General features: G+C 47.0%; 1 protein-coding gene across 1 annotated transcript; it reads right to left on the bottom strand.

Moving 5' to 3' along the window:
- Positions 1-58,574: 58,574 nt before the first annotated feature.
- LOC146863545 (uncharacterized) lies at positions 58,575-136,921 on the bottom strand. Its single transcript, XM_085643005.1, has 2 exons — positions 136,806-136,921; positions 58,575-66,379 (listed from the first exon to the last, which is right to left on the bottom strand). The coding sequence occupies exon 2, from the start codon at positions 65,872-65,874 to the stop codon at positions 64,177-64,179; it is 1,698 nt and encodes a 565-aa protein (XP_085499131.1). The 5' UTR covers positions 65,875-66,379; positions 136,806-136,921; the 3' UTR covers positions 58,575-64,176.
- Positions 136,922-144,179: the final 7,258 nt, after the last annotated feature.

Genomic DNA, 144,179 nt, shown 5'->3' with positions numbered 1-144,179 from the left:
TCTGCGGCGACACGCCCACCAGTTGTGGCTGCCGGTGCACATCTGCAGAGGGCCCTATAGGTCACAGAATCTGCTCCACTTTGGCTGCACTGGCAAAGGTGTGTCTGCGGCGACGTGATCACCAGTTGTGGCTGCCGGTGCACATCTGCAGAGGGCCCTGTAGGTCACAGACTCTGCTCCGCTTTGGCTGCACTGGCAAAGGTGTGTCTGCGGCGACACGCTCACCAGTTGTGGCTGCCGGTGCACATCTGCAGAGGGCCCTGTAGGTCACAGAATCTGCTCCACTTTGGCTGCACTGGCAAAGGTGTTTCTGCGGCGACACGCTCACCAGTTGTGGCTGGCGGTGCACATCTGCAGAGGGCCCTGTAGGTCTTTGGCTGCACTGGCAAAGGTGTGTCTGCGGCGACTCGATCACCAGTTGTGGCTGCCGGTTCACATCTGCAGAGGGCCCTATAGGTCCCAGAATCTGCTCCACTTTGGCTGCACTGGCAAAGGTGTGTCTGCGGCGACAGGCTCACCAGTTGTGGCTGCCGGTGCACATCTGCAGAGGGCCCTGTAGGTCACAGAATCTGCTCCACTTTGGCTGCACTGGCAAAGGTGTGTCTGCGGCGACACGCTCACCAGTTGTGGCTGCCGGTGCACATCTGCAGAGGGCCCTGTAGGTCACAGAATCTGCTCCACTTTGGCTGCACTGGCAAAGGTGTGTCTGCGGCGACGCGATCACCAGTTGTGGCTGCCGGTGCACATCTGCAGAGGGCCCTGTAGGTCACAGAATCTGCTCCACTTTGGCTGAACTGGCAAAGGTGTGTCTGCGGCGACACGCCCACCAGTTGTGGCTGCCGGTGCACATCTGCAGAGGGCCCTGTAGGTCACAGAATCTGCTCCACTTTGGCTTCACTGGCAAAGGTGTGTCTGCGGCGACACACTCACCAGTTGCGGCTGCCGGTGCACATCTGCAGAGGGCCCTGTAGGTCACAGAATCTGCTCCGCTTTGGCTGCACTGGCAAAGGTGTGTCTGCGGCGACACGCTCACCAGTTGTGGCTGCCGGTGCACATCTGCAGAGGGCCCTGTAGGTCACAGAATCTGCTCCACTTTGGCTGCACTGGCAAAGGTGTGTCTGCGGCGACGCGATCACCAGTTGTGGGTGCCGGTGCACATCTGCAGAGGGCCCTATAGGTCACAGAATCTGCTCCACTTTGGCGGCACTGGCAAAGGTGTGTCTGCGGCGACGCGATCACCAGTTGTGGCTGCCGGTGCACATCTGCAGAGGGCCCTATAGGTCACAGACTCTGCTCCGCTTTGGCTGCACTGGCAAAGGTGTGTCTGCGGCGACACGCTCACCAGTTGTGGCTGCCGGTGTACATCTGCAGAGTGCCCTGTTGGTCACAGAATCTGCTCCACTTTGGCTGCACTGGCAAAGGTGTGTCTGCGGCGACACGCTCACCAGTTGTGGCTGCCGGTGCACATCTGCAGAGGGCCCTGTAGGTCTTTGGCTGCACTGGCAAAGGTGTGTCTGCGGCGACGCGATCACCAGTTGTGGCTGCCGGTGCACATCTGCAGAGGGCCCTATAGGTCCCAGAATCTGCTCCACTTTGGCTGCACTGGCAAAGGTGTGTCTGCGGCGACACGCTCACCAGATGTGGCTGCCGGTGCACATCTGTAGAGGGCCCTGTAGGTCACAGAATCTGCTCCACTTTGGCTGCACTGGCAAAGGTGTGTCTGCGGCGACACGCTCACCAGTTGTGGCTGCCGGTGCACATCTGTAGAGGGCCCTGTAGGTCACAGAATCTGCTCCACTTTGGCTGCACTGGCAAAGATGTGTCTGCGGCGACGCGATCACCAGTTGTGGCTGCCGGTGCACATCTGCAGAGGGCCCTGTAGGTCACAGAATCTTCTCCACTTTGGTTGCACTGGCAAAGGTGTGTCTGCGGCGATACGCCCACCAGTTGTGGCTGCCGGTGCACATCTGCAGAGGGCCCTGTAGGTCACAGAATCTGCTCCACTTTGGCTGCACTGGCAAAGGTGTGTCTGCGGCGACACGCTCACCAGTTGCGGCTGCCAGTGCACATCTGCAGAGGGCCCTGTAGGTCACATAATCTGCTCTACTTTGGCTTCACAGGCAAAGGTGTGTCTGTGGCGACACGCTCACCAGTTGTGGCTGCCGGTGCACATCTGCAGAGGGCCCTGTAGGTCACAGACTCTGCTCCACTTTGGCTGCACTGGCAAAGGTGTGTCTGCGGCGACGCGATCACCAGTTGTGGCTGCCGGTGCACATCTGCAGAGGGCCCTGTAGGTCACAGACTCTGCTCCGCTTTGGCTGCACTGGCAAAGGTGTGTCTGCGGCGACACGCTCACCAGTTGTGGCTGCCGGTGCACATCTGCAGAGGGCCCTGTAGGTCACAGACTCTGCTCCACTTTGGCTGCACTGCCAAAGGTGTGTCTGCGGCGACGCGAGAACCAGTTTTTTTTGTTTTTGTTTTATTTCAAAAGAATTTATTATTTTAAAGGAGTAAAAACAAGCATAATAGACAAGCAAGAATGATACAAATGAGATCAGCTGAAAAACACCCAATATGGTAGAATGAGAGTTAACAATAAAAATATCACTACAAAGTTCATTAATCTGGAAATATCAGAGAAATAAATTAAATAAAGAAGAATCAATGGAAAATCAGGAGACGTGTTTATCAAAAGTATCATCATCATATTAATTTGGGGATGAAAGGAAAGGAAGGAAAGAAAGCAAAGACAGAAAAAAGATAGAAGAAAAAAGAAGAAAGACAAGACGAGGTGAAAGAAGAGAAGAGGATTTCCAAAGGATTCACCCAACACCAACGACAGCATTAACCAGACAAATCAAAAGGATATTGAGCCACCCACTCCTCTGAGGCCTTTTGCATGTACGTATCTAGAGCCAGCCACACATCATTAGATATAGACGGGGAAAGATGAGCATGATCAACTGACGTATGAGCAGAAAAGAAACCCATGCCCACCAAGTATGATAAGAGACTGAAGAAAAAGATTTCCACTCCATGAGAATTACTTTGACTGCAATAGTTAGTAAAAGATCCAACAGTTGTAATTCCATGGAATCTAAGGGCAACGGGACCGATGCCGCCAGCGGACCTAGAAGAATTAGTGGAAAAGAGAGTTGATACTTAATTTTAAAGATAAGCATGAGGTGTTTGTGAACTAAACCCCAAAAGGGTTGGAGAAGAGAGCAGTCAAAGAACATATGCTGGAAATCACCTGGTACAAGACCACAACTCCAACATCGATTATCTTCTTTGAGATTTAACGCGTATAAACGAGTGGGAGTCCAGTGAAGAAGATTAATAGAGAAAAGCTTAGATTGCATTAATGAGGGGGAAATTTTATTACGAAGAGAGAGCCTACCAATATCTTTCCAAGTGTCTGAAGAAATATGATCGGTAACATCATGCTCGAAATGACGTAGCCATTTTTGCTGTGCAACCGTTTGAGTAGGAAGTGTCGAGGACGACAAAAATTTATAAATCCTAGATGCTACATGACCAGACTTAATCCATAATTGAAAGAGCATAATCGTGGGGGAAGAAGGCTGAAGCTGTACTCTAGCAAGTGCTACCTTTATCTTAAGAAAAGTATAAAAGTCTAAATTAGATAAAGAAAATTGCTGGGCCAGGGTAGAGAAAGGAAGAGGGTCATTATTGGAATCATACAAATGTTTAACAAGTGAGATACCTTTTCCCGACCAATAAGACATCAAGTCTGGATCAATATTAATTTTAATTTTGGAATTTCGCCAAATAGATGACCATCTAGTTCTGTGCAGCGGAATCGCCACTCTCTTATCAACCTTGCGAACCGCAGCAACAGTATCTAAAATAATAGATCTAGAAAATGGAATGGAAAGGGTATTCGTGGTTAAGAAAGAGGCAGTTGGAAGAGGAGAGGCCAATTCCTGTTCTATTAGCAACCAAGCTGGAACATGCATAAAGGGAGAGGAAAACCAGAGTGCACCCTGAGAGGCCAGAAAAGCAGACTGATATTTCCCCCAATCAGGAAGATTACATCCCCCCAACTCGTAGGATTTCCTCAAAAATTTATAGGCAATTCTAGCCCTTTTATCATTCTATAAGAATTTGGAAGTAATTAAATCAAGATCGTGAAAGAAGGCATCAGAGAACTTTACTGGAAGCATAGAAGAGACAAAATTAATAATAGGTGTTATCATCATTTTAAGAGTTTGGAGACGGCCCCACCAGGAAATATGCTTCGGAGACCAATTTTCTAAAAGATGTTGCACCTTAAGAATAGTTTGAGATTCATTATAAGTAACCGTGGCATAAAGGGTGGAACAAAAATAAATACCCAGATATTTTAGTTGCTTAGATTGCCACTTAAAGCCCGCCGAACCCATATGAGAGGAGAAACAGTAAGCATTTAAGGGGAACATTTCTGTCTTATCTCTGTTCAGTGTATAACCTGAAACCTTTGAGAAAATGGAAATGATATCAGAAATAGCAGGGATGGCCAGTGCAATATCATCCGAGAAAATGAGAACATCATCAGCATAAGCAGCTACTTTTAACTGATGGGATCCAAAAGAGAACCCCTTAATGTCTGGATGTACGTCAATCAGTCTGAGAAGAGGATCAATGGACAGCAAAAATAAAAGAGGAGACAAAGGACACCCTGGTCTAGTACCCTGGCAAAGGTTAAAAAAGGACGAGGTAGCCCCATTCACTCTTATATTAGCCCTAGGTCGGGAGTAAAGAGACTTAACCATACTGATAAAGGAATCACCAAGGTTATGTGCACATAAAACAGCTCGTAAAAAAGGCCAGGAAACCTTATCAAAGGCCTTTTCAGCATCAAGGGCCAAGGCCGCCGCCGGAAGATTGGATCGCTTGGCGGCACCAACAATGTGACAGAAAGTACGGATATTGTCACGTGCAAGACGTCCCTTTACAAAGCTTGTTTGGGAAGGATGAACCAATTGAGGAATAAAGGTTTCTAGGCGTTTAGCTAAGATTTTAGCAAAGATCTTAGCTTCCATGTTAAGCAGGGAAATAGGACGAAAATTTTTGGGGTCTGAATGATCTTTTCCTTCTTTGGGGATTACTACAATAGTAGCATCGGCAGCAGAGCCAGATACAGAGCCATCTTTGATAAAAGCATCAAAGACCGATTGAAGTTTCGGAACAATCACAGATAGAAAGGTCTTATAAAACAAAATAGGATACCCATCAGGACCCGGAGCCTTACCGGAACGAGTAGCTTTAATCGTGGAAATAATTTCGTCAGAGGTAATCGGGCAATTTAATAAGTTATTATCTTCCTCCGAGACAGCTTTCAACGGCACTGTCTTCAAGAACTCCTGGCACTGTTCAAAAGAAGCTTGAGTAGAGGGGGTATATAAATTATTATAGAAATCGCGAAAGACCTCAAGAATTTCTTCAGTCTGAAATTTTTTCTTACCAAGATGGTCAGTAATAGAAGAGATTTGGGAAGATTTATTAGAAGATTCCTGTAACTTTAATGTAGCTGCAAGAATCTTGCCCGCACGATTTTTTAACAGCAGCTTCTTAGATTTCTGAGCCTGAAGACCAATATGAGCTCTCTTAGTGACACTAGTATTGTACGCATATTTTAAATTCTTAATAGATTGTAAGCATGACTTATCCTTAGAATGTCGAAAAAGAGATTCCTGACGTTTAATCTCATCTGCTAAGTCCGTGAGTTCCTTTTTAATGGCAGCGTTTCTCCTTGACATACACTTAATGACCTGACCACGAAAAGTGCATTTAAAAGAGTCCCAGAGAACAACAGGGGAGCTGACTGAACCAACATTCTCAAGGAAAAGCGTCTCAATATCATTAGAAAACTCTCGAACCTGGGAATCATCATGTAAGATTTCCGTGTTTAGTCTCCAAGATCGAGACCTTGCCCTAGGAGTAAAAGACATAAGTGTGAAAGTCACCGCGGCATGGTCTGAAATTAAAATAGGATGAATAAGCGGAGAAGAGGAAGATTGAACAAGAGAGGAGTGAACCAAAAGATAATCAATACGTGAGAAGGACGAGTGAGGGGAAGAAAAAAAGGAGAAGTCACTGCCAGTGGGATTATGAAGACGCCAGGCATCCTGAAGATGGATAAGGGAACACATATTAATCATTTGTTTATGTGCTTGAGGGGGACGAAAGTTAAAGGCAGAATTCCTATCCAAGATAGGATCCATTGGTAAATTAAAGTCTCCACCTACAATAAGATTGCCAGAATGAGGTGTGTCATATAGCTTTTTGGTGATTGCTTTCCAAAAAGACGGGTCATCCTTGTTAGGGGCATAAATATTCATGATAAAGAGATCAGCATTACCATCGGACACCTTAGATAGTAACCAACGTCCCTCTGTATCCTGCTCAGAGGCAACGATAGACAATCCAGAATGTTTAGAAACTAAAGTAATTACCCCATTTCTTTTACCACAAGCATCTGAACAAGCAACATCAGAAACCCATTCTTTCTTCAGAAATAACGCCTCCTTGACAGAGACCTTTGTCTCTTGAAAAAGGACTAGATCCGAAGAAAGAGATTTGCAGTAGTCTAAAATCTTTGACCTTTTAACTGGGTGATTTAACCCTTTAACATTAAGGGAGAGTACATTCAATCCAGACATAGAACTATCAACAGGAGAAAAAGATATTGCATATATGATATATGAACTACAACCTCCAAGAAAACTCGCCTCCAGACACTAGACACCAACACGAAACAGGGAGAATCCAAGGAGGAAATCCGAAGAGAAAAGGAAGAAGAAGAGGAAAAAGAAAGCAAGAAAATAGACAGAAAAAGAGAGAGAAGGGCCAACAAGGAAGGTCTGAAAGAGACCAAATTCATACAAGGGGGAACATGGGAAAATGAGCAAAGAGACCAACATGAGGAATAAAAACCATCAGCATAAATAGCCCCAAAACAGAACATAACTGAAAAGAAGAACTATCTAAAGGATATGAACAAGAATTAATTATAGTTCTAGAAACAGTACAACATATAAGTCTATAAAGGCGACATGTTTTAACCAAATTGATAAATAGGTAACACCTATAAAGGATCATAAGAAGGTGGAAAAAGCGGAAAAGAGAGAAAAAACAAATGCAATCAATAAGAGCTGATGAAAAATGAGCTAAAAGCTATCGTCACTATTAGGTAGAGCCAAACCAAAGCAGACACCATGAAGAGTAAAAAAAAAAAGAAAGAAAAAAGAGAAAGAAATAAATTCCAAAGGATACTATATGGTACATTATGAAGAAAATAAGTGAAACATAGTAGAGAACAGCATGTAGTAACAGATCAATATACCAATCAATGAAGCCCTATGGCAGATAAATAAGATAAATGAGACTATACATAAATATGTAAAATCTATAGATAAGCTTATAGATAACTGTCCACAAATACATAGCTCCCGTTGCACTCAATTTGACTAAAAGAGGTGAGAATATCTTAAATATATGAACATGGAAGTAAAGAAACATAAGCCTATCAATTACAGCTATAGAATTCAGACCTAGTCGAAAAAGACAATTAATAATAATAAATAAACAAACCAATCAATGATATAACAGTGAAATAGATATAAACACTAACTCTAACTATAGCAGTTAATAAGCATCAAATAAGCATCTATGAAACAAATATGTAACCAATCCATACACCAATACATTAATAAACACTGGCGTACTCCATAGATACGAAACAACAAAAGACGAAGATCAGGCAGAAAGACCAAAAACAAAGAAAGAAAAGACCAAGTCTCACACACAAAATAGAAGAAAATAAAGAAGTCATACAATGGGATAAGAAACGGACCAGGACCTAATATGTGGAAAGACAAATTGGGAAGGAAAGGAGTAATAAGGACGACCAGCGCGCAGGAGTGACGTCAAACCATCAAGAAACACTACCACAAAATATTGGAAGAATCATACAGTAGAACTAACGACAATAAAAGACCACTACACCATAACGATAGGGAGGGAACACCAAAAGACGACAAAAGCACACCAAGAGCAATGGACACTAGGACCACCGCGCAGATCTAAAAGAGACTAATCTTAATAGATCTGGCAAAGACGAAAACTCATTGCAGTATGAATAACCGCATCAGGTGCCAGAGGAACCAGGATCAAGCGAGGCCTCCATTTGAAGTTCCATCCGTAGCTCCATCTGATTATCCAAAAACGAGACCAAGTCAGCAGGTTCATCGAAGGTTCTGGAGCGACCTTTGAAAGTAATGCGGAATTTTGAGGGGCCAGCAAAAGAGAAGGGGATATTCATCTCAGATAGACGCTTCTGGAGATTAAGAAAGCCCTTCCTCCTTATTACCGTGTCTCTGGCAAAGTCTTGAGAGATTGAAATGCGATGGCCATTCCACGAGACAACTCTAACCTTCCGCATATGAGCTAGAATTTGTTCTGTATGCTGATGGCGCAGTGGCTTAAAAATTATCGCTCTAGGTTGCGTAGCAGACTTAGATCGAAAAGTGGGAACACGGTGTGCACGTTCCAGCTCAAAATCTCTTTGGAAAGAAATTTGCAGTGTGGAAGGAATCCATTGATAAAGGAAATCAATCATAGAAGATGCATCTTTCTCAACATCCTCCGGAAGACCAAAAATGCGCAGGTTAGACCAGCGGTTACGATCTTCTTGCTCAGTGAGATCTTTCCGCAATGCTGCCATTGAGCACTCTAATTGTGAGAGAGATCTAGACTGCTTTTGCATGGAATCCTCTGCGCCACTAATACGTGCTTCCGTGTCCGAAACACGAAGAGACAGGGCCTTGAAATCATTCCTGATGGCTAATACCTCCACTTGCAATAAATCTGTGTTAGTCTTGGTAGACTGCGCAATTTCATAGACCTCATTAAGGCGCGTCAGGATAGTCTCAAGAGTGGAACTGGGGTCCTTTTGCGGAGATTCAGGTGTAGGAGATATCTGTTTGGACCTTTTAAGAGACGCTTTAGATTCCTTTGCGTCTTTAGCATTTGGAGACGGGCCCATATTCGCAACCATAGAGCACACCACCTCAGCAGGAGCAAAATACACCACTCCAGACAGATTACGAAAAGAGAATGCCAGATGAAGTAGAAAAACTCAATATATCATAAGGAAACGAGCAAAAATGGAGAGCGCGCTCTCAGCAGGAGAACAGGAAAATAATAAAGGCGGCTTCCAGGGACAGGAAAGGGAACCACCTCATAAAAATATCACACCCTGCAGGTATCAAAAGGGCTCCTTCCAACAGTCAGAAATAACCCAGAAGCAGGGAAACATTAATCAAAGAGGCCCCACAAAAGGGCATTGGCGGTGCTTCTGACGAGAGAAATATCAGCAGGAAACCAAAAAAAATTATCAAAATAGGCAGCAAGGCAGCAGGCAGAAATAAAAAATCAATATAAGCTGAGGAAATATGAGAAACGTCACCAGTTCTTGCCTATCCTCATTCCTGGCACTTCTGTAGCAGCGTCGGCGTCGAGCTGAGGAGAAAAACCTTTCCGCTCGTGAAAAAACAAAATGGCGGCCGCTTGCGAAAACACCGAGCGCCGTCAAAGGATTCCAAAATAAGGTCGCCGGCAGGCTCAGGAATCAGGAAACCTCCTCCAAAACACACGTGGCCTGTTCATATCCATGAGGTCGACATCCGAAGTGACCGGGGCAGCCCGAAGCGGCAGCAACACCTCCGTCGGCTCCTGCTCAGCACAAGCGCAGACCGCCATATCGCCGCGGCGCGCAAGCCACGCCCCCCCCGCGATCACCAGTTTTGATCGTGAGTTATAGAATAAACAAAATCACATGTGGATCCACAGTGATACGCTCACCAATTTTTAGCTATATCATTATTTACTGTTTCTTCACCGGTTTTAATTGAGTGAGAGCGTACATGCGGTGATAAGCTCACCAATGGCGGCTGCTCTCAGTGGTACTAGGTAGGGCGGCACTCGGGGGAGGAGTCATAAATACATTAAAAAATATCTATTTTTAAAAAAACAGACTAATCTGAAGCTGCGCCGCTCCATCTTCCTCCTCTCCCAATCCTCGGACTGGTGAACACTGTGCAGGCTCCCAGATGCCAATCCCGGCATTTCTTTCATGCTGGGAATGCTATTCCCAGCATGAGAGACGCGCTGGGATTGGTCTGAGCGCCGTGGTTCAGCGCTCAGACAGGGACTGGGAGCCTGTGGCTTTTCTCCACCCTGTTGTACAACACAGCTGGGTGGAGAAATGCTAAGTGTGCAGGATGGTTTGGCCAAACCGTCATGTGCACTTAGTAGTGCCCGCAACTCCTCCTCCTGAAGCTCAGGAGGATGGCGCGCCCCACAACTCGTCCACCAGCAGAGGCAAGAGTTAAAAAGAAAAGGATAATAACATTATTTTATATTCATTTTATTTTCACTGTTGCCTCTGCTTGGTAGCAGCAGTGGGGGGGCTCCTCCACCCCAGCGGAGGAGCCCCCCCTGAGGCTCACCTGGAGAAGCCCCCCCCCTGAGGCTCACCTGTGTCATTCATTGGCATTGCTTATTATACTATCTTAGAACCCCTCCTGTGATGCAACATGTGCTTTGGGGGGCGGTCCTTTGAATTCATTTACAGATTCATTAGCGTTTACGGATAGAGCTAGGCCTACATCTGAAGCACCCCCAGTGGCAAGTCCTGGTCCGCACTTAAGTTCCTTTAAAGAGTTCTTGTCTCAGCCCGAAGAGCCAGCTACAGCGAACTGGGTGGAAGCAGTATTACTTTAATTACATCGCCCATGTGGTGGTTTGGAGTGGAACTTTTTCACCAGAAAGGAAGACATTTTTTTAAATGTATTGTCTGGTACCTGAAGGTTTGGGAATGTACAACCAGCTGCAGAAGCGTGAAAGCAGCTGTAGGAATAGAGATATTTTCAAATTAGCTTCACTGGATTAGGATGAACATTTCTCGCCCACAGGACAGGCTTTCTTTCAAAGGAAACAGGAAAAGCGAGAATCCGCGGAGGATTATGCATCGGCACTAACAAAACTTGCTATCACATGTCGATTTGGCAATTTACAAGATGAGTTATTAAGGGAACAAATCTATTCAAGACGGATTGTGGGTTGAAGGAGATTCCTGTCTGAAAGATATCATTGCCATTGTGAGTTGTCTGAGAGATGTGCCAACGTCACGTTAGCTCAGGATAAAAAAAAGATGTGGGTGCCACTGTGGGTAAAATATCTGATGGGAAGAATAGGTTTGCACAAAACCCAGGACAGTCTCGAATGAAAAAAGATGAAAAGAAGACAGGAAGGTCTTCTGTCTTCAAGAATGCAAATGATGCGTCCTACTGGTGAGGCGATAGTTTTCATTGTCCTGCTAAATCAGCTAAATGTATGAAGTGTGGTTTGATAGGACATTGTGCAAGGGTACGTAAGCGCAAAGAAAAAGAGTGAAGGAGCAGAGGAGAAGAGTTAAGGACAGCTATGAAGAAGATTCCACGTTGGAGAACAGAGCTTTAGATAACAGCTCCAAGTGGGAATACAAAAAAAGACTCATTAACCCCTGTGTTGGATTCCCGTCGGTGGAGCAGCGATACAAGGGGCGGCGGACTTAAGTTCTCCATATATCATTGTTGAGAACCATTTCATTAGAGTTATTGGGGAACATTTGGAACCTGCGGGTATTAACCCGGAGAGTTATACCGGAGAGAAGATTGATATGCTGGACATGAGACAGCTGGTGTCCAGATTTAAGAATATACATGCTCTGTGTAATGTGTAGAGCAACGTTGCCTGGCAACGCACTGTCATAAGACAAACAGAACACCCATGACCCTTTATAGGAAACCCGAAGCACTTCACTCAGCATGCGAGCCTGCCGATATTTCTTCTCTTTTGCTACTTATAATTACTTTAAGGTGACACATCATTGCATTTTATTGTGTTTTAACAACGATCTATTTTAAGTCACAAAAAACGTCAACAGAAAAAAAGAGAGGGATTTAATGTATAATTGTAAACGTTTTAATTAACCGTACAACACACTTAATACTAATAAAAGTATGTGTGGGGGGGATATTTGATACTCAAGACGCCAAAATTGACAGCTGCACAAAGAAGGTGATGCGACGAATTTAGTGAAGAGTAAAACTGCGAGTGGCTGGGGAGACTGTGTGGAGAGAGAACTCCCTGGTGAAATGAAAGCGTTTTGGGAGGTTAGAGATGAATTGGGACCGGAAGGTATGTTTGTAGGAAGGGTTGACAAAGTTACGCTCCCGCGCAATATCAGAAACAAGATTGTCATTGTGCCCTGAAGGACATGCGGGCATCACACGGACCAAAGATAACATTAACGCTTCATACCGTTGGCCTAAGGTTCATGCTGGAATAGAGAGATGTGCTCGGCCATCCATGGAATGTGAAAGAGCTGCCAAGCCTCTGCAGACATTCAGCCCTCCTGGAGTTCATTGGGGTGTCCAAATGTGCCCTGGATAGGACGGGTCCAATCGTGTGGAGCCACGGTTCAAGCAAATATATTTTCTGTTAATGGATTTATTCTCCATCGGCTAGAATCAGACTTGGTTGAAAAAGTAGATCCTAAATCTGTTATTAAGTTCTTGAAGAAAATATTTTTGAGAGAAGGTTTCCCTTCTTCTGTGCTTACGGACAATGGTGTCCAGTTTAAATCAAAAGAAATGGAGACGTCCACGGAAGTTGCTGGTCTTAGACGGAGATTCACCTCATCACAAAGGCCCCCCGTTTCCTGTTTTTACTGATTTTTTTCAAATAAATACAGACAGAAAACCATTTATTTTCTCGTCTGTCTATTTTTAAATGTGGATAAAAACGGAAATCGGGTGCTTGTTGAGTGATTCTAAACACACTTTGCCATGACTGCAGGCCAATATCTGTGCGCATTGATAGGTAACTGGGTTAAAAAAGAAAGGAGTTTTAGTAAAGAGGCTTCCACAGCAGGAGATATGCACAAGGCTGATGCTGAAATGTGCATAATTTCAAATACGTGCATTAATTTATCTTTTGCAGGTGTTCATATCACTGAAACCTGGCAGCATTCAAGCAACACTGCATATTTATTAGTAAAATATACCAGTTTCAGCTTTATTTGTTTCACAAAACCTGTAATAAATATGGATAAAGTTGAAAAAAGTAAATATAGACAAATACAGATGGAAACGTCAAAATAATAAGCCCTATTTATCACCCTATAAGTAACATAAATATAAAAGGTGTTTATGGAGTTAGCAAGTCAAGGAAGGAACAGTTCCGGGAATGATTTAAGGACAATGGTATGGACACAAAGCTACCATTCAGGAGTCAGTAGGAGAAAGTCCCTTTGGCATTATGAGAGGATTGCAGGCCACACTCTAAAGCTAATCCGGGGCGGATAAGGAGAGGTAAAAGAGTGGAATGGAATGCGGAGGTAGTTAGAAAGCGTATTCTTGCGTCCCAGGAAAGGAATAGGCCATGTTTCAATACTAACCATGGAGTGTGTAGTGTTGGATTGACGGTGGGCCAAGGGGTGTGGGTGAAATCTGTTGGAAAGGTGCCTAAAGGGCAAAGTAGGTTTGGCAGTCCAGTGAAGGTTGTGTAAGTAATGAAAAACACAGTGAAATTGGAGGATGGCAGGATTCTTCACATGAGGAGGTTGTCTAGGGTTAGAGAAAGTGGACATGGTGTGCATGAACCAGACGTAGGTGGAACACACTCGTTTTGTAATAGGTACTGGTGGATTGATCGTGTTGCTGATGGTGTTGAAGAAAGTGGCCCTAATCAAGAGTTGCAGGAGCAAGGGGATGCGGTGGTGAGCAGGAGAAGAGGCCGGCGGTATCAAGCGACTGCGGAGATGTAACATGAGTGAATAGTGAGCCGCGGATGGTGGTGATTTGAGTGATTGTGCAGAACGACAAGTGAATTTGGAAGACATATAAGGAAATCTAAGAAGTTAGAAGTTTACATTTCCAGTGTAAAGATGTGTTGTTTTTAGCTGGGTGCATCCTTAAAGTGTAATGTATTTTTATTCTTTATTTTTGTGTTATGTGTAAAGAGAAGGGATGTGTAACAATGGTGTTTCTTTTAGAATGTTAGGAGTAGCATGTGGGGGTAGAATGACAACGCTGCTTCCATTCCAGTATTCTTAGGAGGTTGGTTAGAATATTTATGTTAGATGATGCCGCACCTCACCTGTGCTGGGACAGGTTCATGAACGTGTTTGAGTTTCCTCAAATAAAGTACTTCTCAAACGGACTGGTGTCCTGGACGATTACTACAGATGCCCCTTGGTTCAGACCACCTGCCCTGTGGGGAGAGACATGGCTGGACCAAGGGCCTTAGTGGAGGCCACTCCAGGGAGCAGAGAGGATTGTGCATGGTTGGTTTTAGATCGCCCCTCTACCACAATCCCCTCACGATCCAGGTGAAACAAAAATCACAAAAGCTATTTGAAGGAACCCTGTATGGGGCCCGCTGGGTTTTGCAGCACCCACCAAGCAAGAAGCACAGTCGGATGATGAAGCAAGCTACATTGGTGGGTGAGGCTTGTGCATCTAAAAGGGATCCCCCCCAATGATCTACCACTGACTCACAACGGGATCTCCAGTGGTTTCGTGAAACTGCACACTGTTGTGATTTTAGTTCCCCTTCTTGTGCCTTTCAAAAGAACAAATCTTACATTGCTGTTTTGTCTCTTATTATTCCGTCAATGAAATACCGGGGTGCCGCAGCTTCAGCAACGAGTTGCCCCTGATAGTACAGTGGAGGGGATAATGTTGTCTCTTGGGAATTTGCCAATACAAGGATCTATTTTGCCGCACTCGCACGTTGTCTGCTTCTCCTTTCTGGCTGTGCCAGAGATGGGGGTCTCAATGGAAGGGCCATCGAGCTTCCTTTTGCTGGCGTTTCATGCAAACCAGGAGCTATCTGGAGCCTAGCGCCACGGTGCCAATGCTCTGGAAGGAGATTGCGGTTACTTCATTGGTTCTCCAGAGGGGCGACTTGGAGGCAGACTGTTCACCTTGTTCAGCCTGTGTGTGTGGCAGATATGCATGCCCTGTTGGAGAGGCAAATACATTGTTATGTGCATTATCTGAGTAAAATATAAATTGCCTTCTCCATGGTGCAACAAGCATCTAATAAAATTATGAAAAGGTCTCTTTGAAATGCGGGAAAGGTATAATTTTAACACACAGGAGCATTTCACATTTGTCCATCGATTATTATCAATTTATTGTGAAACATTTGTAAAAAAAATTAATCATTGAATTATTCTACAACAATTGTACTTACATTACAAAATATTTAAAGACACAAATATATTACATAGGAAAATTTAAAAAAATGAAAAACATTTTTAAAAACCTTTAAAAAACACTTTTGTTACAATTTAATTAAAATATAAAGTCATCCATAATTATTTAAAAAAAGAAATTCCATAAATTAACATATTTGGTGGAGAATAATTGTCTGTGAGGGGGGAATCACTGAATATATATATATATATATATATTATCTACTGGCGGTCGCCAGTAGATAGTTATAGTTAGGACCGTGTTTCCGTAGGAAATCTCAGAATTCTATTTTGAATAACTTTGGCGCCGGTTGACGAATCTTCGCGAAATTTTCAAAACTAATGGGGCGCTCCGCTCAGCTCCTACCCTGAAAGTCTCGGGCGGATTCGTCAAGCGGGGGCCGAGAAAAAAGGGGGGTCCCAAAACACGTTTTCCCCATGCATTTTCCCATAGGACCTTTTATCGAAGGTACAGCCCGAACGGCTGAACAGAATTACTTGAAATTTGGTAGAGAGGTAGCACTCAGGTCAGGGAAGTGCCTTTTGCATATATGGAGTCAATCTGTTCAGTAGTTCCAGAGAAAATTGCTGTAAAAAGCACATACATATCTATAGCCGCGCACGTGCGCGCACCCTAACGTGCGCAAGCGTAATTCTGATTGGTTGTTACATGTCAGTCAACGTTCGAATTGGTCAAAATCAGGAAGTGTCGGCCGCCATTTTGTTTGTTTTCAGTGCGAGAGTGGAAAAGGAAGGTGGCGAACGTGAAAAGGGGGCAGGGTAGAGAGTTCCTGACCCCCTAGCCTTTGTCAGGGGATCCCTGAAGGACCCCGAAGGTAGAAAAAAACATTTACATTTTTTTTTTTAAATCGCGGGGGTGCGCGCACCGTGCGCGCACGGTGAAAAACCATAAAAAAAATAAAACATTTTTTAATGCGTAGTTTATTGAAAAATAAATATATAAAAAAAAAATAATCCATACATAACTTAGCATTTAAAAAAACATACAAATTCACTGAAAAAACCATAGGTTTCACACATGTTATAGTTAGGTGGATATTTCACTCGTAAAAAACCAATGAAATTCCCCCGTTATAGTTACTTCAGATAACTATAACTCGCGCGACCGCCACTCTATCACAAGGATGATGTCATCAGTGATGTCAAGAGTGATGCCACTGACCATGTCATGAGTGATGTAATATGTGACGTCATGAGCAGAGGATTGCGGGCGCGCGAGTTATAGGTATCTGAAGTAACTATAACGGGGGAATTTCATTGGTTTTTTACGAGTGAAATGTCCACCTAACTATAACATGTGTGAAACTTATGGTTTTTTAAGTGAATTTGCAAGGTTTTTTAAATTCTAATTCCTAACTATAACGTGTGTGAAACCTATGGTTTTTTCAGTGAATATATATATATATATTCACTGAATAAAACAAATGTTAGAGGTAAGTTATAGTTAGAAAATAGATTTAAAAAACCTCAGAAATTCATTTGAGATGTGATCAGTGATGTGCTCAGTGAACTCACTGACCATATCATGAGTGATGTAATATACGAGGTCATAAGCAGTGCATTACGGGTGCGCAAGTTATAGTTAGCTCAGGTAACTAAAACTTCTGAATTTCTGTGGTTTTGTATCTGTAAAATCTGAACCTATTTTACTTTCAGTAAATTTCTATGTTTTTTAAATTTTTTATTTCCTAACTATAACGTCCCTGTAACCTTTGTTTTTATTAGTGAATTTCTATGTTTTTTTAAATGCTATTGCTTAACCATAACATCCCTGTAATCTTTGATTTTACTATACATTGTACTACAATTTATCCCATAAGTTCAATTAACTAATATACATTTTCACACATTTATAAATAAATTGTATTCACTCATTCATCCTTATTGCATTCTTTTTTTGAATTTATTTTATGGATTCGCGGATCCGTTACCAATCAATAGCACACATTCAATACTAAAATAACAACACATTTGATATAATCTCAGGTTAAACAAAATTAAAACAATACCCACCAAAATCGCTTCTAAAACCCAACATCAGGAATAAATAACATGCAAAAAAATTATTATAAATATAAAATAGATTTCAATTACCAAAATAAAATAAAAAAATGTTGTTGAAATAAACAATTTAAAACACTAACCACTAAACTCCAATCAACCCCCTAAAACTGAAAATATAAATACACTACTTAGATTTTACAATGATAAAAGTATTAAACTCAAAAATATGTAAAACGTTTAAACAATATAACCAAGAAAAATAATTACATTTACATATAGTCCAAATTTTACAAAAAATAAAATAAAGAAAAGATAACATAATTTAATACACTACCAATCCAAAACTTCTATAACCCCCCACAAAAAAGAAAAAAAGAAAATTGAGCAATAAATGATAATCACATTTATATATGTATTATCATTATCAGAAATCAATTCTAAAATTGACAAGAACTAAATTAATAAACTACGCAACCCTCCAAATAACAATCTTTATATCAGTCAGTATTTCTTTATTCTATGAATAAAACATCATAAAAGCACATAAATACACAGTTAAAATACAATTAAATCATGTCGAGATCCTGACTGTTACAACACATTTAAAAGAGTAAGAAACTCGTCAATACATTTCATTTACAATAATAAAATCGAATATATAATATCATAATACAAAAACTAAATAAAAGACAAATATGCTTGATATGTGGTAAGATCATACTACCCACTTTCCGATTTGTCTATTACCAATAGTATCAAATCCAGCCCGAAGGGCTATATTGTTAAAAGCCCTCTATCCTGTTGGGTAAGTTGGGACTTAAGTCTCCTTATTCGTATCAACCAGGCTCTTCCAATGAATTTGGCTACGCCACATACCATCAAAGAGGAAGACGTATCAGTACAAAGGACCCGCAGCGCCATTACATGGCATCTGAGGCCCAATTGTTTACATAAGGGTTTTAACCAAATCCTCCTCGGCACCCTGTATGCTGGACAAGCAAACATAAGGTGTGCTACAGATTCTAAAGGTGCTGCACAGCACGGACAAGCCTTAGAAGAGCCACAGAGGTTGTTCCACCCAGAAGTGAATGCATTTACTGGGAGGATCCCAAACCTAACTTTTAAATGCAGTGATCTATCCAAGGGTTTCTCAATAAAATCAAGAAGTGGTTCAAATAACCTAGACCATTTGAACTCTAGGAATCGCTCAGTAAGAGCACCCCCTGTACCTCTACTAGAGGTCTCCCGCTGCACCCAATCCCAATACAGCTTCTTGATGACTAGCTTGGGTGGAGGGGTTTGACTCCTCCATAGATCACTCAAACCCAAAAAGCCAACCATCTGTCTCAGGTTACACAGCCACTTAATCCTATTACCTCTATCGAGTAGGATAAGATCATCTAGAGCGGCTGCATAGTTTTGGAGCTCTTCAGTTCTTCTCAGTCGCACCCAGAAAAGTAAAGGGCGAAGGCGCACTAATTCTTTAAGGGGGCGCCTGCCCATATCTAGACGTAAAGGGATTAATGGGGTGGAGACTGGTAATGCTACAAGATCCCTCAGGAACTTGTTTTCTGAAATGGTTATCTCCGGGATGTTCTCAAACCCCCATAATTCAGAGCCATAGAGTGCAGATGGCAAAACCTGTCCTTCATAAATTGCGAGGATAGGTGCCACTGGTTTGCTCATAGACGCCCTATGTTCTCGCAAAACCGCCCCAGCTACTCTTTTAAAGTTTAATAGCATTTTAGCCAGATGGTGTTTCAAGGTCATCCGGCTATTCACCCTAACCCCCAAATAATCAAAACTATCCACCATCGCCAAGAGTTCACCATTTAACATGAGGGAGTTCTTAAATCTTTTGGGTGGTGCGAGGGCCATTAGCTTAGTTTTGGAGGTATTGATTGTGAGACCCCTATCCTTACAGAACTCACTAAAGCGATTCAAAAGCTTTTGGAGCCCTGCTGGGGTTTTCGAGATCAAGATGGTGTCATCCGCGAAGAGAAGAGTAGGGGTTTTTTCCCCGGCCAGGGATGGTGCATCCGCCGGCTCTTCTCTCAGATAATCCACCACACCATTCACGAATAGGGAAAATAGAGTCGGCGCCATACACATCCCTGGCGAACTCCTCTCCTCACGGGCACCCTCTCCGTCAGTTGTCCCTGAGTGCCCCATCTGATCCTCGCGTAATTACCCTCGTGGAGTCTCACAATGAAATCCAACAATGGAACCGGGAAGCCCATCTTCTCCAGGATTTCCCACAACCTTGCTCGAGGGACCAGGTCGAACGCCATCCTGAGGTCTATGAAAGCCAGATAAAGGCTACCGCGATTAATTGTCACCGACTTCCAATAGATCGCAAGGAGGCGGAAGACTTGGTCCATCGTGCCCACTTTTTTCCGGAACCCGGCCTGGAAATGGGAGAGCACCTGTTCCTCCTCCATCCATGCGCCTACCCTCAAGATGATGACCCTGCCAACCACTTTCTGGATCACGTCAATCAGACTGATCGGTCTGTAGTTAGCAGGGTCATCTCTATCACCTTTCTTATATACTGTGATCACCTCAGCACCCCTCCACGAATCTGGGATGGGGTGCCCCCTGGAAATTAAATTCATTATCAATGCAATGGCTGAAGCCCAGGTTGTGGGATCTTCCAAGAGGAGATCCCCAGGTATGCCATCTTGACCGGCGGCCTTCCTCGGGGTCAGGTGTTTTATAGCCAATACTACTTCCGAAGTCAAGAACGGTTCCACGGGCGCCATGATGGAAGAAGCCCGTCTGGCTGGATCAGACGGTGAGGATCTGGTTGCCTCCAATCCGCCATATATATTTGAAAAATGGGAATACCATTGTTGGCTGGTAATATGATTCACAAGTACAGGATGGTTACCCTGTCTAGCCTTGTTGATCAGATCCCAAAACAATGAGGCATTTTTCCTTTCGGAGGCACTTTTGAGATCCTGCCAATACTGTTCTTCCCAGTCTTTTTTTGCTCGTATTTGTTCTTTTGCATATTCCTTCCTTGCAACTCTAATTAGGGATTGATTCTTTTTGCGCAGGGCTACAGTTAACTCACGTCTTTTAGCCCGGCACTTTACAGAGTACCAGGGGTTACTAGGTTTGGGGGTTATTTTTTTCGAGCTCGAGATTAAAAAATAGTTGCCCACTTCCTCGATAGCCTTTTTATAAATCTGAGGAAGAAGCGACTCATGAGCATCCCCTGTTTCTGGGTCTAATCCCGTCAATTCACAAGTCAGGTCTTCAATATGAGCCCTGATATTAACCAGTTTCTCTGGGTCGGAGCTAATCTTCTCCCATTTCAGCCTCCGATTTCCATTATATGGGACCACCTCGTTTGTTCGCCTCGGTAGGGGTTGCTCAATACTACTTTTTAATTTGCTCCACCCTAGCTTCAGACTCAGTGGGTTATGATCACTGTCCTGCGAGGGAACCACCTCCATGTCCACTAAGTCACACCACATGGTGATGTCCAGTAAAATGTAATCAATTCGGGACGGGCCATTAAGTCTATTAAACGTCATGGCCCCATCCCGATCAGAGGATGATCTACCATTCAATGCTCTTAATTTGAAATCAACAGTAAGAGCGTTAATCTGCAGAGCCTTAGTTGTCCATTTCCTGATTGGAGGTATTGACAAGGTAGGGATAGACCAATTTGCATCCTCCTCCGCTATGCCCAGAAGGTCATCCCTGCTTAGGGGTTCAAATGTACAATTGAAATCCCCACCCACAAGGAATTTAGATGATGGGGGGCAGTTACCTAAAGCCTGCTCTAAGAGCATAAAGGTTTTTGACGTTTTATCTCCCTGGATCCCTCTATCATAAACATTAAATAATTCCACTCGGCTGTCTTTTGTCTGGCCTACAATTGTTAGATGTTGAATGTCCCCACTTTCCAGATCATGAGCAGAAACCTTCCAGTTTAATTCTACTTTTATCCATACATGTAAGCCCCCGGCTGGTCTGCCCTTACCACCGCTGTGAGCGGGTAGCCAAAAGGTTACATATCCCGATTTAAAAATGGGGGATAAACTCCATGTTTCCTGGAGCATGCATACGTCATATTTTTCAATAAAGTTGTGCCATTCTGGGAGGGCCAACTTTTTCCTCAGACCTGCTATGTTCCAAGAAACTAAATGAATGATCTTTTTATTATTGGAGGGCAGGGTGATGGGGACTTCTTTGCTACCACCCACTTCTCGTGGTTCCAGGGCATTGGGAATTTGGAAGTACTCTGTAGGGATTAGGGAATAACCCCCTCCGTCCATGCGGACCGAAGGTGAACAATCCAGACCTGAAGGATCCGCAGGAGCCATAATCCCATTAGGCAGTTCTTTAACCTTACCATGAGTCACCAGCCCTTTTCCCACTAGCCTGGAAGCACTAGAGCTATCCCCCCATTCCTTCCCGATCCTTAAACATCAATCACAATCATCCATACCCGAGAACACATCGAACCTGTTCATTGTCTCCAGGGGTGTAAAAGGCCTCAAGTACTCCTTTCGCTGATTATTATGCCTAGTAAATCTAGAAGGGATCACATTCCAACCCTGGGGGTCAGATAACATATTCCTGCCATAGGGTATTGTCGGGATACTTAATTTTGCTTTACCCTTATTCATATGGTGGGATGGAGGGAAAACCAGGGATCTCGGGTAAAAATAAGTTAAAGCTCGAGGGCTAATACAACTGACACTCACTCCCGGGGGCCAATTTATTATGTAGTCAACCACACCTGGGTCTCTAAAATTGATCAGGACGATATCTCCCTCAACATCTTTACATCTACCACCTATCCAGGGAAGGCGCCTGACGTGTAATATCTCCCCATTAAAATTATTGTTTATTGGTCTATGTGTACTTAGCCAATGTACAATTTTGTTTTTCAGCTGGTAAAAACCTTCTCTCTTATTGTCCGCTAGCACGGGAACCCCCGTTAAGACCACCACCAGAGGCACCGCTTCAGGGGGTAAATCTACTTGTGGCCCGTGATTCCCCATACTACCATAATGGCTAGAACTTCCCTGCTCCTGCCTCATAGACTCCTTAGCAGCTATAGCGTTCCCTTCCACTGGCTCAGTAATAGACTTACTGATTGGATGTTTCCCTATCATAGGGGGCCCCTGTCTATGTATATCAGGCAACGGCTGGTTTAAGTTCTGTAAGGGATTTATACCAGCTTGGGGGAGTTCCTTGGGAGCATAGGTGGGGGGGGTCCTAGCATGAGTAATGTTCCTATGTGCTTGTACCCTTTCCGGACTGGTCATTTTACTCAGGGTGGACTCTATGCCCTCCAACCTCTGCTCCAATTTCTTCAAACTATTGGTAATAGGTAAAATAAGGGTGCTAAACAGCTCTCCCAATTTGGTGCACAGTGATGTAGATGAAGCATCCGACTCTGCTAGAACCTCGGAGGTCAGGTGGATTTCAGAGTCAGTCACGGCCAAATCAGAGTCCGCAAAAGGGTGGAATGGACTCAGATTTGGTCTATTGACTGGTCCAACCGCCAGCTTTGTAACAGCACTATTTGTAGCTGTAGTATGGCGGCCAAAATCATAATGGTTGAGTTTTGTTGATTTAGCCTGGCCCAGCCGCTCCTTACGTCTTATTTTCCTCGGGGGCGGGCCATAGAATTTACCCTTATCCAATTTCTTATGCTTTTTCACTATTAATTTACCACGAGTAGGCAACAGTTTTTTAGGTACCATAGGGCTAATTATAGCATTAGAGAGGGCAGTATCACTAATATCATATTCTTCGGGGGCACAATTTACAGGCGAGCAATCACGTAATAGCAAGGGCACACTGTCCTGAGAGAAAGTAGCATCACTAACCCTGCTATTACCAACAGCGCCCAAGGGTTCCTCAATAATACTGACTTCTACAGCCCTACGCTTCATATTTTCAACGGAGCGACGGCGCTCAGCCCTACGCTCATCCAAAGAAAGGTCCCTCTTTTCCTCTCTGGCGACCTTCCTAAAATACATATCCAGAGGGCCATAGGGCAAACCCCCCGGCTTTTCCCCACTCACTTTGTCAGGGCTCTGGGCCATAGGTACGATAATATCCCTCAATAAGGTAGGCAGCGTATCGCTTACAGGGCGTACATAACCAAGCCCTGCCCGGCCTCAATCGGTCTCAGAGGGCCTTAGAGGGCCCGCCCTTTGCCCGGGCTTAGCCCGGCGTCGCCCGCGCGCGTCCCACGACGCGGAGGAGATGCCTGGTTTTAAAGCGCCTCCTGGCGCGGGAAACGCTGACGGCGGGTTTCCTGCCGCACAGCCAGCCGGGATCCGTAGTCAGTCCCCACTCAGCGGCCGCGTAGGTGTTAGCGGCGGCGGAGGACAGAAGGGCAGAAGGGTCAACAGATCGAGGCACACAGGGCACACCAGGTAGGCCACGCAGCTTGAGTCAACAGCGCACCCCCAAATCAACAATGGAGCAACCCGCTCAGCCGAGGAGATGCCTGGTTTTAAAGCGCCTCCTGGCGCGGGAAACGCTGACGGCGGGTTTCCTGCCGCATAGCCAGCCGGGATCCGTAGTCAGTCCCCACTCAGCGGCCGCGTAGGTGTTAGCGGCGGCGGAGGACAGAAGGGCAGAAGGGTCAACAGATCGAGGCACACAGGGCACACCAGGTAGGCCACGCAGCTTGAGTCAACAGCGCACCCCCAAATCAACAATGGAGCAATCTTTATATTAAATAACATTAATATTTAAAAAATGACCATAAAAAATAATCAAATATTTAAAAAAATATTAATAAAAATCCTACTCTCATACAGTACTGTTAATTAAAAACATCACATAAATAATTTAAATGAAAATAACACAAAGCTACTATATATATATTTCTGTGGTTTTTAGAGTTTAAAATGTTATGTTGTTATTGAGCATTTCACCTAAGTATAACGCTACTTTATCCTTTGGTAATTTTCAGTATATAAATATATAGGAAGGTGATCGGAAAATGCTCCGCTGAAGGCAGCGGTTTCCTGATCAGTCGCACGTTGTTCTCGCGTGCAGAGTGGTTCTCACAATCCGGACGTCGTGGCGGCCGCCTCAGGCAAGGAAACAGTTACCGCCCACGGTTTATGAGACGCCAGGCAGAAATGGAGGACGATTCTTCACCGCTTTTCCAACTCGAAAGACAGCCGTCCTCGTGTAGATACGGCAGGGTATTCCAGGATGAATCCAGCAAGGCAACAAGGTAACGGGCACAGCGGCTCCTTCGCAGTCACTTCTCCTAAGGAATCTCTCGAGTGACAAGCCCCGAGCACATCAAAGACGGGGCTTAAATAAACAAGTCAGGTGCCCTGACTAGCTCACCCATAGGATTATGGGAGATGTAGTTTCGTACCTGCCCATTCATACCGTGCCGTATGTACCTATTCTGTGTTGTGTGTTCCTATTCTGTGGGCCTATCTTCGCCTAGCCATGACACTAAGCTTTTTATTTCAGGCTTTGGGACCGGGGCCGAACCCATGCAGACTGGCCAGAGGGCCTTAAGATTGACACTTAAGTGGTTGCCGAGCACCATCAGGTCGGTTTTGTCGCCATTTAGCCTCCCTTTCCCTTTTTTCTATAAGGCCAGGCCCTAGGGGATCTAGTCCCCAGAGCCAAAATCAGCCAGGGAGGTGGGCCAAAAAAAAGCATGCTCGTATAACTGTTTGTGTTTAAAAAATGTTTGCAGCGGATCCTCCTTGTATGTGGGACCTGACCACCAGGCCTAGGGGGTCAGGGTACCCTGCCACTTTATGCTTTGTTTGGGTGTTTTTTCTTGGGACTCGCCCAAGTTAGAGGCCCAAGATGGCTGCCACTACTTTCTGGTTGAAGTGGTGGCAGCCATTCAGATCACAAATCTGTAAATCTGTCGGATTTGCTGACCCTCTGCATCTCTAGATATACATAAATCTGTTTTCTTTCATAACTCCAAAACTACTGAACGGACTTACACCAAATTACAAAAAGCACTTTTTGTGGACCAAGATCTTTCTGACATAATTTTGTTCAGCACTTTGGGCTGTAATTGTGTTCAAAATCTCTATGGCAAATTACATGGGGAAAATATGTTTGGGACCCCCTCCAGCCCCGTTTCTCAGCCCCTGCTAGCAATTCACCTCAAAACTTTCCAAACAGCAGCTGAAGTGAGGGTTTTTTCTAGTAAATGTATATTATAATATATATTTATATATTAACAAACAGGTTAAAAAATATACAAAGGTATTTAAGATCCAACTAAATATTTAATAATTACATAGAAGTAATACATTAAAACATTTAAAATTATATTACAATTTTTTTTTATGTTTTAGATATTTCATACTTCAATATTACTGTATAAATACAATAACAATAGACGTACCTGTGATAATACTCACCTCAATATAATTATACTCGCGATATTCTGGCTTCAAAATTAAGTACCTAAGATATTCTGGCTTCAGTATTAGAGGAGCATTCCATTATTTATTGAATTTGTTTTTATTACAAGATCCTGGTAGACAGATAAGCCTGTCAGGCCTTCTAAAGAGTCTAGGAGTAATTATCACAATGCAAATCTTCTAGCCCTCGTATTTGTCAAAGGAGGGAGCCAACACCAAATCCTTGCCTACAAAGTTGCTCTGGGAGATTTAGCGTAACAAAATACCCGACTGTAGGCTTTATCAAGGCGCAATGACAATGCACTCCAAAAGGCATTAACGTATGGTCTACACAGCAAATATGTCAGGCCTACTACCTTTGTTGTAACTTTTCAGAGCAGAGCTCCTAGTCAAGCAATCATGCCTGTAGCTGTTATCATTAGCCCGTCACCATTCCCAAGCTACGGCCGACTGTATCGAGTTTAAACTTTCGCACAAGACGACCATCAGCCACACAGAAATAAAATATATAAAAGTATGCAAAATGACAGTTGGCAAAGCAAACCACTATTTCTACTAAGAAGGTCTAAGGAGGATTCCCAGTGTGCTTTTCTTCTGCATCCACAGTTTGTCCTTGGGTGTAACGGACGCCCAAACCCCCGCCTGCTGCGGTAATCTGTGAGATTCCATTTAACAAAACACTCCTCTCTGGACTTGAATACTGAGTGATAACAATCCACCTGAAATGCATACTGACTTTAACATATGCTTTTTACATATATTTGTCACGCCTATTACCTTTATCGTAACATTTCATAACAAACAAGTAGGCCTAACGCCTTTATCTTTGGTTTGACATTATAACCCGCCCAGGCCTATTGATGTGAGCATCTGGCAGTCGTGCGTACCGTCATACATAACTGAGTGTCAGTGATTGTTAGTCTGTGGCCATTTCGATGAGCAGTCTGTAAATGGCAGTGCGCTGCCACATCATGATTTAGTAACATATTGATTCAAAGTGAGTATTCAAATGTGAACCAAGAAATATTGCTGCCCCTGCCCTGATGGCGGGGCTATTAATGAACTGCGAGGCAAATCAGGGGTCATATGTACCCTATAGGTTTCTAGATTCTTATTGTACAAGGAGGAAAGGTTTAGTCTATAAAATCAAACAAACATTTTTTGTGTACTGCAAAAATGCTGAACTCACATATTTGTAGGTGCTCTCATACATGATAATAAAGTAACTTTGTAAAAATAAATATTCGACTAGGATCATAGAATCGGAGACCAGTTCATGGGTCAAGTACATCACAGTTCGGTCGCGTAGATTATTCAAGTTTCTAGACCTGCATGTCTGGTAACATTTTTATGATTTTTCAAGGCTTGTCCCTACTTACTACGGTAATCTGTGTGATCACAGAAATACCGCTCTATAGCTTGTGTAGGAGAGTAGGGTCTGCAATCCTATGATCACCCAGATTTTTTGCTTTTTGCTTCATTGGTTTACGACTTTCCCTTGCTGTGGGCCTGCCAATCAGACCCACAGCCTAGCTGTTCTCTCTCGAAATTAACACACATGTACATTAGGTGCATCCACTAATTGGAACTGGGCCGCCTTATCAGTCCCTGTATCAGCATACCACAGGTATCCAGGGCATCGGTGTACCCAGGGCCTACCAGGGGCTGCAGCATGTATTATGCCACCCCTGGATGGCCGCCCAAATCTGACACAACTGGCTGCACGACAGCTGGGGCAAGGTGGTGTAATCACCTGTTGCTGTAGGTGTAGTATCCCTATACCTAACCCTAGAATGGACACATGGATTCCTATCAGTCACTCCTATGGCAGGCCTTATCAATCCTGAAGGCAGAGTGCGGGGAATCATGTGGGATGGTGCTCTGGCGCGAGCTGAGCCCGTCGACGGCTTGCGGAACCAAGTCCTAATAGCCGTTCCATGGTGACGCGGGCCAACTACCTTAAAATGCATTATAATCCTCGCGGTTATTTGCTAACTCTGGCATCGCATCACCCACACATGTCGAGTAAGGTGTCATATGAATTGGAATACGAACCCCTCGCCAATTCTGGCGACGGGGTTAGCATTCCCCCCTTTTAGAGGGGCACGACATGGAAGTAACCTTGAACCCCGGTTAAAGTTGACTCAAGCCTCAGCATCACAAAATGGATGCTGCCACCAGACACAAGTCTGACCTCCTGCTGCTGGGAGACCTTCCAGCGAGGGGAGCTTGGACAAAGGGTTTCCTGTCGAGGGCGGTGTTAGCACCATCCCAGACAGGGTTTGTGTATCCCAGGTAGGCAGGGCTGAAAGGAAGGTGATTGCAAGTGGCACCCCGGTGCTCACTGTGCATAGCCCGGCTCAAACCAGTTTTGGGGGCAACCCTGCCCCTGAGCTGGGGCGAAGCCGGACAAAGGATAGGGGTGTAACCACCCCCCTCCTGGCCCCACCCATAGGTAGGACCTAGTCACGGGCCAGCCCCTTTTCCTAGAATAAAGGTAGGAGCGAGTCCCCTTCCCAAATTGGATAATTCTGAATCTTGAACTACTTTCCACGAAAGGAACACTTGACTATTTCTGAAGACTCTCCCTTGTGGCTAAGGAGTAGCCACCCTGCACCAGCAGGCACCACCCAAGCGCTTGCGGTTTGCTGTACGTCTCTCCCACGGATCAAGACTGCCCAGCTCGACGAGACCCGGGTTCCCTGCCATCTCTGACCTCAACCTACATCGTCAGCCCAGCTGAGATTCGTAGGTGTGACGAGACCTGCGGGACCGGCCATCTTCAGAACCTGCACGACGCTTATCTAGCACGCCCACCGAGGGACCCTCGAGTGAGTGCACCTAGGGTTTGAGAAGCCCTAACCCTGAGCGGCTCCAGCACCGAAGTCAGCCTCCCCAGCATCCACGAGATCTGCGTGGGGGCCCTTCTGCTCCTTGCTGCTCACCGCGTTGTCCGACCACTCGCCGACCGGCTTGTGGCCCTCTTCACGATGCACCACGACAGTCTTTCATCACTGGTCTGGTTGCTCCAGACTGGCTCTTGCTCCCCTTCAACAGAGGAGTACCTCGGACCCTCCTGGTCCACTCCAGACGCCATCTTGACTCCACCGCGTGGGTTTGCCACTGCCAAGACCTGCTGCCCCACTCCTGGGCCCAGCATCATCGACAGCAGACACCTTCGTGGGACAGCTCGCCCTCCATCCTGGTCGCCGCCGCGCCTCCTGGTCCGAGGAACAGCCGAGTCCGACGTCATCCACTCACCTGGTCGAGGTGACTTCATCCGGTACCTTCTTGGTACCCACACGATCGCTGGCTAGCGGTTGAGAACTGAGTCCCCTCTGCTTTCAGGTTTCCTTCATCACCGATCCAGGCTTGGATCTCGCTGAACATCGACACTGGTCGCCTGCCAGCAACTTCTTCTTTCAGGCTCCTGAGACTACAACGAGGACTCCCGACATCTTGCTGAACCCCACGCAGCCGCAGCCTCTGGGCTAGATAACTCGAGCATCTCGGTGCTCCATCGTAGGTTCACTCTACAAGTGTCCAGTTCCTTTTTCGTTTAGTCCCACTGATCGGATTCCTCCGGAATCAGTAACTTTAAACTTTCTAACCTCTCCCATTCCACTTGCAGTGTAAATGGTTTCGTGCCCTTCGGGCATTTGTGTAAATTGTGCAACCAGAAGTATTTTCCTAAGAGTTTTGTATTGTGCTTAGCTCCCTGACTCATAAAGAGCCAGGGTAGTCTTGTTATAAATAAATATCCTTTATTTTCATAACAACTTGTGTGGTGTCCTTTCACTTGGCGTTCAAGGGGTATATGTGATGGTAAACAGCTGGCTTAACACGCCCTCTAGAGTTTAGCCTGAAGACTGCTCTTGTCCACGCTACTAGGATAGCTGGTCTATAAGGTTGACTTACAACCAATCATCAATAAGGGTCGTTTGGAATGATACACAGTGATCACTAGAATAGTGAGCACTACATATCAGGCCAACTTCTCACAGCTTGTAACAGAATGTGATAACAAATCACTGCTAAAGAACTGTGGGTTTTAACAAATGCTTTTCACAATAAATAAGCAAATTCTGCTGCCTTTGTCATAATGTTTCATTATAAGCAGAGCAGAGCTCTGGCATCAGCGCAAACGTTTCCCAGGGCACCAACCGGGCCAACAGCTTGTTACCATAACCGGCTCAGGCCTAGTGCTGCGAGTTTAGCTCTCCCGCAAGGCAACCATCAGGTGCCCAGTCATAAAATTACAAAGATGTACAAAATTATATTTGGCAAAGCAAAATACTCTCTCTCCTAAGAGTACCTAACAAGAATTCTCACAGAACAAATCTTCTATATCCACAGTTTGTAATGGGGTAACCAACACCAAAGCCCGTGCCTAGTACAGTAATCTGTGAGATTGCATGTAACAAACCACTCTGTGCAGATTTTTACATAGAGTAATAACACTCCACCCTTAAAAGGGTCGAAAATATGCTTTTCAAAATAAACGTGTCAGACCCACTGCCTTTGCTGTAATACTTCATATTAAGCAGATCAAGCCTACAGGCAGTGGCATTTGCTTGCTGTCATAACCAACATAGTCCTGCTGTGCCAAGCACAAACATTCGGACACGGCAAGAAGTGCAAAATACGCACTCTTTTCAGGGGAAGCACACAACTTTGACCCAATCAAAACATGTGCTTTTTTTATATCGATCACATAAGGTCTGTTGGAAGATGTGCTGTCAAGCCAGACCAAAAAGTGAAGGGAAGACAAGTTGAAGGCAAACCAAAAGACGAGCACTGCAGGCAAAATATCATACCTTTTCCTTCCAAAGCACTAGACTAAAACTGTCACTGCTAGCTACCTCAAAACTAATGTTATTAGATCCTGTCCGGTGCACAATGTGGAAACTGCTCTTCTTGCAGTAGCAGATAACATCAGACTTAATCTGGGTCAAAGAGGGTCTGCTGTATTGATCCTCCTTGACCTACCAGCAGCCTTTGACACCATATCTCTCCCTCTCCTTATCTCAACCCTCCATCAACTTGAAATATGTCAATCTGCTCTCAACAGGTTCTATTACTTGATCAGGTTAGTTTCTATACCACCTTTCCGCCCCACTTACACTCTGATTAGCTGTGAGGTGCTCAGAGCTCCTCTCCAAGCGGAGTTTACAGAGCTGTATCACACCTCTTGCCTCCTTTCTTCATACATTCAGGTTTGAGATCATGTCGTACGCCGAAGACACTCAACCATCTCCATTCAGCACAATTCCACCTCCGTGTGCAAGAGCTCTGTATGGCTGAAGCAGCCGTCTCAATGTACAAAAAACTCTCAAATTAAACAGAGACAAAACTGAGTTCCTTCTCTTCAAGAATAATCTGTTTAAACCTCTGCATGGTGAACCATTAAAGTAGGTAGTCCTGATCAACAACAAGCTATCTTGAAGGAGGAAGCCTCAATGTCATCCACAAGTCCTCCTGGTACTCCACCCTAGCAAGTAACACTCAACTCCATGGAGCTACCAACATGCCAATTCCCTCTCTCTGCAACTCACACCGCCACCTTCCATCTCGTCTACACGCCTCCCGGGCAGAACAAGGACTTCATTGATGAACCCTCAGATCTGCTCACCACCTCGTCCAGCTGACACAATGTTTTTGGTGATTTCAACCTCCCTAAAGGTAAAAGAAAAACAAGAGGCACCCTCTTGAACCTCATTGAACACCTCAACATGGCATACCATGCCATATACCCAACACATTCCAAAGGCCACACCCTCAACCTTGTCTTTTCAACATCACCAACAACCCAATGTCAATCACTCATACCCTTGAACGGGATTCACCATTTTGTTTCTCCTATCCCCATGCTCAGCATACGAGCAGCAACACGAGGTCAACACAACAGAGGAGATCAAACCTTCAGATCCTTCAAACACCTCTCCACAGACCTAATGCATAAACTCATCTTCAACCCCATGAACTCCACGTACGATGCCAACACCCTTCTAAACGAATTTTAGCAATGTTTTTGAAAGCTATGTGAACATCCACACCATAAATTAAATATGCAGGCACAAGCCGACGTCTTCATCACCCTGGTATTCTAAAGACCTTGCTGACAATAAAAGATCCTTCCGCAGACAGAAAAGAAACTGGAAGAAAAACAAAAGTTCCAAGGACTTCCTGATACTGCAGTCCCTCTGTGACACACACAGGCAGCCACGTCAGACAAAGCAGAGTACTAAGCCATCAACATCAATAAAATCCACCAACTGAAGCAGTTCAAGACAGTCAAACATTACACCAGTCCCCTGCCGGACCGACCTATTCCCCACTCCACAGAAGAGTGCAATGACATCGAGCTCTTCTTCAAAATACCAAGCCCGATATATTTCTTACACCTACCCCCTCCTGGCGAAACCCACAATGGACAGGCGTCAACGCCCCATCTCTCCCAGATCTGGCTGACATACTCCACTCCCTCAAAGCCAATTCTTATGACGATGATGTCTTATGGTATGTTATGTTAATTTGACTTGATATAGCGCACAAATCACCCTAGGGCATCTCAGCGCCGTTGCAGAACAAAAACAGGAGTTGATGAAGGTGATTAAAATAAGTGGGCTTTGAGTTGTTTTCTAAATTTACAGTAATTTGGCCATGAACGCACATGAAGAGGAAGCTTGTTCCAATACATGGGGGTGAGATAAGAAGAAGCCTTTCCACCGCTGCATGCTAAATGAATGTGAGGGCCCAACAACAGGACTTTTGCGCCAGATCTAAAATTACGGCAGGGGCATACGCTTTTATTCTTTTCTGAAGGTAAAATGGGCCTTTGTCCTTTAAGGCATTGTATGTGAGACAGCAGATTTTACAATAAGAGCGTTTCTTCAGGAGAAACCAGTGTAGCTCTTTCAGCAAAGGCGCCGAAGAAGTGCCAGAAGGGCAGTTGAGCACAAGCCTGGCTGCTATATTTTGAACAACCTGAAGTTTAGAGATCAGCGTTTCACTGATGTTTGCCAACCATAATCGAGTCGGCTTATTATGATGGCCTTAACCAAAGTTCTCTGGGCGGAAATAGGGAGGTAAAGGAAGATTCTGCGCAATAAGCGTAGGTAGTGGTAACATGAGCCAGTGGTGGCCGGGGGGCGTGGCCAGACGCCGATGTGAGCGGGAGCAGTCTTCGGAATTCCGTCTGCCGTATTACCTCAACGTCACTTATCCTGAATCCCAGGCACAAACCTATATCAATATCTGAGCTGCGCAGTATCTAAAGATCGCGCTGTACTGAGGTGCAATTCAAATAGACCCTGTGTGGTGGTGAAACTGCCGTTTTTCTTCCCAATTTGAAGAAGTCCGTGAGGCAACAAGATGGCAGATGCAGATTAAGGAGGCGGGTCCTAGCGTCGGCAGAGACGGAGAGATGACCGAGGACCACCTGTAAGCGAGTCCCGGGCTGTGTTGAGGCCAGCGAGCAACAGCGCGGAGGGAACCCCGTGGGGCCATAGCCCAAGACACAGGTCAGAGTGATGCAGGGTGGGGGCATCCGACCCGGAGAATTCAATACACGTGCCTTGGTGGCGATCAGCCGGCGTTGGGGAGTGTGACCCCGCAATTGAAGTAATTACCAGACGCAGACTGAAGAGGTGAGACGGCGCGCAGGGGAGGCCTGAAATATGCGGGGCCCCCTTGAAAGTACAGAATAGCGCTTGGGGAGGGCATGGTCCTCCAGTACAGACGCCCGCACACAGAGGCCTGCAGGGATACAGACGGAGTCAAGGGTGGCCTACTTCACGCAATCTCTTGGCTCCACTCTGACTTGGGGTACTAGAAGCGGAGTCGTTGCAGCGCAGCTGTGGGAGCACAGTAGCACATCCAACCCCCAAGTGGGGGGTAAAACACTGAACAGAAGTGTGCATGGTCCAGAGATCCACTGACCTGGAGGAGAGCGCGACTGCGGGACCAAATGAGCGCAAACAGAGAGCACTGAGCGGCCATAATGGAAGGTGGTGGCGAGGCTCTGAGGAGGCTTGATCCGTGAAGCCCGTGGCTTGGGCCTAGAGTGGATTGCCTTTTGAGCTGCTTCCTGGCGATCTAAGAGTGCGGAGTGCCTGATTCCACTGAAACGCCAGAAAGTCATACTTGGCCTGGCTCTGAAGAGTCAGGGTCTAATAACCAATACCCAAAACACCGGAACCGTCGTGACCTGAGGGGGAAGTGCTGGAAGTTCGTCATGGGGAAACTTCCCAAGAAGAAGGGATGTGCCGCACTCGGTGAGGGGGTGCGGGCCATCAGACGGATGATGACGACGAAACGATCGAGTCAAGAAGAGACACTACTCCCACAGGGCCCACCCTAGTAGATATCATGCAGCCCATCACTGCGTCCAGGGAGGCGCTGGAGAAGAGGATAGACTCGATTGGGGCAGACCTCAATCTGTTAAAAGATGAGCACCGTAAGCTTAAAGATCGGGTCGAGATTACTGAAAAAACACTCGCTAAACTTCCTTAAATAATGACCACTTTACAGAAATCGCTGAAAAGTGTGGAAGCCAAGGTCAAGGTGCTAGAAGTATGGGCAAAGGACAGCAAGGGTAGATCCTGCAGGAACAAGCAATGCATAGTCTGGGGTTCCGTAACAGGCGGAGGGCACAGATGCGGTGCGATTCCTTGAAGACTGGCTTAGAGTGGAAGTGGCCCAGGAGGGTCTTTCCCCCTTTTATGCACTGGAGAGAGCTCATAGAGTCCCTGCCAGACCGCCCAAGCCCGGAACCCCCCCTCGTCCACTTGTGGCGCGACTCCTTAATTTCAGGGATCGTGACCATATTCTTCAACAAGCCCGACAAAAACAGGACCTGCAGATAGGAAATAACAAAGTGATGATATTTCTGGGCTTTACCAGGGAAGTGCAACGCCAACGAGCGTCATTTCTGGCCCTCAAGCGAAAGTTACGTCAAATGCAGATCCCATATGCAATGCTGTTCCCAGCACGCCTCCGGGTGATTGATAAATTCGGAACACAAGAGGCAAAGGGAGTGGCTGAAATCCGCCCGGAATCAAGAAAAATCGCACCTCATCCCCGGACCGGACACAGCAAAATCCGACCAAGAGTCAGCACTCGTCTAGAGCCCCATCCCCTAAAGAGCGCCGATCGGAGCTGCGCAAGTCACTGCAGGCAATTGCAGAACTTAGCGGAAGAGGCATCAGCCCTGGTTCGAGCAAAAGCGGTCCTGACATTGACAGATCTGAAAGTTCACCACTAGTTAGTGCAAACGAGGACTCAGACTGAATTACCAGAAGTCACACTTCAGACAGCGGATGAAATTGCCTAACAGTGAAGTTCCATGATGTGCTTGGGAGGTCCTTCGAGGAGCCGAGTGTGACTCATCCCGACAGACATAGCAGCAGCTGACCGTCGTCGACATGACCGCTGGAACTGGCAAGCAAGATATGATGTTGCAGGGTGCAGCCTGGAGGAGATACAGGCCCGGTAGAGTAAGCTCCATAACCCCTCCACTACCAAAAGACTTCCTACTACTAAGTTTAAGTTTGTATGGGAACTAGTTTGCTTCTACCTGTCCTGGGGAGGGGGGGTTAGGGGGTACATTTTGTTCAGAAGGTGTTGATGTGGGCCAGGCATGTCACTTTAGGGAAAATCACTAGGATTGTGGTCCACCTTCCACAATGGTATCCACCGTAGATATTAAATGTTTATCTTGGAACATCGGGGGGATGCACAGTATGTTACGGGCTCCATAAAATCCATGCATATTTGATTAGGAGGGGGGGCAAATTGCGTTCCTACAGGAGACCCACTTAACAGCGAAGGAAGGCACTGCTCTTCAACGTAGGTGGAGGGGCAAGCATTTTATACCATTTATTCGGCCTTCGCCAGGGGTACCCTGGTCTGGATGAGGGCGGGATTCTCTTCCAATGCACTAGGCAGATAATCAACCCGGAGGGCAAATTCGTCATTGTCTTGGGACGCTAAGATGGCAGGGACATAATGCTTGGGAGTTTGTATGCTCCTAACACGGAGCAACCTGCATTCCTATTGCAACTCTCAAGGACACTGGCTTCGACTCTGGCGAGATCAGTACTGCTTGTTGGTGACTTTGATTGTATGACTGACGTTGTATTGGACCGATCTTACCCTCCACTCCCCGATGCTCCCACACATAGGGTTGCAGAGGCTCGACGAAACTGGCAGCAGAGATGGGGGTTGATCGACACCTGGAGAGAGCAGCATCCTGGGGAGAGAGACTATATCAGCAGGGTGGGCAGAGGAACAAGACAGGGTTGCCCGCTATCGCCCTTGTTGTTTGCCCTGGCGATGGAGCCTACGGGGCACTGGGAGACGAAGGGTCGCACTCAGTACCATGATGCGCCCCAGAGCAGAGGGAGGTTTAGCTGTGCCAGACTTTAAGGCCTATTATCTCGCGGCACACTGCAGTGGTTCACGGAATGGGTGGCGGGACGACTCAAGGGGACAGACGATCGTGGGGAGACGACCAGAGTCTGCGGCTATTGTCACAGATACTGCTGAAACTCCCCATACGGGGTCATTCGATACCCTCTGACTTGAGTACAGTGCGTAAATGTTGGAATAAAACTCTCAGACGAGCGCGGATCCGATGCCCCTATGCTCCTGAACTCCCACTGACCATATGTGAGGCTTTACCCCTTGGGGGAATTGGCGTAGACTAGAGGCGTAGGGGGAACCGGGGATATCCACGGTAGGAGACTTATTTGAAGAGAATACTATGCTCTCCTTCAATGACCTCCGAGAGAGCTATGACCTGCCAAGGGGTGATTTTCTCCTGCACACAGCTTTCACAGCAGCCATGTGAAAACACTGGCGAGGGGGGATAGTTGAACCCCAGACGTCAACAATCTGCCAATATGTAGTGACGGCAGGCGGAACTTTTAAGGCGGCTACTTGCCTCTATAGGCGCCTCATATATGATATACTACAACCTTTGACTGAGTTATGCCTCAAGTGGGAGGAGGATTTGGGTGAGGTTATAGCTGATAAGCCATGGGGGGAGCTGGTGGAAAGACCCTGGAAGAGCTCCAGGAATGCAAGGTTTCAGCTGATCCACTTCTATGTCCTGCACAGAGCAGATCTCACCCGGGTAATATCAATGAATACTTTGGTACCCACTCAGCCACTTTCCCCTGCTGTGGTATGGAGTGGCGGGGTTTCTAAATACGTTATGGGATTGCCCAAACTTGCACAGCTACTGGGAAGGGATCACCACAGTGTTGGTGAATGTAACAGACAGGGAAGTTGAAACGTCTCCAGGGTATTGCCTGCTGCACTGGGTCCCTCACACGGCCAGGAACAAGGTCACGAGTACGTTTCTAGACTTGGGGCTGATTCTGGCTAAAAGGGACATCACTAGTCACTGGAAAGTGAGGAACGGTCCGAACATATCCAGATGGACGATAGAATTTGTAAAATGGGCGGAATGTGCGGGAACAATTTACATGCAAATAGCAAAAAGGACAGGGAGCTTAAAAGCATTGGAAATGGCAAGGGCATGGGTGGCGCTAGTGGAGCTCCTAAAACACCCGGAAGAAGACGGGGAAGATAGTCCAGGGAAAGGGGGCCCTGATAATGGCAACTAGCCTCCCAAGCATCACTGCCGATCCTAGTTGATGCCCACATATTGGGCCGGGTGCACCATCTCCAGTGCCCCCATCCGCACTTCCAACGGCATTCTCTAATTAGAGCAGAGGACAGTATACAATATAGAGTAACCCTAGAGTATATACTCATGGTATGATAGCAAGCGACATGCCTGGGGGGTGGGGAGGGTGGGGGATTAGTTGTGGGCTGGCCAGAGTTATATAGGGAACGCAGGGACTGCAAGAGGAGATCCTTGTGGATCGATAACATTCCATGTTATGTCGACACTGGGTAAAGTCTTGCTGATTGGGTGTCGGCCGTGGTTATCATTTATGCTTTTATCCTGATTCACATAGAAGAGCACGGGACAACTGTAATTGGAGGACTTTGCTCGTACTGTCATTCATTAATTTTCCTTGCTTTTTAGTGTTCTCAGTTTTGGCTAATGTAACCAGAGCCCCGTTCTTGTATGTATACTGAAAACTCAATAAAATCTGGTTAAAAAAAAAAAAGAATTATTACCCTCGGTGCAAGTCGGAAGACGCAGACTTAGTCCACATGTTATGGTCCCGTCCGTGCCTCAGAGGGTACTGGGAGGAGATACAACGCGGCATAGAGGCAACCACACACCTTCACATTAGGAACTCTGTCGCGGAGCGCCTGCTAGGTCTCTGCAAACGTACTGCCCCCCAGAAAGTCCAACTCCGATTCCTAGATCTCGCCCTCATCATAGCAAAACGGTCCATAACCATGAGGTGGAAATCAATAAACCCCCAGCAAGCTGCACCAGGCACACTGAAGTAGTACGCTGGGGCGGAGCCGCAAGCGCAGCTATAAGACGGCAGGAGGCCCGGGGGCTGCGTAAAACCCAGATCTCAATGGAGTGGGATGTTATGCTTGAGGCCTCTAAAGCCATAGACTCTGATCCCTTACCTATCACCCCGAATGCACAGTAGATACACGTTGACTAGCTGTAACGCCAAGAGATGCAGCCTAAAGTAGGACTCGTCAGTATGCACGATCACCAGCGTTAAGCGCAAAGTACAAGATAGCCTAGGACGCAGCACCATATCTGGGCATGGATAAGATGGGCCAGAACGGAGGGGGAGGGGGACAGGGAGAAGGGCAGCGGTTACCAGTTAAATACCAATCTGAATATTGTAGTATGTGCAACTACAGAGATGCACTGTGAATATGATCGATAAAATGATAACAGTATCAATTCAGCTACTGGATATGCTGTACATGCAACCAAATACTATAAAATACCAGGATTGTAAGAGATGTAATGTTTAAATGTTCTTAATGGATGCACTGGATAAAAAAAGAAAATCCATTTTAAAAAAATGAGCCTGTGGTGGCCAGAATGTGCTCTCTCATAGTTAAGGCCTTGGTCCAATTTTATCCCAAGATTCTTTAATGCTTGATTGGGCACAGGGGTGGCACCCAGTAGATGAGGCCACCAATCATCTGCCCAGATGGAAGAGGCTTTACCAAACAGCATGATCTTGGTCTTACCTGCATTCAGCTGGAGATAGTTCTCATTCATCAAGTCTGAGATAGCTAACATGCCTGAGGAGAAACGTTCTTTTTCTGCCACCAGATCATGGCCTGGCATAAACATCAGCTGGGTATCGGCTGCGTATGAGATTATATCAAAGCCAAAGCGCTCTGCGATCCCAGCCAAAGGTGCCATATAGATATTAAATAAGGTGGGACTCAGACATGAGCCCTGCGGCACGCCCTTATCTAAGATTATTTTCCATGACGAATAAGGACCCAGGATGACAGTTTTAGGTCTATCAGTCAGAAAATGTTGAAGCCATTTTAATGCCAGGCCCTGAACGCCTATTTCTTGTAGCCTTTCCATCAGCCTCATATGGGAAATGGTGTCAAAGGCTGAGGAAAGGTCCAATAATACAAGTATCACTGGGTTTCCTGCATTCACTCCCAGGCGCAGAGAGTCGGTTACTGCCAGAAGCGCTGTCTCTGTGCTATGCCACGGGCGGAAGCCAAATTGGGAGGGATCAAGGATAGGATTAAGTTGAAGATAAGAACGGAGTTGCTTATTAATAAGACCTTCAAGCTGTTTACCCAAAAGTGGTAATAAGGATATAGGGCGATAGTTACTTAGCGATTTTTGATCCAATGTAGGTCTTTTTAGAATGGGACGTACGCAGGTCAACTTCCACTTTGGCAGAATGGTATCTGTTTTGATTGAACAGTTAAAAATCTCTGAAATCCCTGTGGCGCAAAGGGTGGCCAACAGAGACATTGCTTTTGGTGGACAGGTATCCAACGGGGAACCAGACTTTGCTGATACCAAAGAGTTATGGATTTTCTTCCACTGTAAAAGGCTCAAAGCTATCAAGATTGTGAGAGGTAGTTGTTTTTTGCTTAGGCTCAAAGGTAGAGATCCCCAAATCTTGCTGGGGACAATGTGAAATTTTGACTAAATACGGGAAATTATTTCCTGAAAGAAATTGGCAGAGTCACAGAAATTCTGTGATGCAGAAAGAGGCTGGGAGCACACCAGAGGAGTAATAACCATGGACTTTATTAAAAAGGGCTTTGGAGGAGTTACCTGCCCGGTTGATTTGATTGATAATAAAACTACGGCTGGCTGTTTTAATGTTGCGGTAGTAGCAGGACAACTCTTGTTTGTACAAATCCTTGTCTTGGGGTCTCTTGCTTTTACACCAGCACCGCTCTGTATTCTTGCATTTTGATTTTTCAGTTTTTAACTCTGGTGTAAACCAGGGGGCCGAGGGTCGGTGATGGGTAGAACGGTAGTTTTTATGAGGGACGGTTATCTCCAATGCTGCCGTCAGAGCAGACAAAGGACTCCAACAGCTCCGAGACCGCTCGATTATTCTGTGGCAAGCTCAGATGGAAATCTTCCACAGTGAGTTTGTGCCAGGGTCTGTAGGCATCACCTGACAGTCTACTATTCCTAGTTTTAGACAGGGGATGAGAGGACTGAACATCAAAAAGGATTAGATGAGGATCTGTCCACGCGAGAGGTAGTGGAGCCTTACAATCTAAGCAGTCAAAGTTGGAGAATAATAGATCAAGTGTGTGGCCAGATGTATGTGTGGGACCTCCAACGCTTTGGGAGAGTCCGTTAATAGCTTCATTACTTCCGGGTTGGTGAGGTCCTCCCAATGGAAATTAAAGTCGCCAAGGAGAAGAAACTTCTTTGAAGCTAGGACATACGTGGCTATCTTTTCCACCAGCTGTTGACTAAAATCAGTCGTGGCCCCAGGGGGGCGATATATGAAGGCTCCATTCCAACTATCAGTTGCGGAGATTTTTATTTTAAAAATACCTAACTCCATAGAGTCGGAAAGGAAGGTTGAAATCCATGTCACATTGATAGTGTTTTTAAAAACTATGGCGATGCCAAAACCCATTTTCAAGCCTCGATCAAGTTTGATAAGTTTGTAATTATCTGGGATAGCTAGCACAATTTCTGGGAGATTAGCGGGAATTAGCCCTGTTTCTGTAAAAAAACAGATATCCGGAGACTGGGAGGTGATTGCATCCCATATTTCTGTTGCATGCTTAGGTAGCGACCTTACGTTGCAGATGAAGCTTTTTAGCTCATACTCAGTTGTGGTGGGGGAAGGGCTCTTCCCTGTACAATTCCCAGAGTCGTGGCTACTTTGGAAATGACACTTGTAACATGCCACCGGGCCCTCTAGTGTATGTGGATAGCTATTAGTACATTGGAGTGGTTGTATTGCATTGGTCTTTTGCTGTACTCGCATTTGGTGTACGGTAGCTGCTGAGTAATAATGGCGATAAGTAGCCTTATTTTTTACCTTAAAAGAGCCAGGGGTCCTGGCGACGACCAGGTCCGAACGGGTGCAGACGGGCTTGCCACAAGCGGGTCCACTGCACGTCCGTCGCAGCATCGGTCTTATGACCGCGAGTGACAGAAACACTAGAATGCTAACCAGCCTCCTAGCTGGAAGTGGGGCCGGAATGCTTTCTCCACACAATCAGCATATGCTGCGGTGGACCGGAAAGGAGGAACTGTAGAATGGCGAGCACGGGAAAAGGCGACACAGTGCAGTAAGTAAACACTTAAAATATCAAGGAAATAAAATAAAAGCTAATACAGTTAAAAGCTAATATAACGAGGAAATGCCGCAGCACAGCACAAGCTATTTTGATCTTTTGAAACAGTATAAAACAGTATAAAATTAGCCTGGGCTTGAAGCAAGAGCTTAACAGCTATGTATGGCCGGTCACTGACATGCGAATCCTGAGCTTACTTACCCTCGTCCTTCGTCAAAGCTCTCTCTGGGGATGCTCTCTTACCTGTACTTACTATTGTCAATGCCTCCCTCAAGGAATCTTCCCCGAAACTCAAGACTGGCCAGATCCTGCCATTCCTAAAGAACCTTACACTAGTCCCAGATGGCTGTACAAACTACCAGACCATCACCCGAGTACCACTCATCAACAAGAGACCTGAAAAAGCAGTCTATGTCCAACTCCACCTTACACATCATAGACAGTGCCCTCTTGTTAACAGATCAAAATAACCCCTGCCTCTTAGCATTGCTGGACCTCTCAGCTGCCATTGACACAGTGGGCCACCCCACCTTCACACGCTCCCTCAAGTCTCGCTTTGGATTCACTGGCAACGTCCTTCATTGGTTCTCCTGCCTTTCCAAACAACACTGGTTTGTGCACATGGGCACCTGCAGGTCGCAAAAAGGTCCCCATCACGTGGAGTCCTCCAGGGTTCCATACTGTCTCCTGTCAGTTTCACCCTTTAAATGGAGACGCTTGGTGCTCTACTCACAGCAAGATTCACCAATATGCTGGTGATACAAGGTGCTCCTTAAAAGTCTCCTCTGCTTCAGACATCCAATGCCTCAAACACTGCTTACACATCATCCAGACTTGGATGGCCAGCGCATACCTGAAGTCCAACTCAAACAAGACCGAAGTCCTAGTATTTGCAAAGAACAATAAACAAGATACAGTACAAACCTATCTCAATGACATGAACCTTCACGGCATCAAAAACAAATTCACTGAATGGTGTTAGATTTGAAATGTTATTTCCGTAATACACGTGATTAAAATGCCCTATTTGCTATGTTCAAACCCCGATTCTCGTAAAGTTAGCATGCATGGCGCCATCTTTATTGACACCATGTTGTTTTGTAATAGAGATCGAGTGTCTGTCTCATAAATACTAGTCTCTGCAGAAAGGCTGCCCTGTTCCTCCTGCTTGTACTTCTCAATGTTAAAGCTTTGCCGTACTAAGGAATGTACTATTCATTGTTGCATACCTATACTGTTAGATACACTAGTTCCCACAGCTTTACATGTTAGAGAGCTGCCGAACAGACTTGGGACTGAGATAGCATGTTCCCTGTCCAGGTGGCACTGCCCATCGTATGTGCCTTCTTTGTTCACTGTGGCCTGAGCTGGAAAATTCCAGTTTGGGTGGGACCCTGGAGGTGTTCGAATTGTATAATTTGTGTTACCGTGTGGAGGGAGATCAGACCCCTCGGCAGTCATCTCAGGAGCCTGGTCAGACTGGGCTTCACTGCAGCGTATTACCAATAAACAAACTGGTTTGTATTCTCTACTGTATGATCGACTCTTCATTTATTGGGAAGGCATATAGGTGGTTGTAAGTTACCCGGGTGACCCGAATTGGGCCACTTCCTTCATTTGGAGCCCAAACAGGGACCCCATCAGGTGTTCCATCCTCGCCCGTAACTGGGTGTTAGAAGGACGGGCTGCGTCTGGTCGGATGGGTGGATCTGGGTACCCAGGTGCCCTGCCCGTCTGCACAAGTGGTGCTTCGTCCAGTGGTTATCCCGGCTGGGGTCCTAAAAGGCTAAACCCTTAGAGCAGACCATTTGGTCAGAAGGGTCGCAGTGGAGAACACATTTGTTCGACCTGTGTGCATCAAGTGAGTTGGTCTTGATTTCTGGTAAATACGGTACCGTATTGAATAATTTGGGATGTGGTCTGGAGACCCTTTTCCTTGCTCGGTTTGCATGATTGACAGGTCTGCGGACCATTTTGGAGGTACATGGTGTCTGTGTGGACTTTCTGCCAGGTGACTTGGTAATTTGATTACTCTTGAAGAAAAACGCCTGGGTTTGATTAGTGTTTGAGACTCGCGAGGCGGAATCTAATTTGAGGAATTGGTGCAGTCTGGTGACCGGTTGTTGGGTTTCAAGCGTGTTTAACAGATGTAAGTAGTGAATTCACTCTTTTGCACTTTTGGGAGATGCCTTGTTTTAGCAGGTTTTGTTATTATGGATACCGTTGTTGCTCTGCTGATGCTCGATTGGAAGAGAGGCAACCTGCACCTCCGGAAGACACTCCAAATTTCGATATGTATGTTAAACATGGCCTTGGACCTATTATGTTTAGTACACTATGGCACAAGTATACGAGGGACAACGCCGAGTTGCAGTGGGTTATGACAGGGACTTTTGGAGAACAAAAATTGAATTTCCTGCAAGCTAAACTGTTAGCAAGGAGAAGTAGGCAGTCTATGTTCGACAACCTCCAGGTATGGCAAAAGGAGGCTAAGCAGCGACGGCTGAGAGCAGAGGAGACCCGGAGAAGGACGATGCAGACAGTAACACAAAAGGCTACAGTGTACGAGAGGGAGAAGGTAGAGAAGGGTATAGAATGTGCTGATGGAAAGTTTAGTCTACAATGTGATAAGTCTTATGTTACACGTGAAGAGGGGGATCCTTTTGTGGAGGATCTGTTGGATGTTATGCCCCATATGCCCCGCAAAGGGTATATGCGTCAGTTGTATCAGAACCTCCCGCTGCTGCCCCTGGCACCCCTGTCACTAATCTGGCTGTTTTAGATGGAGCATCCCACACTTCTTCTTCGGCTTCAGTGGGCGAGACAGCGGGAATGGTGGGCCGATCTGCTGTACCTGTCATCCCGGACTCCGCCCTATTTCCCTTGCATACACTTCCCTCACCGGCATTGGTGTCCCTAGCTCCTGCTACATCAGTGAGTGTGCCTCTCCCACTTTCTTATCCCTCGCCTCCGTTGTACATGGGGATGCCGCTGAGAGGAGAGGGTGATGCGACTCAGGAGGCTGCTAAAGAACGGATGGGGTGAGTGTTGATTCGGTCTGATGTGGGTGATGCGGAGAAGAAGATGGTGGCTGATCAAGCCTCTCAGTGGGCTAGGAATCCGATTTACAGTGTAGAGGACGTGTGGAGTGTGTTGAAAGACTATGAGCTGTTTGTGCAGCAGCATGCCCCTTAAGCATATGTCAACCACTTTGATCAGGTTATGGGAACAGTGTTTTAATGGTGTTGCCCCTCAAATTATTTACGACATTCGGCATAGTGTGCACACAACTGGTATGGCTCCTAATGATGTTTTTAGCAATGTTACCACGTCAATTGGCTACCAAGACAGGTTGATCCAAAAGAGTCCGATTGCGGTGACCCAGTTCCCTATGAGAGAGGTGCATCCTATCTATCACCCTGAGATACCGGAGTTATGGAACGGACAGAATGAGGTAACTAGACAGCAGGTGGAAGGCGGCTTTCAGGAACAGTGGGTCTATGCTCCTAGAAAAAGGATGAGGTTTTATCTCTTAAGACCCAGTTGCCCGACCCCTGAAAGAATCCGACTGCTTATTATAAAGAACTGACGGAGGCTGCGTCTTCGACGGTGACGACGTTGGCTGACATTGATGTGTTTTTCACTTTACTGGTGCCTGTTGATATCTGGCGGCAGGTACACACACAGGGTCACGTAGTAGAGTTGGGTGGCACTTGGAAAGAGATTGAAGCGTGGCATCAGGAGAGGAAGCCTGATGAAAAACCTTGAGCTGAAATACTAGCATTGCCGGGCCGGATTATCAAGTATATGCACACCTTGATCCCACCAAGGTGAGTGGATTGGGATAAGTTGACGGCCTGTCGCCAAAAGGATGAAAGTGTGTCTGATTTTTTCACCAGGGGTGTTCTTGGATTTTAGTGGACAGGATTTGTCAATGGAGGGAGGTATTCGATTGTTTGTTAACAGGTTTGTTACGAACCTGCTTCCCAAGATCGCATCTCGGTTGTAGGCTTCGGAAAGCACTTGGACTACCTCCTCCCCATCAGTCATTTGAGGCATGGCCCAGTATTATGAGCATAGGGAGAACAAAGAGAATGAGATGGAGGAGAAGAAAAATAAAGACTTGAAGACAAAGGTGTTGATGCAGCAGGTGTCCTGCGGCAGTGGTGGAGGGAGAGGTATTGGTCCGGCTCGGCAGTTGCCCCGCACTAGCCGGAAATCAGTGTGCGTACTGTAAAGAGGAGGGGCATTGGTGAAGTGAGTGCCCGACGCTGTTACAAAGAGTTGAAGCTCATGAGGGAGAGGCAGAGGAGCAGTTGGATATGGCGGGAGCCGGGGGAGAGAGGAACAGCCAGGGACATCGGAGCAGAACTATTATGATGATCCAAGGGGGCACCAATATTACCATGATGATTATGATTTGGTTGAAGAAATGGGACTTAGCCATGGCTAGGACAGCCAGGGACAGGGTGGGGGATCAGTCCAGATCCCGGTTGACCAGCGAGAACCCTATGTCACCGCTGGTCTGCAGGGCTCAGCGAAAATATTCTTGGTGGACACAGGCGCAATGAATAGCTCTGTTTGTCGTTCACCGGTCCCCGGGGAAGCACTGTCTTGCCAAAATAATGTTTTGGTAGGCTTTTCAGGCGTACCAGTTGTGAGCCCCATCTCCGAGCCACTGGCTTTAACTATTGGTCCCTATACTGTAGACTCGCCTTTCTTATTGACATCAAATTGCAGAAAAAATGTAATGGGTCTGCACCTGTTGAAGTAGTTACATGCAACTATTTTGTGTTCTCCAGATGGTGTCTATATGATGATCGGACCCAATGTGGTGAATTACAAGAAATGTTTGTCCAAAGATGAGCCCTTCCTGCCGAGTTTAGGGAGGTGCGGACGACATTATGGGCTACGGGTGACACAGAGGTAGGGCTGTTAAAGATACCTCCGGTCTCCATCAGGGTTAAGGACAATGCTGTTCTACCTCGCCTTCCCCAGTATAAGATACCACAGGCAGGGTAACAGGCACTGCTGCGCATTATACAGGACTTGATTGCGTCTGGTGTGGTTGTGGAGACGAGCACTAATGTGTGCAATAGACCTATTCTCCCCATTCTAAAAAGGGCACCCTCTGGCTCCGTGGATGACCACCCTGATGTTTACCGTTTTGTTATTGATTTGTGTGCTGTGAACAAGATAGTCGTTCCCCAGTTGCCGGTCGTCCCTGACATCACTGCCCTCCTGACAATGATTCCCCCCACTGCTACCTATTTATCCATCATTGACTTGAAGAATGCTTTTTTCAGTATTACGATACATCCAGAAAGTAGGTATTTGTTTGGTTTTTCCCTGGCTGGCAGAAGTTTTATATTCTGTCGAGCTCCTCAGGGCTATACTTAAAGGCCCAGTCTATATAGCCAAGCTTTGAAAGCCCAGCTGGACTCCCTCACTCGTCCCTCGGGTAAAGTATTGCTCCAGTATGTGGATGACCTCCTTATTGCCTCCGACATGGAAGAGGCATGCAAACAGAGTACAGTTAAATTGTTGCAACATTTGGCACAACATGGACATAAAGGGTCCCTTTCTAAATTTCAATATTGTCGACAGGAGGTCACCTATTTAGGTCACCTACTGTTGAAGGAGGGAAGGAGACTAAACCGGAGCGTGTGGCTGCTATAGCTAAGATGCCCGTCCCTTAGACGCAGTGAGATGTGCAAGCGTTTATAGGTATTACTTCATTTTGCCGTCACTGGATTCCTAATTTTGCTTTACTAACAAAACCCTTGATGCAAGTAACCACTGAAGATGTGCATGAACCCCTGCCCTGGATGCATGATTGTCAGCATGCTTTTGAGCAGTTAAAGATAGCGCTTTACTCCGCACCTGTGCTTGGCTTGGAGGGAAACAAAGGTTGTGTGCTTATTTCTCTGCTTTGCTAGACAATGTCGCCAGGGCCCTCCTGAGTTGTCTGAGAGCGGCTGCGGCAGTGGCCATGTCTATTCGGCAATCGGCAGGGCTCGTTCTTGATACTGATCTCAGTCATCTCAGTCATGGTTCCGCATGCTGTGGACATACTTTAGAACAGAACGAAGACACAGCACCTTACCAGTGCACGTCTGACTGGCTACGAGCTGAACCTCTTTGTACCGCACGTCACCATAAAATGATGTGCCACTATGAACCCAGCCACGGTACTACCCCTCCTCTCTGAGAGTGATGAGGCGGACGTGCACGATTGCATTTACTGCACAGAGGGAGAGACGAAGGGATGGGTAGACCTGAATTATGTTCCCCTGAGCCCCAAGGGGAGCTATATGTCGACAGCTCTTGTTTCAAGTTATCAGATGGCACAACAACGGCAGCTTATGCTATCACCACCTTATGCACTGTAGTTGAGACGTCACGGGTTCCCTACCAATCCACGCAAGCTGCACAGCTTGTGGCCCTTCTTCGTGCCTGCAAGTTGAGTGAGGGACTGGCTGTTAATATATATACTGACAGCCAGTATGCATTTGGCGTGGCTCATAATTGTGGGCGGCTTTGGGCGGAGAGAGGGTTCTTAACATCTCATGGCATGAAGATTCAAAATGGCCCCCTAATACACAGACTCTTGTCAGCCTTGACACTCCCTAAGAGTCTAGCAATAGTAAAGTGTAGTGTTCATAAGGCAATCACAGATGATGTCGGGAGGGGGAATGCGTTTGCGGATCAGACAGCAAAGGAAACAGCTCGGACTAAAATGAAGAGGATGTTTGTGGCAGGTCCAGCTAGGTGGGTGCCTGAGAATGGGATGTTTGAAAATGTGAAGGCGATCCAAAGTGAGGCAACAATTGAGGAGTTAGCAATATGGCAGGAGGGCATGGCTAATCTGGACGAGGATGGGTGTTGGACGGTCAAATCCGGGAAGCAGAGATGGATGCTACTTGATGCATACGTCCTGCCTGTGGTCACTAAGGACCATGGGCCCGCACACATTAGCGTAAAGGGAATTCGCAGGTTGTTAGACCCGTATGGCGAAATTACAATATCCCCAAGGTTGCAGCTCACCTAGTAAAGTACTGCATGGTTTGCTTAATGCACAATCCTGGATAGGGGACTCCTACTCCTGTGGGCAGTTTTGCACACCCCTCCTTTCCTTTTGAGGTTCTTCAGATGGATTACATCAAGATGGAACGGGTCAACAACTTAAAATATGTATTGGTGGTTGTCTGTGCATTCAGTAAATGGGTTGAGGCTTACCCTACTAAAGAGAATACCGCCATGGCGATGGCAAAGGTACTCTTGAAACAGTACTTCCCGCTTTTTGGGTTGCCTCGTTTGATCTGGAGTGATAACGGCAGCCACTATAATGCCAAGGTTATCTAGTTGGTATGTGATGGGTTGCACATTAGGCAGAAGTTCCATGCGGCGAACCAACCCCAGTCAGCAGGTTTAGTTGAGAAGTACAACGGTACCCTCAAGTTAAAAATGGCCAAGATCAGAAAGAGCACAGGAGTGAAATGGCCCGATGCTTTGCCCTTAGCATTAATGTCTGTGAGAGTCACAGCCCACTCTAGAACAGAATTGTCCCCTTACAAGGCCGTGTTCGGCTGCCCGGCGAATGTCTGGGGCGTCCCGCGACCGCGTACGTTTTCAGAGATAGAATACCCCCAATGATCGATTACCTTTATGAATTGACCAAAAATCTGCGTTCTATTCACCAAGAGATTGCGGAGACACTGCAGCAGCATCCAGAAGCTCCTGGTCACGACATTCGGCCCGGAGATTGGGTGCTGGTCATGATTTTTCATAGGAGTAGCTTGGAGCCGCGCTGGAAGGGACTTCTTCAGGTCCTCCTAGCCACAAGGACTGCAGTGAAAGTCGACGGTCGGAAAAACTGGATACATAGCACCCATTGTAAGTGGGTGCCACTTCCGCTGCCCTATGATCAGTGGGTCGCAGACGGAATTGGGGACTGTGAAGGAGAGCAAGTGCCATGGTTCATTCCCTTTTCGGATGCCCGGCTCACGTGTGCACCGTCGGAGGAAGAGAGTAATGCAGTGCTGACTGAAGTGGTGCCACCTGAAATTAAGGCCATCCTGGAGCCTCAGCCTGTTGGCCCACCTTTGATTGAGACAAGTCCAGTAGGAACCCAATCTGCTAATCCCCCTGAGTCTGCCCCTCTGACTCTTGGTCCCCTTGTGTTGTGAAGTCACCCACCTGGGCTCCGATGTGTTCCTTTCTTGATGCTGCTGATCCCTCAGTCCTCCTGAAAGCAACTCAAACAGCAAGGTTTTTAACGTGCTTGCAATTCAGTTTGATCCCTGGGGGGAGGGAGGAATGGGAAAGAGAGAGAGACACAAAACACTATGAGCCTGCTGTCGGGTTCTGGAACTGGTTCTTGCATATGTCTCTCTCTGGAAGGGGATACTTGGGTTTCAGATTCTTTCCAGTCAGATATCTTGGTAAAAGGGGATACCTGGGTTTTAGACACTGTCCAGTCAAATATCTTGGTAGAGCCTACAAGAAATAATACATACTGTGACTTATCTGCAAGCCTAATTATAATTAAATAGGAACAATTGCCCAATGTAAAATTTGCCACATACGGATCAAGTTAAACATACCCACAATGAAGAACTCAAATGTTTTGCGCACTTCCTGGATTCAAAACTTGGCAATTCTTTTCTGTACAACTTATTTGCCCTTTCGGAAAAATAAGCAATGGTTATACTGGTTTCTTTACATAGAGTGCCTAGATCTCTTTTAACTTTCACTTTGAAATTTTCTCGTACCTTATTCAGTTCCAGGCTTTGTTTCTAAAAGGGGGTCAAAAAAGAAACAAACAACAAACAAAAGATAAAACTCTGTTTTCAATCTTAACAGTCTCTATACTGCTCAGAGTTCAAGATTAATTATTCCAGTTTTTTTAAAGTCATTAACTTGTTCACCAAAGTTCAGCTCAATAGCCCCGAAATATATCTCTTCCTTGTTATTCTTAATTGTTCCTTAAAACTGTCTTTCAGAAGCCTTAAGATTCCTTTCTTAGGAAGTTCCAATCGTAAAAGATGTTAAACAAAATAATAACTCTTACCGGAGCTTTTAGCAGCGCTAAAAATAAATGTTACTGAGAATCTCTCGATGGGTTGCTTAGCAACCGTCCTTGTTGATGACTCTTCTCTGTTTATTTCTTTTCTGGAAATCAAGGGAATCTTCCTGATGAGCGGAAGGGGAGCCAGCCGGAAGACTTCAGATGAGGGAATTGCGAGCGATGACAGGATCCGGAAGAGAGGCGCCGGGCGAGCGAAGAGCCGGCCGGATGCCTTCCTCTGGATTGGTCTCTCCACTGCTGGGCACTGAAGCAAGACGCCGGATTCCAGGATCAGTACGAACGGAGACAGGTAGGTATGCTTTCTAGAAGCGAAGCATCGGGACCAGGCGGGTGGGGGGTTTAAATAGTTATGGAGGCATGCGTTTGGCAAGGCAGTTAACACGTGTTTCCAGAATAGCTGCTACAACGTGCCCTGAAGCGGCTCCACTTAGCATAGCACGTTTTGCAACAAGGCAGTTGGCAGGTGTCTAAAACGTGTGTTGACAATTTGCATGGCGCTTTCATATCAACAAGCATTGGTACATACGTCAATAAGCATTGGTAACTACAATAACATTCCTCATGTAACTTGTATGATACAATACAGAAGTTTACAATAACATTTGCTAATTCTGGATTTCATGAAGAATGTAAAGCTTTAGCCTTAAGACATTAGGTAACTTCACCTTTTGAGAATAAATAAGGATTTTTTGGCTATACAGCTTAGGTTTTTCGCAACACCTTGAGCCTGAACCCTTGTTATCTGACCCTACTGTGCCTGGAGTGTTGAGATACAATTTGCATCCCCGTAAACGTAACAGTGCACAAGGCGGTCAGTAAAGTTAGTAGGGATGGACTGCAGTGCTGAGGAATAGAGTGTATGTACCATGCTTGTGGTACCAACGATAGTTTAGGGACAGTGCAATTAGTGCGGTACTTGAACAGTCACCGAACAGGGCAAGTGGACAGTGCTTCCAGGGAGGTGTTCTGCCCTGCAACATGGGATGAACAGCTCCATCGCCGGTGCTCAAAAGTGGCAATGATTATTGAACAATACACTGCCTTGGTTTCCTTTAAAAAACATATATATATATTTTCATTCCAGCCTGGCTCCAAGTGTAAGACTCTTCTGTTTTTGTGTGAATATAGAAAAATACATATATCCCTTTGGGCGCTCCATTCGGGAGGAGGAGCAGCCTTTTGCAGCTCCGTGTCCCAAGCAAAATGGGCCCGTCTGGTCCACTTGGTCTGTTAAAAGTAAGGTTGTGTTCTTACTGATTATCTTGATCTCTTTGATACCGGTACTTGGGGTGACATACTACCTTGAGGAGAAATATCCTGCACGTGTTTTGATGGGCACTACGCCTGTTCCCCATGAGCATATCTTTGTTACTTTGGCTGCTCACAAGGAGTAACATAGAAAGTCTTATAAAGATCACGTCTTCATTCAAACGTTGCATCAGGCGCATGCTGCTTACAACATGACAAAGTGTTGGGTATGTGGACCACTGCCTTCTGTAACACATAAAAGTGAGAATTTGTTATCCATGCCCTCGTCATATGTTAATAGCTGTGAGGGATGGTTTGCTTTACTGAGCATGGTCACTTCTTTTCCCCAGGCTGACACATTGGAACAAAAGAGTACCAGTTCTTATGCCTTGACACAGAATGTGCGTTTCCAGCATAGGGTTTCCCCTGGTGCCCCCACAGGCCAAGAGCCATTTGGCAGGTTGTTTCAGAGCTCTTGCATGCAGGCATACAAGGGAGTGAGAAGAGGGAATTGGTCTCCGGTAGAGAGAGAGATAATATCCTATAGTTAAATTCATTGGAATATTACCAGTCTTTCCAGGCCCGCACAGTTACTGATGACAAACCAATTCCCTTGTCAGTAGTAGACGTTATGGCCCCTTTTTGTGTCCAGGGGGCAGGAGACGTAGAGGTGGGGGAGAGAAGGTGAAATGTTACCTATAATTTGAGAATAAAGAGAAGTCCACTCTTGATCCTGCCGCGTAATGTTTATTTTGTTTGTGGGCACCATAGTTATGTTTGGCTCCCTGAAGGGTGGTCGGGGAGGTGCTACCTTTCTTATCTTCTGACACCCGCGTATATAGCTTCTCCCAATTACCATAAGGATCATTGTTTGCCACAAAGAGAGGCCCGTGTGCCCCAGATTGAGGGAATAATTAACACAGATGACATTTATCAGACAGACATCATGTTGCAGCAGTTCACAGATGCCATGAAGGGCATCAAACCCATTTGGGGCCCCTTAGCCAATAGTCTCAATATTAGACGGCTTACGAGGGTGGTGGAAGGAGTCATTACTAAGATTGCTGGGATACTGACAAACATCACAGTAGAGGTCCAGGCTACGAGACTTGTTGCTCTTCAAAATAGTATGGTTTTAGACGTTATCCTGGCTGGGGTGGGGCCTGTCACGTTATCGGTAGTATCTTTTGTGTATATATCCCTGACCATGCCCCCATTGTATACACTGCCATACAGAAGCTGCATAAGATAGCAGCAGAGATACACCAAGATAATGGTTCCTGGTCATTCACTGGATTGTTCTGGACTTTATTTGCCACTTGGGGGTGGAAGATCCTTACTTTCCTCATTGCTATAGCTGGTGTGATTCGGACATGTTGCCTTTGTATACACAGTCTTCCTTTTTGTTGTGCATGTTGTGCATCACTGTTCAAGCCGCGATCCAAGCCCCCGCGGCGAGATTCTAATGCAAGGGTATGATGATGATGCTAAGGTATCCAGTATTAATTAACCGTAGATGAAGGTATCTTGGAGTATTGATTGCGGGTGTGCATATTCTCTATTTCTCTCATTTCTAGAATGGTTAAGACCCTGACCTGATGGCGCCAATAAAGCTTCTTAGCATGCATGCTAAAAGGAGGGTCTGTTAGATTTGAAATGTTATTTTCGTAATACACATGATTAAAATGCCCTATTTGCTGTGTTCAAACCCCTATTCTCGTAAAGTTAGCATGCAGGGCGCCATCTTTATTGACACCATGTTGTTTTGTAATAGAGATCGAGTGTCTGTCTCATAAATGCTTGTCTCTGCAGAAACACTGCCCTGTTCCTCCTGCTTGTACTTCTCAAGGTTGAAGCTTTGCCATACTAATGAATGTACTATTCATTGTTGTATACCTTTACCGTTAGATCCACTCGGTCCCACAGCTTTACATGGTAAAGAGCTGCCGAACAGCCTTGGGACTGAGATAACATGTTCCCTGTCCAAGTGGCACTGCCCATCTTATGTGCTTTCTTTGTTCACTGTGGCCTGAGCTGGAAGATTCCAGTTTGGGCAGGACCCTGGAGGTGTTAGAATTGTATAACTGGGCTCCGCTGCAGCGTATTACCAATAAACTAACTGGTTTGTATTCTCTACTGTCTGACTGACTCTTCATTTATTGGGAAGGCATATAGGTGGTCGTAAGTAACCGGGGTGACCCGAATCAGGCCACTTCCTTCATTGGCAAGTCACTTAGACTCACCATGAACACCAATTTCACCTTCAAGGAATACACTGTTGGCCAGGTACCAGCTTTCTCTTCTGAAGTGTGAGAAAAAACCCACAAGGTAGCAGGCCTTTAGAACAAATGCACCCAGGATCTTGAACATCCCAGGTAGCAGGCCTTTAGAATCGATGCACTCAGGATCTGGAACATCCCGGGTAGCAGGCATTTAAAACTGATAGACCTAGGATCTTGAACATCCCAGGTAGCAGGCCTTTAGAACCGATGCACCGAGGATCTTGAACATCCCAGGTGGCAGGCCTTTAGAATGGATGCACCCAGGATCTTGAACATCCCAGGTAGCAGGTCTTTAGAATGGATACACACAGGTTATTGAACATCTCAGGTGGCAGGCCTTTAGAACCGATGTACCCAGGATCTAGAACATTCCAGGTAGCAGGCCTTTAGGACTGATGCACCCAGGATCTAGAACATCCCAGGTAGCAGGCCTTTAGAACTGATGCACCCAGGATCTAGAACATCCCAGGTAGCAGGCCTTTAGAATGGATGCACCCAGGATCTTGAACATCCCAGGTAGCAAGCCTTTAGAATGGATACACCCAGGTTATTGAACATCCCAGGTGGCAGGCCTTTAGAACCGATGCACCCAGGATCTAGAACATTCCAGGTAGCAGGCCTTTAGAATGGATGCACCCAGGATCTAGAACATCCCAGGTAGCAGGCCTTTAGAATGGATACACCCAGGATATTGAACATCCCAGGTGGCAGGCCTTTAGAACCGATGCACCCAGTATCTAGAACATTCCAGGTAGCAGGCCTTTAGAATGGATGCACCCAGGATCTAGAACATCCCAGGTAGCAGGCCTTTAGAATGGATACACCCAGGTTATTGAACATCCCAGGTAGCAGGCCTTTAGAACCGATGCACCCAGGATCTAGAACATTCCAGGAAGCAGGCCTTTAGAACCGATGCACCCAGGATCTAGAACATCCCAGGTAGCAGGCCTTTAGAACAGATGCACCCAGGATCTAGAACATCCCAGGTAGCAGGCCTTTAGATCGGATGCACCCAGGATCTAGAACATCCCAGGTAGCAGGCCTTTAGAACCGATGCACCGAGGATCTTGAACATCCCAGGTAGCAGGCCTTTAGAATGGATACACCTAGGTTATTGAACATCCCAGGTGGCAGGTCTTTAGAACCGATGCACCCAGGATCTAGAACATTCCAGGTAGCAGGCCTTTAGAATGGATGCACCCAGGATCATGAACATCCCAGGGAGCAGGCATTTAAACCAGATGCACGCAGGATCTTGAACATGCCCGGGAGCAGGCCTTTAGAATGGATACACCTAGGTTATTGAACATCCCAGGTGGCAGGACTTTAGAACCCATGCACCCAGGATCTTGAACATCCCACACCCATAACGACTACCCAATGCTGCTCCAGTTTAGAAAAGAGATGAAGACCCGCGTCTTTAAAGAGCACTACTCGCTTTTTGCTTGTCTTTAACCCTGTACAGTGCTTTGCTGCCTTTTGGCTCTGCTCCCACTATAGAAATACCACATACATACAGACATAGCAATAAGTATGTAAGAGACGATCCAGGTTAAGCCAAGAAGTCTCCTATTTGAAACCACTGGCCCGACAAAGTGAGGTGAATGATCGCTCTCGAAGGTCAATTTAACATAGTATGTTAGTATTTTGTGAAATATATATGGTAGTTCCAGAAGGAACTGCAAATAATCACAACCATTTGGTTTTGATCTTTATGGTCGGCAACCTCCATATGGCGCTGTCAAATTCATATATTAGTGTTTGTGCATGGATAGAACATGTTGCAACAAACCAGAGCATGGATTAGTGGGAATCTGGAGATCTTCCTAGCTTCCATAAAGTTCTCTTTCATTTTAACTCATTGGAGAATTAGTTTTCTAATATGCCCCTGATCATCAGTCAGCATTAGTAATTAGTATTGATGATCTGGTTGATACCTATCATCCCCTTTTTTACAACACTAACGGCCAGATGTACGAATAGCTGGTCCCAAAATACCAGCTGCAAATTCCAAGCAGTATTTTTTGACCAGTAAATATTTTTAAGAACTGGTCTATTTGCCAATATGTTGGTTCTTAAGAACCCGAATCGTAATGAGTCACAATCTGAACTGCCTCATGAACATTAATGAAGTAGATTGCAAATTGCAACGCGCTACGATTGGAGGCCATCACAGGGATGGTGGCTGAGTTGGGTCAGTAGATCACCACATCTGTGACTGCTTTTAAATAAACCATTTTTTCCTAAAGGAAACAGCGCTGTGTTTAAAAAAATGTTTGCTTTTGTTTTTTTTTACGTGTGTGGAAGAGTTGAAAGTGGTCCCTAGCACCACTGTCTATTCTACTGTAAAGACACCTATAGCATCTCCAACTCCTAAAATGGTATAAGTAGATCTGAAAAAGCATCTACAGATGAGCGCCTGTCTCTGTAAAGATGCTCAGTAGCGCTTTCCCAGTACTCTATGAAGCTATAAGTACAACCGTGACGTTGATCTCGGTACCAGAAGGAATGACCGCAGTATAAACAGCAGCTCATGTCTGCATTGAATAATGGGGCATTGATAATAATAATCCACATTTGTAAAGCGCAAACAATCACCCGTAAGGGTCTCTAGGCACTGGGGGCCGTTGGGAAGATTAAGCAAGCTATTGCCCAGAGTCACATGGTGCTGGGCTAATCTGCCTCCGGGGATTGAACCGTGATCCCCAGATTCCGGAGTCAGTCGCCCTGGCCGTGGCGCTACACCTCTTCCCAAGGTACCAAGGTGGAGGTTACAGCCTCTGGGAGCAGCTATGTAAGTCTGCGTTGTCTCAAAAAGAAGGACGTGGAAGAAGCCTGTATATTGCGGCAAGAGTATAGTCCAGATAGGAGGAGAAAGGCAGGCCTGTAACAGGTTTGCTGTGGATTGGTAATTAGATGGCTCATCTCGTCAAGGTTGAATGTTTTGGGCAAGGGGCAGATCTTGTGATTCGTCATGGATAAGTGGAAGTGACATGTGGGAAGAGAGGTACTGATGATGCCATGATGGTTATAAAGCTCTAGAGAGTCGGGTTCTAGGGAAAGATGGTGGACTGAAAGCATCACAGTGGGGGGTTACAGTTAGAGAGTAGAATAGAAGTCAATGATTGTTCTTCTAGGGTTTGAATGTGTGCCCGGACTGGGTATGTTTAAATAAGATACTCATTAATGTCGACTGATTTCCTTACAGTGTGACGGAGTAGTATTGTGAGAGGGTTGCCACAGTGTTTGACATCTTGGAATAATTTCATTGTTCGCTTAAAAGAGGCTTCTTAGTTGTAGTAAGCGGTGATGGAGTAATGTTCTGCCTGGGGGTGCTATATAGCATTTTGAAGCGGATGAACCATGGACCACTGCATACGCCTAAAATATGTTTTGACATCATTCACAAAGGGGAAGGGAGTCTCCTGTGAGCCCTTCCCTGTTTGTAAATCAGTTCCCACCTCCTCAAAGTTGTCGGTAACCTGTCAGTTATTTGCAACTGCATATAGACATTGGCCATCCTTCACTGCTACTAAGACAAGGAGGCCGAGTCTAAGGTGGGCTGCATGCTCAGAGCTATCTAAACCCAGTACTAGGAGCAACAGGAACTTCAACGTACATTTCCATTAAAAAGGTTTTCAAGAGTAACAAGTTTTCCTTCATTAACAAGCACCTGATGGAATCGCAAATGAGAAAGGATGCCACAAACACGACCCTTTCAATTTGCGATTCATTATTTACTCAGAAACAAATTTTGAAATTTGGTAACACGATACCGAATTACAATTCAGGTTTGTACATACCCAAATGCTATTTTTCAGTCACCAAAGCTCAGATTATGAGAATCTGAGCCTTTGAGACCACAATACAGCTTTATACATAATGGCCCCTAGTTATGCTTTAGATAGTCAGATGATGCATTTTACATTAAAACTGTGTCTAGTTTAAATGACTATGGAAAAGATAGTTAAAATCTGTTTAAATATGTACTTTATAATAGGACTCTGGATCGGGGTGCATGCTTGTATTTAAGGTATTTAAAGTAGTAATAGAGAGTGCACATTCTTAGGTTATTTGAACTAAAATCTATTGTATTTTAACTATGTCATTCTTTTAATGTAATATATTCCCTTTTGTTTGCCATCTTAAATATTGTTTCATGACTGTTTATATGAACTTTTAAGTCTGCCTAAGTGTACATTTCATTTTGAATTGGTACCATTATTAGATGCGTTTTTTAAACAAAGAAAATGAATTTCAGCTGAATCTTGACAAAGTTTCCCACAGCTACATACCCCTCTTCCCTTGCGCCTGAGACATATCGACTTGTGTAAAGAGATAAATGCACACTTTGTAGACTTGCAATTTCCTCGACTAGATCTTTTGAACCATATAATTTCTTTGTTGAGACAAATGAAATTTTTAGCACATGCAGAAAGGGTCTCCTGGCTCCAGGGAGGACCATTTGCTGAAGGACAGTGTTAGAAGAATCAGACGATTCGCAGGTGGAAATGGCCTTTATTAGTGTTTCCTACTTCCATTAAGACCATTTCAGGATTCCTCAGTAACCGTTCACATTAACAGAATAAAAATAACTTAAGACGGAGTGGCTACCACAACAGTATTACACAACATACCACAACACAGTACATAGTTTTTGCAAGACAACCTCAATAGAAACTAATAGCATGCTTTTCCTTTTTATCTGTTTCCAAACAAAATGCTTCAACAAAACAGGCTTTACTAATCCAGCAAGGAAGCACTGTCCACACTAAAACAAATCTGTTCACTGATCCCTTGACGAGATGGCTCCTGCAGGCGTTGTTCATGAAGAAGCATGCACATGTTCTGCTGACAGGCCTCATGTCCTGGTGTCCATCTCCCTGGCTGATGAAGACACCAAAGTAGCTGTGCTCCTTGCTGCTGTCCGATGATCTGGAGCTTGCACGTAAATTAGTAATTATGTATGGAATACAGTGTTCGTAGTAAATATCAGAATATCTGAAGGCACCAAGGTTTTCTGTGACCATGTAGAGTCAACATCCTGGATGAATGGGATTACCGGCTGCTAATTTCCCAGGTCCATGTACAAGTAACTAGGTCAGACCAGGATTTAACCATGCACACTTGTAGTCCTGGTTTCTAAAAAGTAATAAAAAGGACTGCAGTGGGATAAACCGGACGACAAGCCACAGAAAGCACAAACACCTGGCAGGAAGAACTACTAACCCATGGACCACCAAGACCTGAGAAGTCTGCACTGCTATGACTCTCGGCTACCATGCACTCCTGCGTGGTATAAGGCATGACCGTTGCATTTTGATGGGAGAGGTAAAGCGAGCTCACCAAATGGGGCTATCAATTCCCTCCTTGAAGACCTCACCTGTGAAGAGCAGAGGACTGCACTGTAAACTGTCTAATTCCTGCTTTCTGCTCAAAGCCATGGTCACACCCAAGCAGTGAGAGGCTGAGGATGTATTCAAGGAACTGCCTGAGGCCTGTCACTGAAGCTCACAGTGCCTTCTTGGCATTTGTCATCGTGATCTGTACATATTCTGTCATCCTCTAATCCACGCTGACAGGAAGCCTGCAAGCAGCAGAATCAGGTGCCACGCCTCACACAAGCAACAGAACCAGGTGCCACGCCTCACACAAGCAGCAGAACCAGGTGCCACGCCTCACACAAGCAGCAGAATCAGCTGTCGCGCCTCACACAAGCAGCAGAACCAGGTGCCATGCCTCACACAAGCAGCAGAATCAGGTGCCACACCTCACACAAACAGAACCAGGTGCCACGCCTCACACAAGCAACAGAATCAGGTGCCACGGCTCACACAAGCAGCAGAATCAGGTGCTATGCCTCACACGCTCCCAATACAACATCACTAGTTAGCAGCTAGGCACCTACAGATTAATTTTTCTTATTACGATCACCTGATGCCAGAACGGGCTTGTAATATGAAAATAATTGCCAGCTTTTTAAAGGCCAATTGTACTTTCCGATGCATTAAAAGTGACAGCATCTATTACTGACACACCATGAGAACTCAGTCTGTGATGAGCGTAAATAAAGGTCTCACATCCTAATGTTATAGGGAAGATGGTCAGTCACAAGAATGCCTGCAGCAGACGACCATTGGGGATATTAGGGAGGGCTGGGTACAAGCAGGACCATGAAGGAATGCCTGTTTGGGCAGCACAAAGTGGCCCTAAATCCAGGGAACAAACCTGCACGTTATCTGGAAGAACCAACTAGGATTAAGAATTAGGGACCCTGAACTAGGCCAGTACCTTATAAGGAAGGGAACCTCTAGCAAGAAGTAGCAGTCAGAAACAGAGAACAGAAAATATTGAGCAGCTAAGAATGAATGTACTGAAGCTTAGGCACTGAATATAGGTCATAAGCAAAGTATGAAACAAAATCAGCAGCCAAGAATGAATGAACACAGGGTCAAGCACAAGAAGGTGCTCTGAATCAAAAGATGAACCTTCAGGATGGACCTGGATGAAAAGCCAGAAAGTGTGACCTGATCTTCAGGCCTAAAATAGAGCTCAGAAGCAAAACAAGACCTGTAGATGAGAGTGGGAGAACCGAGATGCTGTCATGAGATGAGGTAAAGGCTCAAACTTGGAAAAAGGAATGGATCAAACTAGATGCCAAGAATGAAGAAACAGGGGCTGAGGCACAAAGGAGAGCTTAGAATCAAACGTTAAGAAGGCAGAAAATGAGGGCATCTGGGCTCAGGCAGCGCGTGGAGCTCTGAAGCACAAGATGAAATCAGACAGTGAAACTCAAATGTAACTTTATATTGTGCTTCACGTGCAACATTTGAGAAATACAATGAACCTCAAGTGGCCCTTAGATTCCGGACACAAGGAAGCAGCGAATCAATGCAAACATGTGTCTACAGATGAGCGGTGCAGCGTATTTAGAGGATTGCGAGCCGGTCTAATATTTTCCAGGATAGAGCTCCAAAGCCTAGTGGTAAACCACGTAGAGGACGATTTAATGTCCGACAGTGGAACATTAAGCAAGTCAGACAAACGGTGGCTGCAAGACCGGGTCAAGGCTAGTCAGGAGAACGCTCATGAACCCAGGGCCATTGCTGCTGCTTGCTAGCGACTGGTGCAGTCGGTCGCTGATGGGACAGGATCACTCAGTTCTTCCCAATCCAGAGAAAGGGGTTAGAGTAAATTAAGTTCACAATAAAAAGGATCACTAGTGGACTCCCAAGAGATCCCCCAGGTCATCAATCCCATTCAAGAGCTACATAGATTCACCCACCTAAACATCTACTGACAATAACCATTGTACAAAAGGAACGCATGCGATCACCCACATCCTATTCCAACAGATGGTGTTTGTGACTCCCTAATCCAGCGTCTCCGAGCATAGTGCCGGATTCACATTTACTTTTAGATGAAGGACAGAAACCCCGCTCTCTGATTCCATCATTAAGTGAAGCTCACCAAATCCCCGGCTTAGGCACAGCTTTACCATTGCCAAATGTGTACATATGTGCTGCACATTATATATATATATCTGGAAGATTAATTAAAAAAAAAAGAAAATTGGGGTCAAAGGAAAGGGTTCAGAGACATATCAATGTAGATCTTGGCAGTTAACATTATTCCCTTTTTCTCATTTACCACGTAAGTCAGTCTCAATGCCCTCGATGCAAGAACAACCTTAGCCAGCCTAAGAGAGGCTGGCATTCCTTGGGTATGGCACATCCAGAACCAGGATGTAAGGAAACTAGAAGTGAGGTCAATCATTATTGGTTCCATGAATAATGGCAGGGATCCCAGAGACGAGGCCAACAGAGACACAGGCCCCTTCCCGATGAAAAGAAGATAAAACCCTGAAGGTCCTCGCTCACGTCTATCCAGTTAAACTCTCTACCACTACAACTAGAGGGAACTGAAGTAAAAGGAAGAAGCTGCATCAGATCATGTCAGACTAACCCCGTTTCCCACGGTCATCGCTAAATCCTACAAACAAAGAAGGCTCACCATGCATGCAACTCTCATTCACAAATGTCCTCACTTCTCACAACTCTTAGGTGTTATGCAGACAGTCAACCAAGAAACTCACACAGTGGCAGGATTCCCAGAATGTGTCAGAGCATAAAAGGTAAAGTAGGGTAAATCACCTTATGCACACCATGGCTTCCTGGACACCTGGGAATCTCGCACTCAAGAGGTACTTGTACAGCTCAGTGCCTAGTGATGGGCTCTGAGCGAGCAGTAGGGTGCTGTGTACAGCTCAGTGCCTAGTGACGGGCTCGGAGCAAGCAGTAGGGTGCTGTGTACAGCTCAGTGCCTAGTGACGGGCTCGGAGCAAGCAGTAGGGTGCTGTGTACAGCTCAGTGCTTAGTGACGGGCTCGGAGCAAGCAGTAGGGTGCTGTGTTACAGCTCAGTGCATAGTGATGGGGTCTGAGCAAGCAGTAGGGTACTGTGTACAGCTCAGTGCCTAGTGATGGGCTTGGAGCAAGAAGTAGGGTGCTGTGTACAGCTCAGTGCCTAGTGACGGGCTCCGAGCAAGCAGTAGGGTGCTGTGTACAGCTCAGTGCCTAGTGACGGCTCGGAGCAAGCAGTAGGATGAGGCTGCACTGATGAGGATGCGTGGGCTCAGAGAATCCACAGCTCATGAGGCCTTTTCCTCTCGGAAGGGACCTTCAAAATCGTGAATGTTGATTAGTTCAGTAAAATGCTGTATGACATTTTTTCATGAAGCTGGTGTCTTACATGTTGTATATGTGTTGTAGTGTCGACCCATGTTTTATGGTTTCTAATGCTCTACAATACAGGTGAATGTATTCATATTAATGTATGCTTCTTCTATGTCTCTGTTCTAACAGAACTGCCTCTTATTTCAGGAATCTTCTTTTTTGTGTTTAAAGTGCTGAACTGGTGTCTAGCCAAGACGGACAACCAGAGGAAGCTCATCCTACATGTAATGGAAAGACGAGAAGTCTCTCGCTCTGGCTATGTGTTTGCAGTTAGCATTCATTCCTTTGATTAAGTCATGAATGACATTAACAGTGGACCAAACTGTAGAAATAATGTTCTAAAATCCTATTTTCTCAAGTTAATGACATACTCTTTACACTAACATCATTGCACTAAAGAAAAGTTCTAGTGTGTCTTCTGTTTCACATTTGCAAACCGCATATATTGGGGCTTAAAAAGAATCTTCAAATGTTTGTTGCCAATATTTCTACTTGCTGGTCCCACATTCTCTCATTTTGTTTGTATTACCTTCCTTACACAATTTAGTAGTTGAGAACATTTAAAACATGTCTGGTTCTCAAAATAACTGCATCTTTCAATTGTCCCTAGATTTAGGTTTAACTATTCAAGCATCTGGCAAAGAGGTGCCCCACCTACACAACAATTAATGTACACCTTTAAAGCTGTGGCCATTGCACAACATTTATTTTAGCCAAGCTTTGAAGTGTTTAGTTTCTCCCAACTCTTACTACTTTGTATACAATCTCTCTGCCATGAGTATTCCATAGCCAGATAAAAAGTGCAATAATGTCTAATATAGGTTAATAGACAATGACATTTTTCACATTACCCTTGAAGGACTATAGTGAGCAGTTCATTTTTTAGACTCTCATAATTACCTTTGCATTATATTTTTCCAACAATATAATCAACCTTGTTCTAGTTGCAATTTATTCCATTGTTAATGTGAACTGTAATTGTGACTCGCTTTTGTCCCCTTGTATTTCTGTTGCAGGTGTTTGTATTTCAGTTCATAATGTATGCAGTTTATTTTTAGACGTGAAATGCTCAGGACTGGTGTATTTGCATACAAGGGTACAGTAGATTTTCCGGTTAGTAATCATCTTCATATTAATTCACATTGAATACAGCTTTTGCACAACTCCAGCACATCCTTCAGGTCAGACTATTTCAAGCTGAGGGTAATTTGAGGTTTCCTTTAGATTCCTTAAACATCAACGTGGGCCGGTCCATCCCCATGGTACTGGGCATGCTGTAATTCCTGATCCAGTCTTCATTACGTCATCCCTGGTGGTTAGTCCCTCAGTGATGATGTTACTTGAACTCAAATGATGACAGCAGTGGACTTCTTAGCTAGCGGCATGTCTTTGTTGGTGTCTGATCATGATTGTTGACTGGATGAACCCTTTTCCACAAACGCCACACTTGAATGGCTTTTCTCCTGTGTGTATTCGTTTGTGTATACCCAACTGCTGAGACTGGCTGAACTGTTTGCCACAATCACAACATGTGTGTGGCTTCTCTCCAGTGTGTTGACGTTTGTGTACATTTAGAGCCCCTTTGTCAATAAATCCTTTCCCGCATTCTGGACACGTGTGGGGTTTCTCTCCTGTGTGTATTCGCTTGTGTCTTGCCAGAGCGGACGATACAGTGAAACTCTTCCCACATTCAGGACACGGATATGGCCTATCTCCAGTGTGTGTTCGCATGTGTTTGACTAGGGTACCCGAGCGATTAAAGCCCTTCCCACACACATTACATGCATATGGTCTTTCTCCGGTGTGTGTTTTCATGTGCCTCATGAGTATTGATGTCTGAGTGAAAGTCTTTTCACAATAACTACATAGGTACGGTTTCTCCCCTGTATGTAAACGTTGATGAAGGACGAGTGACTGTAACAGTCTGAACTTTTTTCCACATTCATCACAAGAAAAGGGTTTCTCACCTGTGTGCACCAGTTGGTGTGAAATAAGGGCTGCTGAATGGCTGAACGTTTTCCCACACACACTGCATGTATGCAGACTCTTCTTCCCCTTGTGTGACTTTTGATGTTTCATAAATGCAATTGAATGAATGAAGCCCTTACCACACTCCAAACATTTATATGGTTTCTCTCCTGTGTGTAGACGTTCATGTCTCATCAGTGCAGATGACTGATAAAAACGTTTCCCACACTCGCTGCATGCATACGGCTTTTCACTGGTATGTTTTCTTTGGTGTATACTTAACCCTTCTGGTTGACTAAACCTCTTTCCACACTCGCAACAAATGTATGGTTTATCTCCGGAGTGTATTTGTTGGTGGTAAAGTAAGGCAGTGGATTTACTGAAACTCTTTCCACATTCACTACATTTAAAAGGTTTATCTCTTGTGTGAACAATGCGGTGTAGGCGAAGTGTATGTGGTTTACTGCAAATCATCCCACAGTCACTACACATGTATGTTTTGTCTTGCATATTTAGCTGCTGCTGAGCTATCTCGCTAAAACAATTTACATGGACTTGCAGATGTTTGCGGAGATGTGCTGTTCGACCAAATGTTTTCCCACATTCAATGCATGCAAATGGTTTTTCTCCAGTGTGAACTATGCGGTGCTTCATTAAATCTGACGACTGGATGAAACCCTTCCCACAGTCTGCACATTTAAATGGTCTCTCGCCTGAGTGTGTGAACTGGTGTCTGGAGAGAGTGGATGTGTGGGTGAAACTCTCTCCACATTCTTCGCATTTATAGGGACGTTCACCAGTGTGCGTTTGCTGATGCCTGATGAGGTCAGAAGACACACTGCAACTCTTTCCACATTCATTACATGTGTACGGTTTATCACCTATGTGCAGTTGTTGGTGCCGGATTAGATGTGCTGAGCGCAGGAAAGACTTGTCACATTCTGAACACTGAAAGGGTTTCTCTCTCCGATGCATCTCCTGGTGCTTCAGAAGGGACGACGAGGAGCTCAAAGAGTCCCCGCATCTGGTGCACACATACATATTGCCACCTTTGCCTGTCAGCGGTGCCTGAACAGTGTCTAAAGCAGTTTCCTCATTCATTATGTTAAGTTTATCTGTCCAACTTCCACTTTCTTTACTTTGGCAAAATGTTTCCACAATCAAGACATGTTCATCGTGGGTCTCAGTCTACTTGTTGACTTGAATTCAGATATCACATACTTTGTTAAACACACAAGGTGTCAATGTAGTATTGAAGTGCAAGGGACAATGACAATAAAGCGGCATATTCTTCTCACCCTCATGGTTCATCACCAAAGTCCATCTGCACTGGCTATATAGAGAGGAATTAAAGGTGTTTCACCACTTCCGGACACCCTTACAGACTACCCCTACATCCAGACAACTTCCTGGGCAGTTTCTTCATTTTTTAAAGCCTTCACCACTGTGCTCCAAATGGTTTTGAGAATTGAGGGTTTCCACTGTGCTACTCCAAAATATAATTTTTCGTTTTGCTTCCCAAGAAAAACAACCATGATTTTTTTCTTCTTCATGTAGTCCTCAGGATCGGTCTTTGTCTTCATATTTCTCCACAGCTTCTGTTGTACTGAAACACATATCAGACACGTTAATTAGTAAAACAGCTTTAGATCACATTCCTAACTTACCTATTACCAGTGTATTCCCATTACTGTCTCCCAATAAATATCCACACCATCCTCTAATACGCATCACTATTTTCTTTTCAAGAACTCAACTTTGACTCTAACGCACTTCAGTAAGGCCCCCCAGAAAAGAGATCGACCTGCTATGGCCACTCTTATGTTATATTAAGGAAGCTTTTGTACCATCTTTTGTTGCCACCAATCTTGTCTCTTGACGTTATAAAGATATTCTCCGGACACTGCACTCACAATATTTATTGAAACTCTGCATTCAGGCATATTAGTCACCGTGCACTGACACAAGCACACTGCTCACCCTGCATGGACACAAGCACACTGCTCACCCAGCACGGGCACAAGTACACTGCTCACCCTGCATGGACACAAGCACACTGCTCACCCTGCATGGACACAAGCACACTGCTCACCCTACACGAACACAAGCACACTGCTCACCCTGCACAGACACAAGCACACAGCTCACCCTGCACGGACACAAGCACACAGCTCACCCTGCACGGACACAAGCACACAGCTCACCCTGCACGGACACAAGCACACTGCTCACCCTGCATGGACACAAGCACACTGCTCACCCTGCATGGACACGAGCACACTGCTCACCCTGCATGGACACAAGCACACAGCTCACCCTGCATGGACACAAGCACACAGCTCACCCTGCACGGACACAAGCACACAGCTCACCCTGCAGAGACATAAGCACACTGCTAACCCTGTACTGACATAAGCACACTGCTCACCCTGTACTGACACAAGCACACTGCTCACCCTGCACTGACCCAAGCACACAGCTCACCCTGCACTGACACAAGCACACTGCTCACCCGCACTGACAAGTACACTGCTCACCCTACACTGACAAGCACACTGCTCACCCTGCACTGTCACAAGCACACTGCTCAACCCACACTCACCCTACACTGACACAAGCACACTGCACACCCTGCACGGACACAAGCACACTGCTCACCCTGTACTGACACAAATACACTGCTCACCCTGCACTGACACAAGCACACTGCTGATCCAGTTACACAAGCACACTGCTACCCTACACTGACACAAGCACACTGCTCATCCTGCATTGACACAAGTACACTGCTCACCCAGCAATGACAGCAGCACACTGCTCACCCGCACTGACACAATTACACTGCTCACCCTGCTCTGACACAAGCACACTGTTGACCTTGCACTGACACAAGCACACAGCTAACCCTGCATTGACACAGGCAGACTGCTCATCCTACACTCACCCGCACTGACAAGTTCACTGCTCACCCGCACTGACACAATTACACTGCTCACCCTGCTCTGACACAAGCACACTGTTGACCTTGCACTGACACAAGCACACAGCTCACCCTGCATTGACACAGGCAGACTGCTCACCCTACACTCACCCGCACTGACAAGTTCACTGCTCACCCTGCACTGGCACAAGTACACTGCTCACCCTGCACTGGCACAAGTATACTGCTCACCCTACAATGACACGCACACAGCTCACCCTGCACTCGCACAAGCACATCGTCTCTCACACAGGCACCCTGCTCACTCTGCACTCATACAGATTCTTTCCTAATGATGCACTGACAATATACAACAAAACTCTACATTAGAGCACATTGCATATCCTACACTCACAAACCATACCACTCACCCTACACTTACAGGCACTTCATTCATTCTGCACTCACAAAGGCAGAGCACCGCCGCTTCACTCACACACCGCTCAAACTCCACTGTATAACTACATTTTGTGCCCTCGCCAAGTGCTGCTTCGGACCTCAAATAGTACAACACTCATGACATGTTCTATGACATTAATGATATTATTGATGACAACTTAAACGGCATCATTGATGACAACACTGTGCATGCCTGGGCTGTAGCTGGTCAATTTCAGAGTTTTTTTAATGCTTAAACTGGCATTATCATCCAACTATAATATCCCTTTAACCTTTGTTTTTTCTATATACTGTGCTTTTTTGTGTGAATTTCAGTTTTTTTTTTAAAGATGTACTTAATTTCCAACCCAATCATATAGTCTAAGTTTGAAACCGTGAATCCAAAACAAGTATCTTAACTGGGTACTGCAAAACCAGGGCAAGCTTTCTGACCCATGCTGTCCAGGTACAGATCTGTGAACCCACAGTAAGAAATACAAGGGTTGGGGGAAGCTTGACCTGTGTTTGCAGTATCTGGGCATGAAGATTGAAATGGATGCTCTGTACGTTTTTGGGAACTCAAGATCCATGACACCTAACATGGTAGCCGAGGTGTGCGGCACTTGTCTCGGTACCACAAACCCAGGCATAATTGTAGTCATTGAGGATTTGTGGTACGTCAACCCAGTCAATCAATCAATCATTCAATCAAACCAGACTTGTAAAGTGCAGCTAATCACCCATGAAGGTATCCAGGCACTGAGAACTCTTCTGCTAAGAGAGTGTTCAACTGAACAGCCAGGTCGTGAGTCCTTTCCTGAATTCCAGCAGAGAGGATGAGGTCCGGAGGTGAAGAGAGAGGTCGTTCCAGGACTTAGCAGCAAGGTAGGAGAAGGAACGTCCTCCACTGTTGCTTTGGCGGATGGGGGGTTGTGAGCAAAGGAGAGGGATGCGGAGCGCAGATGTCTGGAGGGTTGGTGGAAGTTCAGGCAGTGGTTGATGTATGCTGGTCCTAGGTAGTGTAGGGCTTTGTAGGTGTGGATCAGCATCTTGAGTTGACATCTCTTCTGAAGGGGAAGCCAGTGGAGTTTCTTGAGGTGGGGGTGTTGTGGGTCTGCTCTGGGAGGTAGAGGATGAGACTGGCTGCTGAGTTCTGTATGATCTGCAGTCTTTTCAGGAGGTGTGAGGTTACTTCCCCTCAAAACAAAGAAAAAGGCCTTCCAAGACAGAATCAACGCCAACGCACACAACAGCAAATAATTCTTCGCCATCCTCAAGGAGTTCACCAGGCCCAACAGCGAGACCCAAGACATCCGATCCTCCCAAGACCTCTGCAACCAACTTTGCGCCTTCTTCCACCACACAAGATCAGGTAGATCTATATCAGCTTCGACAGCCAAGACCCTGCCACTATGCCTTACAACACCGCACACAACCACGCCACACCCCAACAGATCGTGCTCAACTGGACTCCACTCACCATAGATGACACACACAAGACCATGAAGAGCATCCACTCAGGAGCCTCATTGGATTCCTGCCTGTACCACATCTTCCATAGAGCAGCCACCTCGCAGCCATCGTCAGATGCCACGGACTCAACATAGTCTCCTATGCCGACAACATCCAGCTGATCCTCTCCCTCACCATCGAACCCACAACCACCAGAATCAATTTCACAGAGGAATAAAGGCTGTTTCTACCTGGATGAAAGACAGCTGCCTTAATCTCAACTCGTACAAGACCCACCCCCTCAGCCTGGGACGACTCCTGGTGGCCCGCTGCACTAAGAACCCGAGTTGTCCCACAGGGGGCTGTTGTTCCAAAAGATCAGTAATTCCGTTTTACCCGTAATGAATTTTAGGCAGTTGTTTTTCATCCGTCGGCGAAGCTCATCATGCATCCACGGAAGTTAGCCTTCGTCGCAGAGGGGTCTTCTGAAAGCAAGAGGATGAGCTAGGTGTCGGCATAGGAAATTATGCTTAGTCTGTGTGTTCGGTCGATGTTGGCCAGGGGGGTTATGTAGGTGTTGAACAGTGTAAGGCAGCCTTGGAGGGTGCTGCAGATGTTCTTAGGTTCATAGGTGGAAGGTGTTAAGCGGATTCTCTGGGTTGTTCCTTAGTTGAAGGATGTGATCTATTTGAGGGTGTCTCTTGGATTCCAGTATAGTGAAGCCTCCTAATAAGAGTATGGTGGGATACGGTATTGAAAGTTGCCGAAAGGACGAGGAGGATCAGGGCCACTGTTTCTCCGGGGCCAAGGAGGGTTCTGATGTCAGTTGCAGCGATACGAGCAGTTTCAGTGCAGTGGTTGGTGCGGAATCCGGATTGGGAGGTCTCCAGAAGATTGATCTTCTCCAGGTGTTCTGTGAGTTGGCAGTTGATTGCTTTTCGAGGACTTTGGCAGGAAAGGAGAGGTGAGATATGGGACAATAGATCTTGAGGTCGCTGGGGTCAGCAAACTGTTTCTTGAGGAGGGGCTTGACTTCTACATGCTTCCATTCTTCAGGGAAGGTGGCTGCAGTGGTGGAAGCATTGAAGACGGCGGCGAGCTTGTTGCAGATCACCTTGCTTCCGAGGTTGAAAATGTGATCGGGGCGGGGACCATGGGTGCCGCTGAGTGAATGAAATTTATAAAACGATTGATGACTTGAGGGGTAAGCTGGTGCCAGGTGGGGAGCAGGTGGTCAGAGTTGGCATCTGTGAGAGCAAGGAAGCTGTGGATCTCAGCGGCGGTGGGTTGTGGTTCGAAGTCTAGGAAGCAGTGAGGGCCTACCCTGTCTCCTTATATCACTTTGGTTTCTCCCAGGACACGGGGACAATGCCACGCATCCTGAAATGGCTGCTACAAGAAAGATTCTTCTCTTGCAGTAGTAAATCAGATCGGAACCGCAGATCCGGAATGGAAGTTAAGAGAAATAGCGCCCTCATCCAATGAGATTCCTTTGAATTTCTGAACTGGCAAAGGATCCACGAATCCAAAGGGCAAACATATGCAAAAGAGTTAACCCTTTAAAGCCCACTCAGCAACTTGTTTACATGTTTATATTCCAAAACTACTGAACAGATTTACACCAAACCAATGAAAGCATGCTTTCTGAGTAAAGTTTTACTTCTATGCCAAGTTTGTTAGGGTGCTCAGTAGTTTGGGCTGTAGACGGGAGCAAACATTCTTATTGCAGCTGAAATGAGAACACTTTTTTTGCCCATCTAACTTGAACATGCACTGTCCTCACAAAAGTTTGTGTGCTGAACCTTAGCAGTCTACGCCAAGGGATTGCCAAATTTGGTGAATATATCATTCAGTGGGACATGATCCAAACAGAAAAATTGGAGTAGATTTCTATTACTCTTGTGGTGGGTTGCAAAATGTCTTGCAACCAAATACATTTTGTCATTATATTCAATAGCCCGTGCATGTTCCAAAATCCTATGTTTAGTCAGATGAATCGTGCTTCCAATATACATAAGTTGGCATGGACAAGAGTAATAGAAATCTACTCCAATTTTTCTGTTTGGATCATGTCCCATTGAATGAGAGACGGGGCTAGAGTAGCAAACTTGAGACGATTAAAGTTGAGATGTATTGTGGATTTGCAAACTACAACACCATTAGGCCCCAATACTGAGAAGGAACTGGCAGAGAGCTCTCTATTCACAACAGATATGACAGCTTAAGTTCCCCTAAAGAAAAGTTTTATTTTGCGGCAATGTGTGTAAACCCTGTGAGTCTGCATTAGAAATACAGGAGATGGGACAGGGACGCTATCCTGCAGGCGTCGAAGGTGGCTGGGCCATTACGATTTGAGAACTCTAATGTTAGCTTTTACCCAGACTTTACACAAGCGGTTCAAAAGCAGCGGATGGGATTCTCGGCCATCAAACGGCGCTTGAGAGACATGGAACTCAAGTATGCGATGCTGTTCCCGGCTAGGCTGAGGGTCGAGTTGGATGGTCGCTCCCACTTCTTCGACCGGCCGGAGGCGGTGGGAGAGTGGCTGGATGCCCTGCCCAGGAGTCGGGATCGGGAGGGTTGGATGGCGGAGAGCGGAGAAGGTTTGCCGGAGTAGGAATGGAACTGTGATCCTGGTGATGGACTGTATTGGTAACGTTTGGCGCCTGTGGCTGCACTGGACTCCAGTTTGTAACGCTTTGCCCCGTGGTATTTGGAGGTTGCGGGGGGCTTGCTGGGGCCCTTTTCTCCTTCTGGGGTTCTTGTCCTTTCTTCATATTGGGGCGACAGGCACACTGCATGTTGGGGGGGCTGTTTGGGCTCACGCAGGGGTGCAGGGAGGTGGGAGTTTTGTTGGGGTCGATGGGAGGGGGTTGGGGTTTGTTTGTTTGTTTCACAAGGCAGGGTGCTATTTTTTGCTGTGCTATTATGATTGTGCTCCCCGGGAGGGGGATATTTTGTGCTGGGAGGGATGGGGGGTAGGGGACTGAGACTTCTTTCCTGGAATGTGAATGGGCTGGGGGACAGGATAAAGCGGGGGGTAGTCCTGCAGTTCTTGAAACGTATTTCGCCTGACATTGTGTTCTTGCAGGAAACGCACCTCATAGGGAACTCTTTTCATGCCATGAACAGACGAGGATATCGCCTCCTGGCCCATTCTGGTTTCACCTCTGGCTCGAGGGGAGTGGGCATCTTGGTCAGGACCTCTCTCCCGCTGGTGGTGGATGAGGTGCTCCACGACGACAGAGGGCGCTACACGGCGCTGGTGGGGAGATGGGAGGGTAGATTGATTTCGCTGGTCGCGGTTTACGTGCCGCCGGGCCTGCAGACGGCCACCTACGCTGATTTGGGGAGCCTGCTGCTTAGGCTCCCGGGGGGGGTGTTGGTAATGGGGGGGACTTTAATGCGGTGGTTTCCGGTGTTGAGGATCGATACCCCCCTAGGGACCTCCCTCGGGCCCAGAACTGGCTGGGGGGCTTTCTGGATACCCTAGGACTGATAGATTGCTGGCGGTTGAAACACCCTGGACAAGCGCAATACACCTTCTACTCCGGGGCCCACGGTAGTCTTTCGAGGCTTGACTATATGCTAGTGCCTGCGGCCCAGGCGGGGATGATCGGAGAGGTGCGACACTTGGCGCGCGGTATATCTGATCACTCCCCCCTTTTGCTGCACCTAGATATCGCCCTGGGGGCTGAGGGGAGGGTGGCTCCGATCAACCCCTGGTACCTCCGGAACCCCACGATTCGTGCAGACCTGGTCAAGTCTTTGGAACACTATTTTAATGATAACGTGGGGTCGGTGTCGTCCGCCGTCTCCCTTTGGGAGGCCTTTAAGACGGTGCTCCGGGGCCAGGCTCTATCTCTCATTTCCCACACCAAAAAATGCGAGGCGCAGGAGGTTGTTCGGCTAGAAGATGAGATCACCGAGTTGGAGAGTGATTTGGAGCAAGGCGTTACGGATGACAGATTGCATGTGCTGGAGCTTAAGCAGGCCGACTATAAGGCGCTGGTTACTGAATCTGCTAGGAGTATGAGCAGGGAGCAACAGGGGCGATTGTACGATATGGGTGATAAGGCAGGGAAGTTGATTGCCTGGTTGGATAAGAAGGAGAGAGCGAGTCGAGTGGTGCCGGAGATTGAGAGGGTGGATGGTGTGCGTGTGACGGACCCCGGTGACATTGTTGATTGCTTTGCGGATTATTTTCACGGGGTCTACTCTCCGGTCTCAGAGCGATCGGAGGAAGACTCTCGACTGCTGCTTCGAGACATTACTCTGCCTTCCCTATCTGATGAGGATAAAGTATTGATGGATGCGGCCCTATCGCCTGACGAGATTGCTTTGGCCATTCGCGCTATCGCCTCGGGTAAGGCCATGGGTCCTAATGGACTTCCCATCGAATTGTATAAGCTGCGCCCAGATGCGATTGCCCCGTATCTCCGGGACATGTTCCTTGAGGCTCAGGCGGCGGGCTCCCTCCCTTCTGACCAACGTCTTGCTACTATTGTTGTTATCCATAAGGAAGGGAAGCCGCGGGACCGGTGTACTTCTTACAGGCCTATCTCTTTGTTAAATGCGGAGCCCAAAATTCTCGCCAAGGTACTGGCCAACCGTCTGATCCGGGTTGTGGGCGACCTGATTCATCAGGATCAATCCGGTTTTATACCCCATCGCAATACCGCTTTGAACCTGCGGCGACTGCATAGCGTCCTTGGTCGCGCCCCGTTCATTCGAGAGCCGGCCATCTTGGCGTCCTTGGACGCTACCATGGCGTTCGACACCTTGGAATGGCCATACATCTGGGCGGCGTTGGCGAAGTTTGGGTTTGGCCCGGGGTTTATCGGTTGGGTGAAATTGCTTTATGACAACCCACTGGCACAGGTAGTGGTGAACGGACGGGTGTCGGCTCCCTTTGTTTTGGGTAGGGGCACCCGACAGGGATGTCCACTGTCGCCTCTTCTCTTTGCGCTTTGCATGGAGCCCCTTGCGGAATGGTTGCGGTGGCACCCCTCGATACGTGGCCTTAGATGGACGCCGGAATACGAGGATCGTGTTTCGCTATATGCGGACGATATTCTTTTGTATCTTGCTTCTCCGCGTAAATCGCTCATTGTATTGGTGGACGTCTTGAGCTCCTTTGGTCGCAACTCTGGACTGGTAATTAACTGGGCTAAGTCTTGTGTATACGTTCTCTCCGGGGAGGCCCCCCCCCCCTTCCGCGGGGGTGCCCTATCCAGATTGCGGAGTCGGGATTCACGTATTTGGGTATCTTTATCACCCTGGATCCGGTGGCCCGGTATGAGCAGAATCTTCTCCCCCCCCTACAGCGCCTCAGGGCGGATGTGGCGGGTTGGCGGCGGCTGCCGCTCTCGCCGCTCGGCCGGGCAGCATTGTTCAAAATGATGTCGCTACCACGCTTTTTATACGCCCTGCAGAACGCTATGGACGTAGTGCCAGCCCGTTATTTTCGGGAGGTGGAGTGTCTCCAGCGTCGATTGTTTTGGGATGGGCGGCCGCGGATTGCTCTTGCCAAACTGACCCTGCCGTGGTATGACGGGGGGATCGCCCTCCCTGACATTAAGCGATATTACTGGGCTTCCCAATTGGCTGCCGTCAATCACGGGATGAATGGCCCTGCTTTGAACCCGGCTTTTGAGATGGACAAATTGCTACTGCCAGGCGGGGACTATAATCGAGCACTATACTCAGGGTCCCTTGATGCGCGGTTGACGGGCCCGACGCGGGTCGCGGTGCAGGTGTGGCATGCAGCAAATGCGGCGATGGGGTGGAGGGATCGCTTGACTCGGGCTACGCCATTGTACGCGTCCCAGCGTCTGGGTTGTCTGTATACTACGAAAGGCTTCGAGAAGTGGGATACGATTGGTATCAGCACGGTAGGGGATCTCTGGACGAAAGGGAAATTTAAGACGTTCGACATGCTGAAAGCGGAATACCAGTTGAATGATAGGGAATACTATCGGTATGTTCAAGTTCATCATGCCTTGTGTTCCGTGTTTTCAGACGTGGCGGCTATTCCGGAGCATTCCCCGTTGGAAGACAGAGTATTGGACGGCTATGTGCCGGATAGCACCATTTCGTTGATTTATAAAAAGCTTATCAATGATCGAATGGGTTTGCTGGCCTCATTGCGGGAGACATGGATTGCAGACGGTATAGAACTGGACGACGAGGATTGGGTGTCAGCGGTGGCCTCCCCGAAAGAGGTGGCTATCCCGGCCCGATTGCGGTTCGTCCAGCTTAAGATACTGCATAGAGTGTACGTCACGGGGACTGGCCTGATGCGTATGGGGTATTCGGTGGATGGTTTGTGTAAGCGAGGCTGTGGGCTACTGGGGACTTTTCTCCATATCTTGTGGGAGTGTCCGGAGGTGACTCGGTTTTGGTGCAGAGTGCATGCGGTGTTAGAAGAAGTCACGCATGTTGCCTTGTTGCCGGAGGCACGTAGATGCTTGCTGAATGTCTGGGAGCCGACTGATTACAATGTGACGCAGACGCAATGGGTGACTCTGGGCTATATGATAGCGAAGCGTGACATCGCACAATTGTGGGGCTCCCAGAGGCCGCCAACGGTCTCCGAGTGGAAGGAACACATGGACTGGTGTATGTTTAGAGAGAAAACGGTGTATGTGGCGAGAGGCAAGCCTGGGAAGTGGATTAAGGTGGGGGTCCTGGAATCGTGGAGGTATTTGCGCCCCGCCCCAGACGCGTGAGATGGATGCCGCTCTGTCTCCCTAGCCCCCGCATTCCTGTATGCTCCTGCGACATGTGACTTTGTCGCTTCTGCCTTGCCCCCCTCCCCCCCCCCCCTCTGTCTACTCGGGTTGGTTTACTCCCTCGATACGAGGAGCACATGTTTCTGCCATTGACCTCCTCTGCCTTGTGAGTTTGATGTTTTTTGTTTTTCAAAAATACGAAATCTTTCCTGCTTGTTCTGGGACTGCGGCTGTGGCTGACTGCTATGATTAGCACTTTAGTAACTTTTTTACTGCTTCATTGCTGTGCATGTTAAGTCGTGCCTAGGTTTACACTGTGTTTAGCGGCCGGCCTGTTGGTTGTAGGCCCATACTTGTACCTTTTCGAAATTGTAATAAAGGTTTTTAAAAAAAAAAAAAAAAAAAAAAATGAAATACAGGAGATGTTTGTTATTAACTCAGTAAATTAATTTTCAAGGAAAAACATAAGCTTATATAGAGCAAGATTATGAAATTGTAAATTTTGAATGTTATATAGACCTCTCCAAATGAGTAATCCTTCAATGGTGGTGATTGGCCCATACAGGGCATGATTCAGTTGCAATAGAGGATTTTACATTCACTGTTAATAATCAATATGATATTTCAAAATGAACCAAGTGATACTGATATGTATCATGATAATGAGGATTCTGATTTTCGGAAAGAGGACTATAATGATTATGAATTATAACCTATCAATAGTGATCTGTCTTTGATATGAAAACATAGGATTTTACCTTCATATTGGAGACATGTCCCAATATGGCACTTGAAAAATACATCATTGACTATGTATTGAATGTTTGTCCTCTTTCTATGTTAATGAATTAATGACGACACAGGAAGATGCATATGAGCGTTTGTTTGAAATACACGGACGTGCTAATATAATGCTGAATGTTGATAAAGGCGACAGACGAAATGAGTCTGTTGTACAAGTAACACATTTTATTAAACAGAGTTATTTTCCTCAACCAGGAGTGCTGTCTCTTCTTGAGAAGAAATGTGAGCTGGATATATATATACATATATATTTCACTGAAAAAACAAAAGGTTTTAGGGACATTATAATTAGGAAACAAAATGTAAAAAAAACTCTAGTAAATCCCCCCAAAAAATAAAAACATTACAGGGACGTTATAGTTAGGTACACATTTTTGACACCCAAAACCATAGAAATTCTGCTGTTATAGTTACCTGAAATAACTAGAACTTACGCCCCTGCAATGCATTGCGTATGACCTTATATATTACATCACTCATGACATAGTCAGTGACATCACTGATGACATCATCCACCTTAGTAAACTTCAATATACTTCATAAAATACCATTTAAATGTTTCTTAATAAGAAAAAGAGACACAGGTGACAGATATGCAGAAAAAAATATCACTATACCGTATCAACTAATACACTCAGTTATCACCTAAGACACACTTTACATCGGATAATCCTGTCAGAGCCGACAAGGGTCAGACTTCGGCTCTGATATTAATTGACCCGAGTGCAGTCTTTGACACGGTGCCACACGATATATTCATCTACAGGTTTCAGGAGGCCGGAATTAGAGGCAATGCCCTAAAATGGTTTATCTCCTTCCTACAGGACAGATCCTTTCAAGTTGCACTTAAATCCTGTGTGTCGGACCAGTTCCACTCTACTAAAGGGGTCCCACAGGGCTCTATTCTTATCTGCACCCCATTTAAAATATACATGAATCCTCTGGCTGACATAATTAAAAGGCATATGGTTCAAGTGGTGTCGTGCAGACGATACCCAACTAATAGCAGATAGGTTTAAGGCCTGCTTATCTGAGGTTGCATTTCAATGACCGACAATTGCCTAGAACTGAACGCCAACAAAACCGAGATCTTACTAGTCGGAAGAACTCCCTGGACATCAGCTTGGTGGGCAGTGTCTTTGGGGGAACCCCCAGCTCCTAAATCCAAGGCCAAGAACCTGAGAGTAATCTTGGATTTAAAATTAACCTTTGAAGACAAAATCAGGAAAATGGCTGGGAAATGTTTTGGCACCCTGAAGATTGAGAAAAATCCTCGATCTAATTCCCACCAGATCTCGGAAAACCATAGTTCATGCACTTATCACCTCACAGCTGGACTATGGGAATGTACTTGTTATGTTATTTAAATTTATGGGGCGCACAGCAACCTAGAGGGGTTTCCCAGCACCAGCCTGGTAGGTGAGGAAAAAGGGAGCAGAGACATTACAGATTGAACAGCCAAGTTTTCAGACATCTGCGAAAATTCCCATAAACTGTTTCCTTACGTAATGAAATGGGGAGAGAGTTCCAAAGGGAGGGTCCTAAGTAAGCAAAGGATCAACCGTGCATACGCATAAGTTTGATTCTGGGAACAGTGAACTTAGACTGAGTGGTGGAGAGGAGGGGACGTGAAGGTATATAGGGTTGGACTAAAGATTGCAGATATTGTGGGGCTAGACCAGTTTTGATTTTGAACATGTAGCTCAGGGATTTGAATGTAATCAGATTTTCCACCTTTAGCCAATGAAGATCGCGGAGAAAGCCAGAGATAGGGGCAGTCTTAGGAACCTGGCAGAGCAATCTGGCAGCCGCATTTTGCACCACCTGCAATCTTTGTATCACAGCTTTATTAGAAACCAGATAGAGGACATTGCCGAAGTCCAGCCCAGATGTAACAAGGGCCTGGACTACTGTTCTCTGAGTGGAGAGGGGTAGCATCCAAAGAATTTTCTTTAACCATTTGAGAATGGTGAAACAAGTTGAAGCCACCTTCGTGACTTGTTGCTTCATCGATAAGTGGTCGTCGATGATAAAGCCCAGGTTACGGACCTGATGAGCAGGCTCGGGTAAGGCACCCATTTCTGAGGGCCAATGCTGGGGACCCCAAAGATCTTGTTGTTTCCCTAAGATCAAAACTTCAGATTTTTTCTCCATTGAGTTTGAGTAGATTATTTTGCATCCAAGACGCAATTTTTCTCAAACCACACTGAAGAGTCGATGATTCAGATTCCTTAGCTGAAGAGAGGGAAAAGATTATCTGCGTGTCATCAGCATAGGAGACTAGGGACAACCCGCCTCTTCGGCAACACCTGCCAGTGGGTGCAAGTAAACAAACCACAAAGGGCTCAATACAGAGCCTTGAGGCTCTCCATAAGGGGACATATGGGACTTAGAGCTGGCCGTGGACGATAAAACCTGAAACGTGCAGATAGTAAGAAAGGAGTCTAGCCATTGAAGAGCTAAGCCCTAAATACCCAAGGATTGCAGAGCTTTCAACAACATAGTGTGCGACACCGTGTCAAATGCGGCACTCAAGTCAACTAAAATAAGGCCCACCGTTTCGCCAATGTCCAGTCAGTGTTGCATCATTTCAGTGACTCCTAGTAGAGTCGTCTCAGTAGAGAACCCAGTTCTAAAACCTGTTTGAGAAATGTGAAGGAAGTTCTGGGAATCAACTAAGGAGGACAACTGAGAATCGCCATGTTTTTCATGAATTTTGGGAAAAACCAGGAGCAGTGAGATTGGTCGAAAATTGGAAGGCTGAGATGGATCAGCGTTGGCCTTCTTTAAGAGAGGGAGAACCATGGCATGTTTCCATTCAGGCGGGACTAAGCCTTTCTGTAAGGAGGCGTTGAGGAGATCCATAATTAGCATACGTATAGGAGACTCAAGCTGTTTCAGCACAGAGATAGGAAGTAAATCACAGGGAGACCCAGATTTAATGCTAGCCAGAAGCTGGTTGAAAGAGCTCGTTTCCAAGAGAGACCAAGCTTCCAGTTTGTTGATGGATCTAGTATTCCTAAGAGTCTACAGCAAGGTATCACTGTCTTGCTTCGGGGGCGGTATCGTACGGGTGTAAAATATTAGACAGATTGTCACCAGACACACAGTGCAGAGTATATTTTTTTGACTTTGCTCACAAAGTAGTGGACAAGATCCTCACATTGAGTTTCATTGACGGTGAGAGGGGTAGTCTAACTTTCCGATCCAGATAGTTCTTTAACCACCTTGAACAGGGTCTTGCAGCAGTTCTGAGCTTGAGATATAGTAAGAGAAACATACTCAGCTCGAGTTTTTTTGCAAAGAGAATGGTAGTCCCTTATGGCCTTTTTATGGGCAAGTTTGGCGTCAGGCGTATAGTTCTTTCTCCATTGTCTTTCTAAAGTTTTGCACTTAGGGAGACAGGTATCTATGGATTGTAGAATCCATCTTTGGATAGCCCCCAGATCCGCAGTTGCTATTTGTTTGATCACAGGTGTGCTATTGGCTAAAGAATTGTGTAAGGCTCCAACATCAAGTTTTGCCCAATTTTTAACTTTGGACTTTGCTTCCGTCAAATCTACCGGGGGGGGGGGGGAAAGAGGTGAACAGGGAGCGACTTTTATCAGAAAGTTAATGACAAAATGATCCGACCAGCACAGGCGGAGGGCCAGGGGGAAACCGATATCGAGCAAGTTTGAAAAGATAGGGTCTAGTAAGTGACCTGCCACATGAGTCGAACCAGAATTGTGGCGATGGATATTCATTGCTTCAAGAACGGCAACGAATGCAGCACTTTTTGTACATGCAGGGTCGTCTAAATGGAGATTCAGAACACCCAGGATGGTGAAGTTGTTGGCATTCAGAAGGTAAGGGTTTATTAAGTCAGGGAAGGACAAATCCCATGGTCCGAGTGGACCAGGGGGGACGATAAACCAGTATACCCGAAAAGGTGAACTTGGGTGCAAGTGCGATTTTAAATAAGGAGGTCTCGCAAACAGTGGTGGGTAGATCCTCAAACGTACAATCAAAAGACCTTTTGTAAATGATGGCAATGCCCCCCCTATCTTTAGTTTCCTGTCCTTTCTGACGATAGAATAATTTGTAGGAAGTGCTGAAGCTACATCAGGACCTGAGCTATCGTGTAGCCAGGTCTCTGTAAGAAAAACAGCATCAGGCTGATCATTAAGATGGAGATCAAAGATGTCCGCGTTGTGTTTCGGGAGTGAGCGGCAATTAATGTTATAGAAAATAAATTCCTTGATCAATGAAGGTGGGTTTTTGAACCTGGTATTTCCCTGCAGATCCGTGTGGATTCAAGTCCCTGAATCACTCCGTTTAATTCGGGCTCCACCGTTATAATCATTATGTATTACATCAGTAGAAGGGAACCTACAGTGTAAGCACATAGGGGGGGGATTCGTCTAGGTTAAACATAGTGCAGTTAGAAAGGGGATTCATGCGGTACTCTAGTAGTTGTTTAGCTAAGTAACTGAGTATCTTTGTACTAGCTGGACAGGGGCCATTGTCCCTAGGCCCGGTCAGGCGCGGACGGGCACAGACGGGCTTGCCTTTTGTGCACCGTTGGCGCGCCAGCTGCACGCGTCCGCTGGGCGTCCGCTCTGGGGACATTAAATAGTGGTCCGAGGCAAGACAGCGTGCTAACAGCTAGAGCGCTAACGTGCAGGGAGCGCGAGGCACAACAAAATGGCCTCCCTGGAAAGAAAAGCCCTGTATTAAAGTGCAGGTGCAAAGAGGGCTACTGAGTACAACCCACTCAGAGCAGGATATAGATAAAAATAAGGCAACAGTAAAAACACAATATTTCAGCATAAACGTAATCACAAAAATCAAGTTACGTAAGTGCAAAGAGAGCAAAGTAGGTGAAGACCTACCAAGCGCTGCGCGTCTGCTCTCGGGCCATTGAATAGTGGTCTGAGGCAAGACTGCGTGCTAACAGCTAGAGCGCTAACGTGCGGGGAGCGTGAGGCACAAGAAAATGGCCTCCCGGGGAAGAAAAGCCCGTATTATCTAGGTGTTCCCAAAAATGAGTCTCAAACTGTTGCAACAAGTACAGAATGCAGCAGCTAGACTAATCTTAAATATCCAGAAAAGATAGTCAGCTTCTAGCGCCCTAAATCTGTTGCATTGGCTCCCAGTTACGAAAAGAATCCACTTCAAAGATTTATGCATATGCCGACGCACCTTAACCCCTTGCGTGCTTTGGACGGCCCCTGGCCGTCCGACGTCACGGTGGGTGTGTGCGGAGGACGGCTGGGGGCCGTCCGAACCCCGCCCACTCATTAATTTACCCGCACCGCGGGGGAATGTGCAAAGCGCGCAAGGGGTTAAAGAAACAGGGACCTAGCTACCTTCACACTTTAGTTCAAAAATATGTTCCCACTCGCAATCTCAGATCCTCTGATGCTAACCTAGCAGGGATGCCCAAGGTCAGAAGAGCTATAATGGGAGCTAAATCCTTTGACTATTTAGCACCCAAACTATGGAACTCTCTTCCCAGGGTTCTCAGAGATTCCCCTTCGGAAACTGATTTTAGAAAGAAACTGAAAACATGGATCTTTAGTAACGACCATCTAATCCAATTAACTTTACTTAGGGCATTCCCTTTGATTCTATGAATTTCTCCTTTTCCTCTCCTATGAGTATTTAGGGTCCAGCGTGGAGACACGCCGTCCGGTGTAAACATGCGCTTTATAAATGATCTTATTATTGTCTCTTCTGAACACCTACTCTAAACACTAATGACTTAAGTAAAATGTCTAACCATATAGTCTACTGTATTGCAAACCACAACACCACAATTCATAAAGCTAGAAAGACGTTTTAGTGCAAATGCCAAATTTACACAAACACTACAACATACAGCCAGTAGAAGGGTCTCAGCAGACAGGCCACTGGGTAACAAACAACTTGTAAAAGTATTCTTCATCCTGGAGAAAGGTGTGAGCAGAGAGATCAGTCTATTGTAAATGTCTACTACACCGAGCAATAAACCTAGAGAAATGTCTTAGTGAACACATGAACTTATTGCAAAATACTACTGCAGTCATTCGTCTCAAAGGACAGAGGTGTAAGGAAACTGGTCAATATATCATTAAACTCAGCCATGACTGCGGAGTGAAGTCTCAAACAACAGCTTAGACTGTCGCAATGCACTACGGTACACATACATCATCATGGGACATCTGTGAGTGTAGAAGCTGGTACACTGATAAATAGTATACCCACTTTAAAAACAGGATTATAGTTCAACTGACATGGTAAAAATAGCATCACTCAGTAATACAGAAATAATAGTAATTTAACTTATGCAGTAGTTTATTATATCATTGACACTTTTACAAATCACTCACACTCACTAGATGATGTCATGAGTGATGTCACTTGCCATGTCATGAGTGATGTAATATGTGAGGTCATAAGCAATGTATTGCAGGGGCTTAAGTTATAGTTAGTTCAGGTAACTAGAACTGTGGAATTTCTATGGATTTGTGCATGTGAAATGTATACCTAACTATAACGTCCCTGTAACCTTTGGTATACATATATACATACACACACACATATATGTATATACAAGGAAGAAGGATATCAAAGCCCAAATCTGCAGAACAGCTGCATTTATTTAATTTCAAACAAACTGGTAGCATTCCTTTCCTGACGCGTTTCGGCTGTCCTACGCACTTCACTGGAGCAGAATAATGCAAAGACCCCAACTCTCCGCCTAGAACCCTCTCAACACCCACTATTAAATGAAGAGCTAAGTGACTTGCAAGGGAGGGAAGGGGAAGGGGATAGAGAGAAGAAACTGCTTGTCTAGTTTTCTCAGGTTCAACTCGCTACTCACCACAGTCTGCTCTTACTGGTCTTAATGTAAAACGCTGGAGATGCTGTGTGAACTGTAACACAAAGCACACTGCTAATATTCCTACACTCTTCGATATTCTGAACTATCTGTAATGTATAAGTATGTGTGTTACTAGTTTTCAATAGCTCATACCCTTAGACTAAGGTCTTTAGCTTGTCTTCTTTATTCGTTTAAGCAGTCCTTTCTGCACTTTTTGAAGCTGCCTTAATAGTAATTTCTACTGCATTTGTTTCTGCTCTATTTAGTCTTAGTACCTTAAATCAATTTTACAGTTCTATTGTTAAAAGGCATTTATTATAACTAAAAATTAATTTTGAGCTAATATTGTTAACTTGTCTTGTCTTCTTTTTAGGCTAGGTACTTGCATGAACCCAGAAAATAATTGCAACTGATAATTCTCTGCTCAAGAAAGATTCTTCTATTTGCGGAAGATTTTCATTTTGACTGAAAATTCAAGCTTCTTGATTCTGATGAGCCTCATGCCTAATGTGACACTAACTCCCTTACACACGCGCTCTACGAACAAAACTACTCCAACTAGAATTATCTAATATGTGCACGCGTGAAGACATGACACTGCTGTTGAGCCCTCTGAGGTGAAGAGCGCCGCTCAGACCATTAAGAGCACACTTCACTGCCTCCCTGGAACTTACGCAAGTTCCTTGTGGGGTAAAACACTAGACCACCAACCCTGGCTGGATGCTGCTGCGGCCTTCCTAATCCGCAGATGTCGCATGTTGCACCAGACAGGCAAATGACCGCAAGTTGCAGCTGCAGAATGACTGGAAATCGTCCTGTCAAATATTGCACAAATGTTCTGAAAGGCAGGTTTCATGGTTTTTGGGCACGCCCCGACAGTACCCATTTGCAAGGATGGTCCTTCCCGTTGTGGTTATGAGGGTATTGCTGATGAAAGACCTTTACAAGTCTTGGGACGCGAACATGCGTTTCTACTTCCCACAATCTTTCCTCTGGACGATAGCCTTTTCAATCAACCAAATACTAAATTTTGTCATGAACCTATTTTGTGTCGAGGACTCTTTTGACTTCAAATTCTTTTTCTCCTTCGATTATTATGGGCTTAGGCGGTTGAGTCATTTCCAAACGTGGGATACCTCTTAACAGAGATACATGAAATATAGGATGAATTTTGACGGTCGTTTTATTTTGTAGGTCACTGGGTTTATCATCCTTTCCATCAAGTATGGACCTACAAAACGAGGTTGGAATTTCCAATTGCCCATTTGTTTCTGGGTGGTAACAAGTGGGGTTTCTAGTTTCTACACTTAACCCCTTAGTAAAGGCCTTCCAAAAACTGGACAGAAATTGGGATCCCCGGTGTGAGATTATGATCTTAGGAATGCCATGAGATCACACCACATGTAGACTAAATTAAGTTGCTAATTGCTTAGTAGTTCTTTTTAAAGCTATGAAATGGGCCGTTTGAGAGGAGGCGTCCACCATTACTAAGATTGAGTTGTACCCTTGACTTGAGGGCAAATCTATGACTAAATCCATTGTAATGGTGTGGCAGGGATATGGAGCTATTGGCATAGACTCAAGGCGACCATGAGGTGCTGGTTTGTCTGATTTTCCCCGTGCACAAGTCTCACGAGGATAAGACCAAGGTCTTGATTTTCGGCCGTGGCAAGAAAAATAAAAGTCTAACGTGGAACATTGGGCCTGCAAAGATCAAAACAACATCAAAATTACCTGTGTGTCTTGTTTAGCGAGTTTTCTAGATCATCAGTTCACTTGGTCGCCTTGAAAAAGCGAGCTGGAGCAACAACATACAGCCTGACTCGACTCAACCAGTCCCTGAGTAGTCCTTCTGCCAGACCGATTTTGAAGGTGATTAAAGACACTCTTCTCCCTGTCTTAAGTTATGGGCACCAGGCCTTTCCTGGTGCATGCTCGGCCAGTCTCGACCACGCCCAGGTTTCCCTTCATAATAAAATCTTCCATCTCCCGAATTACATCCACAGGGCAAGACTACGACTGGAGCTGGGCCTTCAAAGACAATCGCTTTTCTGTGAGGCTGATACCTTGAAATACTATATAAGAACATTAAAAGCCGCAGATAACACGCTTAAAGCACGGTTAAAAGAAACTTTTGCCAGCTCTGGGAATTCGTGGAACCGTCAAATTGTAAAAGCCATAAGAACGCTACATATCGACAACTCATTACGAACTGCAGACTAGATTCCATACACAGTCTGGAAAAGGGTTATTAACAAGCAGGTTAAACAAATTTCCCACCAGATGGACATTCGGGTCCCAAAAACAACAATTATCCTGCTTCCCTTGAACGACTCATACCTCCCTGGGGTACCTCAACCTTACCTTCTGAATAGTCTGAACGCAGAGGCCCGTAAAAACATAATGTTTATGTGTCTCCTAGGTTTGCGCTCCACTGCCTTCAACCGATGGGCTCCAACAAGTGAGGAGGGGGCTTGCAGACTGTGCAACTTCAGGTCAGAATCATGGTTTTTTTTTTGGCAGAGTTTTATATAGCGCGAACTTGACCCGAATCGGGTATCGGAGTGCTTTTACATAGCACCAGTTACGTTACATGAAGACACATTCATTTTTTGGCAGGCATGGGGAGATTAAGTGATTTGCCCAGAATCACAGGATATTCAGTGTCATTGCCGAGACTCGAACCCAGTTCTCCAGATTCGAGGTCGACCGCCCTAGCTGTTAGGCCAACTCCTCTCTCCTGCATCTTCTGTGCTGTTGTCCAGCCCTAGACGCTCCCAGAAGACTTCTTTTAAAACCCTTATATTTAAAAAGGGGCATCAGTACATGTTGGGAGGTATCTACCCTCTGCTTCACTTCCCTAGACATTCAAGTGCTTGCTAGGGCTGGAAAATATGTGAGACTCTTGGACAATTTGCTTTCACCCTCTCCTCCCCCCACCCTACCAGTTCCTCCCTCCCAAAAACTTATCACAGACTTTTCTTGCACTTTGCCCTATCGTGTCTGTACCAAACTATTTTATCCGTGGTTTTGGAAACCTGTTACATGATTACACTAGAAACTACAAGACTGCCTGGTCAGTGATATGTGTATGAATTTAAATTTGATGGTTTGCTTCGTTTTTGCTTTTAACGTGGTAACAGCGCTATGATGACATTTTATTGGAATGGTTTTAATTAACCGTGCTAATTTAATAAACTAAACTAAAGTCTCACAAGCCTCCACATATTGATGGATGTTTTTATTCAGATTTGGCCACCAGAACTGTCTCGTAATTAGTTCAATGGATTCCCTGATGTCCAGCCAACAGACTTTCGTGGCAATCATATATGGCTCTCTGTTGAAGTTCATAGGTGGGCAAGTACAGTTCTTCCTTGTGATAAGATAACTGATCTCTCTCATTGGGCTTTCAAGCACCCCTTCTTGCAGCTCTTCTTGGGTCATAGCCTCTTGCTTTCTTCTTCCAATGTTCCTTTAGCTCTAGCCCCAATCATTTTTGTCACTGGAATTATCTTCTGATCCTTTATCGGAGAATTTTGCCCTTCAATGTCCATACAAGACAGGGCATTAGCTTTTCCTCCGACCTCTCGTGACCATTCTCCGGTTTGTCAAGAGTGTATGGGGTTGTTGGAAAACTAGAATAAATGTTGGAAACTTTGGACGCAAAGAAAATGGCTAATGCCTCACAGTGTTTCTGAAGGTCAGGTGGAGGATTGATGACCCTAGGAGTAGCCACCAGTGATTGAAAGATTTTGAAAATCTCTCTAGGAGTATTAGCTGCTTCTGAGATTTTACTCTAAGAGATGTTTTATATTCAGTTTTTGCAGCAAGTGAGAAATCCTTTCTCCATTTCCTTTCTGCTCGTTTGCACGACTGCTTGTGTTCCTTAAGATTTTCAGAGTACCATGGATGTTTATTGTGACCTTCCCGATGGCGCATCTCTTTTTTTGGTAGGGTAGCATTTAGAGAGCAATTAGCAGTCTCTGACCGGTAGTCTCGACCAAACTCGGCCAACTTTCTTTGAAAGACTAACCCTGTGATTTTGTGTTTCTGGCGACCACACAAAGGAGAGTAAGGCGTGGTCTGACCAGGGGACAAAGTGGGGCTGATCACACACAATGTTCCTGAGATTAGTAAAACAATGATCTATCAGGTGTCCTGCTACATGTGTAGGGCTTGTCACAATTTGCTCCAAGTGTACCAATCCCAAGGTGTCAAGCAGACATTGCGATGCAGCTGCATCCACTTCATCAAGATGAATATTGAGGTCGCCCAGGATGGAAAAGTTAGGAGTGCTGCTGATGGAGAGAGAGATTTTATCATGAAGATTATGACAAAAATTATGGTGGTCACCCGGTGGTCTGTACACCAAAATCCCTGAGAAGGTGCACGTGGGTGAGACGGAGATTGAGAAACCAAGACTCTCACACTCTATGAGTGGACTTTCATATGTTCTGCAACTAAATAGATTCTTATAAATAATTGCCACACCTCCTCCACGCCCTGTCAGGTGATCCTGTCAAATGATCGAATAATTGGGCGGGAGAGCCTGAACTATATCCGAATCTGATGACTAAGTGAGCCACGTCTCAGTGAGGAAGAGTATATCTTGGTCTCGTTCCTCTAAGATCAAGTGGATCTCTATGGCATGTCTCGTGAGAGATCTACAAAATTATGGGCTGCAAAATACTGAGACCAACGCAATTGTCTGGGAGTTAGAGTTCTTGCAGACTTCAAAAACTGCAAGTTCCTATGGTCAGTAAACACCATGACTAGGAGTTGCGCCCCTAATAGATAATGTCTCCATTCTCTGAAGGCATCTTTTATGGGGAGCAACACTTTTTCGGTGATTGTATAGTTAAATTCCGCAGGCAGCAACTTCCTAGATATGTAGGCCACTGGGTGTAGCTGACCGGTTTAATTATGCCTCTGCGACAGCACTCTTCCAATGGCCTGATCCAAAGTATCAGTTTCCAAATAAAAAGTTTCAGAAGGGTCTGCGTGAAGCAAAATTGGTGCAGGGGTAAATCTTTTCTTTAAAGAGTGAAAGGCTTTATTTGCTTCTTCTGACCACTGAAAAGGAACTTCCTTCCTTAACAGTTTTGTGATTGGAATGAATTTCTGAGAGAAATCTTCTGTAGAAGTTACTGAAACCGATGAAACTTTGCATTTCTTTCACTGTGGTGGGAGAGGGCCAATCAAGCACAGCTCTTATCTTCTTCTCATCCATGGTTACTACCTCAGGTGAGATGATGAACCTCGGAAAAAGCATCAATTTTACATTGAAGGCACATTTCTCTAATTTTACATATAGGCTTTTCCTGTAGCCACTTTAAGATTCCTTTCACCTGATGTTGATGTTCGTCTTCAGAAGTAGAATATACCAGGATATTATCAAAATACACTACGCCGCATTGGTCAATGAATTCCTTCAGTACGTTTATGAAGTAATAAAATGCCGCTGGTGCATTACAGGGGCCGTAGGTTATTACCTGTTATTCAAAGAGCCTACACTTCATTCTGAAGGAAGTTTTCCACTCGTCCCCTTCATGTATTCTTATAAGATGGTAAGCACCACTTAGATCTTAGCCCCTTTTAGTTGATCTAACAAGACAGAGATCAAGGGTAACGTATTTTTGTGGCGATTAGATTCAAGGTTCTATAGTCTATACAGAATCTCAAATCCTCTCGTTTCGGAACAAAGAAGGAGACCGAAGACTGTGAGGGTCCAATTAAACTATTAGCCAGATATTTTTTAAGATTCTTTCAGGTGTAGATTTTCAGCTTCCTTCAGCGCATAAATCCGACTACATGGGAGATTCGCTTCTGGTTCCAATTCTATCTTACAGTCGTCTGACCTATGTGGAGGGAGTTTTTCTGCTTCCACCTCGTTGAAACGTCCGCGAATTCCTGATATTCTTCTGGAATCTCTGCTGGGTGTACAACACACATGACCACTTTGTTTTCACATAACATTGTGGTGTGGTTCTCTTTTTTATTTTGAGCCTCTGCATTAAAACAATGATCCTTGCAGTAACTAGAATCCATGACTATGGTTCTCTTGCTCCAGTTAATAGTGGGGTTGTGCTCTGTTAGCCATGGTAATCCCAGGATGATTTGGACCTGTGGGGCATCTATTAAGTTGAACTGACTCACTTCCCGGTGCCCTTCGGTGGAGAGGAGTTCAACAGATTCTGTAAGGCTTACTATGGGAACCGATGATAGGTTGGTTCAGTCCACTGCTCTCATAGCCGAATTGCTTCTAGGTTCACATTAGCTGCAAATTTAATATCGCAGATATTCCTGGTTGCTCCAGAGTCCACCATCACTGTAACCTTCGGTAGCGTAATCTCTCTGAATTTAAGTGTCATAGATGAGGTAAGATGTGGAGCAGACGATTGTAATGTATTTGTGACTTGATGGTTTCTCTGAGTTGTTTCTTCAGTTGCACTCACCAGTCCAACTCTTCCTACTGGTGGAGCTACAAGTTTTCCTTTTGCAAACTCTTTGGTTTCTTTGGACAGATTTTAATGAAATGCCCACTTGCTCCACAGTACGGGCACAAATTGTTTTGTCTGCGTTTCCCCTTCTCCTCTTTAGTAAGGGGGACTTTCACTGTGCCAATTTGCACACGTTCAACTCCCTGATCTTTGTCTGAAGTTCTTGTGGGATCCGTTCCTATTCGATAGAATCTCGAAACAATGGGACAAAATGTCCTCTTTCGCTCTCCTTTTCTTTCCATTTGCTGGTAATCAGTTTCAAGGACCAAATCTATAAGCGCTGAAACTTCCGCTGGTCTATTGGGAATTTGCGCTAAGGCATACTTCTAGTCGTCTTTTAACCCCTGATAAAAGAAACAGCTCATGTGTTTTCAGGACACTCTGTTTCGACCATCAACTTATTGAACTGTGGAAGGTAAGCCACCAACTATCGATTTCCTTGTTTTAATTCAAGCAGTTCATTATCTATGGCTTGAGCCACTTTTCTTCGATCAAATATTCTCAGAAACTCCTTAAACTCTTCAAAATCTTATAAAATTGCTGCGTCTTTGGTGACCAAAGGCATTGACCACGAGGCTGCTGTTAGATGCCAGGCTTCCTGTACTCTGTCTTTGTCGTAGGTCTGAGAACTACCCCTCCCATAATGCATTAGATGTGTGTGTGGCTTGTGTGCTTTCCCATACTGCACAGAGGTCCTGTCAGCTGACAAGCACAGCTTATAAACTGTGAGCACCCGGTTCCTAGTGCTTGGCTTTACATCCTGCTTGGACCACGCCCATTTCCTGTTGGAATCCCACAGACTTTCCCTTCTACGTTAGCATTATCCTGAAATTGCTACTGGAACAACCATTCTGCAGCGCCAGGAAGCGCAGTTGTTTGCCTTGAACCCAAACAAGCACGAGGTCGCGCTGTTCCTTCTGGATACATTTCTTTCCACAAGCGCAGAACCCGCTGTTTTGTATTTTGTTTGTTTTACACCCGCTAGGGCGAGGACGCGCTAATCTCTGTTCTTGATTTGTTTCTTTTTTGCCCGCAAGCGCGAGGTAGCGCCGTGTGTACATTTTCTCACCCTGCAGAGTGCGCGATAGCTCTCATTCGCCCTTGCCCATAAATCCGCCAATGAAACAAATAACAAAGCGCGTGGACGCGCTGTTCTCTGTTTTCGTTTTGCATTTCCCCCACAAGCGCTGCGTGTACCTTTCTTTACCCTGCAGAGAGCGAGGTAGCTCCCATACGCCGCCTGTCTATAATCCTCCATGGAAACATCAAACAAAGCGCGAACCGGCGCCGAGTTTTTTTTGGGGGGGCATTTTGGGGCTCTGCGGGAAACTGAGCCACGTGAGTAACAATGACATTGTAACTGCTGTGACTGTCACTTTTTTATGCTGTAATAGGGCGAGTGAATTCACGACGCTTTCCCAGGTTGGGTTTACAAGGTGGTGTCTGCTTATGTGGCTTCATCTTTATCGGTGAAGGTTGACAGACGTGTGCCTTTGGGAATAGACTGGTGACAAGTCAGCCTCTCCCTGTCAAGGGGATTCTCTGGTTTCTATTTCTTCTTGGATTTGATAGGAGCTCTCCGTATAAGCACCTTCCTTGTGATTACCAATCTGAGTATGTGAAAGTACACAGTCATGCAAGAGTTAATATAACCTGTGGTTTGATCGTGCGTTTCCCTTAACCTGTCCTTTTACTCTGGTCTATTGCTGCAGGTTCTTTTTACCTACTGAGTCGCCTCACTGCCCTTAGGATTGGTCTGGAAGTTCCTTGGTGGTCCATCCTCGTGTCTTCGCTCCCTGGGGATACTGCTCTACCCTTCTGAGTCTATGTATCTCAGGGTGACTGTATCTCAGGGGAGAGGAAAGACTCTTCACTGCTGTGGATAGTGGCATTTCTGCTCAGAGACCCGAGGCTACGACAGCTGCATCTCCACTGAGGTAGGGCAGGATGAAAGATATTTGAGACTGTGCATCAACAAAAATCATTGGATGGCACACAAAATGAAGGGAGCATTGAGTCAGCAAAATGTGGGCCTTTTGTGGGTCTCCACTTAAATGTTCCAGAAGAGCTAAAAGGCATTAGCAGAGCCAATGAGTTCTCTACCTGAGTGGTAACCTCTGGAGTTGCAATGGAAGTTGAACTAGAGGCTCCACTATCTGAAGATAATGGGGCAAATTTTACAGCAGAAGCCCCCCACTTATGACGCCTCCATCTCTAGTTTTAAAGTTCTATTTTCCTCTCTAACAGCTATTAATTCTTGTTGAATCACTTCTAAGATCTTCCCCAAGTTTTTTAAGGTGCAACCTTCTGCCATTCTGCTCAGGTGAGTAGCTCAACGTGGGCACTTCACTCTGTCAGAACGAGTATACTCACAGGGTGGCTACCAACACCTCACGGGAGCAGAATGATGCACAGATCCTAACTCCCGTGCCTAGAACCCTCTCAGCCCCCACTATTAAATGAAGGGCTAAGTGATCGCCGAGGGGGGATGGGGTCAGAGAGACGAGACTGCCTTATCTAGTTGTCTCAGATTAAACTTGCTACTCTCCACAGTCTGCTCTTAATGGAACACGCTGGAAATGCTGCATGAAATGTAACACAAAGCACACTTAATATCCCCACACTCGTCCCTATTCTGAATTATCTGTAATGTATATATATGTGCAATACTAGTTTTCAATATCTCACACCCTGTAGATGAAGGTTTTCAGCTTCTCTTCTGTAGTCTTGTAAGTAGCCTCATCAGCACTTTCTGTAGCTGCTTTTATAGCAATTTCTACTGCATTTGCTTCTGCTCTATTTAGTCTTAGCACCATAAATCAATCTTACAGTTCTGTCGTTAAAAGGCATTCACTATAAATAAAAATTGACTTTGTGCTAATATTGTTAACTTGTATTTTCGTTTTTTAGGCTTGATACTTGTGTGAACCTAGAACCAAATTGCAGCCGATGATTCTCTCCTCAGCTGGATTGCAATAATCAGGTAAGATTCTTCTCTTCACGGAGGACTATTATTTTGACTGAAATTTCTCGCGCTTCTCGATTCCCAGAAGCAAGACGCCTAATGTGACATTAACTCCCTTACACACGTGCGCTACGAATGAAACGACTGACTAGAACTATCTAATATGCGCACACGTGAAGGCACAGCACTGCTGCTGAATTGCCTGAGGTGAAGTTCGCCGCTCAGAACGTTGCAAGTGCATTTCCCTGCCTCCCTGGAACTCTCGCGAGACCTCGGCGGGGTAAAACACCAGCAACTCTTGCTGGATGCAGCTGCCATCTTCCTAATTCGTGGATGTGGCCTGGAGCACCAGATAGGTCAATTGCAGCGTCTTGCAGCTGCGGAATGACTGGAAATTGTCCTGCCCAATATAGCACAATTGTTCTGCGGGGCAGGTATCATAGTTTTTGGGTGAGCCCGACACCCTGCGACCATCCCCGATGCGCACGACCAAAGGCTGTGCGCAGTGTGTGGTTGGGAGCACGTGGGGGGGGGGGGGGGGGTCAGTACAGGCCCTGCGTTAATAAAGACCATAGAAATCCTCAGAGCAAACCAAAGGTTACAGGGACGCTCCAGTTAGGAATAAGCTTTTAAAAAACCCTTAGAAATGAATGGGAAAAAACAAAGGTTACAGTGACGTTATATTTAGGTTCTGAATTTACACGCACAAAACCATAGAAATTCAGCAGCCACAGTTAGGTATTTCAAGTAACTATAACTTGTGCCCTCGCCAGTTACAGCTAATTACTTAACATATTACATCATTCATGACAACTTCTATGGCATTATTGATATTATCACTGCAACTTTAACAATAAAATTATTGATGAGAAAACTGTGCGTAGCAAGGGCGCAAGTTAGAATTACCACAGGTCACAAGTTACAGTTACTTGAAATAAATAACAATAACCGCTGAATTTCTATGGTTTTGTGTGTGTAAATACAGAACCTAACTAGAACATTCACGTAACCTTTGATTTTTTCAGTGAATACACATATATCTGTTTATATATATGTATGTATATATATATATATATATATATATATATACATATAGATAGGTGATAGATAGATAGATAGATAGATGTGTATGTGTATGTGTATTTCACTGTACATAGATGTGGAGTTAAGAGCGTAATTAGTCTGACACTATCACTTTGCAGCAAGAGAAGTTTGAGCAATTAGAAAAGTTTCTTTAACTGGACATGGTCCGTATTGGCCAGCCCCTATGGCTGACCATCATGGGTGAATGCACAACCACTGGCACATATACCTGCAATCCCAAGCGCTATGGTAGCCAAGAGGTAGGCAGGAAGACCTTGTATGCTTCTTAGGGGTTCACTCTGCAGATCACTGTTATTATAGAGGAAAAATTTTAAGTCACTGAGTAAGGGCTTCAACTGGATGCCACAATGTTGATTTCAGACATGGGTAGACCAGACTTTCATCCTTTAGATGTTGATTAAAGTGCTACCATTCAGTTGGATGAAAACAGCGCCCGATGATGTCTTCGTCGCACTATATACATGAACTGAGATGGCCGACGGAGCAGGAGCTCCTCCAGTGAGCTCCTGAGGTAAGGGATAGCCATCGGCATTAATCCCTGCTAAACCCAGTCCTTTGTGCCAAACAAACGAACCAAGCAACATATAAGAGGAATTCTAACATTTCTGTACCTTGGGCCTGGATTGCTACAACACAGAGGTCACTAGATACGACGACCCCCGTGTACCTGCCTCTGTCTGCCAACCCCGGACCAGCACTACAGACTGCAGGAGTATAACATCTAGATACCTTTGGCCTGGATTTCTTCAAGACGGAGGTCACTGGATCCGACGACCCCCTTGCTTCGGTCTCTGTCTGCCAACCCCGGACCAGCACTACAGACTGCATCGGCAGGATCCCTCCGAGGCTTCTCTCTGTCCCAGGCAGGTCGGGCGGACGCCGATTTTGCTATCATCGGACCGGGAGTGGAGCCAAAGCCCGCTCACTCCTCCACTTCCACCCTCTACCTCACATTGGAGCCCTCCGTTATGGGAAGTATGTCCACTAGCAGCAGGTCTGCTGCCGAAAAAAGAAGGAGAGCCCCGGGTGGAGAATCAGACTCGGATTCACGGTCCCGAACTACACTACCAGCCAGAGAACTCGGCCGGCCTCCCCGTCCTGGGACTACACTGTTGGACGACCTGCCGTGATCTGGCCACAACCAAGAGGCCCCCCCATCGTCCCGTGAGTTTATTGCGGGTCCCTCGGAGCGGTTTGGCCGGGTCGTGGAGGTGGCAGCTTTGCAGCACCAGCGCATCACCAGAGTTGACACGCAGGGCCCAGGAAGAGTGGGCGAGTGATGTTCATGTCAGCAAAATCAACCGAAGGGTGCATCTCTACAGGGATTAACTGCATCATTCTTCCGATTGTCGCTTAAATACTGGCACATCGCTACACTCTCAGCTTAATACGGCAGGAGGAGAGACGACTGGCACCGCTGGGGATCCCGCTGAGAAAGGGGATTCTCCGGTTTCCCGTGAGGCCTGCTGACGATTGCATGGCCCGGGAACAAAAAAAAAAGGTATAAAGTTCTAATGCTGGTTAAAGTCATACACACTGAGTTGGGGAGTCATTGCAGCCTGCCTGACTTTAAAATGGCGGCCGCTGCTGACTATCAGACCTAAATGCAATGCAATGCAGACAGTATACAGCAACTTTCGTCTCCTTTTCCTTTCTTTTTGCACGTGTTGCTTTCTTTTTTTTTTTTGCCTTATTGCCCCGGCCATGTTGAGCAAAGGATTGTTCCCTCTTAATGCCTCAACTCGAGCTCCAAAATGGTAGCTACCTGGAAAGGGCAACAGAAAGAGGACTGTGCAATAGAAACTAACAAGGGCCTACAGCTATTAGATGAGCTTAGACCAATAATACGGCAGCCATCTTGGAATGACTCTCTATAGCTTCCAATAAATGGAAATGTGGATTGTGAGATAACATGGAATAGTACTTTTTCCATACGCCCTAAACGAATGCTATAGTAGTAAATACATTCTATTACAGCGGAGGATAATTCTCAAACGATCACAAACTTAAGATACGAAAAGATAGCAAAGACATTAGCAGTAACCACAGAAAGACCCAGGGGACAATGGGATACATCAGAGAGGGCACAAGTAAACAAAGGAGAGGAGAGACACCTAGAGGAACGACAGTAGACCTGTAAACATCCAGAGACAGGTAATGGTCTAAAGGATACATCAAAGTGAGGTCACTGCTGCAGGAACACCCCGGAGAATTATTTACCACCATCAGTGAATATGGCCGGAACCAATTTAAAACCTGCAGGCATGAACTCTTACGTAATAAAGTACCCAACTAATCTATCTAAGAATGCAGCCCAAAAATTCAAACACAATCTAATTAGAAAAAACCCAGACACGCTGATCTGACCCCTTGTGAGAAGTTGGCCTTGTATATGATGCTCACTAGTTAAAGTGATCACCTTGTACCATGCCAAGCAACCCTTATGGTGTGGTTGTAAGTCAACCTTTTCGGACTAGCTGCCCTAGTGGTAGCGTAGGCTAAGCAGTCTTTGAGGCTAAACTCGTAAAGCGTGTTAAGCCAGCTGTTTTACCAAATGCAACCCCCTTTTATACCAATGAAAGGACACCACACAGATATATATTCAAAATATATATGTATTTATTTCTCAAAGTAACCCCTAGTCTCTTTATGAGCACAGGAGCACAAATCGTCAAACAAGATTACAGTAGAATACACAGAAGTTGCACTTTATATGGATAGGCCCTGGTGGCCGCTCAAACCATATACTAAAATAGTGGTATAAGTACCACGAACAGAAAAGGGAAAAGGCCTAGGGCCTCTAGAATCGCTGGGCCTACAAGGAGCTAACGTCAGTTAGTGACCAGGAGGTCCACGGGTGGCGTGTGCAGAGCAAATAGTCACACGCGTGCTCCCATAGGTTTCAATGGGTGCGTAAAAAGTACAAAGTTACTGCAAAGAGGATCTTCCGGATGGACTAGGAACTCAAGATTTGGAACACAGGCACTAGAGATGTAATACTACACTTGGGCACAGGTGTGCCAGCTTTACCTCACCCACAGGAAGCGGGTGCATAGGCCTCGAAGTGCGTCGGGTTTCTTCTATCTGTTCCGTGGAGCCTGAAGACAAAGATGCTGCAGGCGGTCGGTCCGGGAGAGATGCAGTGGATCCAAGAGTGGATCGGAGATGTTGAAGACCTGTAAGCAGAGGGGACAGTGTTCACAGTCACTAGCCAGTGACCAGCGTGGCACCAGGTGGGTACCAGGCAATGTCGGGTGCAAACAGGAAGAAAGGTGTAGCTTGTCTCTGCAGCCACGTGGTCCCTGGAGGTCGACGACGTCCAGGAGTCGGTTCACGAGCTGTCCCACGCAGGCTCTCGCTGTCGGCGGTGTCGGCGACTTGATCGAAGCAAACAAGCCTTGGCAAAAGCAATTGTTGTAGGAGGTGAAATAAGCTGATGGTTCTGACCAGCAAGGTCAGAAGGACTGCTCCTTTGGAGGGGAGCAAGGGCCAGTCTGGAGCAACCAGACCAGCGGTGTATTTCTTGAAGTTCGTCGCCAAGATGGCTACTAGCCAGCGGGCTAGCAACCGGTTAGGCGCGTCGAGTGGCAAAATGCAGAAGGGCCCCACGCAGATCGTGGAGATGCTGGAGGGCTCACCTTTGGTGCAGATGCTGCTCGGGTGTTGGGCTTCTCAGATCCCAAAGCACAACTTGGAGGGAGCCTCGGTTGTTGTACTTGTCAGCTTGTCGTGGTCGTTTCAAGATGGCTGGCTCCACGTGTCTCGGTGCCTCCACGGGTCTCCTCTTTTCAGGGACTGTGGATCGGGCGGTGAGAGGTCTGGAGGTCCAGGTCTTGTCAGTCTCTGGGCTCGGGCTCCGGCGGGAGGCGGCGGCAAAGCAGACGTTGATTCGCTGGATGGTGCTTGCGTTAGCAAGGTGGTCACTCCCTGACCACAGGGGAGATTGGCTTCAGTCCTCTGTGCAGCAGAGCGTCGAAGTTCCCGTCTTCTTCTTAGTGTTAAGTTGATTCCAGGATGTCTGAAGTCTTAGGACACAGCTCCTACCTTTAAGCGGATTCTAGGGGCCGGACTACCTGCTAGGTCCCTCCCTATGGGTGGGACCAGGAAGGGGGGTGGTTACACCCCCAATCCTTTGTCCAGCTCGCCCCAGGCCCGGGACTGGTGTGCCCCAGGACCGGTTTGAACTGGCATATGCACCGAGGCTCCTTGTGAGCCACAGGCATGTCTGGTTTCTTTCAAGCCCTACCTGACCAATACACAAAATCCTGTCTGGGGTGGTGCATGCACCTCCCCTGGCAGGAAACCCTTTGTCCACACCTCCCAAGCTGGAAGGACTCCCAGCAGCAGGAGGGCAGACTTGTGTCTGTGGTGGCAGCATCCATTTTGTGGAGCTGAGGCTATGTCTGATTTTACCCGGGTTTCAGGTACTGTACATGTCGTGTCCCTCTAGAAGGGTGGAATGCTAACCCCGTCGCCAGAATTGGCGAGGGGTTAGTATTCCAATTCGTATGACACCTTACTCGACATGTTTTGATAAAGCCAAACCAAAGATAGCATTTAACCGCGAGGTTCATAATGCACTTAAGAGTATATGGTATGACGATATCTGGAAACAGTAGAAGGAAGTTGTTCCGACCACTGCAGACAGGCTCAGCTCATGCCAGAGCACCATCTCACATGGAACCAAGCACTCTGCCTTCAGGATTGTTAAGGCCTGCCATAGGAGTGACTTATAGGTTACCAGGTGTCCCATTTAAGGTTAGGTATAGGTATACTACACCTAAGTAAGAGGTGATTACACCAACTTACCCCAGCTGAGTGATCAGCCAGTTGTGTCAAATTGTTAGGCCAAGCCTGGGGTGGCATAATACATGCTTCAGCCCCTGGCAGGCCTTGGGTACACCAATGCCCTGGGTACCTAGTGTACACTGGTACAGGGGCTGACAGGGTGATCAACTACCAATTGGTTATGCACCTAGGGTGCATAGTTTTAATTTAGTAGAGAGAACAGCAGGCTGGGGGTCTGATTGGCAGGCCCACAGCCTCAATATGTCAAAAACCAGTGAAGCAAAAAGCAAAAATTTGGGGTGACCATAGGATAGCAGACCCTACTCTCCTACACCCCTCCTTTAATCTAAACAAAGGCATTTTTGTAAATGACTTGATATTTTTCACCAGAAAAACGGCTAAATGGTGCACTATCATTACGAAGATGCACAACATAAAAAATATAAGCAATATCCTACATGGTACCAAACTACTGATCATCCCGTCACCAAGATTAAGAGCGGATCTATGCATAACTATCTACAAGAACGGTATTGTGCTTATACAAGCAGCCAACAATGAGTTAAAAAGGTCCGACAACCTGTTTTCAACCTTAAAAGAGTGTCTAGATAACACAACACCAGACCACACAAAGAGCCACCCTATCCACCACCAACACTACCACCAGAAACTTCATAATAATACGAAGAGACCCTCAAGAACCACAACCTACAATGTTGTCTGGAGACACAACTTTGACAGGAGGCACACTGGACGGGAGTGGTACAGTTACAGGAGAAGAATATCTACTATACGCTAAAACCGCCCGACGCCGCTACAGCGGGAAGAATCAGCGCCTCTCCCCTAGGACTTGACTTCTCCCCCACGTAGGCCATTCAACGGGAACCTCCATCCAGAAATAGAGGATATGGAAGCCAACGCCTCTTCCATTCCCCCCTCTACAACAGTGCAAATTGCACCTGTGACCTTACGAAACTCATATCCCCCTAGCTTGGTATCAAGATCACAGGACATTGGGAGCGCATCTCACATCACACATAGAGGCGGCGCAGACACCCGAACTAATGACAAAATAAGGAACACTGAAAAAGTCGCAGATCTAAAGCACCGGGACACAAACAAAACTCGAAATAGGCAGATGCGAACTCCTAATATATTACCCCAGACTCAGAGAGAAATCGAAGCTCTTCAAACACAAGCGGGCAATATGTCACAGGACATTCTCAGCGCACTGCAACTTATGGAAAAAATACTAGAAATCACTGTAAGCAGTCACTCCAAACTCGAGCTCATCCAAAAATTAACACATGATATTCACGGAAAGAGTAGAGAGACAGCCATGCCATTATCAAATAGGGATAATCGACCATACAGAAATCTTAAAAATTTATCGGATTGCCCTCTTCTAAACCAGGAAGTTGATGTGACAATCCTAACAGAAACATGGCTTACGGAATCCACTTCCCCAAACATGGATCTACTGGTGCCCCCTCACTATAACATTGCGAGACTCGACAGACTAAAAACAGACAGGAGGCGGTATAGCCTGCATACACCGATCTGATATCGAGGTCAGCCAATTACAATAAAAACCCTCTCGAATCATGTGAATACCTCGGTCTCTGTAGAAGAACTGCAGATAATCAAAGGTGCAACTTGCATGCGCTTTACCATCCACTAGGAAACAGCGCCACTTTCACAGACCAGTTAATGGAGATCATCACGGCTAACTCTAACAGTCACACTTATGACATTTTCCTAGGCGACTTCAATTTACACTGGGATGACAATAATGACAGGTCAACGCACTTAAAGACTTTTTAACGGATCTAAACCTTACTCAAGCCCGCACACAGCCAACCCACTCAAAAGGGGCGACCTTAGACTGGGTAATCTCGAGAATCACGAATATTACAATCCACTCAATTGTTCCTTGCGATTGGTCGGATCACCATGCCATAACCTTCTTGATACCCACCATAAAAAAAGAACAAGACCATGCAACCTGTCAAACTTAAAAAGTGGACTCGGGACACCAAAGACCCTAATATTGAGCTTCTAGTAGCAAGATGTGAGAAGGATCTAAATCCGCCTAACATGCTGAACGTTAAACTCACAGATCAGTACACAACATCAATGACGAATAGTCAACTCCACCATGCCACTAAAGCTGAAAAGAGTCTCAGAGAAAGATAAAAATCCATGGTTCAATGGGACACTGAATGAAGATAGGCGCAAACTGAGACTTGCAGAAAGAAAATGGAGACAGCACCCTTCATCCCCCCCAGCTGAAATCTCTCAGAAAAATAAGAAACGAGTACAACAAAAGGGTCCTCAACTCCAAAAAGGAATTTTTTAGATCGGAACTGGATAACGCCAAAAATAGACCACGGAAACTCTTTGAGATGTTAAAGCAACAGTCCAATAAGTTGGTCAAATCTGCCCAAGAAACTACGAAAACCCAACTGAGCTGCGAGGAATTCTCAACATTCTTCACTGACAAGGCCAACAGGCTAGAGAGCTCAGGATGGCAGCCGACAACATCTCTAGCCAGCTACCAACACAAAACAATGATACCAAGACAAACGATCATGATAGGTCAAAAAACAATGCACAATGGGCAACCTTCAAGTTATATGACCAGAATACCATTGACAAAACTCTCTCGGATATCAAACCTATTAACCACTACAATGACCCCCTCCCCTCTAAATGCCTAAAAAAAGAATCAACCATGTCGTCGTCCCAATATGGACAAAAATAATCAATGCCTCACTATCTCAAGGGATCCTACCAGAATGCCTAAAAACAGGTCAAGTCCTCACCATCATCAAACAAGCATTGGCATAGCCAATGGATCTTGCCTTTGGGTCCTTAATAGTCCTCGATTTTCAACCCTAAATTGTAAAACTCCATAAACCATCAAGTAAGATTCATTATTAATCTTGATAAAATTACAATTTCGTGGCCGATAAAGGCAAGTCTATTCCTTTTTCATTCATTTAAAAAAAAAAAAAATGTTGTTTGCAGTGTAATTCGGAGTACGTATTCTATATGTTGAATGTAGTGATACCTTAAATTTGAATAGCAAAGTGTTTCTTTTGAGTCTTCAGTAGATAAATACAAAAATGACACAATGGGAAGAAAAAGAACTTCAACGGGGCTTGGAATAAAGCTACACGGAGAGCGGCAACACACTGACAATGGGAACGACATCCCTGCACACAGAAGCGCCAAAACTGGTACAGAAAAACTCTGCAAGATGCCAAACACGTTCAGACCAAGCCAGAAAATACACTTAGCAGGGGTCAGGAGACATTTACACCGGGACAGTGAATACATGGAGTCTGAGACTGGAGCTGAAGAAGGGAACACACCAATACAGGCAAATGCACTAATGCTACGAAAACGCTACAATTCCATTGCAAGGAGGAGCAAAACAGACATTTGAGCCCCTGGCAATGGCAACTGGGGAAGTGATGCCAATCTGGTGTTGCCCGGATATGCTTGGGGGCAGTGAATACACTCACAAAATGAAAGAAATACTAATGGTAGTACACCTAACAACAAGTAAGGCACTGGAAAGGGAGCATGTTGGCATGAAAGCCTGCAGAAAGAGAAACACTGACCTGGGAGACTTAAGCCATAGGTCATGAACCCTACGCTAGTACCAAGAACACATTGGCACTGGGAACAGTCTGACACAGGGAGTATTGTGAATAGGTGCACACACAGATGGGATGACACAAAAAAAAACTGGGATCAGAAACACTGAGACGATGGCGCATGAGGACGGCAAAAACACTCACTATGCCAGGCACTATACTGGCATTGGGACAGGCGGACATCTGTACTGGGACAGCGGGTACCCTTACGCAGGGAATACATTGCCATTAGCAGAGGGCGAACACCTAAAGAAATACTGATATGAGGCAGAGTTAAACTTACTATAGGACAAAAAAACAAATTTATGCGGAACCATACAATAAACTTATTTCTGTGTGTGTGTGGGGGGGGGGGTGCTGGAAAACCCAGGAGGACAGTAATTGAGGTGAATGCGGTACAACCAAATCTTGCAGTGAAGGGCGACACCACACAGCATCGCGCCTTTGTGACCAGCACGATGCGGCCACAGTACTTCTGTCACAATAAACTCAAACACGGGAGCACGTGTTGTGGCAGGGAGCACATAACTGGCATGCTGCACACGAACCCACTGAGAGAAACACACACATTGCCGCTTAGTAGTGACCGCACTCTCGGGCCAGACCCACTGGCTCCATTGCCCACCCCACGCTCCAATAAAGCGATTCCTCTGGGAGAACTTAAAACACCAGACGTTAACATCTGCATACAGAAGGACAGCAGGCGTTTATTAACACTCTGCAGCTGAACTAAACACAGGGTCGCCAAAAATCCCGCATTTGCAAAAACAGTTCTAGTATTTCGATGACTGTCCTGACAATTTGCCCCAAATGAAATGCATCTCCGGGTTGTGACAGTGGGATTAGGGAACATGCGCAGTAAAATGAATGTGCACGACGGCACGATGAAAGGCTCACAGGCAGGGGAGCGAGAGTAAAGCGCGTGCGATTCCTAGCTGAAGAAACTGGGCGTGTGTGTCAAGAGCCTTTCTCTGAATGTCAAGGACGTGTGTAAATTAGCGATGAAAGGTGCACAGGCAGGGGAGCGAGAGAAAAGCGCGCACGCCCACGCTAATTTGAAACAGATGGCCCCTGCGCGCCGCTGCTCGCTCCCGCAAGGTGGATGCCAGCACGAGCGTTTGAAAACTGCAGACCGATTTCTAAAGGTCCTCTCCTAGAGCAGCGCTGCGCTAGGCTCGACCTAACGAGACCCAGCTCATTATGCACAGCTTAACATGCACAACTCAATATGGGATGTGGCATCAAAGACATATCACATCTATACAAGTTACTACCTCCAAACTGATTATTTACAAAGAGACCGACCACAGACCTAAGAGAGGGTTTTTATGAACAGGACGGTTACTGTCAATTCGAGAACAGGTTAAGGGGGGGGGGGGGGTATTTAATTATGTTCAGTACAACAGAAGAGTCAGGACACATCTGACCGACACACGTCATGCTAGAGGTCCTGCCCGAAATGTACAGATGGAAGAGGCAATTTCTTTTTTGCATGACGAGTGAGGCAGACAGACAGGTCATGCCTTGTTCAAGTCAACAATAAATTGACATGAGACTTGATAGCCTGCGCTGCCTACCTATAGTTCTGCCCACTTGGCTTACTTTAGAAGAAAAAGGGAGCAAAACAGCCCCACATGTCTAATGAAGCGCTTCTCATATCGGCAAAGCAGAAGCTCTCCGTGACTGGAAAGCCTTGCAAATGGCAGTCCTTACTACACCGTCCATCCTGCATCGCTGGTTCTCAGATAAGCTCTCAGTTAGGACAGTCAAAATATACTGGCGGTGCAGACAAATGTAGTCATATCGGGCTCACTAGCAGAGGAAGACCCTCAACCTAAATAATCAAAGTAGGGGGTGCTAACGGAATAATTTAGTGACGGGTATACCCCTTTCTTATCCCTTCCTTATTGAGGGATTCAGCTACAGTCATGGTGAATTGTACTAGGATATCCGACTGAGTTTCCTTTGGCTACCTAAGTAACGCCGAACGTATAAACTCTAATGTTCTTGTCTGGAACATGTCATCTTTAACATTAATCATACAATCTGAGTATCTGCAGAACCCACTGTAATGATTTCTGCATTTTTCTTTGTCTTGATCTGTCATTTGTTATAGTCTAACAAAATTGCAGCAAAAAAATTACAAAACAAATGCTGCAACATTCCCAGATCTGTACCCACAAAGGCAACCCAACTGGTTCAGTAAATATCAGCTCAGCAGAACAATCAGTGGAGGTACTGTTTGTTTGGACACACACACTATCAGCAAGGAACACAACTGCAAATTATTTTTCTTTCAAAATTTCCATAATGCTAATGGTACCGGGCAAGAGAAAGTTCAGGGACTCCCGAACAGCCAAGAGAGACATCAAGGGTGTGTGTGTCAGGGCAAGACGCGAGAATGAGGGGGATGGGTCGAAAGGGTCATGCCTTTTCACGAAACCAGTGGTTTTCAAACAATCACAAATGCTCAGAGTTGTCAGGGCAGGGGGTTGGGAGTGCAAGATTGTGTCACGGACAACTAAATATTTCGGTGTTCCCTTCACAAAAAGTCCAAAAAGTAGCAGCAAATCATGCTTTTATAAAAAGGGAAAACCAAACATCATTGTTGAGGAACAAACGCTAACCGTGGACGACGAGATTCCTTCTCGCAATTAATTCCCTTAAAAAAGTTGGTTCGCCAAGAACATACTTTTCATTTCGTACATGGGACTTAATCAAAGTAAAAAAAGCATTATACATCAGTTTGTAACCTTTCTTATGCACTCCAAACGCTCTTTTTTTTTTATCTCGCAAGAAACGGTGGGAACACTTGAAATGTTGCAAAATACAGGTATTAATTGTGACCAATTGAAAATAAAGACATATCTGGCTCTTACAGTAAATTCCTTCATATACTATTAAAATGCTGAGGTGGTTTACAACATTTAACAGAAGCACTCGGAGAAAATACGGTGCCATTGTATGGGGCATCGCACACATGTTATTATGCAACTGGGGTGGTCATGAAATAATTTGAAGATCACAGCACTCGAGGTATCCAACCCAAACTATATTTGTGCGTCTGAGCATATATGTGAGAATTATATAGCAAACCCCCAGCCAGAAGAAACCGGGTGCTTTAAAGGACCGAAGGCTAAAAGAACACAAACAGCCTGTCAGTTCTAGGAGGGAAAGAGGGAAGCCTGTGCCAATGTTCTTTGAAGAATGCTGTCTTTAGATCACTATACCAGTGGCGTAACGAAACTTGAGGAGGCCCCCCTGAAAAGTACATGGAGGGGGCCCCCATGCTCTGGACCCAGTCAAGGCTCTCAGGCCAGGGCCGGACTGGGAACCCAAAGCAGCCCTGGCATATTTTATAAGACCAGTCCCTCTATGGTACGTAGCGAGCCAGCATGACTCTTGCAAGTGGACTTTTAAAACATAGTAAATTATGACCTTACAGTGCACAGGGATACCCACTCATACCCATGTTCTTACAGAGAACATAGAAAATAGACCAGAGAAGCACCACTAAATCTGTATCTCTTTCTTTTGCATGTTTTCCATCAAAGGTCACTGCTTTGTCTGTAATGTTAAGCACCTGAGGATGGAGCGTGGGTGGCAGACAGAAGCCACATGGTCTGAACGGAGGGTCTGATATAGCTGCTGTGCCAGAGCTGGTCAAGGGCCAACACCCCTCTGGAAGCAGGATACCAGGAGAGAGGAAAAATGCCAGGCGGAGCCTAGCTCCCATCAAGCCTCATTTGGAAAGCGGCCTGCGCAACTGGGGTCTGCCAGACACTGAAAACATCCCAATAGAAGCAACGCTTTCCCACCACCTCTCACTGAGAAGAGAAATACAGAACCCCCAAAGAGGAAGAATGCAAAGAGGTTCTAGGTCCACTTCCTGCTCAAGTGGAAATATGCCTCCGAGGTGCTGGCACTGCCCACAAAGACTGAGGCGATGCAGCTGGAAAACTGCCGGATGGTGCCCTTCACCCACGCAAGGGAGCTGGCTGTATAACCCTTCCCTCGTGTGTCTTAGCACACTTAAGTAGACCTCTCTCTGCCTGCAGCACTCTTTAAATCAGCAATGGTGTGTAGTATCACAGCCCGGTTACGTAACGCATAGAAAAACGTGGCACGCCATACTATTGAACAACATAACATATCATGCAATTTCATTATACCGTAACCCAACATACATGACATAGCAGCTCTTATAAGGTGGTCCGATTCTTACAGTGTTGCTCCCATAGTTTTATGTTTAATATAACCTTTCATTTAAAACAGCAGGATCACAGATTTTTTACATTTTCAAAATAATCTTTAGAGTCGCACTTTCATCAAACAATCTACTACACTCTGTCTCGGGTTAAAAACAACAATGGTGCAACATCAAACAGGGCTGGTCTGAGGCAAGCACTCAAATATTGAGTCCTGCCCCTTATAGGGTCATTCAAGAAATCAGGCATCCGAAAGCCATGCCAAGCTAACTAACACATAAGGCAGCCTCACCCATGCACCCCAGGGCCTTACAGTCAGGATTTTGAAAAAACACCTTTTCTGAAAACAATTATCTTTTTTAACACCTTCGATGCGCATGACGGAGCGGTTCCGTCATGCGCATCGGTTGCGCTGTGCGTATGACGGAACCACTCCGTCATGGCCCCGCCCGCGCAATAGAACCTTCAGCACAGCGCGGTAATCTGCGCCGCGCTGAAGGGGTTAAATCTAATCTGATGTCAATAAAATTCACCTTACTAATATGCTTCTTACTATTATGACCACATTATCAATACTTTCAGCCACTGTAAAACTATATCATAAATATGCCCACCCACACTTCCTGTCAATGGCATGGGATGCACTGGCAATGTGGTGTCAAGAACACACACATGCTGGAGAAAGTTTCTCTTTCTAATAAATATTACAGTCAATGGTGGCGGCATATTACCAACTTGGTAGCAAACCATAGCATCCTTAGTCAGTTGTTCTCAAAATAGCTACATTGGGTATTTTTTAATCCTTTGCACCTTAGCAATGACAAGGACCACTTCAAGACTGCGTTATGACGGAAAGGCAGACATTGCGCTGTTGAAAATACAGGGGCATCCAAGGTAGGTCCAGGAGGGCCAGACCCTTGCCAAATATTTAGGATATCCAAACAGACGACATCCACATAAAAGGACTCTAAATTGCATTTGTTTGCATTGTGCGTGAAAAGCTGAATATCTTGCATAGATCCGGTTCTCCTAGACCTATGTTGGACACCCCTGAGAGACTCAACGTTTGCATTTCTTTCAGAGGAGGCACAGAAAGAAAAAGTAGCAAGTGAAATTTTGTATTTCAAGTGGCTGCTGAATTTTAACAACTGTTGATTTTAGAGCGGACAGTTCTAAAAGCAAATCAGCTATAGTGCCAAATGATCAACCATGGACAAACGCACAGATAACGCAGGCTAAAAAGAAGATGCATGGACATTTGAAAAACCAGTCTGCACCAGGGGAGTGCAGCCCGAGTCGAGAAAATTTAGTGGAAAGACCTGTACGCCGACTGAGCTACGGTACAAAGGGCAAGCTGAGTTATTTGCATGAATATGAGTCATGCTGTTAATTGCAACATTATAATAGTAAATCAGAATTTTTCTGCATCGGCTCTTCAACACCTTCCTTTCTGTCTCTGCATAAGCTACTCTTAGCGCCAAAAGGAGCAGGCTAGAAGGTCTCGCTGTTACCTCCGCACCTTATCAGAACAACAGAGGTTTTGTTCCGTAAAATGAGCTGTTTTTTCTGTCTGTGCTTTCAGAAGCTATTGCATCTCCAAGCTGGGCGATTAACCCGTCTAGAGCATGGTGTGTCTTCCTTTTGCCTTCAGAAAGAAAAAGATGTCTACAGCTTTCTTCTGCAAGACCCTGGAATCGAAGAGTCCTCTCTCTTCCTATAACATTCTAATGCAGATTATATGCACTCCTTCGACGTTATTGAATGTTATTGAAACAAACAACCAATACAGGAGTCCTAATGCCCTTCACCTACTTATGTTCCAGTGAAACCGTGTGTACTCTCTGCTGCTTGCTGTGCTTGTTTACATGAAAAGTTCGTAAATCTGCCCCTGACTCTTGTGAATTCTACAGGTTATGCATGTGCTGTAGTAGGGGACACATATCTCCTCCTCATATAGCTGTCCTCATCCGTCTGTATACGAATCAATGAATGAATAAACAGCCTGGCCACCCTGCAGTGCCGCGCCCACACACGATTCCTTTGGCTGCATTTAGAGCCTCTTTCATGCGTGCGCACCAAGGCACCATTTAATTTATAAAGTGCCTCTAAGGCTAGGCCGGGGCCCAGCGTGCATGCTCACTATTTAATTTATTATAAGAGGTCGGGTCACGGGTGGCGGGCGTGCGCACCATTTAATTCATAATGAACAGCAGCAGAAGAGGCTTGCTGAGCGAGGGGGCCCCTGGAGCGCGAGGGCCCCCGAGGCGTGCATGCGGCGCGCACCATTTTATTAAGAGGCCACCAGCGGCCATTTAATTCATGAAGAGGGCAGTGGCTTGCTTGCTGAGTGTGAGGGGGCCCCCTGGACCGCGGGGTCCCCTGGTGTGAAGAGGCCGCCAGCCGGCCATTTAAGAGTCAGTGTGAGGGGGCACTTGGAGCGCGGGGCTTCCCCCCAGGCGTGCGTGCGGCGCGCATCATTTTATTAAGAGGTCGTGTGCCGGCTATTTAATTCATTAAGAGGCTTCCTGTTGAGGGGGCCCCTGGAGCGCGGCCCCCCCCGCACTGAGGGGGCTGCGGGGGCCTTTGTTACGCCCCTGCACTATACCATTCAACAGTACCACAGTCAGTCAATAAACGCCACAGAAGTAGTCCTGACACAGATTTGGCTCCAAGATTGCAGCCGAGACACGAACATCGGAAACAAGCATTGGAAAAGCCAATAGGTCTGGTTTATAAAAGGAGGTGACTCTCGTCAAACACGTGCAAGATTAATTAAGAGTGAAAAGAGAAAGAAAAGAATAGTGCATCTGCCTAAAGGTGGCGTGCATGTGCTGCCAATAAGAGAAAGCAAGTAAAATAAATTATACATAGCAGCACCTGGCTAACTGGAATGGCATTGTGCATGGTATGTATGCATTGCATACAATCCACCCTTAAAAGCCTTTTGGCTTTAACACATGACAAGATATCATAACTGCAACAACTCTCCTTTCGTTTCAACATCTGCTAAAGAGTCACTTATTCAAGCTATACCCAACTCAGAAGCTCCAGCATTCTTGCAGGATTAATTCGAATAATACCTCACAGTCAGAACTGTTTGACGTGAAATTCATACAATCCTTCTCCCTTCCTCTAACCTTACTCAGTCCCCCTCCTCTTTATTACTCTTGCTAACCCCTTTCCCTCCCAGTGCTTAATTTGAGCCAGTGGTTTCCGGTACTAAGCACTGGCACTAGATTATCAACACCAGCACTTTACATTTCAAGAGCACCAGCTAAGGACACATTTGTTTATGGGGAGATTACGTGAATTGCCCAGAATCACAGGATGTTGAGCAGACGCCGAGACTCGAACCTAGTTCCCCAGTGCTGAAGCTGGCAGCTCAGGCCATTACGCCACATCCACCCCACCTTCATGATTAGTAGTTGGTTCTGTTTTAGGCTGCGCTAACCGGAGAAATGGGCTGGTGCAAGCTGCCCACTGACGAGAGCCCTGGCACTTATTTATTTTTACAGATTAACCACTGCTTGCTCCCCATCCAACTAACTGCAACACCCTCTCAACCACTAGTATCGCCCTCTCAAAAATCCAGCTCACCTACCCAGAACTTGTCTATGTTTATCCTTTTTAGATTGCTTCTTTGAAGTGAAATAGGTCTCGCATTTACAAGAGTTTAAGCTATTGCCATTGTAAATGACAATAGCTTAAACTCTCGTAAATGCGAGACCTATTGCATTGAAAATGCTTGTTGCAATTATTACTACTACAAATTAGAAGTTGTATGCAAGACCTGTGATGCATTATCGTTAACCGGTAAAACACATCTATAAATTAGGTGGCCATCCGCTGTAGAAATATGCTAAATAAATATGCTTTTGTATTTGTATTTTGTATTTGTAGTTGAATTTGTAGGGTGCACAGCTACCCACAGGGGGTCTCCCGGCGCCGATAAAATTAGTGATTACCCGTGGCAGTTGTTAATGAGAGAAAAGCCAGGTCTTAAGGTCTTTATGGAATTTAAGCAGAGATGGTTCAAGTTTCAGTGAAGCGGGAGAGAGTTCCACAGTCTAGGGGCAGCACAGGAAAAAGAGCAGCCGCCCATTCTCGTCAGTTTGAAGCGGGGAATCACAAAATTGCCCTGAGCTGATGATCTGAGGGGGCGGGATGGAAGGTATGGTTGAACCAAGGCCTTAAGATAGCCTGGAGCCGACCCTAGCTTGATTTTATGTAGGAAACAAAGGGCCTTGAATTTGACACGGTTTGTTATGCGGAGCCAATGAAGGTCTCTAAGAAAGGGAGAGATTGAAGATCTCCACGGGACCTTACAGAGGAGGCGCGCGGCTGAGTTCTGTACAAGCTGAAGTCTCCTCTGAAGCGCCTGTGTAGCACCAAGGTAGAGCACGTTTGCCATAGTCCAGGCGAGAGGTGACTAAAGCCTGGACCACCTGGCGTCTTGTCCATACCGGGAGCATCCACAAAATTTTGCGGAGCCACCCCAGGATGGAAAAACACATGGCTGCTACCTTAGCCACCTGATGTCGCATGGAGAGCGATTCATCCATGACAAAGCCAAGATTGCGAACCTGGGACACTGGAAGGGGTAGTGGGCCCATTTCTGCCGGCCAATGTGCAGGGCCCCAGAGGTGCTTCTGCTTGCCAAGAATAAACACCTCTGTCTTATCACCGTTCAGTTTCAAGAGGTTCGCCTGCATCCACTCTGCCACTCGGCTAAGTCCAAGTTTAAGAGCAGATGGAGTGTTAGCTGCGGCCGATGAAAGGGAGAAGAGGATCTGAGTGTCATCGGCGTATGAGTATAAGGAGAGACCAAGGTTTTCCATGATGGTAGCTAGGGGTCGCACGTAGATATTAAAGAGCATAGGGCTCAGTGAAGACCCCTGCGGAACACCATGCGCCGATGAGCGAACAGAAGAAGAAGAGCCGGAGGAGACAACCTGAAAGGTGCGATGATCTAGGAAAGAGGCCAGCCAAGCAAGAGCAGGGCCAGTCACTCCAGCCGTTCTCAGGGCTCTCAGAAGAATAGAGTGTGAGACCGTATCGAATGCGGCGCTTGGATCTAAAAGAATAAGCGCCGCTGTCTCGCCATGGTCGAGACGAGAGCAAAGGTTCTCTGTGACCCCCAAAAGGGTTGTTTCGGTAGAAAAATGGGAACGGAAACCCGATTGGGATGGATGTAGAAAACCTATGGTCTCAACATGAGATGTGAGATGTAAATTGATGTGTCTCTCCAAGATTTTTGAGAACATAGGCAGTAGAGAGATAGGCCGAAAGTTGGCAAGCGTCTTGGGGTCTGCACCGGGTTTTTTCAAAAGTGCCACTACCAGAGCTCTTTTCCATTCATCCGGGACTATAGATTCTCGTAATGAGGAATTGAGGAGCTCTTGGATGATTAGTAGAGCCTCAGGGGAAAGTTGTCGAAGAATGTTCATGGGAATTGGGTCCAGAGGGGAGCCTGAGTACCTATGCCCTAGGTACATAGTATACCATATACTTTTCACATTCAATATGCCAGGCCTACTGACTTTTCATGATAAATTGGGCAGACATAAGGGATTTGAAATAATTTTCACCAATGAAACAGTCAGGCCAAGAGCCTCTCTCAGTGGCTAGCCCCCTTAATCAACTCAAGCCTCCGACATGGAGCATAAACTTTCCCACTAGAGGCCTCTGGGTATACAGTAAAATTACAAATATTTATGAGACTTCAGTTTGCAAAACCACATACAAAGTTAACAAGATTTATCACAGTGCAAATCTTCCACTCCAATGGTTTATCAGAGGGGTTTAAAGAACTTCAAAACTGCTGCATAATACGGTAATCTATGAAATTGAACATAACAAAATACATGTCAATGTAGAAGAGTTGGATCTGCTTCACATGGGTACCCCCACTTTTTGCTGGTGTTTCGACCTTAGTCTGGCTGTGGCCCTGCTAATCAGGACATCTTCCTGGGCTTCCTCGAAGTTGTGCTTTGGGCTCCAAGTAGCCCCAGCCTTGAGCACCTCCTGCACTGAAGATTGCTGGCCTCCACTCCACGAGTGACCCGTGGGCCAGTTTCAAGTGCGACCGCTCAAGGCTCCTTCGTGATCACTAGCCCATTGGCTAGCAGGTCCCCACGAAGGCAACTCCTCTTCTAATTGGGCTTACCTGGTTGCTCCAGACGTGCGCTGACTTACCCTCGCTGGGTGAGTCCCTCAGACCTTGCTGGTCTGCACCGCAGTCCTTTCTCTGAATTCCAGTGACTTGCCGTTGCCAAGGCTTGTTGGGTCCATTCTGGTCGCCGACACCGCAGCACTGGACAGACTTCGTGGGACTGCTCGAATCCGGCTCGTGGACTTCGTCGACGCCTCCTGGACCTTGTGGCTGAAGAGTCAAGACACCCATCAACTCACCTGAAGCACCCGACATCTGTGGGCATTGGTCCAGCCTGCCCTCGGTCACTGGCTAGTGACCCAGACTCTGTCCCCTCTGCCTTCAGGTTCCTTACATCCCAGATCCAGGCTTGGATCTCTCTGGACACTTCTCCTCTTCACGGCAGCAGCAGTTCCTTGCAGGCTTCCATTGCATTCGAAGACGCGACCCGACACCAAAAGACACCTATGCACCTGGCTTCCCTGGGTGAGGTAACTCGAGTACTCCGGTGCTCCCGTGGGTGCTAGCCCTAGAACTTCTTAAGTCCAAAAGGGTTTGGTCCTGACTCAATTCTAAGTGTCCCTAATCTTTAAATTTCCAACCGCGACATTGCCCATAGAAGACAACGGGAACCCGCGGTTGTGTTCTCACACTACATACAGTCCCCGTGGTTCCCCTGTGTCACTACCTTGGGTGGTTCCTTAGGGTCCCAGAGATTCTACAGGCTCTAGGCCTTGTGCCTATCCCAGTCGTGGTTCTTATACCACTTTTGTGGTATATGGTTTGGTACGCCCCTAGGGCCCAAACGTGTATTTGTGCTATTACTGATAATTGCTAACTTGTAAACAAAGTAGTTCGAACTCCAGTCTCATAAAGACTAGAGGGGTGTGTTTTAACCTAAATACATATATTTTAAATATATACCTGGTGTGGTTGTCCTTTCATTTGATCATACAAGAGATTATAGACTGGTAAAACAAGCTGCTTTACATTCCTTCAAGACTTAGCCTGAAGGCTGCTCTCCATAGTTACCACTAGGATAGCTTTTAATAAAGGTTGTCTTTAACCTATCACCATAAGGGGTTGTTTGGACTGAAACAAGGTGCCCACTAGAACTAGTGGACAGCATATAGCAGGCCACCTTCTCACAGTCAACAGGAGGTCTCATCCATTCTATAGGCATCTTATCTTAAAATGCATTTTTTACGTTGTAGCATTTCATAATCAACAGATACGGCTCAATCGCTGGCCTGTTATTAGAGCCAGATCAAACCTCCTTCACGGAGCATAAACTTTTCCACAAGGCAAACAAAAAGAAAAGTGCAACACGGCCACGGTTTCCATGGAATCACAAGCCTACAGCTCTATCAAAATCTTGGAAAGAGGAATATAGATCTTGGGCAAGCCTCAGTCTCAGTTCACTTTCTGAAAATCCTATTCTTGCAGACGTCACAAGGTCCCTACTGCCATGCTATGAAGCAGGACCTAAAAAGGTGTGTGGGAAGGGGCTCATACACACTTAAAATAGTTTTTCCACAATTCTAGTGCACAATGCCCAGTTTGGTTGTACTGTAGAACCAAAAATACACACACATACATAGAAGAAAAAGGAAAAGTACTCATCTCTAAAGATGTGTGCTTACACAAGAAAAAAAAAATTATATATATAAATATATATACATATATATATATATATATATATATATATGTATATATATATACATATATATATTACATATATATACACACACACACACACACACACAACGTTTTGTATGAAAAATACATGAATAAAAAAGTGGTTTCAATTAGGTTTTAAACACAGCACGTCTCCAAAGACGACATGTACAAGTAGATGCGTCAGCCTGGTACCTGCTGAACTTCCCCCAAAAGTGAACTTCTAGCCTTGATCCGCCAAAGCAAGCACTAACATGTATTTGAAGAGCCCAACATGTTGTTTTTTGGAGGAGGGATTGAGGGAGGAGTGGATAGGGTCCTCCAATAAACAATCTCACTTAAACACATTTCCTTCCAACACTGATGGTGCGAACCTGCAACTTTGGCATCTACACTCATCATGAGCCATCACTCCACATCCGTCTCCCGCATTAACCAGAACTTAAAAGAAACACAAAACACACACTGTGAGAAGTTGGCCTGGCATATGCTGTCCTCTAGTTATAGGGGACACCTTGCTCCAGTCCAATTCGACTCTTATGGTAGATAGGTTAAAGACAACCTTTAAAGAAAGCTCTCCTCGTGGTAGCTGTGGAGAGCAGCCTTCAGGCTAAGTCTTGAAGGAATGAATGAATGAATGAATGAATGAATAGTACTTATAGAGCGCATGGCTACCAAAGGCCTCACAGCGCTAGAGACAAGCCACCAACAATCAAGCAATCAGACAGTTCCGGAGAACAGCAGGGTCTTCAACTGTTTGCGGAAGGTGAGGTGATTGGTTTCCAGACGGATATAATCCGGGAGCTGATTCCAACCCTAAGCCGCAACGCGAGAAAAAAGGCGTCCCCCCACTTCTGGCTCGAAGTATTCTGGGGATTATAGCTAGATGTTTTTTCTCGGAGCGGAGGGATCTGTTTGGGCGATAAGGGAGAATAATGGATCGAAGGGCCAGCGGTGCCTTGGCAGAGAGTACCTTGTGGACAACGCACAAGGCCTTAAACTGGATTCTCTCCGCCACCGGGAGCCAATGCAGGGATTTGATATGAGCTCTGGCCGAATCCTGCCTATGCTCCTGCAGCAACAATCGAGCCGCACAGTTTTGCACTGTTTGTAGTTTTTTTAATGTTATGGCTGGAGACCCTAGGTAAAGCACATTGGCATAATCAAGCCTTGAAAGAATCAGGGCTTGCACCAAGAGCTTCCTGGCAACAAAAGGCAGAATAGGGAGGACATTCCTGAGCAGTTTCAGGATGCCATAACAGGTACCTGCCACCCTACGTGCCTGTTCCTTAAGATTTAAGTTATGATCCAGCCACACCCCAAGACTTTTTATTTGAGTTTTGGGGACAGGTGGGGCCCCCAAACATTGCAGCCAGAGTGTGTTAATGTCCATATTACCAATTTTGCCCAGGAACATCACCTCGGTCTTGGCCGCATTCAGTTTGAGGAAGGAATTGTCCATCCAGACAGAGATCCCTTCCAGACAGCTGGCCAAATTGCTCCTACTATTATCCAGGCTCTTCAGGGATGCAATCATCGGAGTGTCATCAGCATACGTAATGATGTTAACCCCAAAGGGTTTTACCACCTCAGCCAATGGGCGCAGATAGACATTAAAAAGAGTGTGGGACTCAACGAAGAGCCCTGCGGCACTCCGCATCGTAAAGGCATTCTTTCAGAGCTGGTACTACCCTCAAAGACCTGAAAACACCTGTCTGACAGAAAAGATTCCAACCACTTGAGTATAGTTCCTGACACCCCCACCTCTCTAAGTCTTGTGGTCAGAAGCTGGTGGTTGACAGTGTCGAATGCCGCACTGAGATCGAGCAATATAATAGCAGCAGACCCGCCACTGTCTACGATTTTCCTTGCTTCTTCGACCACAGCTAGCAGGGCTGTCTCTGTGCCTTGTTGAGGTCTAAAGCCCGTTTGGGACAGGTGTAGGCGTTCATTCTCCTCCAGAAATGTGGAGAGAACATGATGGACGTGTTTTTCGCAAATCTTTGCAATACCTGGTAGGAGTGAGATAGGGCGATAATTGGCAAACACCTCGGGGTCTAGGGAGGCTTTCTTCAGCAATGCTCTGACCATAGCTCGCTTCCATGTGGACGGCACAATTCCAGAGGACAGTAAACTATTGATGAGTTCCAGAATAGTTGGTGCAACAGAGTCAAAGACCCGATTAAGGGTCATAGGAGATGCTGCATCTCTTGGGGAGCTTGATTTCAACTGTTCCATATAGATTTTAAGGGAGTTTATATCTAGGTGGGGAATAGTCTCAATGAGGCGCTCCGCAAAGCGCGGCTCTACCTCTACGAGGTCATTCCTGAAGACGGGGGGGGGGGGTGTAAAGGTGGAGTAAATATCATCGATTTTTTTATGAAAGAATTGCGCCAACCTTGTACACCGTCCTGCGACGTCCTCTGAAGGCAATGGAGGTGAGGGGGGTTTGATTAAGGTTTTCATAATTTTAAAGATTTCCCGAGGAGAGTTAGATGCGGAAATAATCTTGCTTGCATAATACTCAGCTTGGGCGCATTTAATTTCCGTTTTATAGACTTTAATAGCTTCTTTGTATTTAATTTTCTCTGAACTTGAGAAGTCCCTCCTCCAACGTCTCTCGAGGCGTTTACATAATTGTTTCTGTTCTCTAAGTTTGGGGGAATACCACGCTACACAAAGCCTCTCTTTCTTCCTAGTTATCCAGCTTTCCGGGATCAATGTATCTAAGGATGATTCCAGCCATTGACGAGCTAGGTGATTATCCCGTTCAGGGTTGTCCCCTAACGCAGGTCTAGAGTTGTCAAGGATAGATGCCCAGGCTTCAACAGAAAGTTTAGACCAATTTCGGCACCATGTTTTCCCTTTTTCCCGTGGCTGGGTACTCTCCTGGATTGTCCAGCCGAAAGGGACTAGAAAATGATCTGACCAAGGCAGGGGGGTATGCTTTCCTACCACAAGACTATCGATATTGGAGAAAAGTGGGTCGAGGAGGTGACCTTTCTGATGGGTGGGGGCGAGCACTTTCAAAATGAGTTTCAAAGCACCCAGATTGTCTATGATCGCCTCAGCATCTGCAGATGTGGATAAATCCAGATGAATGTTGAGGTCGCCCAGAACAGAGAAATTTGAAGAGGAGCTAACTGTTTTAGCTAAAAAATCCGGGAGCTCTCTAATAAAAAGGCCTGCCGGGCCCAGTGGGCGGTAAATGAGGACTCCGGAGTAGGTACATGTGGGAGAGAAGCAGAGTGAAAAAAGCAAACTTTCACACTCTGGAATCCGGCTGGGTAAAATCCGACAATTAAATTTATCTTTAAAAATAATAGCCAGGCCTCCTCCTCTGCTCCCTTCCCGATCCTGTCTCTTAATCACATATCCAGGGGGGAGGGCTTGTACTACAACTGAGTCAGCTCCATTTGCGAGCCAGGTTTCAGTAAGAAACAAGGCGTCTAAATCATGTTCCTTAAGGAGCAGGGAGAGCTCTATGGCATGTCTAGGTAATGAACGGCAGTTTAAGAGGGCCATCCTGAAAGTCATTAAAAGTGGCAGGCATTTCTGCCCCGGGGGTGGATGCCAGGAGTCTAAACCGTAGCCGAATTGGAGGCATTTATAGCAGTCCTTGGCTAACCTCTGTAGGCAGTTATAAGGTGACCTCTCTCTTAACTGGTATAACTGCTCAGAAGTATATGATATTTTTTCTCTTGTTACGCAGCCAGGGGACCTGGCCCCTGGGCCCAGTCGGGCGCGGACGGGCGCAGACGGGCTTGCCTTAGGCGCGCCTTCCCGCTGCGCGCGTCCGCTGCACGCGTCCGCTGCGCGTCCGCGTCATCCGCCTCTTTTGAGGAGAGATGAACGTCGAGGCCCGCGCTGCTAGACTGCTACCCCCGCTTGCAATGAGTACTAATGGTCCCCCCGGGGCATTCAAGAAAGCTCCTTCCCGTCTTCTTGGAGGAGTGTTAAGCTTATTGTTTTACCATAGATAACCTCTTGAATAACCAAATGAAAGAGTAGTCCACACATGTATATATATATAAAATATATGTATTTATTCTAAACAGAATCCCACAAGTCTCTTTATGAGGCTAGAGGCAAAGTTACAATTCAAACAAGCATTGATAGATACAATAAATAGCACTGGAATCACAGGGCCCCAGGGGGGGACCAAACCATATATTAAAAAAGTGGTATAAGAACCACGACAATACTACAGACAATGCCTAGGGCATTTAGGATCGCTGGCCCCTTAAGAAACCACCCAAGGTAGTGAGGAAGGGGACCCAAGGGAGACGCGTGCAGTGCAAATAGCTGCTATCGGGATCTCTATTATAGTCTATGGAGAATGTCGCGGTTTGATTTTAAAAGATTAAAGACACTTCTAGCAGGAGTTCAAAGTTAAGGGCTTAGAGTTAAGCCTTTGAGGTGGCCACTACCACGAGAGTACCGAGGTACCACTGTTACCTGCCCCAGGGAAGCCGGGTGCATAGGTCGTTTTCGATGTCGGGTCGCGGGCTGATTTTCAATGGGAAAATGCTCAAAACTGCTGCTAGCCAAAAGCGTCGATGATGTCATGAAAAATGAAGTTGTAGATCTTGAAGAGAAGAACCTGAAAGCAGAGGGGACAGAGTCTGGGTCACGGCACAGTGACCAGGGAGCTCAAAGGAAAGAGCCCTTCAATGTCGGGTGCTTCAAGTGGAAAGAGGTGTCGTTTGGATCTGCAGCCACGGGCTCCGGGAGGCTTCAAGGAAGGCCAGCTTCTGGAGGGCGACTGTCCCACGTCGGATGAGGGTCGCTGCGGTGTTAGTGTCCGGATTGGATCCACTAAGCCTTGGCAACCGCAACCCACGCAAGATGAACAAATCAGCTACTGGTGCAGACCCACGAGGTCTGTGAGAGATCTCCTTTGGAGAGACTGTAGAGCAGGCCTGGAGCAACCAGGGGAATGCTTAAATGTCGAGATTGACCTCCGCTAGGGCCTACAAGTCGAGAGACAAGGGACCGCGGGAGGCAGCAATTTGGAGTGCGTAAAAGGGAGCCCACGGGCCACCGGAGGGGGCTAGGGCGCTGATCTTTGGCACAGTTGCTGCTGAGAGGTTGGCTCAATAATGGGCCAAAGCACAACTTCCCCACTGGTCAGGGTCGTGTGCTATGCAAGAGGTGGCCGGTGTCCTGGGGTATTGGGGATCTCAGCACCCACGCGGTCCACGGTGCTCAGATTTGCTGTGCACACTCACTGGCCTCTGGGATGCTCAGGAAACCCACCTCAAGGTTGCTGGGAGTCGACGAAGTCCGTAGGAGCAGCCAAATTCCCACCGGGTCACTTGCAGTGTTTCAGGTGCCTGCCAAGCAGAGGGGTAACTCCTTTACCTCAAGGGAGATTTCTTCAGTCAGCTGGGCAGCAGCTCGTCGAAGGTCAAGGCTGTGAAGTCCAAGAATAATCTGAGGCTCTGGGGACACAGTATTCACCTTTATCCCTAAGATTAGGGGAGGATCCAGATCAGAGCCTACCAATGAGAGTTGAGGCGGGAAAGGGTGGCTACACCCACTCCCCTTTGTGCGTTTTCCGCCTGGGCGATGGGCAGGATGCCCCTGAACCGGTTCCAGGCGGTGTATGCAGAATGTAGGCGCTGTAGCAGCCTACGTGCAACTCTGAAAGGCAACATATGGTGCACCCACCCAGTTCCAATCCACATATCCTGTCTGGGGAGGTGCTAGCACCTCCCTGCCACGGGAGCCCTATTGTCCAGCTGGCGAGGCTGGGATTTTCCCCAGCAACAGCCAGCCAGAGTCGTGTGGGTGGCGGGTAGTAGCCATTTTGTACTACGTGTGCACTTTTAAATTGGTGTCTAAATTCTGCCGCTTTTCCCATATCGCCCCTCTAGCAGGGGGGAATCGTGCCCTCATGCCCATGGCTGGATTGGGGGTAGGATTCCTACATGTTTGACACCAAACACGATATGGTTCTGTGTAGCCATTCTCAAGTTATCACGCTATCGCGATAGACTTATAATGCGGTTAAGAGTATATGGTATGGCTACACTACCAACAACCCAGCAATGATTTTACGAAGGTTGCAGAGAAGCCCTACTCAGGTAGGGGTCCCCCCTCACACATACCTCAGCACCCTGCCTTGTAGGATTACCAAGGCCTGCTATATGGGGTGACCTATAAGAGTATATGTGTTGTAATAGGGTGGGATATAGGCTACCTATATCCCTGTAAGGGGTGCTAGCACCACCATACCCAGACTACAGTAGTGGTCTGGCGGTGTCAGTTTGTATGGCTGTCCCAGGGTGGCACAATAAGTGCTGCAGCCATGGTAGGCCTACTGAGGGACCCATGCCCTGGGTACCTAGGGTACCATCTACAAGGGACTGCCAGGGCATCCTCAGCATCCAATTGAGTTGTACCTAGGGTACTCACATAGTTTAAGAGAGGAAGCAGATAGGCTGGGGTCCTGGATAGCAGGGCCACAGCCTGGCTAGAGTCATAAAACAGTCAAAACATCAGCAAAAAGTTGGGGGGACTATGCAGTCGATGCCACTCTCCTACACACACCCAACGGCTGAGTCTACACTAAAGAGGGAAAGAGGTCATCCATGTTAAACTAGAGTCCAGGAAAGAAAATGCGCGATCAGCATTTACAGCCACTATCAGAAGGCGTTTACAAAATCTGACAGTTAACCAGAACAAGGCGAGGCACCACTCAAGGAACAATGAGGATTCTATTAACATCAACCAGGCAGACAGGTTAACTATAGAGCTAACACGTGCAGAATACAGATCCAGTCAGAAACCGAGATAAACTGTTGGGTAAAAATGTTTTAAGAATATTGGTCACACTACAAATGATGCATAGTTTTTGTGGTGAACAAGGACCGCAAAACGAACCAAAAGTGTGTATATCCAGGTGATAACTAAAGAGGCTAAGACACGAGAGCCCAAAGCACCCCCAGACCAAGTGTGGTCTTGGGTCACACTAATATTCTGAACTGTTGAGATTCTCCCATTTCATGACACGCCTGAAGCGTTACAAGGAGATAATGTAATATCACGTCCTTTCCGGATGTAATAGAATTACTGTCCCAGTAATCTAGTTAGGTACTGTAATAGCAATAAGTGCCGTACTTGTGGAACAAACAGTGACAAATATAACTTCCAAAAGGTGGCTGCACACTGGATGGGTGGGGCAGCTGTGTGCAGCAAAGAAAGGCAGAAAGACTGTGAAACAGTGTGTGTGTGCGCATGTGTGGCGGGAGGTTGTGAAGTCTGTGTGGTTGCATGTCCACTAGATTCATCACAGCGAGGAGGGGTGCGTGTGTGTGAGGTTTTCACAGATACTGAGGATATTATAGGTCAATCTGTGTACAGCAAACAGAAACAAAAACGAATCATGCAGCAAATGGACTAAACTGACTAAGGGGGGCTACAGATTTCACATCATCTTTAGAAGCAGAGGACAATGCACGACCAAATCCAAGTTCACCAATCATGTTTTTTGGGCATCACACAAGAAATCCAAATGATCCCATGACGATCAAAGGTTTAATGGTAATCTCTCACAAGAAAGTTACCAGGGATTCCATTTACTCTTTAGTGACGGTGCCATCCTGCTCATTATAGGGTAATTCAGGAAACAGAGGGACTCAACCTACGAAAGGCCTCAAAATGCGAACTAATTTGTTAACAATGGCAGAAAGAAAACATAGTTTAAATGTGTAAACAGGCTATTTAAGAGGATTATATTAATGGCTATTAATCTACAACCCACTGACTTCGAACCTTAACAATGATGAGGAACATACAATTAAGGCAACAGGAAATATGATTTTACTGCCGACCATTTTGTAGCTTTGGGCAGAAAATAAAGAAATAAAAGAATTGAGTCATAACTCATTGAAAAGCATTTCTCAAATACCACATTCAGGAGGTGTTCACACAATATAGATAGCTAAATCTAGAAACAGGCAAGAGCCAACCACACAGAGTGACCGTACCCACCCAAGTCAACCTGATGTCACAACTAACACTGGGCTAAAACCACATGGCCAGCACTGAAATTCTCTCTGGTGCCAACACAATTCGAGTTGATGTTCCTCACCAGAAGGGCCGACTTATAGCCCCTCTTCACCAGCCGCAAGTCTTTTCCTGTGAGTGTGACAGGAATGGAACTTTGAAGCGAGCCCAGAGTAAAAGATTAGATGTGTCTTTTAAGAGGAGCAGGTAAACACGTTAATAGGCGGACGCCATCTACAGCAGGAAAAACAAAACATTCTACTGCCCTCCCTAATTTGGATTGGTATGAAATACGGCTGCTTGAAACTACGTGGTTCAGCAAAACACAGGCGATCACAAGGCCAAATAACAACAAAACCCAGCATTGGCCGCGCAGCCGAAAAAGTAACGGCCGCGAAAGTGATCGCGGTGAAAGCGATAGCGATCGCGAGGACGCGCTCTGTGGTAAGCATGCGAGTGGTGCACGCGCAGCAGTGATCGCGCTGGAAGGGAGGCAGATGGCAGCTGCGCGCATGCACGCTCGCGTGAACGCAAGCGCTAGGCCACCAAAAGCCTGTGGCAGCACTTTGGAAACTCACACACTAAATTTCTCGTAGAGCAGCGCATGCGCTGGCTCAGCGAGACCTAAAAACCTACAGCGGACCCGGCAGAGCCAAATAACTTTCACCCAGTAACCAATATTCCATTACTTGCCAAACTAATTGAGAAATGTGTGCAAAATCAACTGAGCAACCACATCTCTAATTTCAAGCTGCTAGACGACTGCCTATCGGGATTCAGACCAGGCCACAGTACGAAAACAGCGATTCTACATATAGTGAATGATGCGCTACAGGCCCTAGATCACAATCAAACATGTCTACTAGTCCTCCTTGACCTGCCGTCTGCATTTGACACGGTAAATCATGAAACACTGCTAGCCAGGCTACATGACAGGATGGGACTATCTGGAAATATTCTGAAATGGTTTGAATCCTTCCTTCAGAACAGAACACAAAGATTCCTGGTCAACCAGACGCTCTCCCCATCATGCCTGAATTCGATTGGAGTCCTTCAAGATCAACACTATCCCCATCACTATTCAACCTTTATGTCGAACCCCTCACAGAAATTCTCAGAGACGCAAACATATCTTATCACATGTACGCGGATGACACTCCGATCTACATCAAGATCGCGTCACTGGAAGACATAATGATAATGAATGAGGCCTTAAAAATGTCATTACACTGGTTAACTAGCAATCATTTGAAACTAAATGCACAAAAAACAGAATTCCTATTAATATCACCACCAAAGAACCCCACAGATGTGAAGGAATGGACCAAACTGATCACAGCGTTAAACTGCACACCTACACTAGTTGATTCTGCAAAATCGCTGGGAAGAAAATGACACATCGGAACCATTTGTATAGGAATACTGTTACACCTGGTACACTAAACAGTTCTTAAAATTGTTATTGTTGAAACTGCTAAGAAAGACATGTACCTAAATCTGATATACATTAATGCTACTATAGCCGCTGTACTCTAAATTGTACCTCATGTAACCGTGAAGCGCTCTGATACCCATGGGCCACGTTCGCGCTATATAAAACTCTATAAATAAATAAAATAAATAGACTGGTATGGTATTGTATTGCTATTGCAGTTATATAGTGCTTACTGGTCCCGACGAGAAGTTGGAGCGCTTTAGTCTGAAGATATGTATAAAAGGCTCAGGTGTCTGCACTGTGCCTCAGGGGCTGGTCCCCTCTGGAGAGGCAGAAAGTGGCCGAGACTGATGGGTAGGCAGCACACCTGCACTGCAAACTGGACTGTAATCTAATCCCTGGGAAGCAGCTTCTCGGTTGACGTCCGGGCTGACACTACAAGCCTCGCCCTCCTCGATTACTCTCCATCCCATATTATTTGCCATCCCACCAGAGCAGTGTCGAGGCACCGTGGAGGCATACCAGTTAAATGTCCAGTCTTCCCAACCCACTCCTTTTTAACTATTCGCCCGCTTCCCGCTCGATGTGCTTTTTATCACTCTACTTGGACTCAAAGCACAGCAGGGCTAGAGGGGGGCGGCAAGACTGAGTTCAGAAGAAACAAATCTATTAATGAAGGGTGGAGCTCAGAGCCGAACAGATCAGCCTGTGCACTTTCAGTTTCAGCATGGGGCCAAATTTGATCTGCCCTAGCACTACCCCCCCCCCCCCCCCCCCCACCCAGGGAAGCAAATTAAAATTCTGACAAAAAAAATGTTGGGAAAAAAACAAACAAAAAAAAAAGAGGTTTTTTCCGCCAGTGTGGTCTTTCCAGGACCCCACCACCAGGCCTAGGGGGTCAGGATATGTCTACCTTGCCCCCTTCTGTTTTTTTTTAACCGTTTTTTTCCTTGGGATTTGGCTGAGTCTCAAGATGGCTGCCAACACTTCCTGGTTGAAGAGTTGGCAGCCAATAAGATCTCATCATGAGATCTGTCGGTTCTGCAGAGGATTTTTGTCCCTAGATATCTGTCCTTTTGTTTCTTAATTATTTCCAAAACTACTGAGGGGATTTACACCAAACTATAAAAAGGGCTCATTCATGATTAAGAGCTAGCTTTCTGCCACATTTGCTGTAATTTTGTCCAGCAGTTTGGGCAGTAGTCATGTCTAAAATCCCTATAGGAAATCAAATGGAAAAAACAAGTTTTGGGACCTCCACCCCCTCCTTTTCCTCAGCCCCCGCTTCAAGAATCACCCCAAAACTTTCCAGACAGCAGCTGAAGAGATTGTCGTACTAGTTTAAAACTTTTGTGAAGTTTCGTCAAACGGCACCAAAGTTATTAGCAAAATAAAAAACACTTTGTCTATGGAAACCATGTCCTAACTATAACTACCTACTAGCGACCACCAGAAGATAATATATATATGTATAAAAAACCTTTGTTATAGTTAGGAAACCTTTATTTATTCTGTCTATACAAACCAAACAAACTACACAAACATTACACATTCTAAAATTATAGTTATACCTTATATGCATAATTAATGCACCACCTTTAAATTACAGTAACTTTATTTATTCTTTCTATACAAACCAAACAAACTGCAAAAAAATTGAAAATTGAAAGTTATACTACTACTTTTCATTTGTGATTTACGAGACACCTTCAAATTATTATAACTCACGCACCTCCATATAGTGTATTCAACTTGTTAGCCACTGCACATTAACTATAAATTACACCATCTCCGTGCATTTCTTATACCCTTTCATACTAAATCAATTAGATCATCTAAAATTATAGCATTTACAACAACGGTTAGGACATCGCAAATCACATCATTTGTGAGAAAAGAGTACATGGTAGAGCGGAACAGCACACAGTGGAGTGGCGCAGCGTGGAGTGGTGCAAAGTGGAATACCGTAGAGTGGAGTGTTGTTGAGTGGAGCGGGGTAGTGTGGAGCAGGGGAGAATGTATTGGGGTAGAGTGTCAGAGCGCACAGAGGAGTGACGTAGAATGTAGCGGTGTAGAATGGAGTGCCATAGAGTAGAGTGGCGTACAGGAGAGTAGCGTACAGTGGAGTGACGTAGAATGTAGCGGTGTAGAATGGAGTGCCATAGAGTAGAGTGGCGTACAGGAGAGTAGCGTACAGTGGAGTGACGTAGAATGTAGCGGTGTAGAATGGAGTGCCATAGAGTAGAGTGGCGTAAAGGAGAGTAGCGTACAGAGGAGTGACGTAGAATGTAGCGGTGTAGAATGGAGTGCCATAGAGTAGAGTGGCGTAAAGGAGAGTAGCGTACAGAGGAGTGACGTAGAATGTAGCGGTGTAGAATGGAGTGCCATAGAGTAGAGTGGCGTAAAGGAGAGTAGCGCACAGAGGAGTGACGTAGAATGTAGCGGTGTAGAATGGAGTGCCATAGAGTAGAGTGGCGTACAGGAGAGTAGCGTACAGAGGAGTGACGTAGAATGTAGCGGTGTAGACTGGAGTGCCATAGAGTAGAGTGGCGTACAGGAGAGTAGCGCACAGAGGAGTGACGTAGAATGTAGCGGTGTAGAATGGAGTGCCATAGAGTAGAGTGGCGTAAAGGAGAGTAGCGTACAGAGGAGTGACGTAGAATGTAGCGGTGTAGAATGGAGTGCCATAGAGTAGAGTGGCGTACAGGAGAGTAGCGTACAGTGGAGTGACGTAGAATGTAGCGGTGTAGAATGGAGTGCCATAGAGTAGAGTGGCGTACAGGAGAGTAGCGTACAGTGGAGTGACGTAGAATGTAGCGGTGTAGAATGGAGTGCCATAGAGTAGAGTGGCGTAAAGGAGAGTAGCGTACAGAGGAGTGCCGTAGAATGTAGCAGTGTAGAATGGAGTGCCATAGAGTAGAGTGGCGTACAGGAGAGTAGCGTACAGTGGAGTGACGTAGAATGTAGCGGTGTAGAATGGAGTGCCATAGAGTAGAGTGGCGTACAGGAGAGTAGCGTACAGTGGAGTGACGTAGAATGTAGCGGTGTAGAATGGAGTGCCATAGAGTAGAGTGGCGTAAAGGAGAGTAGCGTACAGAGGAGTGCCGTAGAATGTAGCGGTGTAGAATGGAGTGCCATAGAGTAGAGTGGCGTACAGGAGAGTAGCGTACAGAGGAGTGACGTAGAATGTAGCGGTGTAGAATGGAGTGCCATAGAGTAGAGTGGCGTAAAGGAGAGTAGCGTACAGAGGAGTGACGTAGAATGTAGCGGTGTAGAATGGAGTGCCATAGAGTAGAGTGGCGTACAGGAGAGTAGCGTACAGTGGAGTGACGTAGAATGTAGCGGTGTAGAATGGAGTGCCATAGAGTAGAGTGGCGTAAAGGAGAGTAGCGTACAGAGGAGTGACGTAGAATGTAGCGGTGTAGAATGGAGTGCCATAGAGTAGAGTGGCGTAAAGGAGAGTAGCGTACAGAGGAGTGACGTAGAATGTAGCGGTGTAGAATGGAGTGCCATAGAGTAGAGTGGCGTACAGGAGAGTAGCGTACAGTGGAGTGACGTAGAATGTAGCGGTGTAGAATGGAGTGCCATAGAGTAGAGTGGCGTAAAGGAGAGTAGCGTACAGAGGAGTGACGTAGAATGTAGCGGTGTAGAATGTTGTGCCATAGAGTAGAGTGGCATAAAGGAGAGTAGCGTACAGTGGAATGACGTAGAATGTAGCGGTGTAGAATGGAGTGCCATAGAGTAGAGTGGCGTAAAGGAGAGTAGCGTACAGAGGAGTGCCGTAGAATGTAGCAGTGTAGAATGGAGTGCCATAGAGTAGAGTGGCGTACAGGAGAGTAGCGTACAGTGGAGTGACGTAGAATGTAGCGGTGTAGAATGGAGTGCCATAGAGTAGAGTGGCGTACAGGAGAGTAGCGTACAGTGGAGTGACGTAGAATGTAGCGGTGTAGAATGGAGTGCCATAGAGTAGAGTGGCGTAAAGGAGAGTAGCGTACAGTGGAGTGACGTAGAATGTAGCGGTGTAGAATGGAGTGCCATAGAGTAGAGTGGCGTACAGGAGAGTAGCGTACAGTGGAGTGACGTAGAATGTAGCGGTGTAGAATGGAGTGCCATAGAGTAGAGTGGCGTAAAGGAGAGTAGCGTACAGAGGAGTCACGTAGAATGTAGCAGTGTAGAATGGAGTGCCATAGAGTAGAGTGGCGTACAGGAGAGTAGCGTACAGTGGAGTGACGTAGAATGTAGCGGTGTAGAATGGAGTGCCATAGAGTAGAGTGGCGTACAGGAGAGTAGCGTACAGTGGAGTGACGTAGAATGTAGCGGTGTAGAATGGAGTGCCATAGAGTAGAGTGGCGTACAGGAGAGTAGCGTACAGTGGAGTGACGTAGAATGTAGCGGTGTAGAATGGAGTGCCATAGAGTAGAGTGGCGTAAAGGAGAGTAGCGTACAGAGGAGTGACGTAGAATGTAGCAGTGTAGAATGGAGTGCCATAGAGTAGAGTGGCGTACAGGAGAGTAGCGTACAGTGGAGTGACGTAGAATGTAGCGGTGTAGAATGGAGTGCCATAGAGTAGAGTGGCGTACAGGAGAGTAGCGTACAGTGGAGTGACGTAGAATGTAGCGGTGTAGAATGGAGTGCCATAGAGTAGAGTGGCGTACAGGAGAGTAGCGCACAGTGGAGTGACGTAGAATGTAGCGGTGTAGAATGGAGTGTCATAGAGTAGAGTGGCGTAAAGGAGAGTAGCGTACAGAGGAGTGCCGTAGAATGTAGCGGTGTAGAATGGAGTGCCATAGAGTAGAGTGGCGTACAGGAGAGTAGCGTACAGTGGAGTGACGGTGAATGTAGCGGTGTAGAATGGAGTGCCATAGAGTAGAGTGGCGTACAGGAGAGTAGCGCACAGTGGAGTGACGTAGAATGTAGCGGTGTAGAATGGAGTGCCATAGAGTAGAGTGGCGTACAGGAGAGTAGCGTACAGAGGAGTGACGAAGAATGTAGCGGTGTAGAATGGAGTGCCATAGAGTAGAGTGGCGTACAGGAGAGTAGCGCACAGAGGAGTGACATAGAATGTAGCGGTGTAGAATGGAGTGCCATAGAGTAGAGTGGCGTACAGGAGAGTAGCGTACAGTGGAGTGACGTAGAATGTAGCGGTGTAGAATGGAGTGCCATAGAGTAGAGTGGCGTACAGGAGAGTAGCGTACAGTGGAGTGACGTAGAATGTAGCGGTGTAGAATGGAGTGCCATAGAGTAGAGTGGCGTAAAGGAGAGTAGCGTACAGAGGAGTGACGTAGAATGTAGCAGTGTAGAATGGAGTGCCATAGAGTAGAGTGGCGTACAGGAGAGTAGCGTACAGTGGAGTGACGTAGAATGTAGCGGTGTAGAATGGAGTGCCATAGAGTAGAGTGGCGTACAGGAGAGTAGCGTACAGTGGAGTGACGTAGAATGCAGCGGTGTAGAATGGAGTGCCATAGAGTAGAGTGGCGTACAGGAGAGTAGCGCACAGTGGAGTGACGTAGAATGTAGCGGTGTAGAATGGAGTGTCATAGAGTAGAGTGGCGTAAAGGAGAGTAGCGTACAGAGGAGTGCCGTAGAATGTAGCGGTGTAGAATGGAGTGCCATAGAGTAGAGTGGCGTACAGGAGAGTAGCGCACAGTGGAGTGACGTAGAATGTAGCGGTGTAGAATGGAGTGCCATAGAGTAGAGTGGCGTACAGGAGAGTAGCGCACAGTGGAGTGACGTAGAATGTAGCGGTGTAGAATGGAGTGCCATAGAGTAGAGTGGCGTACAGGAGAGTAGCGTACAGTGGAGTGACGGTGAATGTAGCGGTGTAGAATGGAGTGCCATAGAGTAGAGTGGCGTAAAGGAGAGTAGCGTACAGAGGAGTGCCGTAGAATGTAGCGGTGTAGAATGGAGTGCCATAAAGTAGAGTGGCGTAAAGGAGAGTAGCGTACAGAGGAGTGCCGTAGAATGTAGCGGTGTAGAATGGAGTGCCATAGAGTAGAGTGGCGTAAAGGAGAGTAGCGTACAGAGGAGTGACGTAGAATGTAGCGGTGTAGAATGGAGTGCCATAGAGTAGAGTGGCGTACAGGAGAGTAGCGTACAGTGGAGTGGTGTAGAGTGGAATAACATTGAGCATAGTGGCTAGGTTTCACACACAGGTTCTGATAAAAATAGGTACCAGCAGGAACTCTTAAAACTCAGCTTCACAATGCAGACCAATACTGGGTGGGATTTGACAAGCTTGAGTTCATGACTTCTTCTGCACTGTGTCTTTGTACTTTAAGCAGAGATCATAAGCGCCGGGAACAGCAGTAATCACTTTGGGTTCCTTGAAACGGTCAACTCTAGGAACAGAAAGAATCCGCTTGTCTCTGCTTTTGACAACTAAGATCTGGAACAGCAACTACAGAGCTGCAGCCAGGAACAAAGTGTGCTTTCCATAGGCCTGTGTGATGAGGCGATGGATATATAGGTTTACCATGGGATTTCTCAAATATTTCCAGAACATATAAGGAATGAAGAAGCTGGTATCCTTAGGAAGCTGAAGAGTCCTCATCCTCTGTGTGCGACAAGCAAAGAGATGATTGTTTTCGGGAAAAAGCAAAATGCTTTCAGTCGTGCAGCATCGCAAAGAAAGATGCACAATGCACAATGTCGCAACAGCTGCTGTTGTGCATGTATCACCATGTATGATCGGGCCCAGGGAATGCCTTTTTTAAAATTTACCTAGAAAAGATGGCGACTGCCATATGGATTAGGATATTTGAAAAATTAAACATTCTTATATGAAAGTGCAAAATAAAAAGTAAAAAAGGACTGTAGGTTGTGGGGTAACATAAGAGTTGGTGGGAGTAAAGATTTTGGGGTAATGGGGGAGGAAAAGCATCACACGAGGGAGCGAGCAGGTGGGGTGGGGAGAGAAGCGCAGAAGGGAGAGTGCTACACAGAGCACTGGGAGGGCAAAATGGAAAAAGCCACGAGAGATAAAGACAGCAGTACATGAGGGAGAGAGCAGCAAAGAGAGCACGAGGGAGAAAACGGAGCATGGGGGAGACGGGAAGGAGAAGCACACGAGAGCAGGAGATCGAGCAGCACAATAGGGAAAGAGCAACATGGAGCCCGGCAGCGGTACAGCACATGAGAGAAGGAGCTGGAAAACACATGCACTCACATGGACTGCTCAACTAAGAAGGTGAGCAGTGGAAAGATACAAGCCAGCCAGTCAGGACAGTAAACTGGTTAAGTTCCAGGAGAGGGGCAAACACAAGACAAGGAATGCAAGCCACAGAATAAGAAGGAAGCAAATGGAAAGCACTGGGTGGGATGATGTAAGCCCACCGTGCGTTCACGAGGGATCTTTCGCACTTACTGGTAGGCAAGACCTGAAAAGACGAAGAGCTGTAACTCAGATGTGGTAACAAAGCTATAATGCAGGCAGATGTTGTCATATGAAACATTTGTAAGAGTGGGCTTAATCAATCAATCAGGAATTTACGTAGCACGGCTACTCACACGCAAGGCACTCACGAATGGTTGTGTTGTTTCCGTAGGAATCTTGTGGAAGGTGTATTTTTATTAATACTCCCTGAGGACGCCTAATTTAGAAATTCTGTTTGAATCCTAGTCCTTTGGGTCTCAAAGGGTCCCTCTCTTTTTTAAGAAATCATTCTTTAATTACAGCCACCTTTCCGCAGAAATGGAAGCAGGCGCAAATCAGACCTATATTAAAAAAAGATATGGCCAATCATCTGGATCTTCAAAATGACAGGCCGATTTCTCTTTACCCTCTGTTTTCAAAAGTCTTGGAGGCCGCAGTAAATAAGCAGCTAGCTCAGGACCGAGAAGTGAACAATCTGCTTGACTCTTCTCAGTCAGGCTTTCGGGCCTCGCACAGTACTGAGTCTGCGCTAACAGAAGTCACTGATACGGTCAAGCTGGCCCTGGATAAGGGAGTTCCGACTATGCTGATTCTTTGGATCTGTCGGCCGCATTCGACACCATCTCTCATCGAATCCTGGTGGATAGACAACGAGAGTTTGGAGTCAGAGGAATGGCACTTAGATGGTTTGAAAGCTTCCTTGCCAACTGATCGCAGAAAGTTCAACTTGAGTCGTTCACCTCTCAGACTGTGGTTGTGGACAAAGGGGTACCACAGGGCTCTATTCTAAGCCCCACACTATTTAACGTTTATGTTTCTTCTCTGGCACCGTTTCGTATGCGGATGATACTCAGTTAATCCTTACCATCAATGAAGAACCCGCATTGACCAGAGAAAGATTCAAAAGATGCATGCTAATGACGGCGGCTAATTTCCTACAGCTGAATCCAGCCAAAACAGAGATTCTGTTTGGAAAAGCAGAGGAGCTCTGATCTGCAAACTGGTGGCCGGCTGAGCTAGGAGACCTTCAGACCCCAAAACCGTGGGTGAAAAATCTAGGTATTATGGTGGATGATAAACTCCCCATGGAGCAACACGTGAAAAGTATCTCGGGCACCTGCTTTGGCTTGATGCGCATGCTCAGAAAGGCCTTTCCTTGGTTACCCCTCTCTGCAAACAAATCGCTTATCCAGGCACTACAAGTAAGTAGGTTGGATTACGGCAATTCCCTACTGGTAGGGATAAGGGGAGATCTCTCCAGACTCCAGGTCGTTCAGAATACGGCTGCACGCCTTGCCCTTGATCGTCCATCTCGCTCGCCCTCGGAACCTCTTTTGCGCCAACTGCATTGGCTGTCGATTAGGAAGTGAGCAGTATTCAAACTATTATGTCTAGTATTTTAAACTTTTCAGAGGTATGGCCCGGTCTAACTAAGGAAAAAGCTAGTCCCCTATATTCCGGGTCGGGAATCGAGGTCGAGCAATCGGCGGTTGTTGCGCCCAATGAGGATCAATAAGATCAGAATGGGAGGCCGCTCCTTTTCTTATCTTGCGCCATTCCACTGGAATAAGCACCCTGATGACATCGGTGATAGTCCGAACGTGGGGCTGTTAAAAAAAAGTCTTAAAACTCGGCTGTTCAGTCATTATTCAGAGGCCTTGTCTTAACCCCTCTGATATTGTAGCGCCGAGAGATCCCTGTGGGGATGATTCGTTTTGTGCCTAATAAATTAAAATAATAATAACACAAACTTACGAGGCTCCTCCGGTCAGCCGGACTCCTGCATATGCAGAACCAGACCAGGCTGTCATACCTTCTGCCTCGCTCCTAAATCCTGGAATGACCCGTCCCTGCACATCAGAGCCTCCTTTGGGCTCTTTACCTAGTCTCGGCCCATACAGCTCCTGCTTCAGCACCAGGATACCCTCCCAGGTGAGTCATGCAGTCTACAAATACATATAACTGACTGGGATCAATAATAGAATACAACACAATCTAATCAATGAGAAGACTACAATCCCAAAATATGTACTCATTTGAAGTAAGATGAAAAACCACAGATTGGAGACAGAGGCAGATAAGAAATGTTGGGGTAAACAGAGTCAGCAAACTGCAACTGAGATGAGACCTTGTTGGAAATGAAAGTCACATCCTCGTTCCTGGCACAAAACATGAAGAAACAAAAAAGCGTCACCCGGAGACTTCACAGTGAAATCCAAAGACTAATAAACCTGAGTAAAGAATACAAGTGTACACGCTGCTCTTGCAGAAGGCTCGATGGCTGAAATCCATCGGTATGCAACAGGGGCCTCGCACTGTCATAGCACAAACCCTTAGGTGCCCCGCACGGACACAGAAATGATGCCCTATGAATATGCAGAAGGACAGTCAAGCTTTGCCTACAACTGTATGTTCTGAGGTGCCAAAAATATTCTTGCTCTATAGTTAAGTCGAACTCTGATACACTAAATAGATAGTGCAAAAGAACTGGTTCCTGCCTGGAGTACATTTGGTCCGAGGATCATACATTTTCAATGTGCCATAAAATTCCTCTTGTCCCATCTTTTTTCACCTCCCACCCTTAACAACTATGTCACTCCTCACTCAAGCTTACCCGCCCCTCTTAATGCTTTGGAGGCAACAAGCTCACCTGCCAGTGCATAACCCCTACCACCTGCCCCATCCTTCAGGGCGTCCGGCTCCCATGGCCCCTGCCTTTCCCTCAATACATTCGTCTCCCCTCTCCATCTGCCTTCAGAATCTCAGATTGTACACCTAGTGTGTTCCCCGCCATCTCACTTTATGGTACAGCATCTCTCACAGGACTAAACTATACCAGTGTGACCCCCACATGTCTTCATGATACCCCTGCTTCCAGAGGCCTAAGGTATGCCTGTGACCCCCACATGTCTTCATGGTACCCCGTCTCTCAGAGGCCTAACGCATGCCAGTGAGACCCCCAGATGTCTTCATGATACCCCTGCTTCCAGAAGCCTAAGGTATGCCAGTGTGACCCCCACATGTCTTCATGGTACCCCGTCTCTCAGAGGATTTAGGTATGCTAGTGTGAACCCCACATGTCTTCATGGTACCCCGTTTCTCAGAGGCCTAAGGTATGCCAGTGTGACCCCCACATGTCTTCATGGTACCCCGTCTCTCAGAGGCTTAAGGTATACCAGTGTGACCCCCACATGTCTTCATGGTACCCCATCTCTCAGGGGCTTAAGGTATGCCAGTGTGACCCCCACATGTCTTCATGGTACCACGTCTCTCAGCGGCTTAAGGTATGCCAGTGTGACCTCCACATGTCTTCATGGTACCCCGTCTCTCAGCGGCTTAAGGTATGCCAGTGTGACCTCCACATGTCTTCATGGTACCCCGTCTCTCAGCGGCTTAAGGTATGTCAGTGTGACCTCCACATGTCTTCATGGTACCCCGTCTCTCAGAGGCCTAAGGTATGCCAGTGTGACCCCCACATGTCTTCATGGTAACCCAGCTCTCAGAGGGCTAAGGTATGACAATATGACCCTCACATGTCTTCATGCTACCCCGTCTTTCTGAGGCTTAAGGTATGCCAGTGTGACCCCCACATGTCTTCATGGTACCCCGTCTCTCAGAGGCTTAAGGTATGCCAGTGTGACCCCCACATGTCTTCATGGTACCCCATCTTTCTGAGGCCTAAGGTATGCCAGTGTGACCCCCACATGTCTTAATGGTACCCTGTCTCTCAGAGGCTTAAGGTATGCCAGTGTGACCCCCACATGTCTTCAGGGTACCCCGTCTCTCAGAGACCTAAGGTATGCCAGTGTGACCCCCACATGTCTTCATGGTACCCCGTCTCTCAGAGGCTTAAGGTATGCCAGTGTGACCCCCATATGTCTTCATGGTACCCCATCTTTCTGAGGCCTAAGGTATGCCAGTGTGGCCCCCATATGTCTTCATGGTACCCCATCTTTCTGAGACCTAAGGTATGCCAGTGTGACCCCCACATGTCTTCATGGTACCCTGTCTCTCAGAGGCTTAAGGTATGCCAGTGTGACCCCCACATGTCTTCATGGTACCCCGTCTCTCAGAGGCTTAAGGTATGCCAGTGTGACCCCCACATGTCTTCATGGTACCCCATCTTTCTGAGGCCTAAGGTATGCCAGTGTGACCCCCACATGTCTTAATGGTACCCTGTCTCTCAGAGGCTTAAGGTATGCCAGTGTGACCCCCACATGTCTTCAGGGTACCCCGTCTCTCAGAGACCTAAGGTATGCCAGTGTGACCCCCACATGTCTTCATGGTACCCCGTCTCTCAGAGGCTTAAGGTATGCCAGTGTGACCCCCATATGTCTTCATGGTACCCCATCTTTCTGAGGCCTAAGGTATGCCAGTGTGGCCCCCATATGTCTTCATGGTACCCCATCTTTCTGAGACCTAAGGTATGCCAGTGTGACCCCCACATGTCTTCATGGTACCCTGTCTCTCAGAGGCTTAAGGTATGCCAGTGTGACCCCCACATGTCTTCATGGTACCCCGTCCCTCAGAGGCCCTCACTATACTACCAGGGCGGCCCCACACCTCCAGGGGTATCTCTAGGGTCTCAGGGTCCCAGGCTGTATATCTAGTGGGACCCCCCCCCATGTGACTTCATGGCGCCCTCGGCCTCTGAGGCCCCCAGACTCTGAGCAGTGCAGCCCCCGCTCCCCCAGACTGTGTGCAGTGCAGCCCCCCCCCCCCCTAGCGCCTTCACAGCCGCCAAGGCTCCCAGGCGCGTGCATGATGCGCTGCTGCAGTCCCATGCCCTCCCCCCAGGGCCCCCTTCGCAGCTGCTGCCGGGTACCGGGGGGGAGGGCACATGCCCCCCCCTCCTCTCACTGCCCACTTGCTCGCCCCATCACCAGGGGGCCCAGCCCCTGACATGCCCCCCCAATCCATGCCCCTCCCCCGCGGGCTCCATCACCAGGGGGTCCTCACCTGGTGCCGCCCCCCCGGACCGGGGGCCCCGCCTGCAGCGGGGGGAGAGGCTCGGACCGGCGCAGCCCTCACAATGGGGAATAACACTGACAGCTCCCTCGGGCCGGAACCGGTGTCATGACCGGCGAAGACAACCCGAAACACGCCCCGCCCACACAAGGACGGCGACAGGTTACACAAGATGCGGCGGGGAGGCTGCAGGGGCGGCTGTCCCTGCCCTGGAGAGGGCAGGAGAGGGCAGAAGAAGACAGGGGGGTCTGGAGAGGGCAGGAGAGGGCAGGAGAGGACAGGAGAGGACAGGGGGGTCTGGAGAGGGCACTGTAATGTCGGGCCCCGGGCCTATAAATGAAACACTCGTGGACACAGGTGTGCTAGTGGTGGTCAGTGTAAATGCCTGCCACGCCCAGAGCCCTGGGCTTTTTATTAACATTTGTGCCTGCCGTCCGAGGGGACGTCGGGCTCACCCAACTCCGGCTACGCTAGGGGGGGGGTGTGACCCTAACACACGCGCGCGGACCCTCGGGCAATGGTTCGGTCCGTTGCGCAACATTACATTCCTCCTTTACCCAGAATTGAAACCCAACGAAACTAGTCGCCTATAGCGACCCAACAGTTTAACAGTCTCTAAAAAGTCTCATGGAAAACAAAGGAACAGTCTTACTTGGTTGTCTGTTGGAGGGGCAGCCTTCCCTCACTCCCACAGTTGACAGCGAGCCACAAAGTCTCTGTACCTCTGGGATGGTCGCGGGTGCGGGCGTAGGTGATACTGGCTCTGGCTGCGCCCATCCGATTGGGTGAGAAACATGTCCTCTGAGCCGTCCGCCACCACCGGGTCTGGGCGGCTCGGCGCCGCTTGTGGCACCTCCTCCCTTTCAGTTGACGCCGAAGAGTCCTTTCCGGCGTTCTCCGCCCTCCGGGGCTCTTCCGCTCCTGGGGGGTTCCGAGGGCTGTGAGATGGGGTTGGGTAGTAGTCTTCAAACTCCTGGAGGTCTTCCTCCTCTTCGCGCGGGGCTTTCTTGAAAAATGACACGTTTCTAGTTACTTTTTCGCCGCCTCTGACGGCCGTGACCAGGGTCCCTTGTACCTTGGTGACAATCCATGGGGCCAGCTCGAAGGGCAGGCGGAATTTCCCCCCGGGGTGCCGGTCTTTCACTAGCACCTGGTCGCCGACCTGGATTGTACTGTCCGCCGCTCTCCGCCGCCGGGAGGCTTCTTGGTTCGTTTTTAGTCGATTTTCTGTGGAGCGATTGGGTGGGTCTGGTGATGACTCCCACACAGGGTGGTGCGGGATAGTGTCCCGGATCGCTCGGCCCAGACATAGGTGGCTCGGGGGAACCCCGGTGGTGCAGTGGGGTGTCAGCCGGTACTCACGCAGGAATTGGTAGAGGACTAGCTCGACGTTGAGGCCGTCTGCCAGGGCAATCTGAACAGTTTTGTTTAGAGTCCTCATCAGTCTCTCAACCTCTCCGTTTGCTTGCGGCCACCGTGGGGTTATGCGGCGGTGTTTGATGCCGTGGGATTGCAGGTACTCGGCCAGTTCTGTGCCGTTGAATGGTGGACCGTTGTCCGTGCGCAGCTCACTTAGGAGTCCGTGGGTGGCCATGACCTTCTCCAGCTTGGGGATCACGTCTGCTGCTGCTGTTGAGGGGACAATCTCTACCTCGGGGTACCGCGAGTAGTCATCTACCACAACTAGCATGTGTCGTCCTCCAGGTAGACTGCCGAAATCGGCGCTGGCTCGCACCCACGGCGAGGTCGGGCCCTCTTCCGTGATCACGGGTGCTGGGGGGTCGGGTAGGCTGGTCGCTAAACACACCGGGCACCGCTGGACCGTGTCTTCAACCAACTTGTCGAGTCCCGGGAACCAGAGCTTGCACCTGAGGCGGTTCTTCGACTTGACAATGCCTTGGTGAGCGCCATGCGCCAGGAGGGCGGCCCGTTGGGTGAGGCTGCCGGGCAGTACCAGGCGGGGGCCTCTCAGGAGACATCCTTCGGGGGACACCGATAATTCGTTCCTGACGATGTAGAGCGCTTTCAGTGACGCCTGAGCCTCGGGCGTGCGAAAGGACGACGGGCTTTGGAGCGGCTTCCAATCTCCAGACGCGACCGCTCTGATGGCCATCTGCAGACAGTCGTCTCCTTCGGTAGCCAGCGCAACCTCTTTGAGGGACATCGGCAGGGGTCGGGACCTTTCCACAATCATCCGGACATACTCCTCGGTAGCGGCCGCCTCCGTGGCTTCCACGTCCGTGGCCGGGCGGGCGTGTCTGGACAGGAAATCTGCCGGATTTCAGGCGCCTGGTCGGTACTCAACAGTGAATTGGAACTCTTGGAGCTGGAGGACCCATTTCTCTATCCGCGGGGGAGGGCGTGATGACGAGCCTTGGAACAGCGGGACTAGGGGCTTGTGATCAGTGATCACCACAAACGGGTGTCCATACAGGTAGATGTGGAAGTGGCGGCACCCCCACAGGATCGCAATGGCCTCCTTCTCGATCTGCGAGTACCGCTGCTCCGTTGGCGTGAGTGTTCTGCTTGCGTACGCGACGGGGGCCCACTCTCCGCACCTCTGCTGCTGGGCTAGCACGGCTCCTAGGCCTGTCGGGCTGGCGTCCACTATGAGTTGTGAATCGAGCCGGGGGTCGAAGTATGCTAGGGTGGTGTCAGCCGAGAGCGCCTCTTTGGTTCTCTGGAACGACTCTTGCTGTGCGGGGCCCCACTCCCAGGTGGCGGAGGCTTTGGTGAGGTCGCGGAGGGGCCCCGTGAGGTCAGACAGGTCTCGGATGAACCTCCCGCAGTACGTGACCATTCCCAGGAAACTGCGGACAGCCGTCACGGAGGTAGGCGCGGGGGCCGCGTGTATGTCCTTAACCTTATCCGGGTCCGGGCCTATCCCTTGGTCGGAGAATCGGTATCCGAAGAAGCTAATGTCTTTGCGCAGGAAGTCACATTTGTCTCTGTGGAGGGTAAGGCCTCGTTCCTGCAGCCGGGAGAACACAGCTCGGAGGCGTCGGATATGTTCATCCAGAGTAGGGGCATGGACGAGGATGTCGTCGCTGATGTTCAAGACTCCGTCCAGCCCCTGCAGGACATTCTGGATAATGTTCTGGAACACCTCCGCTGCGCTCGAGATCCCAAAATTGAGCCGGGTGTAGCGCCAGAGGCCGGCGTGCGTGGAAAATGTGGTGATTGGGCGGGAATCGGGGTGCAACGGGATCTGGTGGTATCCCGACCTCAGGTCCATTTTGGAGAACCATTTGGAGCCTGATAGCTCTCCCACGATGTCGTCGATGGTCGGCGTCAGGTGGCGCTCGCGCCTGATGGCCAGGTTGGGGACGCGCATGTCCACACAGATCCGCACTGCGTCCGGCTGTTTCGGTTTTTTCGCCACCACGATGGGTGACACCCATGGGGTGGGTCCGCTTACCCGTTCGATAATTCCCGCTTGCTCCAGTGTCCGTAGTTCGGCTTCCACTTTGGGTCGTAGGTGGAACGCGATGCGTCGATGCCGGAGGGCTACTGGGGCGACTGTCCTGTCGATGTGGAGGTGTACGGCGGGTCCTCTGAGGCACCCGATTCCGTCGAATAGGGCTGTATGCTCCTGCACCAGATGGTCGAGGTTGCTTGTTTGGACGGTGAGGGCGAAGTGGATCAGGCCCAGGTCTTGGGCTGTCCGGCACCCCACTAGGAATCCTGTCCCTTCCTGTGACACGTATATTTTGGTTGGCAGCCGAGTGGTGTCGTGGGATAGGTCTGTCCTGAAAGCCCCGCACAGGCGTAGGGGGCGATGGGTGCCGTAGGCATACACTTGCACCCTCGTTGGCCGGAGTGGTGGAGCGCTCCTCAGCGTCCGGTATACGCTGGCCGCCATCAGGTTGATGGAGGCACCGGTGTCGATCAAAGCCGGTACGGCCTGGTCCTGTACTGAGACTGTGCACATGGGTCCGGTTGACGGGGTCGCGGCCAGGGTGTTGAGCATCCGCACCACGTGCACCGAGGCGACATCCGCTTCGTCGTCGTCATCCATGTCGCTGTTGGCGGAGGTGCTGGGTAGGGGTGCCAGCTGTCTCACCCTCCTGGGCGGGCCTCCTTGCTTCTTCCTTGATGTGGACAGGCATACACTCGCAAAGTGGTTGGCTTTGCCACATGCGCTGCAGATTTTGCCTTGGGCCGGGCACGCCCCTTTGTGTGGTGTCGCTCCTCCACACCATACACAAGCTCGGCTGGGAGACGGTTGGACAGGCCTCGGGCTCCTCCGCTGGGGATGCTTCGTGCGGGTGTCGGCTACCTCCGCCGTGATGGCGCACACCGGTTCTGTTTTGATGGTGACCGCCGGCTTCGGCTCCATGTGCGCGGCTCTGGCCTTGGACAGTTCCTTCGAGCGGCCTAGCGTGAGGATGTCGCGCATCGGCATGTTGTCCGCCTCCAGTACCCTTTCACGGAGCTTGGACGACGCGCAGCCTTGGATGAACTGTGCGCGGATCTCGTCGTCCGCATCGGGGAGCGTGCACGTGCTGGCAAGTTTTTTGAGCCTGGCGTATAAGACGTCCACCGACTCCTCTGGGAGCTGGCGGGCTTGGCGGAGCAGGAAACGTTCATAGTCCGCACTTGCAAACGGTTCAAAGTACGCTGTGATGGCGTCGCGTAGCGTGGCGTAGGTCATGGGCGGCCCAGCTTCCACCACGTCTTTAGAAACGTCATGGATCGCCTCACCTCCCAGGTGCAATAGCATGGCGCGCCTCCGCACCACCGCGACTTCCGCCGCCACGAAGTAGTTCTCCAAACGTTCCACCCATTTCTTCCAGCGTGCGGCTTGAGATGTCGGGGTGCCCGTGACTTCGAAAGGTTCGAGGGGGGGCACGTTGGTCATACTCGCTGAAGGCGGCAGCCGGGGGCGTCACCGACTCACCGCTGGGGCACACCGCACACCCAGGCGTCGTCTGCAGGCAGGTAGGTCGAGTGGAGGGCCGGGGGCCGTCCAGGGGGGGTGCAGGGCCAGCCAGGGGCTTCCTTCGCAGCCAAAACGGGCCTCACGCGAGATGCGTGGGGAACGGCAGGGCCGGGCCACGTGTTGCACGCGAGATGCGTGAGAGACGGCAGGCAGGTCCCAGCGTTCCGCGCGCGCAGGCCCCGTAGCAGAGGCAGGCAGCTGGAGGAGGAGGAACCAGTCTTCGCAGGCCTGGAAGGCAGTCGGGAGCGTCGGCACACAGGTGAGGACCAGCAGGGGACCTCGCAGGGCTGCCAGGGGGGGCCAGGGGCAGAGCAGGGGCCGGGCCAAAAGCAGGTGGCAGGAACCGCTCCTTGGGCAAGAGCGAGGGTTCGATATCACTCGATGGGGTGGCGAGACCACCTCGTCGCCAGTGTAATGTCGGGCCCCGGGCCTATAAATGAAACACTCGTGGACACAGGTGTGCTAGTGGTGGTCAGTGTAAATGCCTGCCACGCCCAGAGCCCTGGGCTTTTTATTAACATTTGTGCGTGCCGTCCGAGGGGACGTCGGGCTCACCCAACTCCGGCTACGCTAGGGGGGGGGTGTGACCCTAACACACGCGCGCGGACCCTCGGGCAATGGTTCGGTCCGTTGCGCAACATTACAGGCACGAGAGGGCAGGAGACCGCAGGAGGCGCCTGCAGAGAGCAAGAGAGGGCAGGAGGCATCTGAAGGGGGCAGGAGGCATCTGAAGGGGGCAGAGAGGGCAGGAGGCACCTGAAGAGGGCAGGAGAGGGCAGGAGGCACCTGAAGGGGGCAGGAAAGGGTAGGAGAGTGCAGGAGGCATCTGAAGGGGCCAGGAGAGGGCAGGAGGCACCTGAAGGGGGCAGGAGAGGGTAGGAGAGGGCAGGAGGCATCTGAAGGGGGCAGGAGAGGGCAGGGGGCACCTGAAGGGGGCAGGAGAGGGCAGGAGAGGATAGGAGAGGGCAGGAGGCATCTGAAGGGGGCAGTTGAGGGCAGGAGGCACCTGAAGAGGAAAGGAGAGGATAGGAGAGGGCAGGAGGCTTCTGAAGGGAGCAGGTGAGGGCAGGAGGCATCTGAAGGGGACAGGAGAGTGCAGGAGGCACCTGAAGGGGGCAGGAGGGGACAGGGGTGTCTGGAGAGGGCAGGAGAGGACAGGGGGGTCTGGAGAGGGCAGGAGAGGACAGGGGGGTCTGGAGAGAGCAAGAGAGGGCAGGAGGCATCTGAAGGGGGCAGGAGAGGGTAGGAGAGGGCAGGAGGCATCTGAAGGGGGCAGGTGAGGGCAGGAGGCATCTGAAGGGGGCAGGAGAGGGCAAGAGAGGGTCGGAGAGGGCAGGAGGCATCTGAAGGGGCCAGGAGAGGGCAGGAGGTGTCTGAAGGGGACAGGAGGCGCCTGAAGAGGGCAAGGAGGCGCCTGAAGAGGGCGAGGATGCACCTGAAGAGGGCGAGGAGGCACCTGAAGAGGGCAGGAGGCACCTGAAGAGGGCAGGAGGCACCTGCGCACAGTCTGAGGGCAAGAGGCACCTGCAGAGGGCTGGAGGCGCCCGCAGATGGCAGGACAGGGTAGGAGGCACCTGCAAAGGGCAGGAGGTACCTGCACTGAACAGGAGGCGCCTACAGAAGGCAGGAAGGGCCGGCAGGAGGCACCTGTTTAGGCTCTGAGAGCAGGAGGTACCTGCAGCGGGCAGGAGACACCTACAGAGGGCAGGAGGTGCCTGCACAGGCTCTGAGGGCACAGTGCCTCACCACAGAGTCTCACTGGCATGGCTAGACACACAAGTGTCGCCAGAGCTTGACTGTTTACAGTCATTGTGCATAGCAGTCATGTGTGACATTTCCATGCTTCCAATGCAGTTATGAGTGGTATTCAGCTCCCAAAAGTGTGACACTTAAGAACAACACTCTATCACAAGTACAACCAGGAAATGAAGCGCATCTAAAGACATAAATAACAGAAATTACAACTTTTTGAGCAACGAAAAGCTCTAAAAAATATCTTGAAACTAATGAAAGCTCCTGAAATGGGAGGTCACTAATCTACATCCTCTTCCTAAGATGTCCCTACTGCAAAAAAGACAATTTCAGCGCCATCATTCATCACATTTAAGACCCAACACGAGGGAGTTCGAAGGGGGTGGGAGGGCTGTGGAGCCATATGCTTAGCTTGACACATCAGTCGTGAATCAACATTACGCAATAGGCATCGAGTAAGTTTTAGAGACCAGTGTGTATGAAAATATAATGATATTCAGAAAAACATGCTGCTGGCTGTCACTACAATATAACTAAAACTGGAAGGGCAATCTAGTAGGTTAATGCACTTGCTGCAGAGATGAATGAACTTTAGTGTAGAAAGAGTGCATGACCCACCTTAGTACAATGTGCCACCAGAAGTGGCTACGAAGTGTGTCTGCCAGGATGAG

Source organism: Triturus cristatus, chromosome 2_2 (genome assembly GCF_964204655.1).
Source record: "Triturus cristatus chromosome 2_2, aTriCri1.1, whole genome shotgun sequence".
NCBI lineage: Eukaryota > Metazoa > Chordata > Amphibia > Caudata > Salamandridae > Triturus > Triturus cristatus.
The sequence above is the reverse complement of the archived record's forward strand: the minus strand, read 5'-3'. Positions and strand labels throughout refer to the sequence as shown.

What these genes read in the sequence shown, in the direction of transcription:
- LOC146863545 (XM_085643005.1), bottom strand. Translation starts at nt 65,874, where the DNA reads ATGAATGAGGAAACTGCTTTAGACACTGTTCAGGCACCGCTGACAGGC.